The following is a 144,179-nucleotide window of genomic DNA, read 5'->3' as shown; positions in this document are numbered from 1 at the left end:
TAGGTTTGGACTTGATGTAAATCAAACAAATTATAGCAATCTACACCAAATGTAAGCCATCAAGGTTGAATTCCTCAGTAATAACTGAGCACTGTGTGATTAAAATACTTCTAGAACCCTATTATTTTAGACATAAACATCTGAAGAAGCACTTTAATAACTGGAACACTGTAAGCAATATTTACCCCCACAAATATTTCAAAACATCTTCAACTAAACAGCCCAAATACTAATGAACCACTAGTTCTAGTTAGGTTGTTGGAAAGCTGCTTTGAGCTGGTAAAGGAGATTTCCTTTTTCCCTTCTCTGTTAAAAGGGGATTTTCATGTGAATTACCTTAACTAACAAAGTCATCAGGGTAGTGGGTGAGATCCTGCTCCAAGAAAGCACAGCTCATTCACCTCATGTCTTTTGCCCAGATCCCCTATTAGCCTTAAACAAATATCAGTGGCACTGAACAAAGTTTAGCATGGAACACAAAAACAAAGTCCTGTTAGGGAATGTTACTTAAGATTGTTTACCTTCAGGTCACATCAGTCTCACAGTGAAACCGTTGGCTTGTGTGGTGACTCCAGGCTTGCAGCCCACAAACTCCAGCTGAAAATTCAAGCCCTTTTCACAGACTCCTCTTATCAGAAAGCCTTGCCCACCCCCCCCCCCCCCCCAGAGTCAGAACAGTGTGGGGCCTCCCTCAAGAGGTTCCCAGCTCAGAAAGCTCAACAAACTGGAAAGGAGTGAAGATAAACAGCAAAACTGGAGATCAAAGCAGAGGCAGCTCTGTGTGCACTCAGAGTTCTGACAACACCTTCAGGGTTTCACAATTACACTGGGTGGTAATGGGAAGTGGGGGGGTTGGTGGGGGGGGGAAGAGTCATTGCTTTTCATCTGCTTAACTTGATGCAAATGTAGAGCTGGAGTTTATGGGTCAGGAGGAGTAGTCAGCATAACTGAGACAGCTGTGTTTTGTAAAGATTGTCATTTACTGTTGGGACTGTATCGGAGCTCCCTTGGACAAAATGTTTAACCCTTTTTTTGGCTTGCAATGCAAGAAAAAAGAGTTCATATTCTTTTGAACACTCTCATTTGAATGCTCTGATAGCAAGCAAAGTGTTGCATTGGAGAAGCCTGGTGTTCTGAGATGTGGTTCGCACAGTCGATTTCAGCTGTGACATACAGTAGCATATCTATTTCCTTGATCTACAACACCGCCTACCAGTCTGCATTATATGTAAGCTTAGCAAATCCAAACTTTGCTCTCTACATAATACAGTTTCATGTCTGTCGCAACCTTTTGGCTGTAATGGGATCCCACCTTATAAGAAAAGACAGATGATTATAGCGGTGGAGTTATTACCTATCTGTCCTCAGGAATGTAATAACTCTCCGTAGTGATGATAAAAACAGCGCCAACCTGCTGGTAGTTCACTAACAAAACTGGGAGCACATGCCAGGATGTTTTCAGACAGCCCTGCTGTGTGTTAAAAGGGGCTCCATACATCAGAATAAGCTGTGTTTTCCAAACATGGGCAAAAACTCATGTCCCCCGCTGGTTCAGGTGCCCAGTGTGAAGCGCTTTGAGACCAGACCTGACATGAAAGACACTATATAAATCTAAATTGTTTTATATTGAATCTGACTTGGTTAAATATTTATTTTATGGATAAGCCGGCAATTGCACTCCCAGCAACAGGGTTAACCCTCGATACAAAGTAGAGTACCAGCTAACTAGAGCTGTCCACAGCTGGACATTCTCAACTGCTCAGGGTCACTGAACATTCGTTTCGTTTATATATACACGTGCCTGCAGAGCATTCAGATCATTCATTATCGGACATCAAGTCCTGGATGAGGGCAAACTTCCTACAGTTGAATGTGAACAAGACTGAGGCCCTCCTGATTGACTCGCGCCAGCGCCTCAGCACCTCAGGCTCTGGCAGCATCAACCTCCATGGTTGGACACTTCAACTCACCAAGCCAGTCAGGAACCTAGGGGTCTTGTTCGATCCTCAACTGTCTTTTCTTCCCCACATCCAAGCCATGACCCGCTCTGCCTTCCCTCACCTCCGTAACATCGCCAAACTCCGCCACTACCTCACCCCTCAGGCCCCTGAAACTCTTGTTCATGCCTTCATCACCTCCAGGCTCAACTATGCAAACGTCCTGCTTGTCGGCCTTCCGAACTCCTCCCTCCACAGGCTGCAGATAATCCAGAACTCTGCAGCCCGTGTCCTCTCCCGCACCAAACTCCGTGACCCCACCTCCCCCATTCTCGCCCGACTCCATTGGCTCCCTATCCTTCAGAGGATCCAGTTCAAAATCCTGGTCCTTACCTACAAAGCCCTCAATGGTCTCCACCCCCATTCTATCTCTGTGACTTCTTAACCCCCTACAAACCCGCCCGTTCCCTCCTCTCAGCCGGCTCTCGCCTGCTCCATGTCCCCCGACCCACCCGCCCCAAACATTGGCGGGAGAGGCTTCAGCCACTCTGCCCCCAACTTCTGAAACTCCATCCTCCATTCACTCTGCCTCGCCCCTCCTTAGTCTCCTTCAAGTCCCTCCTCAAAACCGTCCTCTTCGACCACGCCAATGGTCACCACCCTTCCCCTCTCCACCCTTCTCCCCCCCTGACCCCAGCTCAGGTCTGAACTGCTGTACACTGTCCGGCACCTTGGGATGTCCTCCCGACGTGAAAGGCACTATACAAATGTAATCTTGTTGTTGTTGTTATCCAAATGACCTCAGCCTAAATAATGGTGGCCAATCCGATTCATGTGCATCTCAACACCGTTGTGGTGTTTCATTGCCTGGATTGTTCAACACACCAAACTGCTTCATCTGGGTCAGGGCCAGAACGGCACCTGTTAGCAGCATGAAAACAACGGGCATTTTACAAATTGTTGAGTGTAACCAAAGGACATCCGAGAGTCTTCCATCATAATCACATGGACAGTTTCTCTATCTTCAAGCCCCATGTCAGGACTTGAATGCTCATAGTCTAAGCTGACACTCCAATGTAGTGCTGGGGGGTTGCATTGTCGGAGGTGCTGTCCTTCAGATGAGACGTTAAAAACCAAGGTCCTGTCTGCTCAGCGAGGATTAGGGTGATAAGCTCACAGAAACTGAAAGATATGTTTCCTAGCCTGGAATTGGGAAAATAAAATTGAATGGTCCTCTGTTATTTAGCAACCCAGTTAAATTCTCTTAATTATCTCAGGAGTCTGCGAGTGTAAGGATCATGCAATGTGATAGGCAACCAAAAATCTAAGCATTAGTACTGGACTTGGCACCGCTAAAGCTTTTGAGCAGACGTTGCAGTGTTCTGCACCTCTGAGCAAGTGAAGGGGTGAAAAAAAATCAACCAAGGCTCCTATTCCTGGCAACTATGCAGTGATAGCTGGGAATTATGTGCGCATGAACTTTAAGAGAGAGTAGGGTCAGACTCGGCTGTGATGTCCTCCTCCCTGCAATTGCATTTCCTGCCGACACTCACTGGCTAGGCTCACAAACTGAGAAAAGCCTGCAGAGCTGTTAGCACTCGCTGTTGCATCCTTTCGTGGTTCACTGCTTTGAGAAACTTTGAGAGAGACAGAAAGAAGTGTGTGTATGTGAGTGTGTGCGGGGGGGGGGAAGGAAAAATAATTTCTGCATGGTCACATAGTACTGCAAGTAACTTATCAAATGTCATGGAAACTGAATCAAACTGAATAATCATCTTAGATTAATATGCAAGGCAAACATTCTTGGCATCTATATATCACCACAAGCTGCTTTGAAATTTTAAAGGAATAAAATAATGGTAAGACAATCTTTATGAATGAGTCTAACCAGTGAGAGTCGGTGGGCTGTTCCACTGTGGTGGGCAATTACAGATGACCCCAGTCCTGACCTTGTGCCACATCCATACAGGCACACTTTACAGCAGGGGTCACAGGTTAGCAATCATGAGCAGGAACCCTGTCTGATTCTTTTCCCTGGCTTAAGCAAAGTCAACTGTTGTTCCGTAACAGTCAGACTGAGATCAGTTAACAATAACAATCCTTCCATTTGATATAGCGTCTTATCACATTGTTGAGACATCTCAAAGCACATCACAGAATATACTGTGAAGTGGATTGAACTGCATTCTGTGAGTGAAACATGGCAGCCAATTGCGTGCAGCAGTATCCCACAAATAGTTGTGGATTGAGTGACTATAGAATTGCATAGAATAAACAGGCCATTTGGCCCAACTGGTCTATGCCAGCATTTATGCTCCACATGAACCTCCTCCTGCCCTTATCAGCATAACCTTCTATTCCTTTCTCCCTCACATAGTTATCTAGTTTCCCCTTAAATGTATCTATGCTATTCGCCTCAACTACTCCTTGTGGTATAGCAAGTTCCACATTCCCACCACTCTCTGTATAAAGAAGTTTCTTCTGACTTCCCTATATGATTTATTGGTGACTATTTTATATTTATGGCCCCTGGTTTTGGTTTCCCCCACAAGTGGAAACATCTTCTCTGTGTCTATCAAAACCTTTCATAACTTTAAAGACCTCTATCAGGACACCCCTCACCCTTCTCTTTCAAGAGAAAAGAGTCCAAGCTTGTTCAGCCTTTCCTGATAGGTATAACCTTGCAGTTCCAGGATCATCCTTGGGACCAACCTATCAGATAGGGACCAAGCTAGCAAATTTGGTCCCATTTCAGGACCAAATTTTTTTTAAGGGATTATTACCCCTGGAAAGTAATCCACCAATCGACTAACTACCAAGTTCTTACTTACTGCTAGGCAAACACAGATGTGAGGAGTAATGAACCTTGCCTAAGGTTTTGCCCTGTCTGGGAATCAAACCCAGGCCCTCTCACTTGCAAGGCGAGTACTATAACCAATACACTGCAAGACTCCACATACACTACAGGACTCCAGTTCATAGAATAATAAAAAATTCACAGCACAGTCAGCAGCCATTTGACCCATCGGGTCTGGATGGTACTGTACTAGCACTCTGAGTAGTATGGCCCCTATCTTCACTGCACAGAGTCTCTGTAAAGAGTTTTGAGTTAATACAATATCATCTCCATAGGTCAGGAGGATATCTCAAAATGCTTCACACTGCTCGTTGTGCATCCGAGCCAGGAAAGGTGGGGGGTGGGGGAGGGGAGGGTGGAATGCAAAGTAGGTGTGGAGGGAAAGATGACCAAAAGTGCAATTAAAGAGGTACATCTTGAGTTGCTTTGAATATCGGGAGGGATAGAGTTGGAGGCAATGCAGGCTGTAATTCCAGAAAGAGGTGGCAGAATGGTTGTAAGCTTGCCAGTCTATGGTGGAGCAGGTAGAGTGGGGGGATATAAAGTAGGCTGGAGTTCACAAAGCAATTAGAATGGCTGGGTCGGTAGAGGTGAAGGAGGTCCTAGCAGTGGGTGAGATTGTGGAGGGATTTAAAGGTGAGAATGAGGAGCTAGGCTGGAGAGCTATCAGCGATGAGCAAGGGTTGGGGTGATAAGCTTACAGAGACTGGTGGAGGAAACAGCATGGACTGTAGACTTATGGAGAGTCTGCAGCTTGAGTAGGGAATAGGCATTACCATACATCCACTACAAAAATACAAGTTCTTGTTATTATTGTCTATTCTAATCCCATTCCCCTATCTTTCCCCACATCTTTGATACAACTTTTCTTTGAGTATTTATCCAATTCTCTTTAAAATGCTGTTTATGAACTCAGCAATTTGTGGTAATTTCAAATTTAACAACCCTGTATGTGAAAAGGTAATTTATCCTCTTTATTTTTATTCCTTCAGTTGGAAAACCTGTGACCAACTTTAGCTGTCAAAGAAATTAACATTTGTGGTTCAATTCCCACGGTGGGACTTGGAACATCTAATAGTCTAGATTGACACTTCAATGCAGTGTTGGGAGGGTGTTGCATTCCATTCCAGACATAGGGAAATTCCCATGAGTAAGTTTGGATACTGTTAAGCATGTTGACGGGTTTCTGCACGTATCAGACACTGACTGTCCAAAATATAAACAATCGGCTTCAGTGTCACTGTTTCTGGGGTCCTACTGCTCATTCTCATTATCCAGCATCCAGTGCTAGAAAGGTCCTGGTGATGCCTGCGAGAACAGGTTGGTTTTGATAGTGAAGGTCTTCAAATTAGATACTCTGCCAACACTCATAATCTGGGGCATATGGTTCAGTTATGGTGGCCACTGTTTGATGGAATTGTATCCCTGTACAAGTCATCACTTTCAGTCGTGGAGTCTTATGTAGAGGAAAAACTGCTTTCTATAGTCCTCTGTGGCTTTCTGGTCTTCAAAATCTAATTTGAAATTTGGACAATTTTAGGCAAGTTTATATTCAGAGCCAACAACCAACTCTTTCTCCCCTAAAGCACAATTGATAAAGGCACTGCCCAGAATATAGACACAGTTGTCCAATCCAGGAGGTCTCAGATGTGAGAGTGGTCTCTACCGAGTTAGCTAGGTTCAAGCTGGGTATCAGTAAGGGCCTCTGCACTCACGGGGTAAGAAAAATAATTCAGACATTCAAGCAGGGTTTCTGCTTGTGAACAAAGGCAAGTGTTGAATGAGGATGGGATCAGATTTAATTATGATACCCCCCTCACTCCTACTGTACATTCTAATTTGAGTCAAAATAGCCCATTAACTTAATTCTTCAAACTCACTTCCACATTTCAATTTCAAGATGACAGCAGCTAAAGCCTAAACAAATCTCTTTGCTGTAGAGTTTTAAAAAGGAGATGAAAGAGTTATTGTTGCCACTGATTATTTTTTATTAAAGGCATACATCATGCAGACTGCTGGATGAAAATGCTATATTATGTACAACTCAACCATATGTAACTCATTCACAAGATGAGCTGCATATTCACTCAGCAACATTGTCTCATGGGAGGAATGCCAGGTTCCTTGAATTATAATTATAATGCAGACTGCTGAAGATAAGTGCGATGATACCATAGGTAACTTAACCATATGTAACTCATTCACAAGATGAGCAGCAGATTCATTCAGCACTGATGTAACTCAGCGTCAGAAGGATATCTCAAAGAACTTTTGGGGGCGTGGTGGGGGGGGACTTGTTGGCCAAGACCACAGAAAAAAACTCCCTTTGATTTTCAAATAGTGCTATGGGATCTTCAATATCCATATCTGAACAGGCAGAGGGACTCTTAGTTTTACATTTCATCCAAGGGATGGGACCTCCAACAATTCAGCACACCCCAGCCATGCATTGGAGTGTCAGTGATGACATTTATACAGCACCTTTCATGTTGGGAGGATGCCCTAAGGTATTTGACAACCCTGGCTTGATACTTCAGCTGGGGTGGAAGACGTGGAGGTGGAGAGGGTAATGATGACTGTAGGCGTAATCAAAGGTGAAGGTCTTGAGACAGACCTTAAGTGAGGTGAGAGAAGGGGCGAGTCAGATAGATTTCAGAATGGAACTTCAGTTGGGATAGATAAGCTGGAAGTCTAACTGCCAATGATGGAGTGGGTAGGGCGGGGGAAATGAAGCAAGGTGGTTCCTGCTGAGTGAAGGAAGCAGCCAGGTTGGTATAATTTTGACAAAGTACCAGATGCAGTGGAGTCCTGTAGCTCAGTGGTTAGAGCACTCACTTTGTAAGCGAGAGACATGAGTTTGATTCCCGGCAGGGCAAAACCTCGGGCAAGTTTCCTTACTCCACACCCCTGATAATAATCCATCAAGATAAAAAACAATAATAAATTGGTCATTTCAATCCACGACTGTTTGTGGGACACTGCTGTGCGCAATTGGCTGCTGCATTTCACCCACAAATATACAGTCAATTCACTTTACAGTCTATTCTGTGAAGCACTTTGAGACATCTAGAAGATGTGAAAAGAGCTATATCAAATGCAAGGATTATTATTATGTAGGATCGGGCAAGCCCATAGAGGGATTTAATTGTGAGGGTACATCAAGGGAAGCTTGGCCACACGCATCTCTATCTGCCATGAATCCTCATGGATGCTTACGGTACAATTTCTATGTTTTTTCAGCATTAAATGTCAGGACATCCTCCCCACGTGAAAGGCCCTTTACAAATGTTAAATAAGTTGCTGACCAATTAAAGAGTTCAATATATGACACCTTATTATCCCTTCCTCTCATATGGCACTCACTCAGGCAAACTTTAGACCCTTCCACCACCATTGCACCAGCTAAGATCAGTTACCTCAACACAGACTGAGATCCAGTGCCATCCAGTGTCCGTTCTGCATGCTTCAGCACAAAGTTAGATGGTGATATTCAACTTCGCATTCTCTCCACACCTCTTTGCCAATGGAAAAAATCCCTTTTCATACATAAACAAAATGCTTCAGTCTTACAGCTCAACATTAGATTGAACTAAGTACTTTGGAAACATGTCACAAGGATCCAATTAAACTGTTTCACCTGAAAAACATTAGGCCTGAAATTGCTCCTGGTCTTGGCCTATAAGTCATTTTGTTTTAAAATTCAAGATCGGCCAGAATTGGAAAAGATTCTTAAATTTAGTTTTAATTTGGAAGCTGTATTTAGGCAGCAATTTTGCTGCTGATATCCACAAGAACATTACAGCAGAGTTCTACTGAGATCTAAAATTGATTTGAAATGAGATTCTTGAATTAAGGAATGGCACACCAACTCGTGGACCTCAATCTACTTTCAAAGCAGAATTCACATTAGTTATCAAAATTTTAATAATCCTTAATAATGATACAGTGGCTTTCCTGCAAAGTGTAGTGAGTGTGTGTTTTGTAGACGAATGAGTTGGTTTGACTTAGTACAACATACTGAAAGGAACCCACACTCAGGTTTCTTAACTAAGGAAACTAGTGTAAAAATCGGCCTCTTAGACCCCATTATCTGACAATTTATTATTATTATTATATCATTCATTACAATTATTCACCAGAAAGGCAGGAAGAAACATCCCCCTCATTCTGGTCAATGATTAGGTTCTGAAATATTAAATCTGTCCTCTTTCATCGCCTGACCAACCTACTCTGTACATATAACATTTGCTGCACTTCTTTATAATCGGTTGCTTCCAATTAAATGGTGTGTAGCTGGGGTGTAGGAGCTTGAAACAGATGAGAATTTAAGGGCTGTAAAATTAATTAATCCTCAAAGTGTTGCCATGGACACCAGAGTGATGCTCCACAATACACTTGCAGAGCGGAGTGCACTAAGCACTTTGCAGGAAACAGGAAACAAAAGGGCAGTGATGGGGCACCCATTGCAATCGACTCGGTTCTCTCATCAGTCTGTCGTCGTGTAAATGGAGCACAGCTTAGATTGCTAGTAAAAAAACTGGTTATATTACAACTATATTAGCTCGGAATTTGCAGTAGACAAAGCAGGTTGTCACCCATTCCAGCAATTAGTTTTTCAATGAATTATTCTAGGCTGGGCCACCTTCCCCCAATTCTTTCCTCATAACTGATTTTTTGTGGGGATAAAATAAATTTTGGGGGCACAATTGTCGGCAGCAACTCTATGAAGTTATGTTATGTTTAGAAATGTTGTTTTTAAAATTAATTGTAGCAACTACATGGAGAAACACAGGGAAATGGGAAATGACTAGCAAGCAGTGATTTGCTGCACTTAAGCGCCGATAGTTGTTCTTCAGAAAAGGAGATTTAAGAGGCAAACATAGTGGAAATGGGACATTTTGTCTTTCACCACAACATTGAGATCCACAGAGTTTGGGCTACATCTTTCTAACCATCCATTCCTACCAACATGTGCAAAGAGTGGAAAATATTTATTGTGCCAGAACCAAGATCCTTAGAAATTTATAATAATGCTCGCAACTGATGCAGTCACTTATCATCATCGAGAGGAGAGGATTGAATCTGATGATGATTTCATTCTCCTCCATCTTCCCCATTGTCATCTGCCAGCAGGTATTGTGAAAACTTGCAGCAATATTATTAATAAATAATAACAATCATCATCATCATCCTTGTATTTAGTGCAGCGCCTTTCACGTCAGGAAAACATCTCAAAGCACTTCAAAGAATTTTACTGTTGAGTGCATTTGTCGGTAAACACGGCAGCAAATTTTGCACACAATGTTCCACAAACAGCTATGAAGTGAATGACAAATTTTATTTTGTGGAATTGTTGGCCAGAACACTGGGAAAAACTCCCTTCTTTTTTCGAATAGTGCCATGGGATCTTTAACGATATGTGAACAGGCAGACGGGATCTAGGTTTAACGTTTCATCTCCCTCAACACTAGATTGGAATATCAGCATGGAATGCAAGTTAAAAATTCCAATGAGGGGATTGAACGCATAACCTTCTAACTCAGAAGGAAAAGTATCACCAATAATAATAATAATAATAATAATCCTTGCATTTGATATAGCGCTTTTCACGTCGGGAGGACGTCCCAAAGCGCTTCACAGAACACACTGTAATGTGAATTGACTGTATATTTGTGGGCGAACGCGGCAGTCAATTGCGCACAGCAATGTCCCACAAACAGTCGTGGATTGAAAATGACCAATTTATTATTGTTTTGGGTTTTTTGGAGGGATTATTATTAGGCGTGTGGAGTAAGGAAACTTGCCCAAGGTTTCGCCCTGTATGGAATTGAACTCGGGTCTCTCACTTGCAAAGCAAGTGCTCTAACAACTGAGCTACAGAACTCCGTCTGACTACCAACTGAGGTAGGCTGATAACTTACATTATAATAATGAAGGAAGAAACATTCTTAAATAAAGCCCATATTAAAGTGTTAGAGACCAGACACAACCCATGTAATAAAGCTGCTGATACCTACGGATTTGATGTGTGCCACATGTTAACTGGAGATCCATTAGATACACACCATATGTGACAGTGTCTTTTAAAAATGAATAGAGGGGTGGGAGCTGATTTGGTCAGGGACAGGTGCTGAGAATGATGATTTTAACAAGGGACAATTATCCCAGATGGCTATAACAAGGACATGGTGTGTGAGAGAAGGGAAGAATGTTGCACCTGGTGGGCATTTGTTTTGATGAAAGATGTGAAATAAATATTGAGAGTTTCATTTTAGTCAACACTGCTGTCGGCATATTGTCCCTAGCTCATTTGTTCATTATACATCAACAGAATAGCATTGACAATTGAATAAACTGTACTACCTTACATGAAGGTAATTTAATGAAGCCAAGTGTAAACCTTTTTGGAAAGCAGCCAGATTTGAGAAAATAATAGCAATTGGCAAAAAATAAGACACTGGCTGGTGGCAAAATAAGGCGATAATCAACAATAGCAAAAATATAAGGAATTACTCTAGGGGTTAAGACTAAAATAGAAATGTACAGGATTCAATAAAAAAATTGTTTTAATTTAAATGTTAAACACACTTTTATTCCAGTGTAAGAGACTTTGGCACTTTATACTTCAAAGGGATAAAGCCAGACATTTTGTGCTGACCCCAAAAAACTTCTGAGCTGCAACATAAGCTCCTTTCCCCTTCCACAGCTCACTCTCAGCAAGGGGTCAGAGCTTCCAAATCCAGTGGCTTACATAAACATTCAGATGCTTAGTACGTTTGCAATAACCCACGGTTTTAAAATGTTATAAATTGTGTACAGCATTGCAGCTTCATTTAAAAACATTTGGCATCTCCATGGTATTCAGTCAAGACGGAACGTGCACTCTATCTGGAGGTGATGTGCCCTGCGTACCTATTAGAGAGTATTAGATGCAGGTTGGAAAGAGCCAAGGCTTGAGGAGACCAGAATGTGCATTGGGATACTGCTGGCATTCAAGCAGCACAGTGCGCAGGGCACAAGCCAAATGTATATTGGGATTTCTTTTCCTTCCCAAGCTTCCTCTGTATCTAATGCATTTAATGCTTCAGCTTCTCCTGACCTTTCTATACTGAGTCCCAAAGCTTTGCCTTCTAAGTTTAATTGATCAAATGAAACCAAGTTCAAAATAGTATGTTTGGGTTTGGTGCTGTAGAGATTTTGTTTGGGGATTAATGTAAATGGTTCTATAATGGGAAAATAGCAGGGTTGGTATTCTGGAATTTGGAGGGGAAGTGTCTTCATCCAAAACTCTCTTGGGATCTCTTCTAGAAAACAAATTTTAGTGGAGACTGAGCCAGTTGCTCCAATCATCACTGACCTGACAGAGCGAACTTATCATTCTTAATTCCGCAAAATATTGCATGATCATGCACTAGTTCAGCAAAATGCAGATATGATAATGGTTTACGATTATACTTCAGTCTAAGTAGATTTAAATGGCTTACATTTTAGTGCCAAAGTGGTTTGATATGTTTGGAATGAAGGGAGCTGGTGATGGGAACACCAGATTAAGACTCTCACTCACTCATCTTCCTCTCAGCTCCAGAACATTGTACATCTTCACCATTATCTCTTCCCTTGGGCTGCAAGACCCCAAACTATCCAGACTCTGCAGTTCATATCGTTTTCTACACCAGGCTCCATAAGCCTATCTCTCCTATCCTCACTAAGCTCCATTGGCTCCACATCCCTCAGTGGATTGAGTTCAAGATCCTTATTTTTCCACAGTATTGCCCCACCTTATATCCACGATCTCCTCAAAACAAGCTGGGCACTCACTTCACTCAGCGAGGACTGACCTGCTTCATGTCCCCCACCCTACCATTGGCAGGCAAGCTTTCAACCTCTCTGCCCTCACTCTATGGAACTCCATCCCAGGTGAATGCACCCACAAAATGCAAGTTGTTGTAATTTTTCTTTCCATCCCCTACCATTCCACCCCCTTCCACCTACCATTTTCCCCCTACAAGCGCAGTCCAGTCACACAAGTGGCTCTTATTCATTGAGTGAATTGGGAGGTTGAGTTTAAAACTACCAAAGTACATAAGGCATTTTCCCACAGGTTTCACTAGATATGGAGTAGAAGCTAATTTTTCAACTTTCAAACAAAAGTATGCTAAAGCCAATTGCAGAGCATTTACTAACAATTTACTGGAGCATTTGCTTGGCAAATGGTTTCTCCTCCCGTCCCCGCCCGGTCACCTGTGGGATGCCCCAGCACTCCATGCTTGGCCCCCTTCTTTTCCTCATTTACATGCTCCCTCTGGGTGATGTCATCCACAGACACGGGGTAAACTTCCACATGTATGCGGATGACACACAGATCTACTTTGCCTCCTCCAGTACCAACTCCAGGTCCACTGATGTTCTATCAGCTTGTCTGGCAGACATCAGGGCCTGGATGAGTGCAAACTTCCTGCAGCTGAATGTGGACAAGATGGAAGCCATACTCCTTGGCTCCTGTCAACGTCTTCACTCGGTGGATCTGAACTCCTCAACCTCCCTAGGCTCTCCCTCAGACTCACCGAACTAGTGGGCAATCTAGGTGTCCAGTTTGATCCTCAACTGTCCTTCCTCCCCCACATCCGATCCCTGACCAAGACCACCTTCCTCCACCACATTGCCCACCTCCAACCGTACCTTATTCAAAATGCAGCCAAAACCCTTGTGCATGTATTTGTCACCTCCCACCTGGATTACTCAAACCCTCTCCTCCCCGGCTCCCCAGCTGCACTATTCAAAAGATCCAGCTGATTCAGAACTCTGCTGCCCACACATTTATCCAGACCAAACTCTGTACCCCCATCTCACCAGTTCTGACCAGGCTTCACTGGCTCCCTATCACCGAACCGATCGACTACAAGATCCTCACACTCGTGTTCAAATCCATTCACTCCCTAGCACTCCGTACCTCTCCAACCTCCGCACTCCCCAATCTTCCAGCTGGTGTCTTCGCTCGACTGGCACCGGCCTCCTGCTCTTCCCTCGAACCCTCCGCTCCACCATTGGAGGTCGCGCCACGCCCCAAAACTCTGGAACACTCTCCCTCAACCCCTCCATCATTTCTCCTCTCTCCCCTTTTTCAAGTCCTGCCTGAAAATCTACCTTTTCGACTGTGTTTACGGTCACCTCCCCCCCACACCCACTAGCTCAGAGTAGGCTCCGCCACTATTAAGCACCCTAAGACACTACCCTGCGTGGAGGGTGCTGTATAATACAAGTTGGTACTGTTCAGTTGTAGTACGAGTAAGAATATGGAGTAGCCTTAACATAGACCAAGGTTAAACTGGGGGCATCCAGTGTCTGTATGGCTGAGCTTCACTAGTCACTGACTTTATTTACTATCTGAGGTATCAAGGAATAACTATCGTGGGTTTTTTTGTGTCTGACACACGAGAAAACCCAACACCATGCTTAAGAGTATCCAAACCAAATGCAATCCATGGAATCGAATTTACACTCTCCCTGGAGGGATTCATCTTGCTTCCAGAGAGTATTAATAATAATAATAATACTTGCATTTGATATAGCACCTTATCACATCATTGAGATGTCTCAAAGCGCTTACATTTGGCACAGACTGGGGTACGGCTGGTGTTTAACTCACTAAAACTGCACAGCTTGCTGTTGACGGCACAGTTTAGCAAGCTTTCTCAATGCTTACCTAGCTAGAAACATCCTATCCGTTTGGCCTTTGTATTGCAGAGATTAAAAGAGTTGAGTGTGGAGCACTGCCCCCAGTGCCCCACAAGTGCTGCCGATGAGCCAGGCTGGCTGTGCTGTCATCAGCAGTGCCTTGGAATACTGCAGACCCACCTAGTACAGGAACTGGATGACGAGACCGTAGATGGTAATTCATTCTGGCAATCCATTGTTAAGCACATCACTTTGGAGCCAGTCAGCTCCAAGGAGACCCCACTTAATCACGTTTACATGGTCACATTTCCTAGCTGATGAGAGACGTTCATAGTTTCAGTCTGATTTTAATTCTGTGCTGAGCTGCCATTTCATTTTCTATCTTTCCACAGGGAGACTTAGCTATCACTAGCCTGACAGGTCTCACCGAGTCACACTCACTCTTTGTATGCTCTTTTACCTCCTTTATGTATCTCGCATACAAGATTTAAACAAGGTCTCTTCATTTAGTGACTTCGCATTCCATGAAACTCAATTTACTCAAAACCAGATCTTCACATGTGAGCGAAGACAGCAAATGTCAGCAGACGTAATTGGCGGGAGTGTCACTGCTAAACTGATCCTTTCCCCATAGTCCAAGCAGGTGCTACTGAATAGCATCCAGTAGAAACGCTGGCTGATTTTTCCTGCCCTGAGCCCTAGGGTTCAGAGGTTATTTGTAGCAAACTCACCACACCCCCCACACCCCCGATTGCTGCTCCACCTGAGATCAGCTAACTCAGCACAGATTGGAGCCCAAACATAGGAGCTTCTAGGGCTGAATGGATCCGTTTTCTACTAGGTAGTGGTCATAGTGACTTTTTGATGATGGGGATCTTAAACAATACACACAATCTGTATGCAATTGGCTGCACGTTTCGCTCACAAAATGTACAGTCTATTCACTTTACAGTATATTCTGTGAAGTGCTTTGAGATGCCTCAAAGACGTGATAAGATGCTATATCGAATGCAGGATTATTATTATTTATAATATCCAATCCTGTGCACAGACACAGATGAGTCCCATGCAACCCATTGAAACTCTACTCATGTGTTGCTTTCATTGTTGATTTCTGAAAAGATGGATTGTAGCCTAGGGAAATATGTGGCCATTTCCAATGTAGGTAAGAGGGCTTGGGACCAAGCAGGAAGCATTGGAGGCTTTGGGAAGCCAGTCAGTCAGTTGAACTTGGTGATTTTTCTCCAGTGCTATTTTTCTCTTACCTTTAGAACCACCTTGACTTTTCAAGCTGAGATTTCAGTACCAGTGGTGAGGAAAAACAACAAATTAGCTACAGCTCTGCACCCAGCAGCTGACCTTGGGGTACAACGTTAAGCCAACGTCCCACCTGCCTGTTCAAGTGGACATTAACAATTCCATGGCACTACTGAATAAGAGAAGAAAGTTTCTCCCAGTGCCATTTCTCCCCTGGCACTGGGAGAAATCCCCCCAAAAATCAGTCATTCATTTCATGGATGTTTGTGGAACATTGCTGTACACAAATTGGTTACTACTTCTGCCTACAAAATCCACTCACTACGCTTCACAGTAAAATCCTGTGAAGTGCTTTGAGACATTTCAACAACAGGATACAGCACTAGATCAAACATGGGAATTATAATAATTATTATAAAATTGAAAGTGCTTACTTCCCCTCTCCCATAGAGGTTAAAGCATTATGAAATCAGCGAATATTTACAGCAAATGAAGCCTTAGGGCACATTGGCCTTGCTGGTGCTCAAGCTGGTGCAATCTGCCCACTGAAGCTCATTGCTCAATATAAAGAAACTGGAGAAAACAGCACAGGTAAGGTCCTAGCATGGATCAATGCTGATTTTATTATAATCTACATAGTAATTCAGGTAGTGTTCAGTTTCCTTTGTGACAAACTTTCAATAACTATGATTTGTTTTGTAATCTTACACTGAAAACTGCTCATTATCTTCCAGATGTGACCAGTTTGCCCTTTGATCATGTACAATGAGGCCCTTGAGGATACTCTTTTGAAGGTAAAAATCAGGAATACCCATTATGGCTCAAGTGGTAAAGCCATTGGCTAATGTAAAATTGCTACATACGTGCCCGTAACTTCCCAGGTTTGTACTGAGCTGAGCTAGCTATCTTAATGACAAGGGAGAATTGGGACAGTGCACCTGGCCACAGATCGTCTGGGCCAGATTGGAGTATAAAGCTTTCTGAATGCTATCCAGTGGCCCCTGCTGGAAAGCGGGTTAAGTGTCAGGCAAGGACTGGACTTGATTGTGATGCCTTGCAGAGGTTGAGTAGCCTGGTAGCACTCCTTGCTTCAGTTCAGGAATGGCTGCATGGATACAATATCAAAGGATGGCCAAAATTGACAGAGCCATATTACAGTGCTAGAGCCAATGACCTTGTGGAGAGTGAGGTTGGTGAAAGGGAAGACAAGAGAGAAAGTGAACAAAAATGTCAACATACTGAAATAGAAACAGGAAATAATCAACACAAAAACTGCTTCAAAGAGCAAACAGTCATGTTTGCTTAACTATGGTACGTATAGACAGGGTAGAAGCAATGACGCGCACTTGCCAGCGGGATACAAGAAAGGAACTCAATACCAGGCAGAAACTCAAAAATGAGCTGTTCCCACAATGTTAAACTGAAAATAAAGCTTAAACACTCATTGTATGTCAGCAGAACCAAAGATTAAATTACGCTCTTACTGCCAGATGTTCATTATCTTCAGCATATGTAATGAATAGGTTGTTTGTTTTAAAAATAATTTAATTAGCTTCCCAATAGCTCAGTTGCTGAAAGCACTGGCTGGGCTGGTAGAGATCCACCAGCATCCAGAGTTGATCTGTAGCCATGACTCAGTTAGTTGATTTCAGCTGAAGTGTTGGCAGGTAGAAACCAAACTGCATGCCTTCCCACCCACGAGTGCTATTCCGTGACACCCGATAATAATAATAATACTTATGTTTGATACAGCACCTAATCACGTCATCGAGACGTCTCAAAGAGCTTCATAAGATGATCACAAAAGAGATGCATATGAAGAAGAGGTCCATATTTCCTTGCCGAAGTCCTAGAACACGTTGTTGCCAATTAACTCCGTGCACATCTCTCCTCCCACTCCCTCTTCGAACCCCTCCAGTCCGGTTTCCGCCCTGCCCACAGTACAGAGACTGCGCTTGTGAAAGTCTCAAATGACATCCTCTCTGTCTGTGACCAGGGCTCCCTCTGCCTCTTTATCCTTCTGGACCTCTCCACCGCGTTTGACACAGTCGATCACACCATCCTCCTCCACCGCCTTTCCTCCATCATCCACCTCAGTGGGTTCACACTCGCCTGCCCCATTCCCCACCACAGTCGCCAGCCACCCCAGACACAGACCCGGGGAGCCAACCTCTCCTCCCTCATCCCCATTTCCCCCATCCATGCCTCACAACCTGGATCCCCTCCCACCCACACAACCGCTCCCTCCACATCGGACTACAAAACGTCCACTCCCTCTGTAACAAGGCCCTGGTCATCAACGATCTCATCCTTAATGAGAGCGTTGACATCATGGCCTTAACGGAAACCTGGCTCACCCCAGGCGACACCTTCCCCCTCACGGAGGCCACACCACCCGGCTACACCTCCCACCACATCCCTCGCCCCAACCGCCGTGGCAGTGGTGTAGCCCTTATCTCAAAGACACCACTTGCCCTATTCCCCTACTCCTCTGGCTCTTTCCCCTCTTTCGAGCACCTCACCCTCTCCCACCCCTCCTTCCTCTCACTCAAAATCCTCCTCCTCTACCGGCCCCCTAAAACCTCTCCCACCTTCATCTCCGATATTTCGACACTTCTTACATCTCTCTGCCTCTGCTCTGATCGCCTCATCATCCTGGGCGACTTCAACCTGCACTTCATCCCCTCCTGCTCCATCTCCTCGGACTTCTCTTCACTGCTCTCCTCGCTCAATCTCTCCCTCCACATCAACACCCCCACTCACAGTCACGGCCACCCACTCGACTTGGTGATCACCCGGGGCCTCAGTGTCTCAGATGTCACTATCACCGACAAAGCCGTCTCCGATCACCACTTCATCTCCTTCACCACCTCCACCCGACCCACCACCATCTTCTACCGCCTCTGGAAGAAGTTACCCCCACAATCCCTAACCGTTGCCTTGGAGTCCTCTGAACTCCTCTCCCTCTGGCCTTCAACCCTCACTGACCCCTCTTCTCCTCTCACCCTCCTCCACAACACCCTCTCCTCCACACTCGACACTCTTGCCCCCATCACCTCCCGTACTGTCTCCTACTCTCGCTCCTCCCCCTGGTTCACCACCCACCTCCGCTCACTGAAGAGCCAGGTGCGGGCCGCTGAACGCACCTGTCAAATCTGGCCTAACGGTCCACCGACAAATCTGGCTGGACCTCCTCAAAATCTACCGCTCCACTCTAGCCTCGGCCAAGTCGTCCTTCTACTCCAGGATAATCCTGGAGGCGAAGAACAACCCCAGGCTACTGTTTTCTACCACATCCCGACTCCTCCGTCCCCCCCGCCACCCCGCGCAGGTCATCTCCTCCAACCTTCACTGCGAGGAGATGCTGGATTTCCTTGAATCCAAATCAAGGGAATCCGCTCCGCGGTCACTTCCCCTCCAACTTCCACCCACCCCCACCCCCTCCCTCCCACACTCCGACTCTTACCCATCCTCCCCTACACAGTTTTGAACCCGTTTCCCCACCCTCTGTCACCAAACTCATCCTATCCCTGAAGCCCACCACCTGCTCCCTTGACCCCATCCCCACTCCACTCCTTATCTCTGGACCCATTCCCTTAAAAACTGCCACCATCACTCCCACCTTTAAAAAACCCTCCCTTGATGCGTCGCAGCTACCGCCCATCAAGCTAAACCCGGTCCCCATCTCCAACCCTCCCCCTTCCCTGCTCCCAAGGTCCTACTTGAACGGACCAGTTTGTCCCTCCTCCAGCCTGCGCATCGTTTATCCTCTCCACCCCATTCAATTATTCCGAAACCTCCCTTCAGTCCGACGTTCCCTCAGGGCTCTGTCCTCGGTCCCCTCCTCTTCACCCTCTATATGCTCCCCCTGTGGTGACATCATCCGCAAACATGGGGTTAACTTCCACATGTATGCGGATGACACCCAACTCTACCTTTCCTCCTCTACCCTCAACTCCACGACCACCGATGTCCTGACAGCTGCCTGTCTGACATCGAGTCCTGGACGAGAGACAACTTTCTTCAGCTCAACATACGTAAAACTGAGGCCCTCCTGATTGCCTCCGCACCTCAGGCGCTGACAGCATCAGCATCCAAGGCTGCACTCTCCACCTCTCAAAGCCAATCAGGAACCTTGGGGTTCTGTTCGACCCTGAGCTGTCCTTTCTCGCTCACATCCGCGCCACAACTGGCACCGCCTTCCATCACCGCCAGAACATCGCCAGACTACGGCACTACCTCACCCTTCACGCTGCTGAAACTCTGGTCCACGCCTTTATCACATCAAGGCTGGACTATGGGAACTCTCTCCTCGCCGGCCTTCCCGGCACCTCCCTCCACAAGCTGCAGGTCATTCAGAACTCTGCAGCTCGTGTACTGTCCCGCGCCGGGCTTCGCGACCACATCACTCCCACCCTCGCTCGCCTCCACTGGCTCCCCATCCCCCAGAGGATCGAATTCAAGATCCTCATCTACAAGGCCATTCACAGCCTCGCTCCCTCCTACCTCTCTGATCTACTAACCCCCTAATTATCTGCCCGTACCCTCCGTTCCTCTGGCTCCGGTCTGCTCCACATCCCCCGCCCCAACCGCCCTACCATCGGTGGCTGGACCTTCAGCCTCTCAGCCCCTAGGCTCTGGAACTCTATCCCCCAGTGCCTTCGCCTTGCTTCCTCCCTTTCCTCCTTCAAGGCCGGTCTCAAGACCCTTCTCTTTGACCGTGCCTTCAGCTCCCCTCTCGACTCTCTACCCCCTCCTCGCTCCCTCCCTTCCCTCCCCTCACCCTGACCATTTTATCCCCTGCTCGGGTCCTGACCCAACTGTACAGCGCCTTGGGACGTCCTCCCGACGTGAAAGGCGCTCTATAAATGGAATCTTGTTGTTGTTGTTCCTCCCTCATATCCGGTCCCTCACCAGCACCGTCTTCTTCCACCTCCGATGTCTCTGCCAATACCTCACTCCAAAAGCCGCCGAAATCCTGGTCCGTGGCTTTGTCACCTCTTGGCTGGACTATTCAAATGCCCTCCTCGCCGGTCTCCCCTCCACTACCATCCATAAAATCCAGAACTCTGCCGCCCGCATTCTTACCCACCCCAAACTCCGCTCCCCGATCAGCCCAGTCCTTGCCAGACTGCACTGGCTGCCTGTCCCAGAGAGGATCAACTTCAAAATCCTCACTCTTGTTTTCAAATCCCTCCACTCCTCTGCATCCCCCTTCCTCTCTGACCTCCTCTCTCTTCACAGCAGTGCCCATTGCCTTCGCTCCCCCGGTTCCGGCCTCCTTCTTGTCCCCCGAATCCTCCGGTCCATCATCGTCGGCCGCGCCTTCAGCCACGACGCCCCGAGACTCTGAAACTCCCTTCCTCACTCCCTTCGCCTTGCCCCCTCTCTTTCTAAATTCAGGTCTTGGCTGAAGACCTTTCTTTTCAACCGCGCCTTTGATCACCTTCCCCCTCCTCCCCCTGGCTCAGCCCTGGGATCCATTACTGTGAAGCGCTCTGAGACGCCGTTCGGCGTGAAGGGCGCTATATAGATACAAGTTATTGTTGTCGTTGTTTAAGCCCATTTGATCTCATCCCTCCCAAACACAGTACCAACCCCACCCTCATGTGCTACAGGATGAATTGTTAAGGAACAACAGGAATGGGGTTGAAAACACAGCTTTCGTGAAGACAATGTTACATTTTTAACCCCATCATCTCATCTTCAGTTGTAACTAATGGTTGTATCAGAGCAGTTTTTAACCATAGATAGTAATGACAAGCAGAAAGCTTTCAGTTTGAAGAAAAAGTTAAACCATAATCTGTTTCTGCCTTATTGGCTTCTCAACCCAGTGAGTACTTCTCTCTACTGATCTGTAATTTACACTTTGGATTGTCCTTGAAAGATAAAGCTGACTTAATACTGGGAAATAAGTAAACTGATGATACCTTAAAGTGAAGATATTTTTCATATCAACCCTGGGGTAAAATCTCACTCAGATACCAGATACTACAGAATCGTCCCCACACCCAGCCTGTGCCAGCTGGTATTTTGCAAAAATAATCAGGATTAGTTAGTCAATAAGACCCATTCAAATGGCTACAGATGACACAAAATGTTTACCAAGATATAGAAAGTAAATTCTGAACAATCCAGTTGGACAATTCAGGGTGTATGAGGAAACCATCACCAACCAGGTTGAGAATTTCAACTATACATGGAAATTCCTTGTTTCTGGAATGGAATGCGCACTCTCTCCCTGGTGGGATGCACCCTGCTTGTCTAATCCCAGAAAGCATTAGGCAGTGGTTGTGAAATGACAAGGTTTGAGAATCCCAGAGTGTGTCTTGAGTTACTACTGGAGTTTAACCAACTAAAAATGCACAGCTTGCCATTAAGAGTTGGTTGCCAAGCTTGCTGCTGGTTGTCCAGGGCTTTGTCTTGTTGGGTCAACTGAGTAAGAAGAATCCCTGCCCCCAGAAATGAAGAAATAACGATTTGCGATTTTACAAAAAGCTCCAAAAATCCCCACAAAAAAAATGACATCAGTATATATTAAATAGTTTTCAGAACCACCAACTGTAGTCACAAGATCATAGGATTGATTCTGTAAAGTGTTGTGACTGTGTGTTTGATAGACGAACATGGCAGCCAATTTGTGCACAACAATATCAACAATGTCCGACAAACAGCGTGAAGTGAATGAACAATTTTCTTTAGGGGATTCTTGGCCAAGACCCCGGGAAAAACTCCTTTCTCTTTTATGAATAGTATCATGAGATGTTTAACGTCCACCTTAATAAGACCTCAGGTTAAGGTCTAATTTAACTAATTTAATATCCTGAAGAAATTAATAAATCACACATAAAACTTGCAAGTGAACAATTTTCTTTTCTCTTGGCCACTTTTTCTCATCTTCTCCCCATCCCCTCCCGAATACATTTTGACTCTTTCTCTTCCACTACAGTGCCCCTGCAGTCGTTACCCTATGATATGTCTCTGCCCTAGTCCCACATGAAGCTTGAACCCATAACATTCTGACTAAGAGACAAGAGGTGACATCGGGACACTCAATTAACTCAAAACAAAGCATTCAGGATGAAGGAGAGTTAGAATTAGATCTGGAAAGGAATTTTTTTCCAAAGGTCATAAAGTGTTCTTGCTGATTCACCCGAGCTATGCTATATTATGAAATCCTACAAATATTTTTGTTCCCATTCATTCTTCAGCCCTCTGATGACTGTTGTGTTTTATATTCTGTGAAGATCGGGATGATTGTCGGAAATAACTCACACTGATAGTGAGGCATGAAAACAAAGATAGTTTCAACATTCTTTGATTTATTGTATTTCTTTAAAATGTTCTCCCCTTTTCACCCTCAACTCTTTGTCTCTTGAGTGCTTTGACTCACAGTCTGGTATGTTGGACATTCTTGATGTGCGAGCCTAGATAGTGATTATTAGCACCAGAAACAGCTCAAGACAATCTGCTGCCCAGACAAAACTTCAGTGTGCCCCACCACCCCCCCCAGCTCCTGGAAGTATGTTTATGCTTCCCCCCAACGTAAAGAACTTCCGCCACCTTAGCTGTGTCCGCAGAAACCTTGGTCGTGTGTCAGTGTTAATGCCTTGCCTGACCCATTCCTTCACTTTGATGCAACGTTCAAGCCTCTGACACCTTTTATTTGCCCGCCCTTAATCCAGGCACTACCTGAAGTCTGGTTGACAGCCACCTGGCCCAATCCTAAATCAAACAAGGTAATTTTGCTTCCCCTCACCACCTATATCTACCACTCTCTGAGAGTACAATCTGCCTCCCAAGCTTTAGTTTGCCTATAGCTAGAGCCACTCTAGTCAGAGAACTGTTGGAGCAAGGAGTTATTACAGCCAACCCCATAGGTATCCTCATCAGAAGTCTTAAAGTTCAATTAGTCTTAGCCGGTAAAACCATGTGTCTGTCAATTTAAGATTGTGCAGAAATGTACAAAATTTCTTTTATTCAGTCTAAATTTTTAAATCAATTTCTCTTCAGTTTTTATAAAGAACCAAAATCCGAATTAAGAATGAATTTAAGAATTTTCAACAATTCAAGACAACAGTCTTAGGGTAAAAATGGTCGTAAATGGTTAAGGGTACAACAACAACTTGTATTTATAAGGCACCATTCACTTAGAATAACATCTTAGATCACTTCTAGAAGTGGGATCGGAGGCCAGGAAAGGAAAGAGGGGGAGGAGGAAGTGATCATAGGCACAGTTGAAGAATTAGGACTTAAGGTGGGATTTAAAGATAGATAACACATCAAAACCAGAATTAAATTCCATTCATGGCCTAGTGCTACACGACTGCCTTTTCCCACTAGGCCAGAGAAGCTCATCAGTACCTCAAATTTGCAGCAAATAAAGCCTCATTAAATTGTATGTGCCAGAGGGAATTAATACATGGTCCATCAACAATAAAAGGTGATGGTGGCCTTCGCAATTAAAGGAGAAAAATAAAACGGCACAAGGGATTGCTTTGTGCCACATCGCTATACTGGTTGCTGAGAGACGCGCAGGTGGTGATGTTAATAATAGTCCAGTGTCACTGTGGAGCTGCGTTTCTACTGCTACAATGGAGTTTCGCCATACCACTCCACACCTGTTTGGACAAGACTCCATCTGCTGCAGTCATATTACCAGATCTACATTTACATCTTGAGATGGATATGAGCAATATTAATTTTTTAAAAGCGTTTGTCTTGAGAACAAAACATGCATTTTATAATCCGGCTGGAAAGCAGGGTTCCATCCTTGGTTGGTTTGTCCTGAGGTTGGTGATCGAGAGGTTAGGTTATAGGGAAATAGATGAAATTATTTGCATCAAGGAATCAAAAGTTGGGTTTAACTATTTTATTTACAGTTTCTGGTCTTGTCCGAGATGCAATATTTTGCTTCAGTACAAATATGTGTGAATGGCTACAATTGGACTTGTGTGTTGATTTTCATTGTTTTTCAGTCAGCCATGTGTCTGACAAGTGGAAACCAATCACATTGCAAACCAAATTCAATAAACAGTAATAATCCTTACATTTTATATAGTGTCTATAACACAGAAAACATCTCAAAGTGGTACGTAATGTTACTGTAAACTTACTGACTGAGTTTGCAGGCAAATGCAACAGCCAATTTGCATGCAATAATGTCCCATAAACAACCATGCAATTAATGATCAATTATCTGGAGGATTGTTGGCTCTTTTCAAATAGTGTCATTGGATCTTCAACATCCACCTGAACAGATAGATGGGAGCTTGTTTTAATGTCTCATCAGAAGAACAGCATCTCTGCCAATGCAATACTCGCCCAGTACTGCATTAGAGTGTCAGCCTCTACCGTATGAGTTCAAAGTCCCAAAGTAAGGCTTGCACCCACAGCTTTTTGATCCAGAGGTGAAAGTACTACTAATTTAGCCAAGGTAACACCTGACAACCAATGAGAGCTCCACATATGCATTAAAATTTCCATTTGTCTCCAAAGATGAACAGTACCAAATCCGAGGGAGTTTGGGCTCAAGTTGGCAAGAGCTAAGGCTTGGATTCTTCAATATGTGCAACAACAACAAATTGTATTTATATAGTGCCTATCTCGTAGGAACATTTCCCATGGCACTCGACAGTCGAGGGTTTGCCCCTGAGCTGGGGTTGGATTCGGGGATGAACAAATGTGCGGTCAAAGAGAAACATCTCGAGATGAACTTTGAATTGGATACTGCTGGATTTTAGTCAGCTAAATCCATATCACTGGGCATTGTAAACATTGGAAAGCTACCAGCTGCTTATCCAGTTAGGACTACTCCGCCCTTTCGGTAGATTAGATGGAATTTTCATGCTCATGTACTGTGTATGGTTACCTAGAAACCTTTCCTAAATTTACAGTTCTCATGGGTGGGGGGGGGGGGGGGGGGGGGGGGTGCGGTGGAGAGGAGGACCTGACTTTTGATCACATTTCTTTTCTTCTCATTCCTCAATATCTCAGGCTAAATATAAGCTGTTGTTGTAGGATCATTGTGGGTTTCCTTGTGTGTCGGATACCTGGCTGACAAAAAAAAGTTTTGTTTTAGAATTTTCTTTTTTTCTGTGTTCAAGTTTGCCTGCATGACCCAGCATCCCAAAGGCAGGAGGTCAGAGATGGACTTTATTTCAATCACATCCCGCATTTGAACAGAAGTAAAGAAAGCAGCCCCTTCCCCACCCCCCGCCTCTCCAACCACTACTTCTCAATAGTTTAGGCTGAGCTTTGAAGAATAATGAGAAAACACCTGGTGGTGTGCAACAATAACTGAGTCAGCTTGACTTCTGAGACTGAAGGAAATGTTTCTAGCACCTGGATTTAAAATAATTGAAAACACTAACAAAAGCTGTGAAATTCCATTCATTCACTCCGAGGGAGTGGTCCTTTAAAACTGTGTTCACTTGTAATTTAGTAATTCGGATTCATTGTGTAAAAGGAGATTGCCAACTAATCAACCAGCATTACCTGTGCAAGTAATTCTATTCCTCATGTATGCCTTGCACTGTTACCTTAAAGGGACATTGTCTCTTTAAAGTGTCCCAGTGAGAACACCGTTTTCTGTTCAATTGCAAACAGTTTAAGGGTCTCCAATACCATAAACAGTTGCAAGGTGGAACTTTATGAAATCCCAATGAATTGCTGATAATCAGGGCTGGATGAGGTGAAGAACCAGCTTTTATTTTAGGCTAACATAAAATGGGTCATTCTCTTCATAGGAACAGGAGTTGGCTATTCAACCTCTTGAGCCTGTTCCACTATTCTATTAGATCATGGCTGATCTGTACCTCAATTCCATTTACCTGCATTTGCTCCATATCCCTTGATTCCCTTACCTAACAAACATCTATCCACCTCAGTCTTCAAGGTTCTTCAGGGAACGTTGTGCGCAAACTGGCCATGGCATTTATACAGTCAATTCACACACAGTAAATCCTGGGAAGCATTCAGATGGAAAGATTCTGCCAACTTGATTTCTGCCAAGGAGTAACAATCTCCTTACATTGACTATCACCTATTTCAGCTCTTGGAGTGTAACAACGTGAACTCACCTGATGAAATAGAACCAGACTTTTTACACCTTCCTGTGCCTTTTACAAAAATACAGTCAATGCACTCCACAGTAAATCCTGTGAAGCGATTTAAGACGTTACGAGGATATGATAGGCATTCTATCCAATTTAAAGATTATTCTTATAAGCAATATTAAGGTAGTATTTTCCGTGAAGGGAAAGCAAGTACAGTAATTTCTTTCCACCCAATTTCTCATCTCTTGAAGGGTTCAGCAAAACAGTTCTTCTTGTATGTGTCTAGCCATCTTTGGGAGGCTGTTCAACTGGGGGACTCAACCTTGCCAACACCAATTACTATACCAGGCAACCACCTTCCAAATTAGGCAAGTTACCCCTTGTAACCGGCAGCCAACCTCTCCCCATGACGCAAACTACCCGCACAAGACCTCCCTGTGCTGAACTTGGCTGTAACTGTGCTTTTGTTTCTTCTCAAGCGATTCTGCATAACATAATCCATCTATTTAACTTATTAGCTTAATTTAATGAGCCAAGTGGATACATTACACCAGAGAATGACCTGAGAAATCACAGTGTGCCCCTGTTCGAAGTCACCAGACAGCAGCTGTTTCAAACACTTAACCACAAGGGCAGTCAAAACACAAAGATTAGAACAAAGGCAAAATTCAATAATTAGACATTTATTCAACAATTTGGCAGATGCTTGATTTAAAAGCTAAGTTTAAAACCAAATGAATTTTGCAGAAACCATGTTGAGTCTCTCCTTCAATTTTCTCCAGTTCTACCTGTATTCAAGGGCTGATAAGGTCCACAAGAATCAGATTTTTTTAAAGATACTAAAGTGTATTTTTTATCCAATGTTCACCAAGAAAAATGGATTGAAAGTCAATTGGTAAAAAATAATGTACCTGAATTTAGTTTTTAAAACCTGAATTCAACATGATTGTTGGCACACAACCCAAAACCCATCTCACTGGAAGGAATTTGGGTGCAATGTGATGTGTGCGATTCCCATAACTGGTATGGCAACTAGTCCGATTTTGGGATATGCACATTAAGGGAATGTAGGGGAGGTGGATCTGACTCCAAAAGAGAGGGCAAGGCAGAGGGATTGAGGGAGAGTGTTCCAGAGTTTCGGGGCGTAGTGGCTGAAAGCGTGACTTCCAAAGGTGGAATTGGAGTGTGCGAGGGACGAGCAGGAGGTCGGTTACAGTCGAGCAGAGGCGCCGGGTGGTGGATTGGGGAGTGAGGAGGTCGGAGAGATAGGGAGGTACCAGAGAGTGAAGAAATTTCAACACAAGTGTGAGGATCTTGAAGTTGATCCGTTCGGTGATGGGAAGCCAGTGGAGCCTGGCCAGAACTGATGAGATGAAGGTACAGAACTTGGTCTAGGTCAGTATGCAGGCAGCAGAGTTTTGAATGAGCTGGATTTTTGAATAGTGGAGCTGGGGAGACCGGCGAGGAGTGCATTTGAATAATCCAGGCAGGAGGTGACAAACGCATGTACGAGGATGTCGGCTGCATTTGGGGTAAGGTACAGTTGGAGGCAGGAGCAAGAGGAAGGCATTCCTGGTCAGGAACCAGATGTGGGGGAGGAAGGACAGCTTGGGGTCGAACCAGATGCACTGGTTCAGTGAGTCTGATGGAAAGCCCAGGGAGGTTGAGGAGTTCAGATCCGCAGGAGTTGACGGGAGCAAAGGAGTATGTCTTCCGTCTTGTCCACATTCAGCTGCAGGCACTCATCCAGGCCCTGATGTCTGCCAGACAAGCTGATAGAATATCAGTTGACCTGGAGTCGATGTTGGAGAAAGCAAAGTAGATTTGTGTGTCATCCGCAACATGTGGAAGTCATGAAGTGAACGTCATTAATTGACATACCCTTTCAAGCCAATTGTTCTTTTCTTTCCTTCACTTATGGGAACAGAGGTTTACAGCATAGTGACTGAAGGCACAGCCACCAAAGGTGGTGAAGAAGGGTTGGTGGATGCATGGCAGGCCTGTGCCAGCTGATCAAAGGGGGCGGAGTAGAGGAGTGGGATACCAGCAGGTCAGAGAGGTAAGGAAGTGCTAGGGCATTAAGGGATTAGTGTACAAGGCCTTATCATTGTCAAAACATGTCAAACTGCTTTGTAGTTATTTCTGAAGTGTAGACATGTTTTTGTAGACATTGGCAGCCAATTTGCACACAGCATTGTCCCATAAATAGCCATGAAGTGAATGACCATTTTTTTTCCCCACCAGGAAGTTGGTGACCAGGACACTGGGAAAAAAAAACTCCCTTCCCTTATTGAATAGCATGCTATGGGATCTTTAATGTTCATCTGAACAAGTAGACGGATCTTGTTTCTTCAACATTTCATCTGAAGGACAATGCCTCCAACAATGCACACTCAACCGTGCGCACGGGAATTTGCATGTGTTGGTGGATGGAACTATCAGTCAGGTTTGGATATTCTTAAGCATTCTGATAGGAGTCCACATGTTAACCAAATAAAATCAACCATGCACTGCATTGCATCAGAGTGCCAGCCTAGACTATGAGCTCAAAATCTCAACAAGGGCTTGAACCCACAATCTTCTGATTCAAAGGTGAGAGTGCTACTAACTGAGCCAGGCTGACAAATTGCATGTACCTATACATGTTTTATTCAACAATAAAGAAATGGACAAATTATGTTTTTTTTTAAATTAAAAAAAATCAAAAGTCTTCCTGAGACTTTAAGTCAAAAATGCAAGTTAGTTAAATCTGCATCATAATCAGGATTATTACCTCTAACCATCTCAGTCAGGATAATACATGCATTGCAACTTTTTTGACACTTTAATAGTGAGAGAGTATGGTCAAAAGCCATTGAGACTCAGTTTTAGATGGAGACAGATGGTTTTCCCCAATGATGTGCTCCTTTGAAGACCTTGGGAAGGCCCCCTGATTTTGTTCAAGATAAGTAGAATTCTTGTCTAACAGCTTCCAGATGACAGAAAAGGCAAAACAGCTGGACGTGTCCACAGCACATCAAAGGTAAATACAAAGAGACCAATGTGTAGACCAGTGCATGGCCAAATCCAAACAGGAAATGAAAAGGTTACCGAACAAGCCCTTTAATACTTCCTGTTGTTTCTATAAAGTTTCAGGAAAAGGGCCCCGAGAAGCGTTGGTGGTCACAACCAATTCAGTCTGTAATTAGGAAAGCTCTTCATTTCCCACTCCCAGTTAACTTTACAATAAACTCCAGCTTTGGACAGATACAGTGCAATATTGATCTTGAATAGCTAATACTCTGCTTTAATCACATTCAGTACCTTTCCCATTTAGCAGCGTGCTTCGCATTTAATTTAAAAGCAACAGCACAGGCAACGAGAGAGACATCCTCTCCTTTTGTATCCCTGAAGGTCATAGACAAAAAACATGTAAGAAGCAAGGCAGACAAGTAAGAAACTGAAAGAGTTTGAAATGATTGAGTCTCTTTCCTGTTTCTTTCCTCCTCCACAATTCTTTGTGGGACATGTTGTGTGCGATTGGCTATCGTGTTTTGCCCACAAAAAATATAAAGGCAATTCACTTTATAGTATATTCTGTAAAGAGCTTTGAAAAATCTCGAAGACGTGATAAGGAGCTACATCAAATGCAAGGATTACTATTATTGTTATCTACCGGTGAATGTCGCTGTGCTTTACCAATACAAATTAACAGTGAGTCCAGGCTCTCCTGCAGGGGTAATGCTGGGATCAGAGACTTTGAAAGCTTTAAAATTCTGCAGGCTATCACATAGCTATACCTCACCTCCCACCCAGTCTCCTTCCTTTGGTGATGACTGCCTCCCTTGTTGTTTAAATTTCTCCTAAAATTGCTAACAGAAAGTTCCTCCATTTTTTGTAAAGGGATTGATCCAAATGAAGTTTGATAACTAGACAACTTCCCAGCCTCACCCTTATTCAAACTTCAGTGCATCTTACCTGACTTGCCAGTGATTCTACTGTAAGATATACCACCCACATGATTTCCTAGAGTTCAAAAACAAATTACTCTCCAGACATGCAGGATTGCTATTGCAACCAATCAGATCAAACAGTGCACATGTCATCTCGCATCAACGACACAGCACCCACAGGCAGCAATAAAATAACCAACCTTGAACCAATCGTCCCTTAATCAACTGAGGTGGCATTAATCAACTGAGACTGAGGAAATCCCACATTCACTCCTCAGGCTGTGTCTGGGTGAGCTGATCTCAGCAGACGGAATAAAACATGTTGCCACGCAAGATTTGGAATGTCTAAACACCAAACAATTGGAAATCCTAAAAGTGTCCTCAATGAGAACCCTTGTTTGTACGTGGGCACTTTTATACTGAACCTCAGTCTCAATCCGCGAATCATTAGCTAGGGACCGAGACTGTAGCCTAAGAGCTTTCAGCTCCAAGACGCTGCCTCACATAAGGGGCACCTTCGATTACATTATGTATTGCAGACATGACGGTCCTATATAAAAATGTTCTTTAGCATTAATAGGCTTGTTACTTCCTGGCACATCAATAAGAGAGACTGCATTTAAAATGACTTTACAATGTCAGCATCATCAGTAACTTGCCAGAGCTATTTAACAATCCAATTCTCCACTAATTTAAAACCACACTGTAAGCTGATTTGTAGCACGTACATTGCAATGACAAGCTCTGTGTGGGTTAAACAAAGATAAAACATGATCATCATCAGCAAGATACAAGGCAAAACTAAAAATCTCAGCCTTTTCCCCTCCCACCACTGCTAAATACAACTCCTGGCAACTTGACAGCGGTTACCCCCAATGCAGCATATAGAGCAATTAAGTTTGGTGTTGGAAAAATGTATTAAAAAAATGATTCCCCCACCACATCACATCACCTTCTAGTGGTAATGCAGATGTGAGGCAACTGGGTGAATAGAGGTCAGGCTCGGCTGTGATCTGCCAACACTCGTTGCCACAGCTCACACATGAACAATGGGCATTTGGCCGGTGTGCCATCCAGAGCCTGTGGAACCTAACCTGTAGCTCAGTGGTTAGAGCACTCGCCTCACAAGTGAGGGACCTGGGCTCTATTCCCACCAGGGCGAAATGTTGGGCAAGTTTCCTTACTCCATACTCTTCTGTTTACCGAGGAGTAAGTAGGAACCCGATTGTTAGTCGATTAGTGAATCGCTTATCCGGGGGTAATAATTCCTTCCAAAAAAAAATGGTGGATGGTGAAGTTCCACCATCCACAAAATCCAACTGATTACAAAACTCTGCAGCCTGTATTGCAAAACCAATTAATTTCAAGGTCCTCATAATTACTTACAAATCAATTCACAACTAACAATCGCGCCTCCCCACCTCTCCAACCAGCTTAAACTCCACACCACCACCCACCACATTCAGTCAATTGACTCCAGCCTTCTAATACGTTGCTTGTCCCCTCCACTCCACCATTGACAGTTGTGCTTTCAGACACTATACCCCGAGATTCTGGAAGTCTGCCTCAATCCCTCTGCCTTGCCCCTCCTTGCCTGTCTTCAGATCACACCTGAAAATTTTCTTTGACCCTGCTTACAGTCACCTCCCCTCTCTCCCTGGCTTGGTGTCAAGCTCCGCCACAGTTAAGTGCTCCGAGATGCTATATATAACAACAAAATTACATTTGTATACCTCCTTTCACATTGGTAGGACATCCCAAGGCACTGCACAGTCAGTGTTTCGGACCCGAGCTGGGGTTCGGGACTGGGGAGAGCGGAGGGCAGGGAGGGAAAAGAAGGTGATCGAAAGCACAGTTGAAGAGGAGGGTCTTGAGATGGGTCTTGAAAGATTAAGAGGTCGCAGAGGTAGGAGGCAGCGAGGCCTTGGAGGGCTTTGAAAGTGAGGACCAGGATCTTGAACTGTATCCTCTGTGTGATGGGAAGCCAGTGGAGTCAGGCGAGGAGCCCGGTGTGCGAGAGGACATGGGCTGCAGAGTTCTGGATGATCTGCAGCCTATGGAGGGAGGAGTTGGAGAGGCCGACAAGTAGGGAGTTTGCATAGTCAAGCCTGGATGTTATGAATGCGTGTATGAAGGTTTCGGCGGCCTGTGGCTTGAGACAATGGCTGAGCCGGGTGATGTTGCGAAGCTGGGGAAGACAGAGCAGGTCATTTCACAGATGTGGGGTGAAAAGGATAGTTGAGGGTCAAACAAGACGCCAAAGTTCCAGACTGGCTTAGTGAGGTGGAGTGTGCAAGCACGGATGGTGATGCTGTCAGTGCTTGAGATTTGGAGGTGCCGGCAGGAGCCAATCAGGAGAGCCTCAGTCTTGTTGACGTTCAACTGACGAAAGTTAGCTCTCATCCAGGACTTGGATGGTCTTGGTCTTGTTTGACGCTCAACTATCCTTTCTACCTCACATCTGCACCATGACCCCCTCTGTCTTTCCCCACCTCCACAACATCTCCCGGCTCCGGCACTGTCTCACACCGCAGGCCGCCGAAACCCTCATGCACGCCTTCATTATCGAGGCTTGACTATGCAAACTGACCTCCCCAACTCCTCCCTCTATAGGCTGCAGATCATCCAGAACTCTGCAGTCCGTGTCCTCTCCCGCACTAGGCTCCGCGACCCTATCACCCCCATCCTTGCCCAACTCCACTGGCTTCCGATCACACAGAGGATACAGTTCAAGATCCTGGTCCTCACCTTCAAAGCGCTCAATAGTCTTGCTCCCCCCTACCTCTCAGACCTCCTAACCCCCTACCATCCTGTTCGCTCCCTCCACTCAGCAAGTTCCAGCCTGCTTCATGTCCCCCGCCTTGCTCACCCCACTATCGGCAGGCAGACCTTCCGCCACTCTGCACCCACCCTCTGGAACTCCATCCCGCGGTCCCTCCATCTGACCCCCTCCCTCACCAGCTTCATGACACACCTCAAGACCCTCCTCTTCAACCATGCTTTCGATCTCCTGCTTCTCCCCCTGCCCTCCCACCTCCTCAGCTCGTGTCCATAACTCTGTCTCTCCAGCACATTGGGACATCATCCCAATGTGAAAAGCGCTATATAAATGCAATTTTGTTGTTGCTGTTGTTGATGTCTGATAGACATTCTGTCAGGACAGCAGTGGTCCTGGAGTCAAGGGTGGAAGCAGAGAGATAGAGTTGGGTGTCATCCACATACATGTGGAAATTGACCCAAGTCTGCGGATGATGTCACCAAGAGGGAGCATATAGATGTTGAAGAGCAGGGGGCCAAGGACAGAGCCCTGAGGAACACTGCATGAGATGGTATGGGGGCTAGGGGAGAACCATTTGTGGAGATGAAGTGGAGATGGTGTGAGAAGTAGGACCTGAACTGTATATAGAGCTCTTTGTATACCACTACCTACCTGCCCGTACCCTCCGTTCCTCCGGCTCCGGTCTGCTCCACGTCCCCCGCCCCAATCGCCCTACCATTGGTGGTCGGGCCTTCAGCCTCTCAGCCCCGAGGCTCTGGAACTCTATCCCCCAGTGCCTTCGCCTTGCTTCCTCCCTCTCCTCCTTCAAGGCCGGTCTCAAAACCTTTCTCTTTGACCGAGCCTTCAGCTCCCCTCTCGACTCTCTTCCCCCTTCTCGCTCCCTCCATCCCTCCCCTCACCCTGACCATTTCCCCCCTCCTCGCTCCCTCCCCTCCCCTCACCCTGACCATTTCCCCCCTGCTCGGGTCATGACCCAACTGTGCAGCGCCTTGGGACGTCCTCCTGACGTGAAAGGCGCTTTATAAATGGAATCTTGTTGTTGTTGTTGTTATAAATTTAAGTTGTCGGTGTTGTTGAGGTGAGGGCTTGAACCAACATCCTTGTGACCCAGACACAGAAGTTCTACCAACTGAATTTTACTGATGCTGTAATCTTATTTGTAATAAATGTAAAGCTTCCCCCTCCCCTGACCCCCATTGATAAAGCTGCTGTGAAAGTTCTCCATTACATCCTTCAAAGTAATAGCCTCCTGGGACTCACTGTTGGGCCTCACACACAGAGAGATAACAGAGGGTGTCCACATGGTACCTCAGCACGTCAGCAGCTTTAGGAAAGAAAGGGAGGAAGTTAGAGAGAGAAATAAAAAGGACCAACCCTCTGGTGGTCTGGGTACCTGCAGAACCTGCCGTCATGCAATGCTTCAACTGAAGAGTACCATCTGCCTTTGGCACGCAAAGCATAGCACAGCTGTTGACATTCACAGTCTGTGATCCTGTTAAGCACCAAAACAAGGGCGGTGACACCCAGCAATTAAACCCACAGCACCTAGCATCTTCTGCTTTCAACTGCACTCAATGAGTCTCTTGCTGTTGTCTGCTTTTTTTCACAAGGCCAACATGAGTTAGACGTCTGCTGATCGACTGACAAGTCAGGAATGTTGATTCAGATCAGTTTTCTGCTGCACTTTCTTCTGTGATAGTGGCAATCCTTAGTGGGTGGTGGGAGGTAAGCAGGGTCTGCTTGGAAATGAGCTGATTCCAAGGTGACATGCTTGGCAACAGAATGCTAAACTCGAGTCAATCCTCTGAGGTGGTCTTGCATTCTTGGTAGTCCAATTCAGAGCCATACTGGTCTACAGTCCTCCAGGTCATTATTAATGACAGAGCAGTCAGCCTGGCTCATTCGCAAGACTGGGACATACCAGTCACTGGGAGCAGGGATTCTTCCTATTCAGCTCCTGTTAGTCCTGAAAGGCAAAGTCCAAATGAAAAGAATGGCCCAAGACAGACTAGCAATGGGAAGCTTGTCAGACAATGCTCTCAATGGCAAACATTTATATTAATAATAGTAATTGTTACATTGATATAGTGCCTTTCTCATCAGTAGGATCCTCAAAGCACTTCACAGGATTTATTGTAAAATGGAGTGATTTTATTTTGTGGGCAAAGTAAAGGAAAATTTCTGAATTAGATGGCGAGTCAAGGAGGTCCTTATGTTCTATATGTGTACACCATTCAGCCTATTGTTACACTCATCGCAAGATCATAGGATTAGTTTGGATGAAGAAGGGTCTTCAGCCAATCTGATCTCATCCCTCCAGAATACCCAGCCTACCATCTTCCCTATCACAGCATCAAGCTGTTTTCTAAATGAGCGCAGGGTCCTACCTCAGCCACTCTTCCAGGAAACCTGTTCCAGTCATTAATTACCCTCATATCATAAATGCAGGGAAAGACCAGCACCAGTGATACAGTAACACATGGATTTTCATATACTGTTGGTGTTGGATTTGGTAAAAGCCTCCATCAATCAACTGACTTACATCTTTTTATATACTCAGAACAGTACACCAGGCTTAGTTTTCTGATAGTTGCTTACAACCAAATAAATAGTTAATAATCGTAGCATTTGATATTGCACTTTTGATGTCTGGAGGATGACTCAAAGTACTTCACATTATTCATTGTAAACTATAGTGACTATGTGTTTTGTAGGTGAATGTGACATCCAATTTGTGCAAAGCAATGTCCCACAAACAGTAAAGTGAACAATTAAGTTGTATTTGGAGGATTGTTGGCCTGGGCACCAGTTGAAATTTTCTTCTATAATACAAGAAATATATTACGCTGCAAGAGTATTTTGGTAGAAACTTATTAAATGTTTCTGGAGAGCTGCTAAATGATAGTAACTGAATAAAATACTGAAAAGTGCAGACTTTTTTATTTTCAAATTTATTAGATTCCCACTTTTTGTTTCCATTAGCCCACAAAAAACAGTCACACTACTTTACCTTATATCCTGTGAAGTACTTTGGGACATCCTCCTGATGTGAAAGACTCTAGATCAAATGTAAGGATTATTGTTATCGTGTTTTCTTATTTGATCCAGTCCGCCATGAATTATTTAATTTAGGGCTGTGCACCCAGACCTTTTCCAGTGCGACTTACAAGCACGATAGTAAGCTAACTTGATCCGTTAGCTTGCTAAATGCGCCATCTAGTGAGTAAAAGGAAAACATCAGAAAGGATGTTTTTAACTTTAAGGCACAGAAAACAGTGTCTGCTGATGTGAACATAAAGTGCTCCGAAATGCCATCCAGTGTGAAGGGCGCTATATGAATGCAAGTTGTTGTTGCGATTCTTGTGCTTGCTCTTTGAAAGAACTAGCCATTTAGTCCATTTGGATGTTCATCAGATATTTGATACGACCCTAACCTTTGGAATTCTATCCTTCTATCCCTCTGTCTCATGGCCTCTCACAACTTTAAATACCACATTAAAACCTACCTCTTTTGACTGTGCTTATGGTCACCTCCCCCTTCGCTCTTCTCCCCTCTCCTTTACTTAGTGTCTGACCTCCATCTTTGAAAGCACTCCAAGATGTTATCTAATGTGAATTGCATTATATAAATATAAGTTGGTGTTGTAATCTGTGTTCTGGAAAGGAGAAATATAAAAGGGTGTGAGGAAAAAGCAAGAGAGAGGGACGAAACAAAGGGTTCTTTCAGATAGGCACAAGCACAATGGGCCGAATCACACAGCCCAGCTGAAGAGTCAGCAAATGTTAGAGGATCAGGACACTGTTCCTCTTGCACTGTTACTTGGATGGAAAAGACTAACAGTATTCACCCCTAATATTTTCCCTTCTCTTTCGTTATAGATCATTCCAGTTTTTACAGCTATATTGCCTTCTCCTTCTCCTCGGCAGCACAGCATATTTTCAACTTTGTAGCCCTTACTCCAAATTGGAGTAATTGGCCCTTACACCCACTATTATATTTTTTTTCCTGCCATTTCCTGAAAACACTGGCTCATCCAGGGAGTTCTGGAAATCGCCCAAGAAAATAATTCTTTATGCATTCGTCCGGAAAACACACATTCACTGAACCTTAAAGTAAATTTTGTGAAGTACTTTGAGAAGTCCTCTCAATGTAAAAAGGTGTTATATCAAATGTACGGATTATTATCATTTATTATATTTGAGTGTTGGCAACCTAGCCTTTCAGTCTCGTCCTCATCTGCCATTCACACATATTCACTATTCCACAATGAATAGTTTGCAGGGGGTGCTGGCTCATATCTCCTCCCTACACCGTAAGATCCCTTTGCCATCTCAGATGGGATCAGTGCAAACCAGGTCTCAAGCCTATTTGTGCTTGGTTCTGCTCTGAGCAGTGAATTTAACAACAGAGCCGCCAGAGCAATTTTTTTGCTCAGGTTTTTAATCTTTCGAAAAACAAAAGCAGAAGTCACTGAGAACACTCAGCAGATCAGGCAGAATCTAAGGAGAAAAGAAAGTGAGTCAACATTTCGGGTCCATGACCCCTCGTCAGAATGGTCGAAGGGTCTGATGAAGCGTCGTGGACCCGAAACGTTGACTCACTTTCCTTTCTCCATAGATGCTGCCTGACCTGCTGAGTGTTCCTAGCGACTTCTATTTTTATTTTCAGATTTCCAGCATCTGCAGTATTTTACGTTTTGTTTCATTTTTCCACTTTGCTCTTGCTGTGATCACTCCCTTCACTGCTCTATAAAATAATTGCTCCATATTTCAGCACAATAAATTCCAAATCAGAATTACTGATGTGTGTCTCACATCCTCTCTTCTTTCCCTTCCCAAGTGCTATGTCCTTCAAACATTTTATTATTGTGCTTTGTACATCATTAGCATGAATCACAAGCCTATTTCCATTCTATTCAAATGTCACATATAATTACTGAAAATGTTACAAATGGCCGGCAGAAAGTGGATTCGACTGGGGCAAAAGAACAGCAGAAATACTCTATGATAAGACTCAGCAAGCTGTGCCCTACATTGCTGCCATTTGAGTTCACAAAAACAACAACAAATTACATTTGTATAGCTCCTCTCACATCCGGAGGATGTTCCAAGGCACTGGACAGTCAAGGATTTGAACCCAAGCTGGGGGTTGGGATCAAGAGGGTTGGAGGGCAGGAAGGGCATGGGTAGGAATGTGACCGAAGACACAGTCAAAGAAGAGGTTCTTGAGACGGGCCTTGAAGGAGGCAAGGCAGCAAGTGAGCCGAAAGGACTGTGTGATAGAGTTCCAAAAGGTGGCGGCAGAGAGGCTATAGGCCCGACTGCCGATGGTGGGGTGGGCCGGGCAGGGGACATGGAGCAGATGGATTTGCTGAGTGGAGAGAGCGGACAGGTCCGTATGGAGTTTGCAGATCACAGAGACAGGGAGGAGCAATAATAATAATAATAATCCTTGCATTTGATATAGCGCTTTTCATGTCTTCTAGACGACTCAAAGCACTTCACAGAATACATTGTAAAGTGAATTTACTGTATATTTGTGAGCAAAACGCGGCAGCCAATTGCACACAGCAGTGTCCCACAAACAGTCGTGGATTAAAGTGACCAATTTTATTGTTTTGTTTTTTCTTGCGGGATTATTATTAGGAGTGTGAAGTCAGGAAACTTGCCCAATGTTTCGACCTGTCAGGAATTGAACCCAGGTCTCTTGCTTGCAAGGTGAGTGCTCTAACCACTGAGCTACAGGAGTCATGGAGAGCTTTGAAGGTAAGGAAGAGGATTTTGAACGCTATCCTCTGGGGGTTGGGAAGCCAGTGGATACGGATGCGAATAGGGGTGATAGGACTACAACTGTAGATCTCAACTCTCTGAGCCTCTCATCTCAGCACGAGTGATGATGAATGATGATACCAATCAAAAGCCACACATATCCCACATAGCAAGAGGAGAAGCAAAGGGAGTGCCACCCTGGTACCTCCAGAGACAGCTTGTTTTGTACTAGCCAAGAACCCCAATAGAAGTATCCTATTTTAGAACGAAAAACCTCAGGATTAAATATTCTGGGTTGGAAGGGTCTGTTAATATTCTAGAATTATGTTTGCCTACAAATACACAGTGACTCTGTGGAACACTTTCAGAACTTTCAACATGATAAGGTACTGTGTCAAATGCAAGGAATAATAACATCCCAATAATTGATCTGGGCCTTTCACGTTGGGAGGATCTCTCAATACACTTCACAGGATATACTATGAAGTGCAATGGCTATATTTTGTAAATGAATGGAATAGTCAATTTGTGTATAGCACAAATGTCCCACAAACAAGCAAGAAGTGAATGACGATTTCATTTATATTTAAGAGATTGTTGGCCAGGACCCTGGGATAAACTGTACCCAAACAGGCAGATGGGACTGAAGGACAGCACCTTCAACAGTGCAGTACTCACTCATTGGAATATCAGCCTAGAATAGATGAGATACCCACAATGATAGCAATAAATAATAATAGTCATCCTTATATTTGATATAATGCCTATCAAGTTGGGAGGACATCCCAAAGTACTTCACAGAATACACTGTGAAGTGCATTCACTGTGTTTTGTGGGTGAACACAGCAGATAATTTCCTCACAGCAATGTTCCACAAACAACTATGAAGCGAATGACCATTTTTTGTAACATCTTATTTGTTATTTTATTCGACTATATGAGTTCCAAGTCTAGACGTTGGTCTTGAACCCACAATCTTCTGACTCAGAGGTGAGAGTGCTACCAATTGAGCCAGGTCAACACAATCCTTCTAATTTAGAGATAACATGGTATCAATTGAGACAGGCTCACAACACAATTCTTATTCTGCTCAATTGAGGGTTGCAAGGTAATTTTGCAAAGCTTTAAAAGGAAAGCATCGGCCTTAATAAAATAATAATGTAAAACACAGAGAGAGCGATCTATAATCTACAGAATTTTGGTCTCATCTGGCTTAATTGTATCCAGAAATACTGGGAAATTCACCCCTATGTGTTATTAAGGGTATTTAACACATTATAATTTCCATTTGAAATGTGCTTGGATAGACTTTTAGATTGGTTATTGGTAACATCCATGCATTGATCAACACAGCAAGGACTAAATTAGCTGATAATAATCCTGGCATTTGACACAATGCTTTATCAAGTCAACGGAATGTTTCAAAGCACCTTGAAGGATCTTACTCCAAAATATAATGACTGTGTAGGTGTGGTTAACCCGTTGGTGATATGTAAAAAACTTGCCCAATTTACAGTTTTTGTGCATAAAATACCTCAGTCATTCCACTTTATAGTATATCCTGTGAAGAAACTTCTTGATATGAAGACACAATTCAACATGATAATTAATATATATCAAATACAAGGATTATTATTAATAACAGAATGTAGATATCTGCTATGGTTCAAAAAAAACACTATACCCTTATACTAGTTCTCAAATATTCAACCTTGGGATAGTATCAAGCCTACAACTCCAGCTGTAGTCACAATGCTGTACTTGAGCAAAGTATGAATTATGAATGATTTACACAGTTCTGCCAAGCAGACTATTTTCTAATGTCCTGCTTTGTACACCTGGTCACCAGATGAAAGGCAGAGCACAGAGACATGAGCACATAGTAATACCCAAATGAAACAAGTGCTGCTCTGGATAATTATTTCACACTTTCATCAGGTTTTTCCATATACACTTCATCTATGACAGGCTACAAAGTCTATATAGTCACGTGAGGTTGGTTTGTGGTGCCTGCTCTGAGAAATATCTAGCAGTGTCCTATCCTAACAGCAAGTTATATTAATATGCTGAAGGAATATTGTAATATGTTTGCATCTTTTTTTAATCAGTCTTTATTCTTTCACTGCCCGACTGTAGGAATAAAAATGACATTGAACTATATAGACTGTAGAGCACTGAGATAGGCGATTCAGTCCAGCTAGGCTGTGCTAGTGTTTATACTTTACATATGCATCCACCCCCTCCTAATTAATATTAATTCTAATCCTAAACAACATTAAGGTGTTGCAAAAATGATATAAAATGTTATTGTTCTGCTGTTATCTATAAACATTGCCTTTTTCAGTTAATTATTGATGATACTTTATGATTCAGATATTAAAAATTCTCAGTTGAATGCGTCAGTTTTTATTCTTTCAGCGCTCTAAGATGCTACCCTGCATGGAGGGTACTATATAAGTGCAAGTAGTTGTTGTATCAGTTTTAAGAATATTTTGTTTACAGGAGGACAGTGAGTTATGAAATGATAACAAAGGGTGAAAAATGCAATATCCAACGTCACAATTATCACTGGTGACAAGTGGACTTTAAAGATCCTGTGGAACTATTCAAAAGAGAAGGGAGTTTCTCCGAGAGCCCTGGTCAACATTACTCCAGATAAAAACAATGACCTTTCATTTCATGGCTGTCTGCGAGACTGCTGGGTACAAATTAGCTGCTGATTGCCTATAAATACATTGTTTTACTCTGTAAAATGCTTTGAGATATCGTGACATGACAAGGCACGATACCAAATGCAACGGTTATTATTGCCCTTCTTGCTGGTGGCCCCAGCTCCACCATTCATAAAATCCAATCAATTCAATAGTGCACCGCTCATATCCTCACCTACACAAAGCTCAATACCCCCATCATTCCAGGGCTTATTAGGCTCCACTGGCTCCCTATTAGAGAACAGATCGACTTCAGGTCGATCGACCTCACACTCGTGCACAAATCACTTCATGCCCTGGCACCTCTCTAAATCTCCGATCTGTTTACTCCCCATTCCACTACCTGCCTCCTTCGCTCTGCTGGCTCCGGCTTCCTGAACGTCCCTTTGTCCCCTTCACTCCATTATTAACAGCCGCGCTTTCAGGCACTATGCCCCGAAATTATGGAATTCCATTCCTCAATGCCCCTGTCTTGCCTCCTCCTTCCCTGTCTTCAGATCATACCTGAAGACCTTCCTCTTTGACCATGCCTACAGTCACCTCCCCTTCCTCAGCTCGGTATCAAGCTCATCCACTGTTAAGCGCTCCGCGACCCTACCATGTGTGAGGGGCACTGTATAAGTACAAGTTGTTATTGGTGTTGCAAAAAAAAAAAAAAGCTTTCCCTGAAGGTGCTGGGCCTGTTAATCAAGTCAGGAAGTTTTTTTTTCCAATCACCTTTATATGAAGACAGCTTATGAACCACAACCTTAAGAAAAATGAGACAGGGATAAAGGATTATTGCAATAGACTGAACCACATCACAGAACAGTTAAGTAAATTTTCCATATTAAGGAAGCTATCAGACACTGTTTTTATTACGTAATATTCACAAGCTGAATTGGAACCATAAACACATAACAAATGTAATTGTACGTTTAAAGTGTTGAATACCTAAAGTGTTTTCTGTTTAAGACTAGTTATACAGTGTACAATAACTTTCATTTATATTCACTTGAATGAAAGCCTCAAAGTTCTTGACAAATGTCGTGATGCCGTGACACAGAGCAGGGAAATCAGTGATTTAAAGATCCAGACCAACAGCATGGTTCCAGGGATTTGTTTTTGAAGTTAGTAGAAAGGCGGAAAGATTAAGTGATTTTGGGAAAGAGATTTAAAATGACAAGGTCAGGGAAGCTGAAAACTTGGTCACCGATGGAAAACAAGCTGTCAGTCTGGCTCAGTTGGTAGGACTTTCGCCTCTCAGTAGGAAGGTTGTGGGTTCAAGCACCACGTCACGAGTTTGAATTCACAGTCTATGCTGTTAATAATAATAATAATAATCCTTGCATTTGATATAGCACTTTTCACGTCGGGAGGAGGTCCCAAAGCGCTTCACAGAATACACTGTAAAGTGAATTGACTGTATATTTGTGGGCGAACAGGACTGTTGTTTAGATGAGATATTAAACCATATAGTTCAATTGGATGCAAAAGATCCCATATTCCAAAAGAGAAAGGAGTTTCTCCAGGTGATCTGGCCAACAATCCTCCAGATAAAATTGATCATTCATTTCATAGCTGTTTGTGGGACGTTGCTGTGCATAAATTGGCTCCTGGATTTGCCTATATTTACCCAGTCACTACACACTATGGCAAATCCTCTGAAGCGCTTTGAGATGTCTTGATGGTGACATAAGGCACTGTATCAAATGCAAGGATCATTATAATCAAAGGTCATGGGTAGCAAACAGTAGACTAGCGTGGGAAGAGTGAAAGGGATGGATCGGAATGTATGGCTGGAGAAGATTACAGAGAGAACGAGGCAAGACCTAGAAGGATTTGAAGACAAATATGCAGTTTGCAGAGTGTAGCTTGTTACTTTATAGATGAGGACTGTGTATCATGGAAGAAATCACCAGGGTCAAAATCATAAGCCTTGTTGCAGCTGCCTCTGACTGGAGAAAACAAAACCTACCCACTGTGGGCTGGGATAAAGGGAAAATAGTGATTAAAATATGAAATAATATTCACTGCAGCAGGGTCAGTATCCAATTGAATTCAAAATCAGTTATTTTTAGCTGTACAATTCATATGAATATTTCATACAAAGGAGATGAAAGCTAGCAGAGTTATTAATAACATTATTGATCCTGCATTTGATATACTGTGTACAAACATCAAAGTACCTCAATTTGCTTTACAATAGTTACTGTTACGTGTAGTCCTGTAGCCTTAATGATTGGAGCACTCACCTCGCAGGCAGAGTTCCCTGGGTTCGATTCCCAGGCAGGGCAAAACATTGGGCAAGTTTCCTTGCTCCACACACCTCTGTTTACCTAGCAGTAAATAGGAACCCAGTTATTAGTCGATTGACAGATTGCCTTTACGGGGGTAATAATCCCTTCAAAAAAATGATAATAATTTGGTCATTCAATCCACAACGGTTTATGGGAAACTGCTGTGCGCAATTGGCTGCCGTGATTTGCCCACAAAATATACAGGCAATTCACATCACAGTGTAACCTGTGAAATGTTTTGAGACGTCTCAAAGATGTGATAAGGTGTTATATCAAATGCAATTACTATTATTATAGTGACTGGGTATTTTAACCAAACATGGCAGCATATATGTCTCTCCAGGGAGGCAATGTGCATTTTATTCCAGAAATTTCCATGTGTAGGTGCATACATATCTGGAACACTCAGTCTGGTTTGGGTATGCTTTAGGTGATGGGTTTCAGTTTGTGTCAAACACCTGGCTGACCCCCCCTAAAAAAGGGAGAAACTCTGTACATGGGCTACTCTCTCACCACGAGTCACATAAACAAGTTCTCACAAAACCTTCAATTTCACAGCTGCTTTCTTTACTTGTGTGCTGCAAATATGCTTCTTGGCCTGGAGAGGGTTAAGTGCATTTTTCCAGCAGTCTTTTCCGAACTGCCACTAATGAGTTTCAAAACCTACCAAATGTTTCAAGAATTTGCAATTGATTAGCAAGTTTCCTGGCTCAAGTTCCTTATTATTTCTCTTGTTTTGATAGGCTCAAGGCGCACACAATGACTGGTCACAGGGCAACTGCGCACACAGACACACACACACACACACAGAAAAAGATATACACAACCAGAAGTTTCGAACATGAGGTTGGCAAGCGCCGGGTCACTGGGACTGTTCAGCTTTCTTTCTGGATACTTGTTTTTTACCTGCTTCCCGGAGCTAAAGCCATGTCATGCGGAGAGTGAAGGCAGCGAGCAACAGAGTAATAAAGCCATCTTAGAGATGTTACACATCAACACTCTGACATTCCCACGCCGGAACAAACTTCACCCTTACATGAAACTGGTCTACCAGCAAATCAGCTTCTCTGGGGCCAAGGAATCGGCTACAATCGAGGGGACACTGGTCCAAAGCTTCAGGACCATAAGAGGTACATTTCAAAGTTCAACTTGTTAAATATATTTTCAGCCACCAAGCAGCAGTGAAACATTTAAGCTTCCCTACCGAAAATAGCAACGAGATTTGTTTATATTTCAGAGCAGACAAAATAGTCATATTGATTCTAGCCAAAGGCAATTCTGGTGTAACTGGTAAAAGACTGGCTCGATAATGATCCTTGCATTTGCATTTATGATATAGCGCCTTATCACGCCTTTGTGACATTTCAAAGCACGTCACAGAATGTACTGTAATGTGAATTAACTCTGGAACACTCTTCCCTCAATCCCTCTGCCTTGCCTCCTCTCTCTCCTCTTTCAAGTCCCGCCTGAAGACTTTCCTGTTCGACCATGCTTACGGCCACCTCCCCTCTCCCCCCGGTCGGAGTCAGGTTCCACCACTGTTAAGCTCTCTGAGTGGAGGGCGCTGTTTAAGTGCAAGTTGTTGTTGTTGAATTGACTGTATATTTTGTGGGCGAAACGTGGCAGCCAATTACACACAGCAGTGTCCCACAAACAGTCATGGATTGAATGACCAATTTTTTTAAAGGAATTATTACCCCCAGAAAAGCGATCCGCCAATCGACTAACAACTGGGTTCCTACTTACTGCTAGGTAAACAAGAGTCATGTGGAGTAAGGAAACTTGGCCAATGTTTCACTTAAAACTTGCATAGTGTGTGGAAGTTACAAAATAGATAATACAGAAGAAAGCAAAAGTGAATCCAAAAAGGAAAGAGGTTACAAAGACAATTAAGTTTTCAAAGCGCTCTGGGTCAAGATTTGTGTGAGGATCACTATATAAATGCAAGTTGTTGTTGACAATGAGAAATTACTAGGAGAAAATATCAAGAAACATTAGAAACAAGTCAGGTAATCTACAGACATAAAATAATAGCTAAGGTAGGGATATGACTCTAAGGGGTGAAGGGGATAAGCTCACAGGGATAATAAATAAATGGCTGAAATATTAAATGAATATTCTGTCTCAATTTTCACTAAAGAGACTGACAATGAAATTTCAGGAATAACATGGTGTTGGGAATCAAATCACCTCAGTTAATTTATGTACTACTGTACATAAATTAGATTAGACCAACATAGAGAATAAAACACCAGATCCAGATGGACAGAACCCAAGGTCCTTAAAAAAACTAGGGAGTTGATAACTGAGGCACCAGCATATTTAAACAACACTTTGGAGATAGGAGGATGGCAAATGTAATATCTACTTGATGGTGGTTGGTTCAAAGGTGTTCGAGCCACATGTAGCAGTGAGCAGTGAGTAAGTAACCAAGTCAATTATGGTTGATGCCTGAAGTGAGAAGGCACTGACAGGAGTCAATCAGGAGAGCCTTGGTCTTGACAACAACAGCAACAACTTACATTTATATAGCCCCCCTTCACACGGGGTAGCATCTCAGATCACTTAGATTGACATTTGATGAAGAAAGTTAGAATATATATTTATTAAATATAAAATTAAATATATCTTTATTAAATATAAAGTTAAATATATCTTTATTAAATATAAAGATAAATATATATTTATTAAAGTAAAACTAAATATATTTATTAAATATAAAGTTAAATATATATTTAAGTTTATTAAATTTATATCTGAGGCCTTCGGTCCACATGATCTCATCCTTCCAGGCAGGGCGAAACCTTAGGCAACTTCCCTTACTCCACATGTTTACCTAGCAATAAGAAAGAATCCAGTTGTTAATTGATTGGCGGATCACTTTCAAAAGAATAACTAAATAAGTAATAATAATTTGTTCAATTAATCCACGGCTGGGACGCTATTGTGCACAATTGGCTGCCGCGTTTCGCCCACAAAATACACAGTCACTACACTTTTCAATATATTCTGTGAAGCACTTTGAGACGTCTCAGTGACGTGATAAGGAGCTACATCAAATGCAAGGATTATTATTATTATTATAAACTGCCTGAAATCTGTCTTGAAATTGCTAGGATCCCTCTTCCTGTTTGGGCTTTGGTTTGCAGGGTTAACGAGAGCTGAGTGGGATGACTCCCTGACCCCAGTAGTTGGTCTGCCCTTCCCAGTCCTGCCAATGAGCCAGGCCGGCCATACTGTCATCAACAGTGCCCTGGAATACTGCTGATCCTCCTGGCTCAGGAACTGGAACTATCCAAACCTCCACAGAGGGTGGACTTGATCGTGACATTCCATTGCCAAACATGTTACCTCGGAGCCGGTTCAGCTCCAATGAGCAAACACGGTCTCCTACGCTGTACCAATGAGCCACAGCACAAGCAACAACAACAACAACAACAACAAGATTCCATTTATAAAGCGCCTTTCACGTCAGGAGGACGTCCCAAGGCGCTGCACAGTTGGGTCATGACCCGAGCAGGGGGGAAATGGTCAGGGTGAGGGGAGGGAGCGAGGAGGGGGGAAATGGTCAGGGTGAGGGAGGGATGGGAGGGAGCGAGAAGGGGGAAGAGAGTCGAGAGGGGAGCTGAAGGCACGGTCAAAGAGAAAGGTTTTGAGACCGGCCTTGAAGGAGGAGAGGGAGGAAGCGGCGAAGGCACTGGGGGATGGAGTTCCAGAGCCTCGGGGCTGAGAGGCTGAAGGCCCGACCACCAATGGTAGGGCGATTGGGGCGGGGGACGTGGAGCAGACCGGAGCCTGAGGAACGGAGGGTACGGGCAGGTAGGTAGGGGACAAGCTCGAGGAACAGCACCTCATCTATCTGCTGGGGACCTTACAGCCCTCTGGCCTCAATATTGATTTCATCAATTTCAGACCATAACAGCTCACCTTCCCCCTCCCCCTCTTCTGTGACCATTATCACATTATCTGGGTCCCAGACACACATTTTCTCTCCCTGATCTACCTTTTTTGTTGCAAGTTCTTTCCCCCCCCAACCCCTTTTTTGTTCTGCAGTATTAACACCTCTATTCCCCTACTTTGTTGCAATAACCCTCTTTGTTTACATCATTAACACCTCTTTAACCCATCATCCCCTGCCTCTACCCCATTTTCTCCTTTGTCTTCCTTGCCTGACCTCCCCCCTCTCTTTTAGCCCTTAAAAGCCTCCCCCTCCCAATATGCTCCTGTTCTGACGAAGGGCCATGGACCCGAAACATTGACTCACTTTCCTTTCTCCAAAGATGCTGCCTGACCTGCTGAGTGTTCCCAGCGACTTCTGTTTTTGTTTTCAGCTCCAATGAGACCCCACTTACCTTGCTCCCAAGGTGGATAGTTACTAGTTGGTCATTTGACATCCGACATGCGTGAGTTTACTTCCTCAATTAATGGATGGCAGGTACCAGGAACTCCCTGCAAGCTTCCTGGTGGGCAACACAGCTCAGCATGAAATGCACAAGTGCATTGCCACTGCCTTCCTGTCCACAGCTCGGACATTCATCAGATACTCATTGCTTCCTATTATCCAATTGGAGGTGTGGAGCTTAAGCAGGATCTGCTTACCTCTCTGCAAGTCAATCTAGATGGAATCCAAGCACTGGATGTGCAAAGTCAGACTCAGAGTTTCCTCATCAGCTATCTGATGAACATCTGCCTTCAGCATGGTAGGAGGACCTTTACAGGACAGCTTCAAGTTCAATGCCACGTAGCAGGACCATGTGTTGAATCTATCCCAGACTGATAGATGATAGCAAACATGATAACATAAATGGTCGCCTCTCTGTCTCAACATAATAATAATCCTTGCATTTGATATAGCACTTTTCACGTCGGGAGGACGTCCCAAAACGTTTCACAGAACACACTGTAAAGTGAAGTGACTGTATATTTGTGGGCGAGCGCGGCAGCCAATTGCGCACAGCAGTGTCCCACAAATAGTTGTAGATTGAAAATGACCAATTTATTATTGTTTTTGGTTTTGGAGGGATTATTATTAGGGGTGGAGTAAGGAAACTTGCCCAAGGTTTTGCCCTGCCTGGAATTGAACTCAGGTCTCTCGCTTGCAAAGCGAGTGCTCTAACCACTGAGCTACAGGACTCCACGTAATAACATAATTCATAAAGGCACAAATTGCGTACTGAGATTTGAAAAAGGGGAAACATTTCACTTGTTAGAGATGTCTGAATGGGGAGGGAGGGATGCACATTGATGCATCAGAGAATAGGGAACTTTACAATTCATCTAACCATGAGACACTTTATTCAGGATGCTCCTAGAGCTCTCGAAGAAGAATCATGCACTGAGATCTTTTAAATTGATAAGTCATAAGCAGCAACCATTCACCATTCACTGTAAAATTGGCAAATTACTATTAGCATGAAGGTAGGGTGCATATGAGTGAATGGGCAATGTCCCCCTGAGCTCAAATACTGCCTTTTTGTGTTATTAAAGAACATTAAGTTCATAACTAAATAAGTAATAATAATTTGTTCAATTAATCCACGGCTGGGACACTATTGCGCACAATTGGCTGCCGCGTTTTGCCCACAAAATACAGCCACTATACTTTTCAATATATTCTGTGAAGCACTTGATCTAAATCTGAAAAATTAGCAAACTCACCTCATGAGACATTAAACAGTGTCTGCTTGTTCCCATAGCATGATTCGAAAAGAGAAGGGAGATTCTCTCAGTGTCCTGACCAACAATCTTCCAGATAAAGAATTGGTCAATCACTTTATGGCTGTTCATGGGACACAGCTACATCAAATTGCCTGCCAAGTATGCCTACAAAAAGGCAGACACTGCTCCTTACAGTAAATCTTGTGAAGTGCTTTGAGACGATTCAATGGCATGATGAGGTGGATTATTATAGTATTATAGTAAAAGAACTCCCCGTTTTGCAACAATTGAAATAGGTACCACTGCATCACTGGGTCATACAGACAAGAAGGTGTAGATTAAATCTCCCAGTCTGAGCCGTAGACATGGGATTGAATAGTTTGCCAAAGTTCACGGTCAGTAGCTACTTAGGTTAGGTCAGAAGGCAGTCAGTGACCATCAAAACATACCTAGAGAAAGTCAATGCATTTAAGAGTGATGGAGGGAAAATTGTAAGGGAATAGTCTTTAAAAAGTGCACCAGAAAATGAGTATGTCCAAATCATTTGTCTGTTTATTTAATAGTTCCTGAATTTGACAATCCAGGATGGCTCTGGTTCAATATTTCCCACCTCAAAGCATCCATGACAGCCTCTGAGCTGGTCGTGCGGAGACGAACTCTCCACCGGGAGTCCTTGACAGTCAACGTGACGATACACAGCATTGGTACCGAACTAAACAAGCTCACCATCAGCGAGCCCCTGGATGAGAAAGTTTTGAATCTGGATGAACCTCCTCCCTTCGGCTACGACATATTTAACGTATCGCTGATCCTGAAGCAGTGGGAGGCGGACATTGTAGGATTCCAATTCCAGTTCACTGATGATAGTGGCAGCTTGGTTATACATGATGCTCTGACTCAGAGCCTGTACTGTCTGAACACCAGCTCCCCGAATGAACCGTTACTCATTGCCTATCGAATCCCATTATCCGGAACCAGCAAGACCGAGAATCAGCCCAGCAGAAGGGATAGCCAGCAGTGTTCCAGGGTGCGCAAGAGGAAGAGCTTAGTACATGGGACCACTCCTGGAGAATGCAGCCTGCACCAGTGGTATGTGAATCTACAGGGCCCTGAGTTACAGCATCGGATCCTGGAGCCACACGGTTACTATGCTAATATCTGCAGGTGAGAATTAAACCATGTAGGAAGAAATGCTGTTATTTATAGCATGGTATAAAAAATACTTTAATATTTATGTTTTTCCACAATTTTTTAAAACATTTAACTATTGGAGGAAGAAAGTCAAATCGGGTGGATAGATTTCTAGCCCACTGTTTTACAGGAGTTGGCATTACACAAAGTACAGTAGTTACAACTTTAACAACTCAATATTACTATAGCACTGTACCCCCCTCACTGGCACTCCTCATATCAGTTAATTCAGTACAGAAAAAAGGCTCACATACGGGGCTAGTGTTGCCCTCAGCTCCACAATGAGCAATGTGATTTTGTTTCAACCAGATATGGAATCTGAACTCTTTCATTTGTTCCAGAGGTCACTGCCCCACCGAAACATCTGGACAGGAGAAGACAGAAGCACAGAACCCTTTGTGGAAAACAGAAAGCCAAAACACAACCATATCACAAATGTAAGCATAGCTTTCGCGTGTCTTTTTTGTATTGTTTAGAGAAACAACTTTTCTTTAAAAAATGACCTCCTCCCCACCCAGCTGTTGGCCATCCAATTACCGCTCCTCTCCCCCAATTGACCGATATAGTTAATCTGTTCCTCTTCTCCAGCTCTGTGCCATTGTCATCACCCATCTTCTCAAAAAACCTACCCTTGATGTGTCAAACTTCCCATCCCAAACCTACTCTTCCCTTCTAAAACGCTATTCCTATTGCTCAGACCTTAACTCCCACTCCCTTGTCGAGCCCCTCCCATCTGGTTTCTGCCCTGCTCACAGCACTCAGGAATCACTCATCAAGGTTATAAATGACGTCCTCTGTCTCTCTGACAAGGGCTCTCTCTGCCCTCCTTGTCCTCCCGGACCTCTCTGCTGCTGTTGACACAGTGGAACATGCCATCTTCCTTGATAGCCTCTCCTCCCTCATCCACCTTACGGGACCACACTCTCCTGGTTCGAGTCCTATTTAACCAACTGCCATCACTTTGTCTCCGCAAACATTTTCTCTTCCCGCACCCACCGGGTCACCTGCAGCATACCCAAGATTCCCTGTGTGTTTGTCTGACATCAACACTTAAATGAATGCCACCTTTCCGCAGCTGAACATAAAAAAGACAGAAGCTATATTCCTCGGCTCCTGTCAACTTCTTCTTACTTGGAGTTCTGACCCCCTAACCTTCCCTGAGCATCCCTCAGACTAACCAAACTTGTTTGCAATCTTGGCATCAGTTTGCCTTCTTATCCTACATCCAGTCCCAGACCAGGACTCTTGCCACCTCCATCAAATCGCCTGCCTTTGTTCAGCTGTCTCCCATCTTCTGCACGGTCCTTGTCCCCTCCACTATTAGCAGCCGTGCTTTCAGCTCCGAATCTATGGAACCCCCTGACTCAATCCTTCTATCTTGCCCCCTCTTTGATAGTCTTCAAATCACACCTGAAAACTTCTTTGACTGTGGCTTCGGTCACCTCTCTTTCTAGCTTAACGCAAACCATACCACCGTTGAGTTCTATGAGGTGCTGCTTGCATGAAAGGTGCAATATGAATGCAAGCTGTTGCTGTTTAATGTGTTAATTTCTGCCATTTGTTTCCTCTCAGACCCCGTTGTGTCCCACAAACATATTCTTCAGTCAATATGATCTACATCGCAGAGTCTGGAGATGTTTCCATTGAAAGTCTGAAAAAGATGAGCATTGAGAGCTGTGTCTGCAAATAAGACACTTCCAGTAATAAGTGCATTATGTACCTAGAATAACTAATTATATTGCAGTACCTGAACCAGCTTTTGGAAATGCTGGAAATGAAGACAATAGAACAATTGAATCTTCCAGTAGATTATGTATGCATTACAAAGTACTTGTCAGCACACCACTATTTACATAACAGCTTTTGGGACCATAGGTAAAATAGTTAAATGTGATGGACTCATTTTAAAAAACAACTTGATGATGTGATTGGACAATGGTAGGATGGTTATTCTGGAAGGATGAGATCAGATGGGCTGAAGGGCCTTCTTCACCTGAAGAAGTGAATTGTGAATTGATCTTGTGAATTGATATCAGCATGTATGCAGAATGGGAACCAGAAATCATAACCATGTCATGTTTGTATTAGAATAGTTGCCTCCGTGAATCTGCCCCTGCGAATCTGGTGCTGGCTGTGTATTGTTTCACAGCCAGCATTGATCTCAAATTACAATTTGATTATTTATTTAGACTGGTTTTAAACACTGCCATATCCATCACTGGAACAGTTGCATTCTACATAGCTAAATGCAAACCCACGCTGCCTCACTGAAGATAAATGTAAAACTAAAACTAAATATTCATCAGAAGAATTAGAAATAATTGTTATTTTATCTTCAGTCAGTGGAGCCATCAAATGTATACTTCAGGTCTACTACATCCTTATAGTTATATAGTTACACAATTGACATTCTATATTACTGTATTAGGTTACAGAAAATAAATAAAGAGTGTGCTAATTCACAATAACTTAAATGTCCCTTGGGATGTTTGTTTGGGCTTATGTATTCAACTTTCTAATAAAACAATGTAAAATGAATTATAAAATAAAAATAATCCTTGCATTTGACATAGCGCCTGATCACGTCTTCAAGACGTCTCAAAGAGCTTCACAGAATATACTGTAAAGTGAATTCACTGTATATTTTATGGGTAAAACGCAACAGCCAATTGCGCACAGCAGTGTCCCACAAACAATCAGGGATTAAGTGATCATATTTTTTTTAATAATTTCTAGCCCACAAAATGCTAGAAAGATTACAGCACAGAAGCAGAGCATTGGGCCAACCATGTCTGTGTTTATGCTGTCTTCTTCTAATCCCTTACAAAATTATATTCCTATTCCTTCCTTCTCCTGATGAAAAAAAATTTAATTTGATTTATAATCCTGCATGTTTCCATTGAACCAGAGCATGTTTATGCAACAATTCAAATCTGCTGGAATTTACGAGTAATAATAAAGAATAATCCTTACGCTTGGTTTAGCGCCTTTCACGTCAGAAGGACGTCTCAAAGCATTTCACAGGATTTACTGTAAACAAAGATGATCGATAAAAAGAACTTATTTAAACTTTTTTGAAAGACAAAACATTTTTCATCAAAATTGTTTCATTCACCACAATGGATATTTTCACCATATGCTTTCAGCTGTAAATCAGAATAAAGTGGAAGCACTGAAATACATTTCATTGAGATCAAGACAAAAACTCTATTCTACCCTCCATAAACCAACAACTCCACAGTGTAAACATCAATCCAACATGACAGAGGACGGTGAGGGCAGTGAGTGCTGCGAATGTGGAACTCACCAGAGGAAGCTATGGTTAAAGCAATAAGCATCAACATATTTAACAGGAAACTTGATAATGCATGAGGGAGAAGGGAATAGAAGTGTTTTGGAGCAGGGAATAGGAGTATAAACACAGACATGAACTAATTGGGCAGATTGGCCCGTTTGTGTGCTGTACCACTCCATACAATTCTATGAATAGAATTACTAAAGACATTAACCCTGTTGCTTTCAGCATGTACTGAGATGGTACCCACTTGAAGGTGCTATACAAATGCAAGTTGTTGCTGTTCTTGTTGGTCAGCGACTCTGTCTCTGAATTCTACAATTGTGCGACTTCTGGAATGTCTGATATGTTCCCAAAGATTTACAGCAGGGAAATAGGCCACTCGGCCCAACTAGTCCTTGTCATGTGTTTATGCTCCATGAATCTCCACCCATTCCAAACTCCTTCCCATACCCTTCTCATTGTACATCAGACAGCAACTGCATTGCAATAAAAAGTGGAGTCTCAGTGATAGTACACAACCAATTTATTATGTGCCCTTCACAAAAAAAATACTAGATTCAACAAAATCATTATTTAGGATATACATTCATAGCAAAAACAATGGTACAGTGCATTCTGTTGAAACGTAAGAACACCAATACAACATCAATTGCATTTTAGACCAGTTACTTGAATTTGGACATTGCGTGCCAAGAGCAAATGAAGTGTAAACCCTGGTGTACATAGCTCATGGATATCATGAAATCTTGCTGCCACAAAAGGCTGCTGTATTGGCCTGCAACAAAATAATTACTTCACAGGTAAGTGCAATGTTTCAACAGGAAAATAAAGTCTAAAAATGCAAGTTATTTAATAATAATAATAATCCTTGCATTTCCATATAAGGGGGAATTACAAGAGTCCTCCTCAATTAAGAACCAATTCCTCATAGGACCGTCTATTGACGAAAACTAAATAGTTCTATTATCAACAAGTTGCATACACCAAGTGACTTTCCTATTAGCCTCCCAAATCTGGAAAGGACCCCAGCTGTGTTTGATCTTCCAATGCAAATAATTATATTCACAGAAAACATTAACGACACAAAACAAAAGTTGTGTTGGTAAAAACATTATTTTGTTATTGAAGCTTTTTTTTGTGTTCAAAATGATTACAAAGGAACTTCTTGAATTACAAGCAGTAACTGTTTGGATTCAATAGTGCCTGAATCCTAAAGTAGTTTGGGGAGGAAGAGCAGCTGTCTGTTTTGAATCGGATACCTGAGTCAACCTACGACCTACAGGCAGGGCAACAGCTCAGCATTTTGTCGCATGATCTGTCTCGAAGACGTGATAAGGCACTATATCAAATTATATCAAAGCAAGGATTATTATTAGAATTGTGCAGCTGTTCTAAAACTTCTCATGGTTTTACGATCTTCAGAATTTAATACTTGGGTAAGTGTTGCCATGGGAATGAGAATCTATTCTATCTTAAGAGTACCCTCAAAGCAGGTCTGAAAATAATAAGAATCCTTGCATTTGATATAGCTTCACATCTTCGAGACGTCTGTTCCTGTCTGTTCAGGATGCCTTGATAACTTACAGTGAATTCCAAGGGAGGATTTTAGCAATATAAAATTGTGACTTAAGTCTGTTCCAAGAACACAGTCAATTAAATTATAATCAAATACTTGCAGTTGATATAATGCCTTTCATGTCAGGAGGACATCTCCTAATGCTGCACAGGATTTACTGTAAAGTGCATTGACTGTATTTTGTAGGTGAACATGACAGCAAATTTGTACAATGTCCCACAAACAGCCATGAAGTTAACCATTTTTATTTGGGACAATTCAACACCACATAGGTTTTGGTGAAAAAAGGGATTGAACACAAAAACAGTTACTACACTTTTCTGTAATTACCTGTGAAGTACCTTGGATTGCTTTGATGTTTTAGGTTCAATATCACAAACAAGGATTATTATTTATAATAACTAAAACCTCAGACCATAGCAACGCAATGATGACTCAGTGACATGTTATTGCACGCTCAGGTCTGGACCTGTGCGATATTCTCCATTTAACTGCAATAAACTGGCGAGATTACTTTGGAATTGCAATACAATCCGTAGACTTGTGTTTCTAATCTTCACTGTTATAGGTTAAGTGATTTGATAAATCTTGATTGAATCAGTGGTAAATCTTAGTGCTCATGGAACAAACTGAAGTTTAAATTTGCTTTGGTCCTAAAATCTATCCATAGTACTCAATGTAGATAACCGTTGTTTGAAGGGATGCAGTCCCTTGAGAGTTAAGTTTACTTTTCCTCCTCTGCTAATGAACACACAACGCAACGTTTAATTCATACTTCAAAACTGTAATAGATTTATGGATTGATAGATTTCTTGCGGATAAAGGGATTAAGGGATATGGTGGATAAGGCAGGTAGGTGGAGTTAGAATAGATCAGCCATGATCTTATTGAATGGCGGGGCAGGCCAGTGGGGCCGAATGGTCTACTCCTGCTCCTAATTCTTATGTTCTAATCTCTCTTGGTGTCATGAGAAACTTGGGCGGAGTTTTTCAAGTTAGTATTAACTTTTTTCCCTCTCCATTACATGCCCTTCATGGAAGCACACAGTAAGTTCCACACATCCAAATATGTACCTTCTATGCCCAAATCAATGACAAGGAGACAAAAGGATTGAGTAGCATAATGGTTTTATACACAGAACTTTCACCTCCGAGACCTGAATCCAGCTCAAGCTGTCCTGGCTTCAGGAAGTCTCACTCAATTCCCAGAAAGTGCAAGACCATAGCAGAATGTTTGGCACAATTTACCAAACTCAACCAAAAAGCTATAAGGCTGGTGTGGAGGCTGGAAATGTCACACTGGTGCATTAGGAGGTGTTTTTTCGTACTTGAAGTTAAAACATGTAAGGATGAATTCAGTGGTAGATTCGATATTCATTAGAATGTATCAGAGATATTTGCATTTCATATAGCACCTTAGCGTGACATTGGGAAGTCTCAGTGCACATCACAGAATATACTGTAAAGTGAATTGACTGTTTATTTTTGGGGTAAAATCCAAACTTTTATTACATTATTATTAAATTATGAAGTCAGGTCCACAGGAATGAATTTCTAGCCCATGGATAGTGACTAATTTGTTTAGCAAAACCCTATTTGGTGTTACTATTGAATGCATCTCTAAATTATACCTATTGTTGGAGAAGAGTAAAAAGAGTTTGCGATGCTGTTGACCATTCTATATCTGATCTGAGAATGCCCGATACTGTTACCGGGTGCAACCACAGTTCCTGAGTTGAAATAAACAACAGTACCGAGTGGACACAACCATATAGTTTTAAGATTAAATATAGATTAAACGTCAAGTTTAATCGTGGCCCCCTGTTACAGAAATTGGTGTGTCTACTCCTCAAGAGTTCAAGGATGCAGGGTTTAAACCCTGACAGTCTATTCCTTTGTGAAGTAAGAAGTAGAAAGGAAGTGTGGGGGGAAGGGGATTCTGGAGAACAAAGGTTGACTGGACATCGTAAAGTATAATGAGAAGCAGTGGATCACATAACAGCAAATCAGAGCAAATGAGATCCATCAATCATTAAATAAATGCAAGATGATTCTAAGGCATTGAACAGGACCAAAAATTAAACCACAAGTATCATACAGAAATTGGTAAAGTTTTCATTCGGTTACAGGATGACCACCACACCTGTACTAAATGGCAGTAAAAATATACCATCTAATAGTCTATTGAACTTGAATTATAACTGACTGCTGCCTCCAGTGCATTCAGCTACAGTACATGATAAACTAATGGATTAAAATTGTTTTTGGGTCACCAAGAGTATATCACAGCTTTCAAATACAAACACAATTTGCTTTTGGTTCCTATCACCACAATTGATTCTCTGAATTTTTTAAGCAGGGTATTATAAAAAATAGAACCGAACTTTGTATGGAACCGTTTATGTTTTTTAAATAAAGTGTAATTCTTGTTCTGGTATTACAATCTGTAGTGACCAAAGATTACACAGCACATATTTGAATATATCAGATAACTAATAAAATATAATTTAATACTAGTAGTTACATCAGTGTTGATACTAAATGCATGCTAAGGTTGAAACTGGAAATTCAATAATTAAAAATATGTAACTCCATCCAATTTGATTTGCCTTATATCTATATATACTAGGTATATCACACAGTAGTACACATATACTACTAGCCACAATAGCACATTTAGAGTACTTTGAAAAAATACATGCCAAAGTATAAGCTATGAATATGTTGTATAGGAGGATAAAGATCAAGAAAAATATAGGTCTTCATGTCACTCGAAAAATAGTATAGTTACGATAATCATATTGTATATTCTCATGAGTATATTAGAGATAAAAGGGCAACTTATTTTAGAAGAAAAATGCATCTCTACATAATGATATTGTACAGGAAGAATCAATGGATGATGTGCCCTTCTTTAACCAAGGATACTAAGATCTCTTGCAGTGCCCCCAACGTCTGACACTGTTGAGATTAGCTAAATCAACAACAACAAGATTACATTTGTATAGTGCCTTTCACATCGGGAGGACGTCCCAAGGTGCAGGTGTATCAGCATAAACTGGAGATTGCACCTTGGACCTTCCCGAGTCTGAACGATTGAGCTAATGTATTTCACAACTTTGCATTGTATGGACCATGGAGATGGATCCAGCTGACAGGTATATAACCAGCAAATCAAAATATGGTGGATATGACAGCCAGCTACCATTGATACAGAAATGAAACATCTGACTAAAAATCTCACAACTGACCTACCCAGGTTATAGTCCCATTAACCTTCCATAAAACTTATGGAACCTAAACACTTGCTAAGTTTTCAGACTATTTCTAAATCTACATGATGTTATTTTTAGGGCTCAAAAATGTTTTGTGTATTATATCAGTGACCTGAAAAATCCATAGCCAGATGGACTTGGTCACGGAGGCTGCAAGGGCCTCTGTGAAATAGATAGAGTGGAATAGTTAGAACTTGTTTTGAAGGCAAGACTATATCAGTACTTAAGAGGGATTGAACCTGAAACCTGCTTGGTCTCTACATATCAATAGCACATAAACTCAACAACAACTTCCATCATTACAGTCAGACACACTATTTCACGTCAGATTCACAGCTCAAACCCACACTGTGATCTCTGTTGTAAGTGAACTTAATTTCCTCTCTCCTCCAGACCAATTACTATTTTCACCATCTTCTCATCCAACTGGACTCACAATGCATGAAAGCAGGCACTAAACACCATCCTTCAAGGGATGGTAAAACATCTGCCCTAGTTACCTTTCAGATCGCCCCAGTAGGCTGCCTGCAAGAAGCAGCTCAGACATACCTCACCTCAGAATGCTATATGAACAACAACTTCTAGGTTGAAATGTATTGGTATTGGTGAATGTTTCTCAAGAGTGACTGACATTCTCAACAGACATTGATCACATCAATCCTTGATGGCCTACCTGCAGAGATCGCAAAGGCTGATTGATAAACTGATCACGTCTTAAGTACAATTGGAAACCTACCACTTGAAAGCCCTTCCCACAAGGACAGAATGGTAATACATAGGGAATAGTTCACCTAGAAAACATCCTGTACTCCCATCAAATAAATTAGGAGAAATTCTTACAGACACAGTAACTCTTTGAAATACTACATCACTAGCAAGCACTGTGGGTTTGCCATACATACAATACAATTTACATTTATATAGCATCTTTCACTTCAGAAGGATGACTTAAAATGTTTGAAACCGATGGCTGGGCACTCGAGCTATTAATTTATTGCATAAGGGACCACATTGCAAAGCACACCACTCGTTCCTTCTCTAGTTGTATAGTGCGTGTTGACCAACAGTTCCAAATCCATCTATATACTTTCTGGCACCCCCTGTTTATCTGAGTTGTAACATGATTGATAGATCACTTCATTTATCAGTTTAGTTGATTGTCATTCATGCACAAAAATAACTCGACTGATGATACCAAGCTGAGGAATACAACCAGCATGCAAGAAAACAAATAAAGCAGATGGGCCAAAAGTGTGGTGGGTGGATTTCAATGTAGATAAGTGCAAAGTAATGTGTATTGGAACAAGAAATTGTATGTACGTACAACATGAAGGGGTTTCAATTGGCAGAAGAAAATATAGTTTGGGCTTCTTCATCCAAACCTCTCTGATCATCTTTGCATTTCAAAATAAATACGACATTGCCTTACGATTGTAATATACTTTAGCTACACTGTTAATACACTGGCTAAAAAAAAATACCTTTCTACAGGTGTACTGCTATTCTAGAGATATACTGCACACAAATGGGTGTTTACCTTGGGCAGGAAAGTATAATTTTCTTATCATATTTAGGAACACCTTTATTGGTTTCTCTTTTTCCTTATAAAAACACTATTTAGTGTTTAAGTGCTATACTTGCAGATAATTAACTGCAGTTAACCTTCCAATAAGAGCATCAACTCCGAGTTATCCTAAAACAGTGTGTTTATAGAACGGTTAGAACAGTTCCAGGGATCCGTTACTGTGAAGCGCTCTGAGACACTGTCCGGCATGGAGGGCGCTATATAAATCTAAGTTGTTGTTGTTGGGTAATTCAGACAGTAAAAGAGGTGATGAAGAAAGTGAGGAAGGATGGGACAGACTCATCCTTTGCAATGTTCGAGTATCCCAAGGAATCTCCAACATAGATACATTTCTAAAGTGGTTATGAAGTATTTTACCAATGGCTAGCAGTCTGACTGATCTGTGCATGGGGAAATGAGAAAAAATAAGTAGGCTAACTGATGTTACAGAATATATAATAATAATCCTTGCATTTAATATAGCACCTTATCATGTTGTTGAGACATCTCAAAGCGCTTCACAGAATATTCTGTAAAGTGAATTGACTGTGTATTTTGTGGGTGCAATCGCAAAGAATCTAGACCCATTAGAGAGTGGGGAAGTACACTTTAGAAGAACAAAGGCAAAAGATACAATGAAGGACAAATAGATGATACCAAGGTCATATGTGATTGTCAATGAGCAAGCAAGGCAACCCATATTTGCAACGTAAGGGATATCAAGGTTTCAAGAGAGGAAGTAACAGTCCCAAAAGCCATAGAGAAAAGATCAAGTACATCGGGAGAATAAACACAAGAGTTTCAAATGGGGCCGAGGGTCATGAAAATGCCTGACTAATTGAAGAAAAGTAAAAGTACATTGCTGGTTTTGTTTTTGTGCTTTTCTTTCTTGGGGTGGTGGGGGGTGGGGGGGAGGGATAGGTAAGATATTGGATACAAAGACAACAGTTATTTTGAAAAGAAAGGGGGATATTGCTCAGGGAAACCATCTCGGAAAGGGAGGATATAAAGAAACATGGATTACACAGCATGAGGGGGGGGTGGGGGGCTGATGATTTTAGAAGTAAGTGTTACAATCCAGGTGGTTGTCTGGCTCATCTTTAGAACACAACACATACAGCATAGATCACTGATAGAAGGCACACTGTTAGACATGTAAATATTGTGGATATTTTATTTATTTTTTTAATATAATTATTTTTCACACCTGGTTGTGTCCTCAGTTTTTCTTTGGTCTACACTTTCATATTTCTTGCACGGATATATTTTTTCCAACTTTTGTGGAGTTACCAGTAACTCAATATATATTCTACACTGTTCATAAGTAGCATATATAATATATATATAGACATATATTCATGCACAGGAATTATGAATGTAAAATTAATACATTGTTTTTGCTTTATTCCCCAAATTATGGCAGACATCTTAATTTACATCATTAGCATTTATTACGCAATTTCGACCTCGAGGGTGGGTTTTAAATAATAGAGTACTGAGTATAGATCAACATCTCAATGAAATAAGTCTTTACCTGAGCTACAGTAACAGGGAATAGAAGAGGGTTGTTGACAGAGACAGCCTGAACCCTAGCCACACCATTTGAGGAGGTCACATACTAATGTCCACGTACATTGTTTTCTTCTGGATTTCAGTATGAAATATCTCAAGTATGATTTCAATTTCCTTTGCAGTACTTACATGTTCAGGTTAAGAGAGTTATACAGAACAAATAAGCATAATTGTTTGCCACATCCTAGCTTCTTTCATTCTAGCTTTAACCAATAGTGCAGTTTCTTTATAACATGTATTTCTTTGGCAATACAGTGATCCTATGTGGGTCATCATGGAACCTCTTTATAATGCAGTGCTTGGGTCCATAAAATCCCAACCTGTTCTATAGGAAAGCACGTTAGGTGGTTCCACTAAAATGTGCACAGTTAGCTGATGCACTTCTTTCTCATGCCCCTTGTTTTGGATTCCCCCACCAGAGTAAATAGCTTCTCTGTATCTACCCTATCATATCCCTTCATCATCTTAAACATCTCAATCAAATCACGCTTCAATCTTCTAAACTCAGGGGAATACAATCCAGGTTTACGCAGCCTTTCCTCGTAACTTAACCCTTTTAGGCCTGGTAACATTCTTTGCCTAGTGTAACATTTAGTCCCATAATGGACACTACGAAAAGATCATATTTAAAGCTATCCGTAAACATAGTACAGTCTGATTTAGTTTCAACAATACGTCTAGAATTTTTTTGAAGTAAGAAACCACTGGCCACTATAGACGAGAATCATACAGAAAAAGTTAACAGCAGTTTGTATGTAAGAGAATGGCCCCATCTGTACACATTTAAAAAGGCAAGACACGATCACGTACACACAAAGTATAATGCATTGTTTCAGATCCAGAAAATTGGGCCAGCTTTAAAGAAAGCAAGGCAGTCAATCCCATTTCTAGGTCATCAGGTAACCCTGATGTCACTTCTGACACAGACCAGCCGGCTTCAGGAAACTCACATTTCAGTAAACTTAACGAGGCACAAGTTGTCCTGCACAATGAAACTCACAATTACAAGCTCATAGCTACCAGCAACGTAACAATTCCAATAAAGGTTTTGAGTTCTTCTGGTGATTAATCCTCCAGGTCCAGTGATGAAAACACTTACATAATTTTGTGTTCGCCAAATTAACGATATGTTTCCACAGGATTTGTAATAACTAATGATGAGGTTTTTTTCCTCCTGCTTCATTCAGAATCTTTAAACACAAAAACTACATTAAAATAAATTACCCCTATTGGTAAATAAATTTATTGAACCAGCAACTGTCCATGAATGTCTGCCTTTCAAGTAAAAACAAATATCCTATAAATATTTCTATCTCATAAAGAACAATTCTCAGTTTTTTATTTGTATTGAGGAACAAACTAAATTAAACACTTACAGTACAATAGAAAACACCTGCTTAACATGTAAGACAGCAAATTGGAGGAGACACATGATTACATTCAGAAACTAATAACACAGCATTTTAGATCAGCCTTATTTTGCACTCTTCCATCCATGATCTGTGTATCACTCTTACCCGTACGCAGGTATTTGTTTATTGCTGATACTCTCAGGAATTGCTCGAGAGGGATGATCAAGGTGTCATGATTGGGCTGTTGCTTAGGCTATTCATTGCAGCATGGATCCTAAAATGTAATCTAGATTCCATTGAATAGTCCTTGTAGTTATTCCTACAGTGGGGGGAAATAAAACACAAGAGCAAAGATGCCTTCAGTAATAGACAACATACAACAGGTTTCTGTACATCTCTTAGCATATTAACACAGTTTGGGTTTTCAACTCATATGCAAATTCCTAGTGGAATAGAATGCAGAGGATTATTTTGTTTAGTCTGTTGTTTACACAGTTACAGCTGATACAAGTGTTCATCATTTTCCAATCACAGGCAGCCAAATGGCACACAGCAACGTCCCACAAGCACCGATGAAGCGAGTGACCAACATTTTTCTGGGGCATTGTTGGCCAGAACACTGGGAGAAACTCCCTTCAGTTTTTAAATAGTACCATGGGATCTTAACATTCACTTGGACAGACAGACGGGGCCTCGGTTTAACATCTCATCCAAACGACGATATCTCCAACAATGCAGCAAATCCCCAGCACTGTACTGGAGAGTCAACCTAGACTGAGTTCAGAGTCCCAACACGGGGCTTGAACCCACAACCACCATCAATATTGGTACAAGTTTGCCGTTTTGCCAAAGAACTTACCTTGCCGTCTCAATGAACCTTCTGGCTTTGTTCCAGTCTCCTTCCTGCTTGTACAACAATCCCATCTCATAAAGAGTAAATGGTACCAAATAGTGATCATATCTTATCCTCCTCTCACTACAAATAAAGAAAAGTTATAAAATCATATAATCAGAGCCGTAAATATATAATAAAACAAGATCTGGACTTTACCAGTGCCTATATTTTTAAACATAAAACATACATTACAACATAGGAATGTGGAAAAATATAGGAATGTTTCAAAATACTGATTCTCATGTATCCCTAATCTCATTCACCATAATAAACCTATCCGATTCCTCAAAGAACTGCCTACGCTATCTGTCTCTCTTTCCTCCCTGTTTCACAGCAAATGGTTCCACAAGTTCAATATCCACTGTGTAAAACAATTAAATCTAAATGGTCTTTTCATCTACATGCAGGCACTCTTTTATATGCACAGCAAGAGTCCGGAAAGATTATGAAAAAGTAACAAAAGTTACTGTGAAAGGAATGCTTTGAGCCATTTAATATAAAATGGTGAATGAAAAGTTGTATTATGTCTTTCTCAGGCTTTTCTCCAGCAAAAACAAATTCCACGGAACTTAATTCCAAATGCCTAGCCTATGAGCACTGTTGATAGCATAATTCATCCACATTTTCTATGAAACGGGCATAAATGCCATGTGAGTATGACATGGGAATGATATTAGTTAGCTTTACAGTGTATTACGTGTCAGCTGGATTCAACAATCAAGAGCTACAGTTTGGCTCAGTGCAAGGTGTCAGTGCTTCACTACAACCCAGCATACCTTTGTACAACCCGATTGAAGCAGAGTTCGGCTTGTAAAGGACGATGTAAGTACTTCAGACATAACCCTTTCAGAAGTTGCACAAGACACTCATCATCGACTTGGTATTCGGTAGGGTCTTCAGAAAAACAAAGGGACATTTGACACATAGTGTTACCAATACATCAGTCAGCATGAATGCTCCACAACTTTGGTTATTTGCTTCGAAAAAAAGGTTTGGGAAATTTTTTTTGCAGGCAAATCAATTCCAGTTCATGAGATTTTTTTCAAAGCGAATCTTATAATAATAATAATCCTTGCATTTGATATAGCGCTTTTCACGTCTTCTAGATGTCTCATTGCACTTCACAGAATATACTGTAAAGTGAATTGACTGTATATTTGTGGGCGAAACCGGCAGCCAATTTCGCACAGCAGTGTCCCACAACCATTCATAGATTGAAGTGACCAATTTTTTTTTTGAGGGATTATTATCAGGCGTGTGGAGTAAGGAAACTTGCCCAAGGTTTTGCCCTGCCGGGAGTCAAACCCAGGTCTTTCTCTTGCAAGGCAAGAGTTCTAACCACTGAGCTACAGAACTCTTTCCCTGAAATGGGTTCCTCAAATAATTCTCTGTTTTTCGAAGTACCAACGGAACTATTTTCTACTAACAATAGACTGCCATTAATTCTATCAGGGTTCCCAATTTTAACTTGATTTAGATTTTAGGTTTTTTGTTAATTTAAAATAAGCCAATTGATTGTTCATTAATTAACGTGCGGAGACATTTTGAAGCCTAAAACAGAATATTTGTAACAAAAGTCACTCAGATCAACTCAGAGCTGCAAATAGGAACCAGGAACTTCGCTCCAATATAATCTACTCGAGGAGAGAGTTCACACGAGTCCGGTTATTAACACCAACTCCTGTTATGACTATCACAGTTTAGCCCCTTATGGATCGGTAAATGTTTTTTGGGGCCATTCTTAATTTTCTATTTTGTTCTCCACTTGTTTCTTGTAGGTGTGAGGTCTAGCTAAGGTATAGTTCCACAGTCACTCTGTCCCTTCTCTTTTACCCCAATTTCTTAATTTGAGTCCATTTAATATGTTTGTATCCAATTTTTCTTGCAAGTATTCACCCTATTATTTGTAAATTTCTCCTTTACATTGATAAGAATTTTCTCCTGTCCTAACAGGGGAGGTTGGCAAACAGACAGTGCCACTTGGTGATGCAGGAAAGATGCAAAGGAGACAGGAGATCACAGCTCAGCACTATTCTGTCCTCCAATGTTCTCCTTCAACGTTTAATAATAATAATAATCTTGCATTTGATATAGCGCTTTTCACGTATTCTCGACGTCTCAAAGCACTTCACAGAATATGCTGTAAAGTGACTTGACTGCATATTTGTGGGCGAAATGCGGCAGGCAAGTGCGCACAGCAGTGTCCCACAAACAGTCGTGGATTGAAAATGACCAATTTATTATTGTTTCGTTTTTTGGAGGGATTATTATTAGGCGTGGAGTAAGGAAACTTGTCCAAGGTTTCACCCTGCCTGGAATTGAACGCAGGTGTCTCACTTGCAAGGCGAGTGCTCTAACCACTGAGCTACAAGACTCCACAAAATATAGTCAATTCACTTTACAGTATATTTTGTCATGCACTTTGAGACTTCTCAAAGACGTGAAAATCACTACATCAAATGCAAGGATTATTATTATTCAGTAGGTATCTCTAGACAGGGTCAGGAGTGTGAACTTCTGGCTGATTGTCTTCCTTCCTTCTCCACAATTTCTGGCCTGACTGAGATCAGCAACCTCAACACAGACCAGATTGTGATGATGTACCAGACCATCACTAACATTAAGACACTCAGGGGGGAGAGAAAAGAAACAGACAAGCCTCCTCTTGCTGGGGTACAGTTCCATTCCACATGTGCTGGTTGCCCTCTGATCCGTGCTTTCGATCTCCCTGCTTCCCCCCCTGCCCTCCACCCTCTCCCAACCCAACCCCTAGCTTGGGTCCGTAACTTTGTCCGTCCAGCGCTTTGGGATGTGGAAAATGCAATTTTGTGGTGGTTGTTGTTGATACCCTGCCAAAGTGACCATTGTTCATGTGTGAGTCTTGACGGTAAATGTCAGCTTACCATTCAACTGTGGAGGGTATTGCAACCAAGTCTGACCTCTCCCCACCCTCATACCCCCCACATGAACAATCAGTGAAAAATGGGTGCTGAAGAGGTGCCAGGAGCAGGAATCCTGGTTGGTTTTCTCCTCCCTGACCCAAAGAAGGCCGGTGCCAATTTAGCCTCCCCAAACAACCAGGCGAAGTCTAACAAACTCAGCATGGACTGGGATTCAAACCAGCAAGCTGCTGGTCCATAAGCTGTAGCTCTAACCACTATACTACCAGGACTGCTTCCTTCATAAAACATTATAAAGTTTTACTTCATCTTCCAGATTTTTGTTACGTCCTACTTTGGCCTGATGTTTGACTGTTTGACTGTACTCACTTTGCACTTTGTTCAATTTGGCTTCTGCTTGCTCTATTGTAATCAGCATCCTCTCTGTCAATTCTGCATGTTTACCCAGGATTGCAAAGCCATTCCAGACGTACATCATTTCCTGATAAAAGGAATAAGTCAAAGCGAAAATTAGTTTAATAACCAACATAACATCTTGAAGGATCATTCTCAAAAAGAAAGTTACTGTTTTTAACAACAATATCCTGCATAAACAGTAGCAGTTTTGGACTAGTCTATTTGTAGTATGACATTAAATCAAAGGTTATTGCCATGAAACGCTCCTAAAGACATAAAATATTCAACCAGTTCCCATTATCTCTGGCTCATCCCAGACCAGATAATTCCTTGTGCCTTTGCTAGATGCTCCTGCTATAATTCCATTCCCTTGCTCTTTCCTCCCACCCCATTACAAAGAGACATTAGATCTGAATTAAAGTCTCAATATTGTGTGCTGTATAGAGGTTTGCCTTGAGAATAGTTTTGTTCCAGGTGCTTTTTGCCAATCACAGTGTAGCAGTGGCAAAACTGGAGCAAGTTTTTGATACCAATATTTTGAAGGTATCTATTTCCAGCTAAGTTATTTGAAGCATGTGTTTGAAATGAAGATATGTGCAAACAAATAATCCCAACAAAACCACAGTCTTGCTAAGACCCACGTTCCCCCCCTCCCCCACTTCCAGTAAGCAGTGATTCATGCAGCAGATGTCTGGTTATATCCAAATCTGATGATATGCAATCATTCCATCTATTCAAGCCATGCCAGCATTAGAAGTGTTATGTTAAATTCAAGTGATAGAAAACTGAAGCCAAACAGTGCACATTTCAGAGTCTTTACAAGGTATTGATAGCTTGCCACAATTTGCCATTTACACAACCCTTTAATCCAGAGAGCTGGTTTGCAGGTAAAAATACTATTTGCAAAAGGATTTGGGAATTACTAACTCAACAGACTTTGCTTGGAATTTTCTTGTCACATAGAAATAAATAGCTAAAAGCCGTCTAGAATGGCCTTCTATCCAGCAATTAAACACACGGTCCCAATTTATATATTCTAGGATTGTTTTTAATTTAGTAGTCTGCATATTCTGGTTTAAAATATCCCCCAAATATCAAAGGAAACTTTTATGGAACTACTTTGCTGAAATAAGATTAACAGCCAATGGATATTAAAAACATTTATCCCATAAACATCCATGAATTGAATCATCGATTTCATCTGGGATTTGTTGACCAGGCACACTCATGTCTATTTTCAAATAGTGCCATGGGATCTTTAATGCCCATCTGAACAGATAGATACAACTCAGTTTAAAGTCTCATCCAAACAGCACCTCCAACAATAATAATAATCCTTGCATTTGATGTAGCGCAATGCAGTGTTCCCTCACCAATGGAATAGATTGTCAGCCAAATTATTCAAAATCTCAATATGGGGCTTGGATCCACAACCTACTGACTCAGAGACAGACAAGAGTGCACCTAACTGAACCAGGCCAACAGGCTGAACTCCAGATTATCATTGCTGGCCCACCAACTCTCTGTGAAGTCCTCTCTAAGCATTTTACGCTGAGAAAACTAACTCTGTTCTGCTCTGGAAAGAGGCACATTAAAAGAAAGCCAATTTCTCACCAGTGATGGCAGGACAAGTTTCACAGGGTTTGGAGAATTGTACCGCCTGGCTTTTCTCACTGCAAACTTCTCTGTGGGTATCGACTTGCCAGCAAATCGTTGCTTCAAACCTTCAACTCGTCTGCAAACGAAAAATTTGAAATCCAGTTATCCCCAAATTTAAAAAAGAACCAAAACTTAAAGAGCTGTCTTGCTGCATAAATATCTGGCCAACATTTTTCCACCATGTTTATGTTTGGAGAGTAATGTGCCATTTTTGCCACCATGATTGATTGAAAGACAATGTTCAGAGAAAAATTGGGTCAGATTCAGAAAGTCTCAAAGTGCAAATTCTATCTCCTGCAAAGGAACCCCATGCAAGATCACCTCATAACCAAGGTCTTGTGGATTGTTGTGATATTTCCTGCAGGAGACAAGGCACCTTTTCTGGTGTCTAACAATAACAAAAATAAATTTTGATTTGATATAGCACCAGTCATCTATGTTGGAAAGTCTAAAAGTGCTTCACATGTAATTCATGACTTATTTATCTGGGAATTGTTGGCCAGGACACCAGGAGAAACTCCCTTTTTTCAAATAGTGCCATGAGATCTTTAACATTCACCTGAAGGACAAGCATATGGTTTAATCTCCCCTGGAAGATTGTAACTCTGACAACGCAGAGCTTCCCCAGTACTAAACTGAAGTGTCAGCCTGGAGCTCAAAGTGCAGGTATGGGGCCTGAACCCATAAACATATGATCCAGAGACGAGAATGCTACCCAAGCACTTGCGCAACTGACCTGAAGATTGCTTCCACATCCTCTCCCATCCTCTTCACATCCTCCTCAGGGAGCATGCTGAGAATGGCAGCTTTCTGGAACACGTAGATCGCCTGCAACGAATGCCAATAAATCGTTTCATCAACAGCATTCTACTTCACATCAATAGATAATTGCGTTTTTCCAGCTGGTGATTTAAGAATGTTTCCAAGCTTGGCAATCACAAACGTAGGAGTATGGCACATTACCCAACTACACTCATCTGTCACACTCTTAATTGTGAGACGGTTTTAGATTACCAGAGACAGTGGGAGAATAAGCTTCATTGTCTCCTTCAAATAACCAACTTCCTGTACTCAGAACTGTGACAGTCACATTGATTCATTTTATTTAAATCCCATAACTAAAAATGGACTTGCATCAAATGTTTCAAAACAGAAAAGGATGCCTCTGTTCGAATGAACTGTGTTGGGCTATTGTTCTCCTCGGTCAAAATTTCTTCTCATTGGACATGGTCATATTACATCATTCAAATCAACAAATTTATTTCAGGGCCATTTCATAGAGCTATTTTTATGATAATCAACAACTTACAAAGTAAAGGACAAAATATTCAGTCATATGTTTACTGCCTACACTTTCCATAGAACCACAGAAATTTACAGCACAGAAAGTGGCCATTTGGTCTATCATGTCAGTGCTAACCTTTTGAAAGAGTAATCCTTTCATACCCCTGAAAATTACTCTCTTGATATCTCTCGAAAAATTAATATATTCTGGCACCCACTGAGGACTGATGTATACTAATCTTTGCATTTGCTATAGTGTCTTATTAGGTCATTGAACATCTCAAAGTGCTTCACAGAATTTGACAAATATGTAGCAACTTTTATAGACGAACGCAGCATCCAGTTTGCACAGTGATGTCCCACGAACAGCCTTGAAATGAATGATCTATTTTATTAGTGGGATTGTTAGCCAGGACCCTGGGAGAAACTCCCTTCTTTTTTCAAATAGTACCATGGGATCTTCAACATCCAACTGAACAGGCAGATGGGACCTCAGTTCAATATCTCATCCACAGGACATTGCAGTACTTCACGAGTAATAATGATACTAATAATCCTTGTATTTGATATAGCGCTTTTCACGTCTTCTAGAATCAGGGAAGGTGGATGGCACGGGGGGAAGGAGGGTCTTGAGATGGGGTCTTGAAGGAGGCAAGGGAGGGGGTGGGACAGAGGGACTGCAGGAAATCTGTACATCTACCAGCTTTGTTTAAAAACACGAGTTCTGGTGCCAAGACTTGATTTTTAGAAAGAGATACAACGTGTGCTTTTCTAACATCCAATTATTAAACAAAAACTATCCACGTAGGAGTTATTATTTTATTCAGCAATGTGTGATCCTGGGCCAACTGAGAGTTGTCGTGCTTTGTAACAGAACAGATGTGACTTGTTTCTGCACTTCAGCAAGAATAAGGAAGGATAAGGAATTGGAACAAGAAAAGGAATCTTTGCTCTAAGTGACACTTAAAAAAAACAACTCATTGCAAGCTGGAATTAATTTATGAAACTGTAACATAGTGAACATATTCTGAGTAAAAGTACCTGAAAAAAAGTGGATAGATTACTGATCCAAGTCGGAACAGAAGGATCTACAACAACAACAACAACAAGATTGATTTATAGAGCGCCTTTCACGTCGGGAGGATGTCCCAAGGCGCTGGACAGTTGGGTTGGGGAAATGGTCAGGGTGAGGGGAGGGAAGGGAGGGAGTGAGGAGGAGGTAGAGAGTCGAGAGGGGAACTGAAGGCACGGTTGAAGAGAAAGGTCTTGAGACCGGCCTTGAAGGAGGAAAGGGAGGAAGCAAAGCGAAGGCACTGGGGGATGGATTTCCAGAGCCTAGGGGCTGAGAGGCTGAAGGTCCGGCCACCGATGGTAGGGCGGTTGAGGCGGGGGATGTGGAGCAGACCGGAGCCAGAGGAACAGAGGGTACGGGCAGGTAAGTAGGGGGATAGTAGATCGGAGAGGTAGGAGGGAGCAAGGCCGTGAATGGCCTTGTATGTGAGGATGAGGATCTTGAATTCGATCCTCTGGGGGATGGGGAGTCAGTGGAGGCGAGCGAGGGTGGGAGTGATGTGGTCCCAAAGCCTGGTGCGGGACAGTACATGAGCTGCAGAGTTCTGAATGACCTGCAGCTTGTGGAGGGAGGTGCCGGGAAGGCCGATGAGGAGAGAGTTCCCGTAGTCCAGCCTTGAGGTGATAAAGGACCAGTGTTTCAGCAGCGTGAGGGGTGAGGTAGTGCCGTAGTCTGGCGATGTTCCGGAGGTGGTTGAAGGCGGTGCCAGTTGTGGTGCGGATGTGGGGAAGAAAGGACAGCTCAGGGTCGAACAGAACCCCGAGGTTCCTGATGGCTTTGAGAGATGGAGAGTGCAGCCTTGGATGCTGATGCTGTCAGCGCCTGAGGTGCGGAGGCGCTGACGTGAGCCAATCAGGAGGGCCTCAGTTTTGCACCCGTTGAGCTGAAGAAAGTTGTCTCTCATCCAGGACTCGATGTCAGACAGGCAGCTGTCAGGACATTGGTGGTCGTGGAGTTGAGGGTAGAAGAGGAAAAGTAGAGTTGGGTGTCATCCGCATACATGTGGAAGTTAACCCCATGTTTGCGGATGATGTCACCAAGAGGCAGCGTATAGAGGGTGAAGAGGAGGGGACCGAGGACAGAGCCCTGAGGGACACCGCACAAGACATGTGGAGTAAATAGCTATGTGGGGGTTGGAGGAAAAGCTGTTTGCAGAGACAAAATGAAGACGGTGGGAGAGGTAGGACCTAAACCACTCAAGGACAAGGCTTTGAAGGTTGAGGTGGGAGGACATGCGGTGGAGGAGGATAGAGTGGTCGACCGTATCGAATGCGGCTGATAGGTCAAGGAGGACGAGGAGGCAGAGGGAGCCCTGGTCGCAGATGGTCAAGATGTCATTAGTGACGTTGACCAGGGCGGTTTCCGTGCTATGGGCAGCACGGAATCCCGACTGGAGGGGTTCGAAAAGTGAGTGGGTGGAGAGGAAAGAGCGCAGCTGGGAGGCGATGACTCTTCCGAGAACCTTGGACAGAAAGGGGAGGTCGGAGATGGAGGTTGATAGCTGCGACGCATCAAGGGAGGGTTTTTTCAATAGGTTTAACGAGAGTTAACAATGAATCCTCAAACTTGCATGTGTACTTAAATAGCTCTAATCCAAACATGGATTACATGTTTAGGTACAAATAATTACCATGGATACATTTCCATTGTAAATAGCTATGCCTAGGGATGATTTGACAATCAAATAAAAAATAGTGGGATTCTCAAACAAATATTAATGACATTAATGTTCTGTACAATTAAAAAATCATCAATTGAGTAAATAGGATCTGTTGTGGTTGCTTTCATTTCTGTACTGTTCATGATACGTAATTCAATTTACTCACTTGTGACCACCGGCTTTCCTTGCAAAGCAGGTCTGCATACTGATATGCCTTCAGCCAATTCTGCTGAAAGATGTAACTCCACATCAGCTCCCAGTAACAGAGATGATGAATCTGCCTCCACTCCTGCTGTGCTGCAATGCATTCCTCAAATTTCTGTTGAGCCTATATTCCAGGGAAAGATTAATATATATAACATATATATGAATGAATGAAATTTATCCATGGTAATTATTGTATCTAAACTGTATAGTAGTTGAGCATGAATTGAGCACAGATGCACAGAAGAACAAAGAAGTATCAAAGCTTTTAATTTAGCTTTCCTGATGGCAGATATTAGCAACCCTAACACAACACTGGGCCCAAACTGGAAGGTACAGATTTGTGTTCAGCAAGCTAATTTCAGCTGGAGCTGCAAACAAGCAATATAATTGGCCTCAGAGCCCCTGAGTTATGGAGAGGATAATTACCCAGAGTAATGATCGCTATCAATAGACTTTGTTGGAACATATGTTGAATGCGGACATCAGGCGAGGACAGGATGTGGCTCAGCCCTAACGGTTTGTGCAGTCAAACAGCCTGCAGCACTCATGACCAAGAGTCACATGTGAATACTGAGTGAGAAACCGGATAGTGAACAGTGCACGCTGAACTTTAAAGGACAAAAGTCCAAAACACCTTCAGGGGAGAGAAAAAATTGAGAGAAAAAGTACTTCTTTAAGGAATATTACAAGGACCCCAAGTCCAGCAATTATGATAATGTGCACCTATAATGTGATTCTTCCCATCATAAATGCAGATCATCAGGGTTCACTCCTTTGGTCGAGAGCCAAAGCAAGGGGATATGATTTTTAAAAACCCTGTTTCAAGTCAAGAGTAGAAATATTTCTTCATACATACGGTTGGTGAGAATGGAGAATACAGAATCAATTGGAATTCTGAAGATGCAGACTCAATTAAAATGTTTAAAAGGGAGATATTTAGACATTTGGAAAGGAGGGTATCAAAGGATATGGAGAAAAGGCAACGTTACGCTATTAAAATTGGGTCATTATCTAATAAAGTGGTGGAAGACTCTCGTTTAGCTGAATAACTCGTATTAAAGTTGGTAAAGTAATTCACTCTTGCCACAGATATTACTTGCAAATAAAGCACTTTATTGCAGATGGAATACATAAAACTTACGCTCTCAAACTGTCCCTTGAGTATTCTTATCCGAGCTGTATAAAACAATATAAGTGAACCCTAAAAAGGAGCAGAAAGTTCACAATTAATATTTAATACAAAGTCACACATTCCATTGAACATTATTAACATTAGGGTGCAAAAATGTGTCCAATACATTTGGCAATGATTACTACCCAAAAATCTCTCCCCCCCCCCCCTTCTGAGGGCTCAGCCAATCAGTAACCGACTGCCACATGACTTCATCCCACCCGCCCTATTTGAATCTCGAGGCCAGGACTCACTGGGAAGACATCACAGCCCCCATCTCCTCACTGAGCTTCACCAACCCAGCCCAGCGGGCTAACCATGGCTCGCTGAACACTCCTGTCTGCTCCGAGTCTCAGCGTGCACACATTGGCTGCCGTAATTGACCCGAGCTGTTTCCCCAAGGTGTTCCCGACTCCGTCCCCTTCCCTCCACTGCTCCTGATCAACCCTCCTCTCCCTCCGCCTACCCCGACTCCTATCCCTCCTCAACTCCCCCACGGCCTCCCTCTGCTCCTCCCTTCACATTCTCCGTCGTGCCCACCATGATAGATGCCGCCATCTGTCCTAGAGCGCCCACCCTGACTGCCCCTTCCTCCATTCTCGCTGCAAGGCTCACCGGCCCACACCCAGGGCAACCAACCTTTCCTCCCTCACTCACATCCCTATCCAACCCGTCTGCCCACCCCCCCCCACCATCTCCCCCACAGTCCCACCACTAACTGTCCCCTGCGCATCAGTCTGCAGATCGTCCACTCACTAACCAACAAGTCCCTCACAATCCATGACCTCACCGTCAAGGAACATATCGACATCCTCGCCCTTACCGAAACCTGGGTCATTCCAGGCGACACCTTCCCACTAGTTGAGGCCACAACTCCAGGTTACACCTTTCACCAAACCCCACGGCCTAATCGCCGTGGCGGTGGTGTGGCTCTCATCTCCCGTTCCCCCCTTGGCCTTTCCCCTTACTCCTCCGGAACCTTCCCCTTCTTTGAACACCTTACCTTCTACCACCTCTCCAGGCTTTCCCTCAAAATCCTCCATGTTTACCGTCCCCCAAAGCCTTCCCCCACCTTCCGTTCGACATCTCCACCCTCCTATCTTCCCTCTCCCTCTGCTCTGAATGTCTCCTAATCTTAGGCGACTTCAACCTCCACTTCACCCCCTCCTGCTCTACCTCTGCCGACTTCTCCTCCCTCCTCTCTTCCCTTAACCTCTCCCTCCTCATCCACTTCCCCACCCACGACCGTGGCCATCCCCTTGAACTGGTGATCACCCAGGGCCTCACCTTCTCGGACATCACCATCATAGATAAATCCATCTCGGACCACTACTTCATCTCCCTCAACATCTCCGTACCCTTTCTCCTTTCTCAACCCTCCACCATCACATACCGTCCATGAAAAAAATGTTCCTCCCTCTCCCTCTCCACTGCCCTGGAGTCATCTGAACTCCTGCAACTCTGGCCCTCACTGACCGATCTCCCCTCCTCACTCTCCTTTCTCAACGACTCTCTCTCCTCCATTCTGGACTCCCTTGCCCCACCCACCTCCCAAACTGCCTCATACTCCTGTAAATCCCCCTGGTATACCAGCCATCTCCATTCCCTCAAGGCACAAGTGCGAGCTGCCGAACACACCTGGACCAAATTCCAAACTAACAGTCCATCGGCAGATTTGGCTTCAACACACCAAGATCTACTGCTGTGCTCTTGCCTCTGCCAAATACTCCTTCTGCTCCAAGGTTATCTTGGAGGCAAAGGACAACCCCAGGCTTCTCTTTCCACCACAAACCGTCTCCTCCGTCCACCTTCCCATACCTTGCCCATCCTCTCCTCAAACTCCAACTGTGAGGTGATGTTGGACTTCCTCGAAACCAAAATCGAGGGGATACGTTCAGCCACCTCAGCCCCATCCACAGCCACCCCCACATCACCTCTCCCTCAAAACCCACCCCCTATCCATCCCCCCCTATACTCCTTCGATCCTATCTCTCCCTCCAACCTCACCACAACTGTCGGCAAACTCAAACCCACCACCTGCTCCCTCGATCCCATCTCCACCTCTCTCCTCATCTCCCAGCTCCACCTTCTGGCCCCTCTCCTGTCCGACGTCATCAACTTCTCCTTCTCCACCGGTTCAGTTCCACCGCCCTAAAAACAGCCGTCATCACCCCCATCCTGAAAAAACCTTCCCTGGATCCATCCCTACTCTCCAGCTACCACCCCATCTCTAACCTCCCATTCCTCTCCAAGGTCCTGGAACGAGTTATCGGGTCCCAGCTCCGCTGCTTTCTCTCTCGCCATTCCCGCTTTGAACCCCTTCAATCCGGCTTTCGTACTGCCCACAGCACGGAAACATCCCTGGTCAAAGTCACTAATGACATACTGAACATCTGTGATCAGGGCTCCCTCTGCCTCCTTGTCCTCCTCGATCTCTCTGCCGCCTTCGACACTGTCTACCATTCCTTCCTCATAAACCGCCTCTCCGCTTTACTCAATCTTCACGGATCTGCCCTTGCCTGGTTCGATTCCCATCTCTCTCACCGTGTCCACTTTGTTGCCTCCAACAGCTTCTCCTCCAGCCCCCGCACTGTCACGTCTGGTATCCCCCAGTGCTCTGTCCTTGGCCCTTTCCTCTTTAATATCTATATGCTCCCCCTTCGTAACATCATCCGCAGACATGGGGTCAACTTCCACATGTATGCAGATGACACCCAACTCTATCTTTCTGCCTCCATCCTCAACTCCAGGACCAATGCTGTCCTGACAGACTCCCTGTCGGACATCAAGTCCTGGATGAGGGCAAATTTCCTACAGTTGAATGTGAACAAGACTGAGGCCCTCCTGATTGGCTCACACCAGCGCCTCAGCCTGTATCCTCTCCCACACCAAACTCTGTCACCCCATCTCCCCCATTCTCCCCTGACTCCATTGGCTCTCTATTCTTCATAGGATCTAGTTCAAGATCCTGGTCCTCACCTACAAAGCCCTCCATGGCCTCGCCCCACCCTACCTCTGCGACATCCTAACCCCCTACCAACCCGACCGCTCCCTCCGCTCAGCCGGCTCTGGCTTGCTCCATGTCCCTGACCCACCCGACCCACCCGCCCCACCATTGTTGGGAGAGCCTTCAGCTACTCTGCCCCCAACCTCTGTAATTCCATCCCCCAATCACTCCGCCTCGCCCCCTCCTTGGCCTCCATCAAGTCCCGCCTCAAAACCCTCCTCTTCGACCATGCCATCAGCCACCCCCTTTCCCTCCCCTACCCCAGTTCAGGTCTGAAATGCTGTACACTGTCCAGCGCCTTGGGACGTCCTCCCGACGTGAAAGGTGCTATACAAATGTAATCTAGTGTTGTTATTTTTCAAGATTCAATGTCGTGGGAGAAGTTCCACCTGGGCTTAGATTTATTCTATTTATCTAGTATTTCAGAGAATGCATTATTTAGCAAATTGGTGAATTCCATTTTAACTCTGAAATCTTTTTTCGATAATTCTTAACATAAGTGAAAGCTGCATTTAAGAATTTCCCATTTGCCACCAGGGGTACAGGAGAGTGGAAAAGGAAGGGTGGGGGCTTGTGTGGAATACATACACAAGGACAGTTGAGTTGGGCTGAATGTTTCTGTGCCGTGTAATTCTATGTCGAACTCTCTTTGCCTCCTTATTCACCTGAACTTCTCTGCAACTTTGGACACCATCAACCATTCCATCCTTCTCCACAACTTCTCCTGCCTGCTTAGCCCCCACAGTCATGGCCTGTCCTGATTTTACTCTTGGCTACCTCAGCATCATTACTCATCTTTTCCAATGGCTTCTCCTGCCCCACATGTCATTTGTGGAGTTTCCCAGGACTCCATCTTCAGTCCTCTCCTTATTTTCATCTTGGTGACATCATTCACAGGTGTTGGGTTCATTTCCACATGAATGCAACTGACAGATAGACCTCCACTTCTACCCTCAATTCCAATTCCAATACCAATTCAATTAATTCCAGGGTCAATGCTTTTCTAACTGATTACCTATCAGACACCAAGTCCTGGATGAACTCTAACTTTCTCCAGTTGAATGTTTTGGGCCTTAATTGGGACACCTCACTATGTTATCAGGTTGACTTCATTCACACTAATAAATGATATACCTGGGCTTCCATCCTCAAAAGATTCCACAATTTACTGTTTTGTCATTGCGACTGAAGGGTCAGTTTAAGGTAGTCAAGAATAAAAAGAAACATACGTTGGGGTATTTCTCGATGTAAGGCTCAATGAGTGCTTCGGCTTCTACGAGATTGCCTTCGCCTGAACCTGTCAAGAAATTGAAGAGATCAGAAAAATCGAACCATTCGATGGTTTTCCTTCATAAGGTACAAAAGTGATCAAAATGATGATTTATAAAAAAGCCAGAGGAGTTACAAAATGACCTGATCTTTATCTTAGAACCTACAACACCACCAATTTGCATTTATATAGTGCCTTACACGTGGGGTAGCGTCCCAGAGCACTTGACAGTGGTGGAGTCTGACGCCGAGCAGGGGGAGAGGGAGGAGGGAGATGACTGTAAACACGATCAAAAAGGAAGCTCTTTAGGTGGGATTTTAAGGTGAGGAGGGATGGAGGGGGCAAAGTGGAGGGACTGAGGGAGTCTGAGGCACAGGTTCAGTGATTCTGAGGGAGAACCCGGGGAATTTGAGGAGTTTTTGAGAAGAGGGGAATTATCTTACCTGATCCTGCCCTCACCCAACTCACATGAACCTTCCAATTGGGTCTCTGGTCAGAGATCAGGAGCAGAAACCCTGACTCATTTTCCTTTCCCTAACACAAGGAATGGTCAATATAATAGTATAACCCCAACTACTGCCCTGTCTGTCATCAGTTAACTCATCATAGATTGAGATTATAATCTGGGAGCTTCATGACTGTATGATCCAGGATGCTGCCCTGCATGGGGGGTGCTGATAAATGCAAATACTGAGGAATCTTAAAAACAATTATTTGTTTTGTTATTTTGCAGCGAAGAGCACAGCCTCAGCGTTTCTCAACCAAATTTATTGCAATTCAATGATGTGAACAAAAGAGACCCGTATGTTTGGAGATAAACTTTGACTTTGCACAATATCAAATATGCAATAACATTTCAGTGTAAAATAAAAAATTAAGAGAGATAAAAAGTTGTATCTTACCAAGGACTACAGTGATGTAAGTTTGGTACATCAGAAGTGTCAAGACACACAATACGGCTCTTAAACTATGGACGGAGGCACCTTCCCGCAGCATGGACAAACCCATCTCCTGCAGCACACAACAGTGGTACATGAAATAGACAACTGAATAAACAGATAATAATTACAATAGACATAGCATAGGGAGGTCTCAAACTGCATCAGACATAAGTAAATGAGACTGAAAACAATGCAAACAATTAAGTTGTGAGCATGTTACTGGTTTGGGAGGGGTAAATGTGGAACATTACGTGATTCCCATCCCTTTATCCTCAGCTCAGTGTCAAACTAAAGCACTGTTCAGTACTCCCGAGACACTACCCCAGATATCTTCCTTTTCTGCTAATACCATAGGTTTGGAGAGTAGTAAATGTGGAACATAAATATTCTCCATGGGCAGCGATAGGAGTCATTACCTGATCATTATTTTAAGCATTTTCTTAAAAAAAATGTAAAACAGAAAAAATGTAAATGGTTTTGTAGGGCATGAAGAGTTACTTGCACAGTTCTGGATATTTTGGTGATGACTTGTTGGCATGGAAACTGCTGGAATGAATGACATTTCAAGGTTTATCCCCAGAGAGCGATGCTGAGCAATCAGCCAGATTGAGCTGTCAGCATTTGTGATATTGGCCTAGAAGGTGGAATTGTTTCCCTATTTTGCTTCATTCCCATTATTTTGCATTTCTTCTAGGTTTTTTTTTCGTGTTCTTACATTTTTTTTCCATTTACAGGAATAATGTTGTGGCGATGATGGTGATTGCATAACTATGTCAGAAAGGCAAAGAAGGAAAGAAGGCATCCCAAAAAAGTAGCCCCTGTAATACAACAGAACATGTGCACATAAATCCACATCATTAATGCCATTAGCAGTGGCAGCTCATGATAAGCGGCTACAAAGGGCAAGCCTCTGGGAATCACAACAGAATTCCAACCTTAGCCTCAAAAAGGTTTGAGACATTCCACAGGATTTTGTTTTTCAAGCCTGTCCCTTATTGAAGGCAGGAGCCCCTACTAACTATAAATGTCTCACAGGCCCATATTAGAGTCTAAATTGCAATATTTCTTATCGAGATTCCTTAATGATGAATTATCCAAGTTGCCAAATGGAACTCTTAGGAACAGGTGGAATACCATGCTGATTTGCAGGAATTCAGCTCCAATGCAAATTATTTCTGGAGCAGAGTTCCCACCCAATGAAAACAACAACAACAATGTACATGTATGTACCGCCCTTTAAGCTTAAACCCTAACAGGTAGAGAGTGATCCTAACTGGACAAGCAGTGGGAATCTTGCCATGGTATGCTATCCAGTTTTAGCTGGTTAGACTCCAGTGGTGCCCCTGGGGTCCCCCAGTGTGTATTGAAGTCCTGCTGGAGTTTCACCAGCTTAAACTGTATCGATTGCCATTGAGCTATCCCACTGCTTGTCCAGCTAGGACCACCCTACAGTAAGGGGTTTGGTTTGCAGGGTAAACATGAGTTGAGTTGGAAGAATCTCTGTCCTCAGTGACTGGTTTGCCCCTCCAAGTCCAGCTGATGAGTTAGGCTGTGCTGTCATCAACAGTGCTCTGGAATACTGCCGACCTGCCTGGCTGAGGAAACAAACTGAGATCACCACAGAAGGTTGACTCAATTCTGATATTCCATTGACAAGCCAGTTCAGCTTCAAGAAGACCTCGCTAATCCCCCTCCACCCACCCCCCACCACCCCCGGAGGATAGTCTCTGCTTGGTCTTTTGACATCCAACAAGTTCCAATTTTCACTGCCTAAATGTTAAAGATTTGAGCTGCAGTGCCCAATCTGACCAGTAGGTGATGTTGTACAGTAAGTAACCTCCACAATGCTATTATTATTTTACCTGAAAAGCAGACACAAGAGTTATAAGACACAGGAATTACTTCAAGGACAGCTCATGATGAATCTAAAACATCTAAGTTGAATAACTCATACCCGATTGCCAGAGAAGCCAATAAATTCAAGAAGTCGAAGGATTCTTGAAGGTAGCAGAGACAACATCTGAGAGGGAAAAACATATTTTAAATTAGTTGGGCAAAACAGCCTGAAGTAACGAACTACAAAAATGGAAAACTCCAATGTAATGTGGTGCATGCCTTACAAGGTTAAATGCTCCAATCCCCAACTTTACACCTCCTTCAAACTGGGAGTAGACATCAGTTTTGACATGGTTGTGTGTCATCTCCACAATCTGCTGGCATTCTCTTAATAATACAACAACAAAATTACAAATGTATAGTACCTTTCACGTTGGGAGGACATTCCCGTCCTCCCGATAATAATAAATTGAATATTAGTATCAATAAGGCTTTTTTGTTTTAAAAAAAACTTACAGAAAAACTTACCTTCAACTCCCAAGTACAAGGGTGTCAACATTTAAGGACTTTTGAGCTCACACTCTATCTTGACACTCTAGTGCAGTACTCAGCGTTATTGACAGTGCATTGACAGAGGTGTCATCACAGACTATACTGTAAAGTGAATTAACTGTATATTTTGTGGGCGAAATGTGGCAACCTTTCGCTTGCAAGGCAAGCGCTCTAACCAATACACTACACGACTTCTCAATGGTTGCAACTTGTCCGCGGTGGGGGGGGCGCGTAATCATTTGCAAATAGATAGCCATCTTACTCTCCTGTGAGTTGATATATTCTACTGTGTATAAAGTAATCATATCTGTCCGTTTGGACAAAACAACTTGCATTTATATCGTGCTCTTCACTCTGGGTAGCAACTCGGAGCGCTTACACATTAAAAACATTAAAAGCTTTTAAAGCTTCAGAAGAACTTTTAAAAACACATTTCCTTCCCACAAGCATCTTAAAGTCTGGAATAGAAGTGGCACATAGATTTATATGAACAATGAGAACTCGTATGCAATTGTTGCCCGGCCAGACTAATAGTTGGAGATGTCTAGTTCACACATGTGTCCAGTTCATTGCACCTTCGCCTACCTCTCCCTTTTTAAAAATAATCATTCACCCACAACTGCTGTATGGTGCCAGATTGATTCAAGGAACTGCAAGAAAATGTGACAGTCATTTTCACAAAAGGTACATTTCATACAGAGCTCGAGCATCAGAAAAATACCTACTTGTATATGTTGTAACTTGTACGAATTTTGATTCCTCCTTTAAGAAAATTAATCATATTTTCATCCTACCCAGGGAGAAAGAAAGAAAGAAAGAAAGGGAGTCAGAGGGAGGAATTCTTACGAGAGGTCAGAGTAAACATTGGTAATTAGTAGGCAAAAAAAATTAAAAACAGGATTTTTTTTCTAGTGACTACAGTAATTGGGACGAGGCTTCATGTAGATATGGAAGCAATGTAGATAACAGGTAATCAAGCAAATTACAAATTGGTTTCACCAAAATTTACAGTTTTAATATAGGATACTGTGACAGCCTTTCACATTATCTCTCTCACACAGACACACATACACACACAAACATTCTTTTGCTATTTGTCTCTCTATGTTTTTGTATTTCACTTTGTTTCCTTCCCCCAGCTTTCTCTCTCTGGCTCATTGACTCTGTCCCTTTCTCTCTCACTTTGATATTCTCTTTTTCTACCTCTGACTAACTCACACTTTGTCTCTAGCCAATTTCTGAAATAAACACCTCATGGTGCTGATTCACAGCATTTCTCTATGGGTAAACTGTGTTCCTGACAACCTCATGTGCATGAACACAGACACTTTTTTCCCTGGCATTTCTTCAATTTCACATCAGAGCCCACTGTGGAGAAGTGGACAAGAGGACAGTTGGAGTGTGAATACACAGGGCTTGCTATATATCCATTAGCTGGCTTTGCATTGCATTATCCCTAAAATACATCTGAAGGACCACAGTGTCTCGAAACGTGTAAAATAATGTATTTAAGGAAAGAATAAATCAAGGCATTGGACAAGAAGGTCAGAAGACCAAAGAGGAGCGGGCTGGAGAGACTGGGGCATTAATAATCTGGAGACACCAAGATTGAGCTGAGCTGTCAGGATGAGAGAGGATGGGCCCACATGTGATTAAATTGGTGAATATTTGAACTCGTGAAATGGAGTAATCACTTATGTGAATATAATAATAATAATCCTTGCATTTGATACAGCGCTTTTCACGTCTTCTGGACGTCTCAAAGCACTTCACCGAATATACTGCAAAGGGAATTGACTGAATATATTATATATATATATACACACACACACATATACATACACATATATATATATGAATGAGTGTGTGTGTCCACATGCATATGTGAGAGTGCTTTTAGAAAAAAAAGTGTCCAATTTTCAAAGCAGGATCTTCTAAATTGTCTGCCAACAGGAGGAATTTTTTGCTGATTCAAAACTTTTTGAAAACAATGACTTTATAAAAATCAGTTACATGGCAGAATATTAAAGCACACATGGCTCCTCCTTCCAAAAAGCACACAGACATGTTATGAAAACTGCAGCCTCACACATCAAATTTGTATTAGAAGCAGTGCTACACTTAAAATCGGAGGGAGATATCCCACTTCCTGGAGGGTACCAAAATTACAAACACCTGCCCCAGCCTAGCTGGTTCCACTTCCGTACAGATAAGTGGCAAATGGAACAATGAGCTCACTTTTCCCCTCATAACCTGACATGTGTCACAATCTTTGGCATCACATTCGAATTTATGGCAATATAAAAGTAAGCTTAATTAAAAGTTCACACTGGTCTCTATCACTTAAGTGCCTTGGGGCGTCCTCCTGACGTGAAAGGCACTCTTTAAATGTAATTTTGTTGTTGATGTTGTTGCAAATAGAGGTTTATATATAGATTGTACAGCATGGAAACAGGCCATTTGGCCCAATTAGTCTGTACCGGTGTTAACCGGTGTTTATACTCCACATGGATCTAAGTACTTTGCTTCAGATGGGAATTGAACCCAGACTTCCGGTGAAGTAGATGAGAATGCTACCACTGAACCACCGATGCGCAGAATAAAATCATTGCTCTCCAATTATCAATTAAATGAGGAGCGAAATGATCGGAAGTCTGCTTGGCAACTCAATGTTAGGCATTCCCTTTCTCACAAAAATTATAATAATCCTTCCATTTGATGTAGATAGTATTATCCTGTGAAAAACTTTGGGACATCCTCCCGACATGAAAGCCATTATATCAAATCGAAGGATTAATATTATTGTACACCGATAATTTTTTTTAAAAAATTAAGTACAGGCGGAACCTGCTTTAACACAGTTGTTGCAATCCAGAAAATTCCATCCCACGTTGGACCCTCAGCATTCCCAGGTTGCCAACAGCACCGGTGACATCACTGGGCATACATACCGGCAGCTCTCATGTGATGAGCTACACTGCTCATCCTCGTCTCACAATACACTACCTTACCCACAGGCTTTATTCTCTGGATTTTCATGCTTTGACGTCACAAAATGTTGGGGTCCATTAACAACCTGATTTATAAGACAATGTAATACTAGGTGTTACAGAGAACTCCCCTATGATTTTGTTTGCACAGGTAACTGTAGGATTTGGTCACAGTGCAGAACCACTGAATAAATTATTGACCACTTAATGGAAAATATACTGTGAAACCAAATGAGGCACAAAAACCCACAGCACAACAGTTGCAGTGTTTAATTGAATCATTAAATGTTACAGCACAGGCGCCCTCTGGTATTTCACCATTACTTATTGTGAGCCTTGGCAATGAGTAGCAGCAGGATATCAAACCTGAGGTGGTGGGGAGAGGATAGGAGGAAAGAAGGATGTGAAGTTCAATCCTTTCCTTTCTCAGCAGGGGTTGCTGGATAACAACGGAGGAGGCAGGCTTAACTTTCCTAACTGAAGGGCATTAGAGCACAGTAGCATTGCTATCGTGACCATCATTCCAGCTGAGATCAGATAACAATGAGGAATAGAGAGAGCAAACCTTTCCTAACCAAGGGGCATGAAGGCACTATAGCATCGCTACTGTGACCGTTATTTCAGCTGAAATCAGATAACTCAGCACAGATGAGGGATCCAACCTCAGATTCCTTTCCAGCCATCAGAGGACCCTGTGAAATTCATCTTAAATAATTTACAAATGGCGGTTAGCCCCCCAAACAAAAAATTGTGACTCATTTGGAAACTGTCCATCTGTATAGGGCTGTGAAGTTAAGTCTAAATAAGGGTTAATACAAACGTGTCTACAATATTATGAAATACTGGTGCACATGCACTTATAAAACATTGGCAGCTAAGTGGTCTAGAATTACTACACACATGCAAGCCTCACTATTTTTATGAACAAGATAACTCTTGCTATGTTCCATTCCTCAAGTTCAGTCTGGTGGACTCAATCAAGGTTATTAACTCCAATAATCTTTTTATTACCCAATTATTAAGAGAAATATCATTTATAAACACTCGCATCAAAACAGATTACTGCAACAACAACAACTTGGATTTATATAGCACACTCCACGCCGGACGGCGTCTCAGAGCGCTTCACAGTAACGGATTCCGGGACTGAGTCAGGGGAAGGGGGAGGGTGAGGAAGGTGACCAAAGGTGCAGTCGAAAAGAAAGGTCTTCAGAAGGGACCTGAAAGTAGGAAGAGAGGGGACGAGGCGAAGGGAGTGAGGAAGGGAGTTCCAGAGCTTCAGGGCATAGTGGCTGAAGGCACGGCCGCTGAGGATGAAGCGGAGGACTCAGGGGATGAGGAGGAGGCCAAACCTGGAAGATTGAAGGCAACAGGTACTGTTTTGAGGAGAGAGGAGGTCAGACAGGTAGGGGGTTGCAGAGAAGTGGAGGGATTTGAATATGAGAGTGAGGATCTTGAAATCGATCCTCTCTGGGATAGGCAGCCAGTGCAGTCTGGCAAGGACTGGGGTGATCGGGGAACGTAGTTTGGTGTGGGTTAGAATGTGGGCGGCATAATTTTGGATGATTTGGATTTTATGGATGGTGGTGGATGGGAGACTGGCGAGGAAGGCGTTAGAGTAGTCCAGCCGAGAGGTGACAAAGGCATGGACTAGGATTTCAGTGGCTTTCGGAGAGAGGTACTAATCTTAGCTATCACCACATAATATACCCCAGTATTTATGGGGCTCCTAAACGTATTACTTATTTCCCCAACCCAGAAGGTTATTCATTTGTAGTGTGGACCTTTAAACAAATGGATAAGATCACCAAGTTCATGAAGTGCATTTTCTGAAATTTGTAATTCCAGATTCTAACTTGTCATGTTTTCAACTGTAATTTTATGCAGGAATTATGAATACAGTGTGTCAGCCTGGTTCAGTTGGTACCACTCTTGCCTCTGAGTTAGAAGGTTGTCGGTTCAATCCCCACGTCAGGACTCGAATTTATACAATCTAAGTTAACACTCCAAGGAGGTGTGCTGCATTGTTAGATGTGTTGTCCTTCAGATGTAATGTTAAACCAAGGTCTTGTCTGCATGTTTGGGTGGAAGTTGAAGGCGCCACTGCACTATTTAGAAAGAGAAGGGAGTTCCTCCTGGTGTCCTGGTTAATATTTCTCCAATTTAAACCGTTCATTTGTTTCATGGCTCTTTGTGAGACATTATTGTGCACAAATTGGCTGCTGTGTTCGCCCGCCTTCGCCCCCACTCCCACAAGCACACACACACACAGTACGTTCAAGCACAAGAAGAATACATGTGCTGAACAGAACAAGGTACAAGTCTACTGACAATCATCAAATAATGTGTTTAACAATTAACCCTGGTTTGTTGATAGCGCTCTCATTTCTAGGTCAGAAGATCCAAGTTCCACCTTGGTGCTTGTGCTCACAATCTGGGCAGACACTCCAATCCAGTTACAGGGGAGCTTTGCATGGTCAAAAGTGTGGTCCTTCAGATGAGACATTTAACTGAGGTCTCATCTGCCTCTTTAGATGGACGTTAGCTACTCAATAAAGAGAAAAGAGTTTCTCTGGCCAACAATCCTCCATATAAGTAAGTCATTCACTTCATGGTTTTCATGAGGTGCTGCTATGCACAAGTGTGGCTGTTGCATCTGCCTATAAATAATGTCACTACCCTTAACAGTAATTATGTGAATTGTTTTGAGATGTTTTAACTGCATAGGCTATATTGGCTGCAAGGATTATTATGATCAACTCATTAAGTATTATAATGAGTTGCATCCAACTAATTTCTAAAGAGATATTCTACCAATCATTGCCTCTCCCAAACCTAGTACTGCAATCTCAATAACCTCATGGCCAACATCCATGTAAATTTAGTGAGTAAATCAGTCCTCAATGCCATGCTGCCAATCGTTTCACTTCATTCATTTTACCAAGACATCCATGCTGAGTTAAAGGTACCAAGTGTTTCTTACCTGCACTAACATCAGTGCTGCCTTCTGAAGCAGGCATTCTGCGTAGCACATCTCTGCATGCATCTCCTCTAATAAAGGAAAAAGGTATACAGGAGGGTTGACAATTAAAATAATGGCACAGGGGGACGCGTGCAAATTCCAAAAGATACATCTCCATCCACAGTGATACGGGGTGATGGGGTATGGAGGCGCCTTGAACAAGGATGTACATGCTACTGGTGATATCACAGGCACTGTCACACTGAAGTGCCCTATGTCAAACAGCCAATAGCTACATCTTGCATTTATATCGCCACACTTACCAACAACAGGAGACTATCTCCCAGTGTTGAAATAATACTGCAAACAATCAAGCAAACTGGTCTAAGATTACCACTGCTTGAGATCGAAACAAATGAGTTGATAAGGATTGCAATATTACACAGAATATGCTTGATGTCCACTTACTGCAGTGGGCAAGAATCAGATCGCAGAACAAGACACAAGAATACAATTGAAGGCTTCATTGTGCCCTGTGCCAAGTAGTTTTATTTCATAATAGCACATTTATTGTACCTTCTGTCAACTGGTCGGTTCCCTGCTTTGATACTAAAGATGATAAAGATTCCACAACAGAATTCTTCTTTCGATACCTGGTTAAAAACAGAATAAATTAAGACATTTAGTGCATCAATGAATCTGTTTTACAACAAAGGAGCTCAATGAATAGAGGGGGAGGGAGAATTGGGTAAAATGTGCTACATAGAATTATACAGTGAAACTTCATGCAAACAAGCCATTCAGCCCAACTAGTCCATGACTTTGTTTAATATCCCATATGAGCCCCAACCTACCTTTTCCCTCTATTTCCTTCTCCCTGATGTATGCATCAAATATTCTCTTAAATACACTGATGCCTTTTGATTAATACCCAGACCCACCCATTACTCTCCATGCTGTCTCATAACTCCCGGGAAGTTCCTGCTCTCTTCCTGTCGCACATCAGCTCGCTGGCCTTTGTGAACATTGTTGGAAGTCCCCCACAGCTTTCCTGCACGACGATTGTGGTGTTGCTAGCCACGTACTTTTACTGTACATCGAACATCAGTCTTCGTGCTTGGGTGTGGCTCCGGCTCTCTTCCCGCCAGAGCAGAAGGTTTGAGGCAGCGCAGAGAATGACAAGTAGAGAGCTGGAGCAGGAGGTATCAAACTTTTTGAAGAGATGTATCAGATAGGGCAAAACGTAACTTTAGCTGCAGGTTATTATCACTGAACTTGGAGCTCAGTTGATTTTACAATGTGATTAGAGAAAAAGCTTGGATAAGGAATACAACATGAACCTTGGAAATGAAACTTAATTCAGGGCTCTTCAACCCAAGATACCCAAGTGAGAAATCCCTTGTTCCTATTCTTTTCTATTATTTCAAATCACTTGACTTATGTCTGACTTAATTGTACTCAGAAGTCTCTGGGAACACTCAGCAGGTCAGGCAGCATCTATGGAATGGAAAGTGAGTCTACGTTTCAGAGTTTGTTGACCTGTTCTGACGAAGGGTCGTGGACCCGAAACATTGACTCACTTTCCTTTCTCCGTAGATGCTGCCTGACCTGCTCAGAGTTCCCAGCGACTTCTGTTTTTGTTTCAGATTTCCAGCATCTGCAGTATTTTGCATTTAATTATACTCAGACATGCCATAAAGGAGGTGTTTTGTGGTCTGCGGTGAAAAACTGACTACCAACTTGGGAAGAACCAGTGGCATAGCCAGGAATGGAAACCCTGGGACATTGAATATCCACCATATGTTGGTGCCTGCCCAAACTTCCATCCCTAACTACGCCACTGATCTAACGTGTTTTATATAGTAACTAGGGAAACAACCACACTGTGAAAGGCACTACATCAAATGCAAGGATGATAATCATTTACTGTTACAAATGGGAAGAAATGTGAGATTTGGGATATTGATACACCACCAACACTGGTGTAACCAACTCAGTCCAACATTGTCCAAGAATTATTTATGTCCATTGTTCTGATGAAAACAATGCAATAAGAACATTGTCATAAAATTACTAGCAAATGCTTTTCAAACTGAGTTACAGAAAAATATTGTTGGATTGAGATAGTTTAAGATAAGCTTCTTAAAAAAAAATCCAACTGCAGTAAGCAAGAGTGGATAAGCAAAGTTGGTTTTATTTTTAAAAACACTCTGAATGCTCTGTAAGGTACCCACCCTCTGGTTAGCATACATTATAGAGCAGGGCTTGGTTACAACAAAGCTGAAATAACAGACGGAGCCCAAAGCAGCAGCCACACACAGAGGTTATTTATTTGCTTTGCACACAATGAATTTCTCTCCCTGTGATCATCCAGTCACACTTATGGCACACAATAATTGTGTATACAACTTCCAGTGTACACAATGTCCAATGTACACAACACCCTCATGCTAACAAAGCACAGTTGCACTGAGATCAGACACTAAGCAAATCAGTTTCCGAGTGAAAAGGTGCTGTGCTAAAATACATGTTGGCTGACTTGTTTTCTTTCTCCCAACAGAAAATTTTGTTGGAGTTTCTCTTGCCTCTCAATCTGCTCTGGGAGCAACATCACTTCATACTTACCCCCGATTTGTTTTATGGTGATCTGCCTGTAGTTACCACTGATTTGGGGGAGAAGCCACTTTTTGCACTTCTACTTCTCACAAGAGTGGATATTTTCCATCAAATTTCAATTTTGTTTCTCCCAAGAGGCTCATGGAATTACATCTTCCTGGCTACATTCTCCCCTGATAAAGTGTACATTAACTATGTCTCTTTGTCTCTCCAATTGAACAATTTAATACTTATCTGAGAGAGACTTTGTCAATGTAAACACATCTTATTTTGGACTCGATATCAAGCAAGGCAAGGTTCGAGAAAGAGCCTCTTTAGTTATTACTGGAGACCTAAAGTAATAACTTTACTTTAGGTCTCCAGTAAAGACCTAAAGTAATTGCTTCCAGGCAGCTATTATTGCTGCTCAATAACCTACTGGTTCAAAGCCTAATTTCACCACAGTGCTAATGAGATCCCTCAAATTGAGGTTTGTGTAAATATCTTGCACTTTGTAAATTAATGAAACAATACACAAGGTCCCTCAACTAATGAGGGCTGTCACATGTCCATTTAATGCCAATTTCACCAGCTTCAAGCTTGCAAAACAGGTCAACTAAAACAGTGCACAGCACTTTCTTCAATTAAATAAATTATGCAGTCAGTGTGAGATGAAGAGTGTAAAATGCATGCCCAGTGGCTTCAGATTTGGTTTCAGGTCAGCGCCTGGCTTAACAGTGGAGTCATGGAGTGTTCATTTAAACACCCAGTACTCCCACATCTAAAAACAGAAGAACCTCATTATAATGCTAGTTTCAAGCCATAAACGTAAGCATCGCATTGCAAGATAGCATGAAGCCAAAATGGCCACCATGACACCACTTACTATGTGCTGAATGAGGTCCCAAGCAACGTGCAATTTCTTGAAAAATTGGCTGCCAACATCACTCGCTGCCTGCTCCCTGTACATGTGAGCCAGGTTCCCACACTGAAAAATGGTTGCCCTCCAGGTCATTAAGTTGCCACCAATATCACTTCCTGTGAGTACTTCCTGTACATAACGTACATGTTCAGCATGCACGAAGTGGCATCGGTGGCAACCTGACAATCCTGAATCCGATTGGTTCATGCACTGAAACCAACTTGGATTTGCAGGGCAGCCACCTTATCAGGGGCTTCTACTATACTTCAGCTGAGCTCCTTGGGCTGTCCCTTCTTTTGCTCTATTTTCTCTTTCTCATGTTTTTATTTGTAATTTTCACTGGAATCACCATTGGTGTTCTACTTTCCAACCCCTCCCTGCTGTTCAATGTCCTTTCAAAGTTAAATGCCCAAACTGTTCAACTCAGTGCAACCTTCCTTCAACTCTGTTTTATATCCTGCACAAATGAAAAAAAATGGCTGCCTCCCAGGTAGGTGGGTCACATCAACGTCACTTCCTGTTTTGTGTGTATGCACAAAGCAGGGAATGATATCCACCGAATGAACAGAAAGTCAGCTATTTCAGCACAAAAAGCCAGCGGTGCATGAGAAACAAGCAGATCAGCTGTGCACGTGCACTGAGCAGGGTCAAGAGTTCAACCCCATTACAACTGAAATCATGCTTTATTGAAATGAATTATAGTGGGTCGGCACTATTCATAATATACTCAATCACCAATGATTTAAGTTAAGAATAATTGTTTATACTGGAGGCCCTCAAACTGCAGTGTAGTGTCTATTTGACTTTGTCCAGCACCTTGGGACGTCCTCCTGACGTGAAAGGCGCTATAGAAATGTAATTTGTTGTTGTTGTTGATTGCAGATTCCCATTGACTGGAAACTAAATGATCAATAGGTGCATTCGTTTTGAAAGGGGGAAGCAAGCTTTTTGAAGAAGTCTTTTGATTTATAATAATACTTACATTTCGTAAAACTATGGGTCACTAGGGGTCTAAAATTAGGGGTCGTAATCTCAGGATTAAAGGTCAGCCCTTTAGAACTGCGTTGAGAAAAGATTTCTTCACTCAGAGGGTAGTGAATTTATGGAATTCTCTACCCCAAAAAGCTGTGAATGCTCAGTCATTGAACATATTCAAGAATGAGATCGATAGATTTTTAAAAACTAAAGGGAGTAAGTGATATGGGGATAGGGCAGGTAAATGGAATTAGGTTAGAAGATCAGCCATGATCTTATTAAATGGCAGGGCAGACTCGATGGGTCAAATGGCCTACTCCTGCTCCTATTTCTTACGTTCTTATAAGGCATCTTTCATGTTAGGAGGAAGTCCTAACATATAATTGAGTGACTATGTGTTTTGTAGTTTACAACACAAGCACAATCAGCCGAATGGCTTCCCTCCGTGCTATACATTTCCATGGTTCTATTGTACCCTTCAGGGAACTAGCTCTATACCTCAAAATCAATAAACTACAAGGGTATGGAGAAAGGGCAAGTAAATGGGACTGAAAGGATTGCTATTAAAAGACATAATGGGCAAGTGGTCTGTGCTGTAAATTTCTATAGTTGTATGATTCATGATTCCTGCTTCTTGCACCATTTTTCTTGTTGCTTTTGGCCAAATATGAAAGTTCCAGCAATAAGCACATTGGAAAAGAATTTCAGATCACAATAAATATTAGTTCAGTACCACAGCACAGCAGATAGGGAAACCATACGTATTGTTTTTCCAAAAGCAAATACTGATTGAACAAACGTATATTTATATACAACCTGAAGACTCACCGTTGACAGGTATGCAAAGCTTCTTTCATAGTGGCGATGGCTGATAGAATATCTTGCTGCTCAAAGGTCATGGCAGCCTGCATAGCATGCATAGTGCTGTAACCCAGGGCATGGTACATGCTGGTTTTGGACCTGTAAAGTAAATGGCCAGTCATTTAAGTGAAGTAAACACAATAATCTTCCCCCCTAGTTGAGCCCTCATGCATGGCCCTTACTTCTGGCCAGGTGGAGATCAACTAAATCAGCACAAACAGTACAACAACAACAACAACAACAAGATTCCATTTATTGAGCACCTTTCACATCGGGAGGACGTCCCAAGGCGCTGTACAGTTGGGTCAGGACCCGAGCAGGGGCGAAATGGTCAGGGTGAGGGGAGGGAAGGGAGGGAGCGAGGAGGGGGTAGAGAGTCGAGAGGGGAGCTGAAGGCACGATCAAAGAGAAAGGTCTTGAGACCGGCCTTGAAGGAGGAAAGGGAGGAAGCGGCGAAGGCACTGGGGGATGGAGTTCCAGAGCCTCGGGGCTGAGAGGCTGAAGGCCCGGACACCGATGGTAGGGCGGTTGGGGCGGGGGATGTGGAGCAGACCGGAGCCAGAGGAACGGAGGGTACGGGCAGGTAAGTAGGGGGATAGTAGGTCGGAGAGGTAGGAGGGAGCGAGGCCGTGAATGGCCTTGTAGGTGAGGGTGAGGATCTTGAATTGATCCTCTGGGGGATGGGGAGCCAGTGGAGGCGAGCGAGGGTGGGAGTGATGTGGTCGCGAAGCCTGGTGCGGGACAGTACACAAGCTGCAGAGTTCTGAATGACCTGCAGTGTGGAGGGAGGTGCTGGGAAGGCCGACGAGGAGAGAGTTCCCATAGTCCAGCCTTGAGGTGATAAAGGCGTGGACCAGAGTTTCAGCAGCGTGAGGGGTGAGGTAGTGCCGTAGTCTGGCACATTCCGGAGGTGATGGAAGGCGGTGCCAGTTGTGGCGCGGATATGAGGGAGAAAGGACAGCTCAGGGTCGAACAGAACCCCGAGATTCCTGACTGGCTTTGAGAGGTGGAGAGTGCAGCCTTGGATTGAATTTAGGATCTTCCTAATCTGCAAGGCATTTGACTCTGAGCCAAAAACGGTTGTTACATACATTAGGATGATTTGGGTCATTAGCTATTCTTGGGTTTATTGAGAGCACAAGAGAGCTCCAAAATAATATAGTGTGATAGGAGAGTGGTGTGGATGCCAAAGTCAACACCTTTATCACATAGTTGAAACATAGTCAGAATTAGCTCAGACCAGTTCAGCTCACTTCATTGTAACTTCAGATCTGCATGAGGTGATTTTACACAGTAAAGTAATCACCAGACTTATTTCAAAAGATTGGTTGATCTTTAAACAGGAATAAGCAAGTTCTCAGGCACAGTTGGACTTGCACATAAGCTAGTGAACATCTGCATTTTTCTTTTGTCAGGTATATACACAAATGTCTTCTATGTGGCAATTATTAACCCTTTAGTCTTTTGTGTAATATTCAAAGCATTCTTGCAGGCAGCAATGTGCAGCAATGGGAGATGGGAAGGCACTCCAAATGCTGCATGAACCATGTTGTGGGCAGTCTTATGGAAATTCTGGGCTGCAAAACTGAAATGTTTTTTCTGCAGATTCAAATGCTTACCAAGGTCGTAGCAACTCCAGTGCTTCAGAGAATTTGTTATTCATGAATAAGTTCAGTGCAATTGTGGATTCCTCCAGGGCAGTCTTCAAGTCCATCTGGGATGCCCTTATGTAAGATAATAGAAAGAAAAACAATAAACCCCATTGTATTGACAACGTGTGCTGTTCTACTCTTCACAGGGAAGAAACCATACAATGAATCAAGCAACAAACACTGTGAAAATGATGCTGAATTAGCTGTGCAGCCAAACCACCTAATGTAATTGTCTGTGGACACCCCTGAAGCCAGTCAACAACTGGACCATTGTCTATATGAATAATGAGCAATAAAATCCCTAGGGTGCAAAACATCGCAAGCTCCAATTTTGGCCATTTCAGTTTAAAATAGACCTCCAATGAGCTTCCATAGACTGAAAAGCGCTTGAATGTCATCATGTACACACACATAGGTTCCATGGGGAAATGTTTTGAGGACATGCAGGATCAGAAGAGGGAATTCAAAGATCAAACCTTGTAACAGTACAGTAAATCACTACACAACCCCATAGACAATCTGTAAGTTCACTTATCCGTATCGAGGCTCTGATGTAGAATTGAAATCAGCACAGAGTTCGGACAGAAATTCTGCGCATGTCGATACTTGGTTTGCAAGTTTTCCCAAGCAGTGCAACTGTGAAACACCAGCACAAGTTAAATGTAATTCAATTAAATTCAGTCACAGTAAAAATCCTATGGCACTATATGGATAGAATGGAGGGGTTTCCTGGCCAACAAAGTTATTATTTTATTATTTTCCCTGGTAACATACCGAGTCCTTTAAGGAATTGTGAAACAATTGTGTTACAAAATACACATAAAAATTCACCTAACATTTGTCTTGATTTTTTGCCCAGGAGAAAGAAACCAGCCATCTGATGTAGGATTGGACCGTGAAGCTAATAGAAAACTCAAAGACATGAGAAACATTATAAGAGCAAAGCATAATGATTTTATAGCCTGCAAAGCCAGGGTTCTGGTCCATCAGAAAGGGTGAAGAGTTGAGTTGGACTTCGTATGATTTGAATTTTCTGGTTTAAACTTCCTGGTGCTCTGCCAACTGAGCTATCGCATCTGTTTCTGAAGCAGTATGTAATGCTCAATTTAATCCACTGGCGAGGTTGATTTCATAACACACAGCTGGCCAAAGGACAAATATGCAAAGGTCAAATCAAACACTGATAGCCGGGTTGAGTGAGCACCAGGATGTTTAAACCAAAAAAATTCAAATTATACACCGCCCACTCCGCTATTTAACAACAACAATAATTTACATTCATATAGTGACTTTCATATCAGTCAGTATTGTGAAGCATTTTGAGGTGTTTCCTGACAGCCCAAGGTGGTGAGTCAGGGGAGGGGGGCTGAGGAGAGCTTGTGAGAGTCTCATAAATTTGAAAAACTCTATTAGATAGTCTTTTAACCATCTCTGCTCCAGAAAACAAAGCACTAACTTTTCGAGTCTATCCATTTAACTATAATCTCATTCCTATAACCTAAATGAACCTTCACTGTATTCTCTCTATGGATGTGATATATTTTCTAGACAAGTGTTAGAGTTACCTTTTAGGTTGTTTGGATAGCAGCTGGTATGAGTAATGCATTAATATTTCACACAATATCCACCCAGCTGCCTCAATCCTGGCACATATGGGTGTCTACCTTGAAAATTGGGAAAGAACTCCTTCCTGAATGAAATGTACCTTTAATGCTACATACTGCTCGTATTTTCACAAGTAAGTTATAGGCATAGTACGAAAAGTTGACTCCCAAATTCATAAACAAACACAAAATTAGCTGATCAACAAATACCTTGATAGGACCATAAAGCAGCATTTCCTTCACTATTGTTATATAATCATAATGCTTACATTTGATTATAGTACCTAATTACAGTGCCAAAATATCTCAAAAAGGACTTCACAGGATTTACTGCAGAAAATGGTGACTGTGGATTTGCAGGCAAAGGCAGCAGCCAGTTTGCGCACAACAATTTCCCACAAACAGCCACAAAGTCAGTGACCCATTTTATCTTAGGGATGATTGGCCAGGATAATGGCACAATTATAGCTGTTTAGACTCCATAAATACCTCAACGCACACTCTGGGTCCCCAAGCCTCGTCTCTTGCCAACCTGTGTTTAACACTCCCTGGAATTCAGTAAGCAGGCTGTGTCCCTCCAGGGACTGAGTGCGCATTCCTTTCCAGATTCAGGGAAATTTCCATGTGTATTTGAACGTATGCAAATGCATGTGAAACTCTCAGTCTAGTTTGGATGATCTTAAGCATGGTGATGGGTTTCCGCAAGTGTCAGATACTCAACTGACGAAAAATATATGGAGAAATAGCTAGAGAATTGTCATTTAATGCCATGTTGGACTGCTGGAAATGAATTGAAAACTGCTTCCAAAAGTATATCACTATGAGCTGAAATTAAGATTTGTATTCCCACTTCAAAATCTCATTCGCCTGGACTGTGCAGCACTCTGCACATGCAACAATAAGCGAAAAGACGGTTCCTTTGCTAAAGTTTTTGAAGTGTTGGAAGTGTGCCAGTCTTTTATTAGATCCGTTAAAACATTACTAGTCGGTAAAGTACTGTCCCAAGAGATTTTAGTGGCCTATGTGCATTCGCCCACAAAATATACAGCCAATTCACTTTACAGTATATTCTATGAAGCACTTTGAGACGTTTCAATGATGTGATAAGGCACTATATCAAACGCAAGGATTAATTATTATTGTTTATAAGTTGATGTTGAATAGATTCACTGTCTGCACTTGTGCTGCACCTGTACATAAAGAATCCCTGACAAAATATCTGTTTTTTCATGTAGATTCTGTGCTATTGTGACACGATTGGTTTGGACGAAAAAGGCCTTTCAGCCCATCTGATCTCATCTGTCTGGAATACCCAACCTACCACCTAACGCTCCCCCAGCCCCCTCCTCCCAATACAACATCAAGCTGTGTTTTAAGTGAGTTACTTTCGGGTAACCTGTTCATTAATTACCCTATGCAGAAAGAAATACTTCCTGGTCTTTGTCCTGAGGTTGTCCTATACAACTCTAAACCTATGTCTTCTTGTTCCGCTTTTTTGATGCATCGAAAATATTGATCTGGGTTTACTTTTTCAATCCCATTTAAAATGTTATACACTTCTATGAAGTCCCGTCTGAGTTATCTTCTCTCAAGACTGAAGAGCCCTATCTTGTCTAATCATCATGCTGAATTGATACAACACATGCAGTGTTAACATGGCATAAAATACCTGCGCTGAAATTACAAGCTCCTTCAATCAGTTTATACTATTTCAAGCCCATATTCTGCACCACACTTGATATTGAATACTTTTCAGTTTTACAGCATATAAGGAACATTCAGAATTGAGTTGTCTCTTACCACACACAACTGTCTGCATCCATAACTGGATCCATCAATGAACCAAACTGCTTGGCAATACAATTGAAGCAAAAGGTATAAACTTTCAATGATGGGAGCTCAATCAACAGCGAAAAAGGATAGGAGTTTTGAGGAATAATCAAGACTTTTAAGAGTTTAGCTGCACACGTCAATCCTAAATGATATACCAGGAAATACGAGATTATATGCTCACACATAAGAACCATTTATTTAGTGGAAAGTAAGACAGAAAACTTGATTAGCATTTTGTTATTCACGCATTTTACAGAAACCAGCTGGAAAAAATTTAGCCCATGGAGATAATGCCACAGAGTACAACCAAAATATATGGCTTATTTTCATCAAAAAGCATGCGTAAAATTTGAATTCTACACGAAAAAGGGGAACAAAAGTGTAAAGGAAAAGAACTACGTCAAACACACACAAAAATCATTCTGTTACTGGTTTGAGAACACAAGGTCAGTTTTCATGCAACAGTTAATAAGCGACACTGAATGAACAGTCAATTCTTAAAGACAAAATCTTACAGTCAGGCAGATCAGAGATACAATGAAGAGCTGTGTTTTTTTTGACAAGGTTTGAAGGCTTGAAAAGCAATTTAAAAGGTACAGGGGCTCTGAGGAATATAGTACGAAATTCAATGCTGCATTTATACAACTGCGAGAAAAGCTGCAATGTGCAGTTGGAAGCTAAGTATCTATGGTCTGCCTGGTTAGCAAGAGGAAAATAAATGAGGGTACTATGAAAAATAGTTTTTATAGCAAGCGCTCCAGGACGCTACCCAGTGTGAAGAGCACTATATAAATGTTAAGTTATTGTGGTAGTTTAATTGAAAGAACAAGGGATGCAGCATTAAAGGAAATAATGTCAGATAATTTATCATAACAGCAAGTTTCTTAATTCTTTACAGGTTGTTCATTCTTTGAATACAATTTTTTTTTGGTCAGCCAGTATCTGCTACATGCGGAAACCCATCACCATGCTTAAGCATATCCAAAACACACAGAATCCCACATATGCATAGCACCTCCACGTGGAAATTTCCCGGTGTCTGGAATAAAATATGCATTCTTGAGAGATTCATTCTTTTTACCTAATTCATATTTGGCACAGGTTGGTGAGAGTCAAGGCTTGGGGACCCTGAGTATGTGTTGGGGTACTCCTGGAGTTTAACCAGCTAACCATAGCATGCCATGAGAGTTCTGTCTGGCAAACTTTCCCATTGTGTGTCCAGTTAGGATCACTCTCTCCCTATCGGCTAGGACTTTGGCTTCTAAGGTTAACAGGAGTAACAGGGGTAAGAATCCCTGCCTCAGGCACAGTCTACCCCTTCATATCCTACCAATAAGTCAAGCTGTCTGAAAACAAAAAACAGAAGTCACTGGGAACACTCAGCAGGTCAGGCAGCATCTATGGAGAAACGAAGTGAGTCAATGTTTCGGGTCCACAACACTTCATCAGAACGGGAGCATGTTGAGAGGGAGAGGATTTTAAGGGCTAACAGAGAGGGAGAGGCAGGGCAAGGAAGACATGGGAGAAAATGGGGTAGAGGACAGGGGATGATAGTTTAAAGAAGTATTAATGATGTAAAATAAATGGGGGAGATTGCAACAAAGCGTGTGTCTGGGACCCAGCTGATGTGGTAATGATCCCAGTGGAGGGGGAGGGGGAATGTAAGCTAAGTATCTTACAGCCCTCTGGCCTCAATATTGATTTCAATAATTTCAGACCATAACAGCTCACATTTCCCCTACCCCTCTTCTGTGACCATTACCAGATGACTGCTGCCGGACCTGCTGAGTGTTCCCAGCGACTTCTGTTTTTATTTTCAGATTTGCAGCATCTGCAGTATTTTGCGTTTTGTTTATAGCCAGGCTGCTGGACTAACATCAACGGTACCCTGGACTATAGTGGACCTGCCTGGCTAAAGAACCAGATTCAGACCACCATAGAGAATTAAACTATTTTACCATTCCATTGCCAAGCATCTTGGAGCCAGCTCAACCCCAAGGAGATCTCGCTTACCTCCACCTACCCCAACCCCTACTCAGGAGGATAGTCACTCATTGGTTATTTGACATCTGGCAAGTGCAGGTCTGAACACTCATGAGGTAAATAGCATGTACCAGGAGCTACTTATGAGCAGCCTGGTGAACAGTACAGCATTTGTGAGAGCATTGCCAATATCATCTACCTTCAGCTTGGATACATGTCCCTAACCATTGAGTAACACCAAAGAATATCCCATCCAAACAGGAATCTGACAGGATACAAAAGCTATATTGGTTTCAATAATATAATAATACTTGAACTTGTCACAGTGCATTATTGTGTCAAAAATATCTCAAAGCACTTCACGGAATAAGTTACTTTGACACATGGAAAACATTGTAGCCTATTTTGTGCCACCAACATTGCAAGCAACAATGAGAGAAATGACAATATTTGACTTGGTTTTTTTGGTACATTTGGACGAGGGATAAATATTGGCCTGAAGAATTGACTTGCTCTAGTTCAAAATAATACACAGAATGTTTAAAAGCCACATGCGAGAGACTTGGGTCCGATTCTCAGTAGGGCGAAATGTTATGCAAGTTTTCTTTGATCAAGGCCTCTGTTTACCTCGCAGTAAGTAGGTACCCGGTTGTTAGCCGATTGGCGGATCACTTTTACAGGAGTAATAATTCCTTCAAAAATAATAATAATAAATTGGTCACTTCAATCAACGACTATTTGTGGGACACTGCTGTGCGCAATTGGTTGCCACGTTTAACGCACAAATATATGGTCAATTCACTTTGTAGTATATTCCATGAAGCCCTTTGAGACATTTCAATGACGTGATAAGGTGCTGTATCAAATTATTGTATTACTGTATTCTGTTCCCTCTGCCTCCCTGTTTGATTCGAAATTAAGGATCCTATGGCACTCTTAGAAAAGGATTATTCTTTTCATTTTAGGATTCACTAATCACAAAACAATTTGTGACTCTCGTGAATGCACTTGTGACAATGCAACATTGTCTCAGTGCTGCACTGGTGTGTTCTCCCAGATTATGGGCTCAAGCCTTGGTTTGGTTTGAAGCCCAAACCTAGATTATTTTGGGAAGCCAAGAGTTGAAATTTCTTATGTCCACAAGCAGTGTCCCTGATGTACAGCCAATGTTTTAGGATCCAAAGTTATCCTGGAGGCTAAAAACAACCTAAATACACTGTTTTCCACCATAATAATAATAATAATAATCTTTGCATTTGATATAGCGCTTTTCACGTCTTCTAGACGTCCCAAAGCGCTTCACAGAATATACTGTAAAGTGAATTGACTGTATATTTGTGGGCAAACCATCCATCACCTCCTCCATGCACCTCCTCAAGCTCCCTCTATCCTCACATCAAATGCCAAATGCAAAGAGGAGCTAGACTTCTTCACCTCAAAGATTGAAAACATTTGCTTGGCTGCATCGTCCTCTCCCCATGTCCCCTTCCACCCCACCCATCCACACCGCCTTCTCCCTCCGCCACAGCTCCTGCCACTTCCGCCTCCTTACACTCCTTTGACCCCATTTCTCCCTCCTCCCTCTCAATCACCCCCTGAAGTTCACCACCTGCTGCCATGATCCCCTCCCCACCCAGCTGCCGGTCACTCAACTCCCCCTCCTCTCCCCCCTGCTGGCTGACACGGTCAACCAGTCTCTCTCCTCAGTCTCTGTTCCACTCCCCCTGAAAACTACTGTCATCACACCCCTCCTCAAAAAACCCAACCTCGATCCCTCTAATCTCACACTACCATCCCATTTCCAACCTACCCTTCCTTGCCAAACTCCTGGGACACATTGTTTTAGGTCAACTTTGGTCATACCTTTCTCTCCCCTCCTCCTCAAGCCCCTGCAGTCTGTTTTTTGCCCTACCCACAGCACAGAGATGGCGCTTATCAAAGTCAAAAACAATGTCCTCTCTGTCTGTTATCAGGGCTCCCTCTGCTCCTCATCCTCCTGGATCTCTTTGCCGCGTTCGATGCAGTCGACCATGCCACTACGCCCCGAAACTCTGGAACACTCTCCCTCAATCCCTCTGCCTTTACCCCTCTCTCCCCTTTTTCAAGTTCTGCCTGAAAACCTTCCTTTTCGACCGTGCTAACGATCAATGAATCAATGTGCAGCTCACCTCTGGTGGGGCTGGTATCTTGATAATAATGTATTGAAGGCCCAAGGGGCCCTAGGTTCTAGGCGATACAACAGAAATTAGACTGTACGAAAGGCAGAGAATATAAAACCTTCTATTTAGCAGTTAAGGTTTATGACAATGCTCTTACGAGAACTTGCACCACAAGAGCAATATAAGTGGCATCCACTTTTAATGCCAAAGGGTAACGTTCCACAAAGGTGCTCAATTGATTCTGCCATTAGCCTGAGGCAGCATCCAAAGCATCAGTGCATGTCCCCATGTTACCAATTGTAAATTGGGTCACAGCCCTGTTTTTTTTTGGTCAGCCAGGTGACTAATGTATGAAGAAACCCATCACTGTGCTTATGGCTGCCCAAACCAGGCAAGAGTTCTGCATATGTATGCCACCAATACATGGATATTTCTCCCGAGTCTGGAGTCACAATACTTGAATGTACACTACTTGAGGTGTCAGGTGTCGCAAGAGTGCAATCCATCACACCAGATTGTCAAAACAATCATCTACTTCAGTACAATGTCAGGAATGAAGAGTATTCTGCTGCTGTTTCACAAACAAGTGATGTGTAACAATATTCTGCAGGTGAACTACTTGAGCAAGTCAGTAGCTTTGGATAGGATGACATATTTTTGAATCGGAGACAGCCATCAAGGAGCCATCATTGTATAAAATTAATGGGTCAAACCAATTTAATGAGTCATCTACATGATGATCGGGGAAGGGAGAGTTGCAAGGCTGATGATTCTGGTTTGATAGGTTTGAATGAAACATAAAAAGGGAGCCCTGTAGCTCAGTGGTTAAAGCCCTGGGTTTGATTCCCGACAAGGCTTGGGCAGGTTTTCTTACTCCAAACGCCTGATAATAATCCCTCAAGAAAAAAAAACAATAATAAAATTGGTCATTTCAATCCATGACTGTTTGTGGGACACTGCTGTGCATAAATGGCTGCCACGTTTCACCCACAAATATACAGTCAATTCACTTTACAGTATATTCTGTAAAGCGCTTTGAGACGTCAAGAAGACGTGAAAAGCGCTACATCAAATGCAAGGATTATTTTTATATTATTCCTGAATCATCAGAGATATTCAGTTTTTAAAACTAGAACCTGATAATGAGATGCTCTCCTTGAAAAAAAATTCTAGACAGATAAAGGTCCTCAAAGTGTTCAGGGTATTGTTGCCATGAGAATACTGGATACTCAGAATGATATTTGGCAAGTCTCATTTTAAACAGCACTCAAATAGCCATGAATCTTCACAACAAGAACGAGCAATGTAATGATCAGACTAAAACTCAGAATGACTGCGACAGAACAAACAGCCTTGTGGCCTACACATCAGCTTCCTCCAGAATAAGCCAAGAAAGAGTGTAATAAAGGGGAGGGAAAGAGGTCACAAAACACCAAACTTGCATTTGAAAGTTTTAGAGGCTGAATTGGATAGATCAAGGGTCAGAAAAGCCCTGATTTCTCCCACTTTTGGCAATTATACAGTGAAGTCCTGTAGCTCAGTGGTTAGAGCACTTGCTTTGCAAGTGAGAGACCTGAGTTCAATTCCCGGCAGAGGGCGAAACCTTGGGCAAGTTTCCTTACTCCACACAGAGCCTAATAATAATCCCTCCAAAAAAAACAATAATAAAATTGATCATTTCAATCCATGACTGTTTGTGGGACACTGCTGTGCACAATTGTCTGCCGCGTTCACCCACAAATATACAGTCAATTCACTTTACAGTATATTCTGTGAAGCGCTTTGGGACATCTAGAAGACGTGAAAAGCGCTATATCAGATACAAGGATTATTATTATTAATTACATTTTCTTATGTCTGTGCAGTCTGGGTGGGGGAAAGAGGAGAGTGGCTTCCCATCCTGTGGAGACTGAGAACCATCCCGTTTAATTCAGGATTACACAATTCATCTGCAAAATAAAACCATCACATCAACAGACCTGAGGTTGAAAATACACAGACATTCACCTACAAAATACACAATCACTGCATTTTACAGGATATCCTGTGATGTGCTTTGAGATGTCCTCCTGATGTGAAAGACACTATATCACATGCAAGGATTATTATTATTAATTATTATGATGATGATGATTCTGCAGCTCTACAAAGCCATACAATGCAGCAGCACAACAATACCTTTGAAGGTATAAGATGTTGCTACAGGGAGAGAAGTCTCCAACATTCCAGGTTATCTCATCTGGTACTAGTTGGGCAACATGGACTAGTTCGATCATGCAGACAAGTTGGTTGAAATGATACATTTCTGTGCTGCAATGTTCTATGCAATTCTCTGTAATTGTACTATAATAATAATAATAATAATAATCCTTGCATTTGATATAGCGCTTTTCACGTCGGGAGGACGTCCCAAAGCGCTTCACAGAACACACTGTAAAGTGAATTGACTGTATATTTGTGGGCGAACGCGGCAGCCAATTGCGCACAGCAATGTCCCACAAACAGTCGTAGATTGAAAATGACCAATTTATTATTGTTGTTTTTTTGGAGGGATTATTATTAGGTGTGTGGAGTAAGGAAACTTGCCCAAGGTTTCGCCCTGCCTGGAATTGAACTCAGGTCTCTCACTTGCAAAGCGAGTGCTCTAACCACTGAGCTACAGGACTCCACTTACTTCATTAATACTGAGTTCTATGCAGTGAGCAGGAGGCTGAGCAGTCCAACTGCAGCAATCCACTATTTTAATACCTACCTTAATGGACTAAGGATGTTGAGGTCCGAAGCCCCTCATTGTCTTAGCCAAAACACAATGGTCTTACAAATTACGAATATGCAACATTTGTGAAAATTATTACATGCATTTTAATTTGGCACTGTTTTCCCTCTGTTCTTTTTAAGAATTTTCCAAAGTTCTGCACAACCTTAAATTTTAAGACAGTGGCCCTAAGGCTAAGACTCAAAGAAATTCCAGGCCTCCAACTTGCTCCAGTTAACATCACTCTTGCTTCTACTGGAGAAAGACTTTCAGGCTTCCTGCAAAGAAGCCTCAATAACCTTATTGCTTTGGGTTTGCCAGCTCCAATCCAAAATTACTTTTCAGAGACTAGTAGTCACGGCATTCTGTATCAAAATTGGTTTGTAAGAAGATCCTTCGGTTCATTTGATCTCATTCCTCCAGAAACCCAATTTCCTGTGTATCCTAAAATATTGATCTGGGTTTATATTATCAATCCAATTTAAAATTTTATATAGCTCTATGAGGTCCCCTCTGAGATGACTTCTCTCCAGACTGAAGACCCTAGCTCGTCTAATTCTTGTTTATAGCTCATTCCTCTAGCACCGGGAATCATCCTCTTTCCTCTGCGCAGTTTCTGGGCTTGCTAGCCCTTTATATTGTGGTGACCACAACTGTACACAATACTCAATGTGCAGTCTGACCAAAGCATTGTACAGCCTGAGAATGACATATGGGAATCCAAATATAACTGATTAGGCTCTATAGCCCAGCATCCTGTTTGCCTTCTTTATTGCTGCCACACACGATTTTGACATGTGACATGAGTCAACTAATACCCCTAGATCTCTTTCAGCTTCCCCTTGATAAGTTTTATTTTATCCATGGAGTACTTGTGTTTCCTGTTCTCACATTCTGTATGTACTGCCTTGAATTTATCTGTATTATACTTCATTTGTCAATTATCAGCCCTGATTAATAATAATAATAATAATCCTTGCATTTGATATAGCGCTTTTCACGTCAGGAGGACGTCCCAAAGCACTTCACAGAATACACTGTAAAGTAAATTGACTGCATATTTGTGGGCAAACGCGGCAGCCAATTGCACACAGCAATGTCCCACAAACAGTCGTAGATTGAAAATTACCAATTTATTATTGTTTTTGGTTTTGGAGGGATTATTATTAACCCTATTAAGATCACTTTGTGAGATCTTTGCTACCTCCTCTGATTCCAGAGTACCCCCCAACTCGGTGTTATCTGCAAGTTTAACTCTTAACCAAATTACAGAAGGGGAAAAGCAGATAAAAGCTATAAAAGCAACTGCGTTGACCAAGATTTTCACATTTAAGAATGTTTTCAAGCATGAGAAACACAAAAAATGTTTAAAAATAAAATTAATTTGTAAAAATCTGCATTCCAGTAACTGAGCTGCATTTTGCGTAGACTATGTAAAATATACGTGCAATGAATCTCGACCAAGAATCATGCACATCATCCCACAATCACCATGAAATATTGTAAAAGGACATAAAAATGAACCAGCTTTCTGTTATCTCATTCAAACAAGAATACTTGTTATGTGGGTTCTATTTTTGTACCGTAACATTAAGTGCTATGGTATTTCATTATAGCTCATGATTAACAAGCACCGTCTTCTGGCCAGAACAAATCAACGCATCTGCCTCCTTCAAATTCCTTTGTAGCATAAACCTAGCTGCCTAAATAAATTTTACTCTGTATTGTGGCATTATTTTATTTTCCTTAATGTGTTCTGCGGCTGTGTCCTGCATCTGCTTCCTTCATTATTAAATGTGTATAGTGCAGCAATGTCATCACCAGGGATTAGAGGGTATTGCATGAAAAATTAAATCACACACAACATCCGCTAATATAAAGGACCCTGGAGAAATGTCATTTGAGTTGTGCTTTACAACAGAGAAGCTGTTCATTACTCACATGCCTTATCTTCATGGGGGAACTACATCAACCCTCCTGTCCTTCACACAGCCAGTCGAGGCATATGTAAGCAGCACGCAGGCAGTTCCTCCACACTGCAGCTCTAGTGAGATTGAGCAGTTCTACCTTACTGTAGCTCTGCACGCTTACCAGGCTGAACGTCATGCAATTCACACTAAGACACAAGAATTAAACCTGCCTTTTGCCAAATAAGTTCCCTGTATCATTTCAATGTTAAATATAGTAATTGCTTTTAATATAATGCCTCAACATGTTTCCAAAACATCTCAATTACTTCACAGGATTTACTGTGAAGTGTAGTGACTGTATTTGTCGGCAAATACAACAATCAATTTACACATAGCAATGTCCCACAAATGTGTATGGCCAATTATGTATGGCAGATTGTTGGCTCGGACACTTGGAGAAACTCTCTTCTCTTTTCAAATAGTGCTATGGGATCTTCAACGTCTACCTATAGGCAGATAGCACCTTGCTTTAAGAGCATCTCTGACAATGCAGCATCCCGCAGCACTGTATTGAAGTGTGGGACATGGGACTTGAACTCACAACCTCTGACTCTGAGGCGAGAGTGCTATCAACCGAGCCAGGCTGACAACTATCAGCACAGGAGGAGCACAACATGTATTCACCAGACCCCATGAATTGTAAACAAATTGGGTTTGCACAAACCTGCCAAAAGCAAATCCAGGGAAACCTCATTACAGCACCATTCGATATAATGCAGTCTCACTTATAGTGTGGGTCTCTACGCAGCTAACCACATTAATTGTACATCTGAGCATAGGCTTCCAGCACTGACTAGCCAGCTCCCTGCCCTAAACATTGACGACATTCAGTCTTCAACTTCATTCTGATATCCCTTCCTGATGTTGAATGCATACACACTATGTGCAGGAAGTGTGCACTGGTCAGACCTCTACTAACATCATTCGCTGTGCACTGTGCAACGGAGAACTGACCTCCAGAAAGTTGGTCATTTTCGGTTCGCATACTAAAAAAGGCCAACATTCAGGTCATCAGGCTGCTGCAATACCATTTCTGGCATTGCTCATGAGCAGCAAACACATAATGATGTCAGCAGCAACTTGATAACTTGCAAATGGGCTTTTTTTTCAGAACTGGAACCAAAGAGTGAATGAGCAGTAAACCTACCCACCAAGGCTCAATTTTATTCCCAAACGCCACAATATAACAAGGCTCCAACGGAGGCATATGTCACCCAGAGACAAATGGTGCGTAAAACTAACCTTTCCTCAGTCTCATTGGAAGTAATCTATGTAAATAATCTATGTCAAAATAAAAACACTAGCATTAAAAATAAGCATCACACCAAATCACAATCCCAGCGCGACTTCAATGGAGTTAGTTCGGGTTAATTCAGTGACTTTAGATTTGAGCTGGCTGACATGGTTCTCTGTAAATACACACAGCCATCCCATGCACCATGGTGTAAGGTTCCCTCTTGTAATATCCAGAGACCTTTAAAAGTCTGATTTAAAAGATAAAATAAAAGTAGATTTGCTAGTGTCCCTCTAGTGTCTTGGGGAGGGATGGCGGGGATTTAAGGCTGCGAGATTCCTATTGCCAGTAACAGATTAGAGATCAGATTCTCTGAGAAGTTAAATGTCTCCACAATACTGATGGATCAATTCCATACATGTATTTAATTCAGAGGCTGAGAGTTACAAACCCTGCCTCACAGTGAATCAAATCAGCATCAATATATTGTATAATTAAAATGCTCACCATGCTGAGTTGTGTATGGATAGGAACTCTGACCATCCTGAGTTTACATAAGTTTATATAGTATACAGCACTGAAACACACAGTTTAGCCCAACTTGACAGTGCCATTGTTTATCCTCCACATGAATTGTGTACTTTATTTTAACATTCAGACTTCAGACATGGACTAGAACATAGAGCCCTGTAGCTCAGTGGTTAGAGCACTCGCCTCATAAGCAAGAGACCTGGGTTTGATTACTGGCAAGTTTCCTTACTCCACACGCCTGATAATAATCCCTCAAGAAAATAAATTTAAAAAATAAAATAATAATTTGATCACTCAATCCACGACTGTCTATGGGACACTGCTGTGCGCAATTGGCTGCCTCATATCGCCCACAAAATATACAGTCAATTTACTTTACAGTATATTCTGTAAAGCACTTTGAGACATCTCGAAGACTTGAAAAGCGCTACATCAAGTGCAAGGATGATTATTATTAGTAGTAGTATTATATTGTAGAACCCATCCTAAACCTGAATGAATCAGAATTATCCTTCCTAATAATAACAATAATAATCCTTAATATTTGACCACCAGTGACTGGTCTGCCCTTCCAGGTTCTGCCGATGAGCCAGGCTGGCTGTACTACCATCAGCAGTGCCCTGTTGTACAACAGGGCATAGTGTTATATCAAATGATACACTTCTTGTATCATCACAGCCTGATGGGATGAAAAGCTGTTTCATTGCAAAAGCCAGAAGTCAAATGAGTTTGGTCACTCTCAACCTTGTAATTGCTGGCCCACGGCATAAAGCTCACCACTAAAGTCCAACAGGATTGTCAGCCTGACTCAGACAAGGATGGTTGGTGTGTGAATAGCGGTGCTCGTCTCTGTTTAAAGCACATACATACATCAGTGTGACAGAACATAGGACGCTTTACTCTGCCTCTGGCCTATGTTATTTCCCAGTGTAAACATCCATTACCCAAATATTAAAAAAGTCAGGTACTACAAAATAACTAAAAACACAGATTTGTATTCAGATACCGACCTCCATCTTTACATACATGAATGATGAAAATAAGTGAACATAAAAGTGAATATACTTCATAAAGCTCGACAGCAAAAGACTGTTTAAATTCAAAATGAAACTCACACACATATACGCAACATGCTACACACACACACCCCATGCGCCCCACACATGCAAATACCCCATGTTCTATACTCCCCCTGTGCTCGCCACACACACACACACACACACACAAACACAAATAATAATAATAATAATAATAATGCTTTACACACACATACACACACAAAATGCTTCACACGATCATACAATTAAAATGAATTGTGTTTAACTGCCGCACAATTGTTCTTTTAAGCAGTCATTCCTGTCATTCTAAAAATAGCACACAAAAAAAAATCAATCTCAGAGCAGGCCATTCCATTGAAATTCTGGCTTTCCATAAAAATGCTCAACTTACATTTCACTAGATGGTTTTTAAACAACCGCTGGCCACCATTTTCACCAATATCCCCGGGTACAAAAGGGTGCAGATCCTGGATTGAACCAGAATGTGTGAGGCAGTGGTGACATCTGACAAAGAGAACTGTACATTCTGGCAGCTTGCAGTAAAGCAGTAAAGCGCAGCATGTATCCCTACTCTCGAACCCCCGCCCCACCCCCAACTCCTCCTGTTCACCATCCTAAAATCCTCCACAACCCAAATCTTTTGCTTAGCACATCAACCAAATAGAGATTAGGTTTGCCTCAAATGACTGCAAGGTTGAAACAAAATTTAAATGCATAAAAATATATATACATGCCCAGAAGATATTTTTCTGTGAAATGATCAAATATATTAATCAAAACCAAGCAGCAGTCGTAACTGTAGCCTGCTATTTCAGGTTGCCCTCAATTATACATCAATTGCGCATTAAAACAGGAACAAATCACCAGGACCATCAGCAACAAGCCTGATTCATTATATTCTGCTGTTCACTGCTTGAGGAGAGCAAGTTACAGTGAACCTCAGTTATAGCATAGTAATTGGTGGGGGAGGGGTCCAGCAAATCCCAACTTGTCTTGTAATGGGGCACAATCCCCAGTCAACATTGGGATGTCTCCAAATTGTAGGACTGGTGACGTGATTGCTTACGTGTGTAGAAAGCCAACTGGTGGAATCGATGTAGAGTCAAAACTTGGTATTGCCCGATCATGGGTTTGATGCATGACAATGTTATTAGAAGCGCAGTGGCTCATAAGCAGAGCTTGCTGGCTTTCTTCGTGCAGATTTTGGGGTATGGAATTGCCAGGGTCCACATCCCAATTAATGTGCTATTAACAAACCTGCATTGTAAGTGTATTTCTTCTTGGTAAGTGAATGGAAGCTTCCTTACGTAAATAGAAAATAATCTCGTAGCTATATTACATTGCACTGGCCCTTATAATATTGGAGTGATTTGTTATCACTTCTAGCAATAGATTTATTCGAAGCAAGAAACAGTATTTTAATTTTCTAAGTTGGGGCTGAGGGAAACTCTGGCCACACGTAACTAAACACAATGCACAAAGCTCCATGAACAGCACTTGTTTTAGTGCTGGATTTACACCACAAGGAGTTCTGTACCACTCCTAGCTGTAGAGTGATTAGGCCAGGACATCCTACTTGACATTTCTCGCAGCACAATAGATTTCACATAAGATAAGGAAAGAGCCATTCACTGAATACCAGTTCCCTTTTCAGTGTTATCAAAGAGCTAGTCACGCAACCAGTTTACTTACTTTCAATTAAGAAAAGGTTTAAAGGACGGTCAATGAGTTACCCAGCAACGTTTGTGTTTCCTCACCAATTTTTCTGTTCCAATTTTCTCTCTCTATCTCTCGCCCTTCAAGGTATTTGACTTAGTAACAGCTTCTTCTTTCAAGCACAACAATTTAGACTTATATAGTATATTTCACAATGGGAGAATGTCTCAAAGCACTTTACAAAGACTAACTGGGAGCCTGAGCTAGAGGTGGAAAGTGGTCGGAAATGGAGGGAGGGCAGCTTCCAGCAGCACAAAGATATGATAAGGCGCAATATCAAATGCAAGGTTTATTATAAAAGAGGGGCTTTTCACAGTCTAACCCAGTGTTCACCTAATGCTTACATTCAAAAATTCAGTAGGAATATTGGGAGAGCAAACAAGTGCCTTGGCTAATTTGTTTTTATGTCAGTTGTATGACTCCTAGTGCTCCCTCAATAATCAGCTAATGTAACATTTGAACCTGCAAATGGCCACATTGTGTGGTCTAGTATCACATAGGAGCTTTACTCCCTAAGTTCTCAGAGAAACTCTGACCCAAGAAAGTTCAAATGCAAGACATTTTTTTGATTAAGTTTATAGGTTTTTTTTAAATAAGTAACATTTAAAAACCCAGCTTACCCTACAGCTGATGGGTCAATTATGTTCCTGAATCCAATTTACCCAATTTCGATGTTAAGATAAAATCTGTGAAATCTATTCAGTCTTTAGACAAAAAAGGAATATCAATTGAAATGTCTGTTTGGTGCCATCTCTTTGAAATCGGAAACATTGCTTTGAATTTAGTATCAATGATGGTATTCATATTTCAAAGCATTCCTTGCAACGCACATGAAACACCAAATCTAAAAAGTGTGTCTTTGCTGCGCTTTTTTCTGGAGAAAGAGTATCTGATAGTTATACTCGATTTTATGCTCCAAATGTAATTCATTTTTGGACAGACAATTCTGTTCCTTTGACCTACTCTACCTCCTGAATATAGGCTGAAGGTCAAAACATCAAGAACAACTTAAGAATAATAATAATCCTTGCATTTGATATAGCGCTTTTTTATAATAATAATAATAATAATAAAATGCTTTTTTGCATTTATACAGTGCACTTCATGCAGGGTAGGGACTCGGAACGTTGCACAGAGGTAGGATTGGATACCGGATCATATACACGGTAGGGAAGGTTGGTCTTCAACCAGGATTTAAAGGTAGATGAAGAGCAGGCTAGGAGGAGGGATTGATACAGGAGGATCCAGACGTTAGGGGCAGAATGGCTGAATGTACGGGCCACTGATGAGGGCAAAGAGGAGCAGCAAACAGCAGCACAATTGTATCTCTCGTGCCTGATGAGACAGATTAGTGACTCACTTTAATCTACAGAGGAGGCAATCTCAGAGGGACCAGCTATAAGCAACATGTTAAGGTATATTAATCAGCACAGCTTTGTCTAAAAATAATCACAATTAAGTACATTTGAGTTACAAATCAGCCAATGTCTAAACTTCAACAACGACATTCATTGAAGCTTTCCAATCAGATCAAAACCCCTTTTGAAACGGAAGCTATTTTCAAATCAACCTTAGTTTTGCTAAAGTGAAAAAAAAGTACATCAGTAAGCCCAGGGCTTCAAAATACCCAGTGTTCACCTACAAAATACAGTCGTTACACTATTAAGTACATCTTGTGAAGCTCTTTGAAATACCCTCCTGATGTGAAAGGTTATATCAAATGCACAGATTACTATAAATCTAAGCGTGTCAATTATAAAATAAATTATATTCTCAATAGGCTTTAAGGAAAGATGATTGATTTTCCAATTGTCTTGTGTTTATTGTACTAACACAGCATTTTAGAAAACCCAGAATCTGACAAATTGTTGAATTCAACTTCAAAGTCAGTTTCTCTGCAGTTTGTAAATGAAACGTACAGAAAAATCAAGGCTGTGTTTACAAATTTGCAAAATTCTGGTCACTCTGAAATGCTACGTTAATTGAACAAATCTAGACCCAGGTGGAATATCTCCTCCATGTGCTTGTATAACATCAGGGACTCTTAGTTGCTGTGAATACTAGCCAATTTGTCATTTTTTTCTACAAAGATAGGAAGGACTTTCTTAGAGAATATTCAATTTCTTCCCAGTACCTTTATTAATTAGTTATTACTCATAAAAGGCAATGTTCAGAAGACCACAATAACCCCCAGAGGAGAGCTCCAGATTTCAGCTTAAAAGAAAGGTCAATTAATCCTTTGAAGAATTCTGTTATACTTCTGCTCGTTTCCCATCCCTCTCCATTCCAAAATATTGTGAATCAAAAAAACACTCTGCAGGTCTGCAAATACTGTAGGATAGTCACCATGGAAAGTGTCCATACAGAAAAAAGGTATATATCTGTGTATTTCAATGAGCAGAGTAGAGGAAGGAACTCAGCCTTGCAATCTAGTTAGGACATGCAGAAATAGATACTGGGAGCTTCTTCTCACCTTTGTATTCTAACATGTCACTGTTCAAGAAACTTCATGACCAGAGGCAGCAAAACGTAGACAAAGATGAACTGCCCGATCTTGCTGAAATGGTTCGGAAAAATGACAGGACGAGACAGGCTCAATATCAGGAGTGTGGAATCTGACTCACATTCCTTTTTACCTACAATTGGCAGGTTGGGTATTGCTCCATTCACAGCAGATCATTACCAGTGATCTGGGAGTTGAACAGAGTGACGAAAACACAAGGGATTGCAGCAGACTGAGTACTAACCAGATGGTGCAAACTGGATTGAAAAATGTGCTGAGCTCCTACACTGTGACTATACAGTATTCTAATAGCATTTCACAACATGTGTAGAGTGCACCACCTACTCTATTGTCTGTCCTTCTGTTCAGTTCTCCTTATTCAACTAGTTATGCTATTTTACAGTCACAAACTTAGGTTTAATTTATCTTACAGGGGAGGGGGAGAGAAAGGCAGTTTTGTGCTCATCAAAATAATATTCCTTGCATTTGTTACAGCACCTTTCACGTCACGAGGATGTCTCAAAGCACATTTGCAGAATTTACTGTGAAGTTGAGTGACTCCATATATGTAGGCAAACCCTGCAGCCACAATTGTGCACAACAATGTCCCATAAGCAGCCATGAAGTGAATGACCAATTTTATCTGAGAGATTGTTGGCCAGGACACCAGGAGAAACTCCCTTCTCTTTTGAGCACATATCATGCCAATTGCTGCATGGCAACAAGAGGCTTTCAACCTTTAAATATTCCCCTTTTAGTAAAGGCATCGTGTTGAAGAATCACAGTTTCTATAACACTTCCATGTTATTTTTCCAGAGAATTCTTAATATACTCAGCCTTTGGGAACATAATGGCATTGAACTAAAAGCATGTTCCTCATTGATTAACGCTTTCCCTGTGTATTATACTCCTTGGCTAATGTTAGGCTGTAAAATAAACTGGCAAAGGAACCCGTTGATCAGACTCAATAAGCATTGGCAGGAATTCACCTCCTCATCTCCACAAAAGAACAGAACAAAAACTGAATAGCGACAAGTAGCCTCACTACACAATGGTGATTGGTGTCAAGCGCTCTGGGACACTACCCTGTATGAAGGTCGCTATATAAGCGCAAGCTCTTGTTGTTGATTATTCATTCTTCAAGATGCAATGAAATTGCAAGAACAGAACAGTCCACTGCTATAAAATAGTTACAAGCTCTGGTTAGGAGCTCAGTACTCAAGCCCTAGCGGTATTGAATGCACACTTGTACATTAGCTGTCTAAATACTTTTCCTAGCAAGGCCATCATTTCAAACATTTTTCAACAAAATTAGCCTGGATTCTTTGTAAGGATCTGCATGGATGATTTGGTGGGAGTCTGGTGTGAAGTGTGAGGTGCTTGGAGACATTCTCCTGATGTGAAAGGTGCTAAATAAATGTAAATTGTATTGTATTGCAGCTGACATCTTCAATTTGAATGAAGATGATCCTACAAGATAGAAAGATTTACTTCTTCATTCTGAACACCCTGGCATACTGCAGAATATTAATTATAATAATATAATAATATTCCTTGCATTTGATATAGCACTTTTCACGTCTTCTCGACATCTCAAAGTGCTTCACAAATAGACTGTAAAGTGAATTGACTGTATATTTGTGGGCGAAACGTGGCAGCCAATTGCGCACAGCAGTGTTCCACAAACAGTCGTGGATTGAAAATGACCAATTTTTTTTTGTTTTGGAGGGATTATTATTAGGCATGTGGAGTAAGTAAACTTGCCCAAGGTTTCACCCTCCCTGGTATTGAACCCAGGTGTCTCACTTGCAAGGCGAGTGCTCTAACCACTGAACGACAGGACTCCAGTGATAGAAACAGAAAGTGAAAGAATTAGTGATTAGTGATAGAAACAGGGTAAAGAGGGATGTTTTTGTGGGCAGGAGAGATCTGAGATGCCAGAAATGCTCTATTAAAAGGCTGTAGGAGTAATGATAGTTTTAAATAGAGACGACAGACACATGAGAGAAATAGGATTCAATGTTTATAATTTGGAATCACTGGATCCATTTGTGGAGCTTCACAACAAAGATTGACAATAGTGTCAAGATGTCCTTCCAGCATGAAAAAGGTTGTGGAAGGGAAACACAAAATATTGCTTATAATGCCTGCGGTCCTTTCTCAAATAGGGCATCCAGCCCAGGGTGGCCAAAAGGGTGGACCACCCTGAATTTAAGTATAGGTACATATTACTTACTTTGGGATGTTTTCAAAGGCATCTTCAAATTGTTCCTGTAAGAAAAACAAAGTACACTTATGTCTCTCTCTTGGCTGTTGATTTAAACAATAATAAAATAATCCTTGAATTTGATAACACACCTGTCACATCAGGAGGTCATTTGAAAGTAGTTCACATAATAATAATAATAATAATAATAATAATAATAATAATAATAATAATAATAATAATAATAATAATAATCCTTGCAATTGATACAGCGCTTTCCACATCTTCTAGACATCTCAAAGCGTTTTTTTCTTGAGGGATTATTATCAGGCGTGTGGAGTAAGGAAACTTGCCCAAGGTTTCAACCCGCCGGGAATCAAACCCATTTCTCTCGCTTGCGTGGTGAGTGCTCTAACACCGAGCTACAGGACTCCACAATATATTATAACATACTGTAAAGTGTATCTATTTTGTAGGCGATTGAAGTAGCTAATTTGCACACAGAAATGTCCTGCAAATAGCCATGAAATGCATGACCAATTTTACCTGGGAGATTGTTGGCCAAGATACCGGGAGAAACTCCCTTCTCTTTTTGAATAGTGCCATGGAATCTTTAACGTCCATCTAAACAGGTAGGCGGGTTTCAGTTAGATATCTCATCTGAAGGACGGCACCTCCAAAAATATCTCGCTCTCCCACCACTGGAATGCCAGCCTAAGCAGTGAACTAAAATAAAATCATAAATTGGAGTTCAAGGAAAAGTTACACCAGACAGATATTGCTGTTTTACATAGCAGGTGACAATGCAGCCAAATCTCAAATTTGAACTAAAATGAAAGATTAAATCAACTGCATATTTTTCAATGAATACAATGAAAAGTAAACAAACAAAAATTGAGGTGGTACAGTAATAAAAATAACAATCCTTATATTCGATATAGCGCATTATCACGTTGTTGAAACATGTCAAAGCACTTCAAAGACTATACTGTAAAGTGAATTGACTGTATATTTTTGAGGGCTAAACATGGCAGCCAATTGCGCACAGCAGTGTCCCACAAACAGTCGTTGACTGATTGAACAAATTAATATTTTATTTTGGAGTAATAAAAATTTATGAATAACAGTAATAGCAGTAGCAGTAGGAGTAGTGAACAGTAAGTGAACATTTTGAATTAATAACAACAACAACAAAATTACATTTATAGAGCGCCTTTCACATCGGGAGGACGCACCAAAGTGTTGAACAGTCAGGTGTCGGGGCCCGAGCATGGAGGAGCGGTGGGGTAGTGGTGAGGGAAGGCAGAGAGGTGGGAGGGAGACTGAAGGCATGATCGAAGAGAAGGGTCTTGAGACCGGCCTTGAAGGAGGCAAGGGAGGAAGCGAGGGGAAGGGACCGTGGGATAGAGTTCCATAGTGTGGCGGCAAAGAGGCTGAAAGCCCGGCCACCGATGGGAAGATGGGTCAGACGGGAGACATGGAGCAGACCAGAGCTCGCTGAACAGAGGAAACGGGCAGGTTGGTAGGGAGCAGCAGGTCAGAGAGGTAGGAAGGGGCAAGGCCATGGATGGCCTTAAAGGTGAGGACGAGGATCTTGAACTCAATCCTCTGGGGGATGGGGAGCCTTTGAAGTCGTCGAGGGTGGGAGTGATAGGGTCACGGAGCCTGGTGGTGAGAGTACACGAGCTGCAGAGTTTTGGAGGAAGGGAAGAGTTGGGAAGGCCGATGAGCAGCGAGTTTGCATAATCAAGGTATGATGTGACGAATGCGTGAGTGAGGGTTTCGGCAGCCTGAGGGGTGAGGCAGTGGCGGAGTCTGGCAATGTTGTGGAGGTGGTGGTAGGCAGTGCTGGTCATGGCGTGCACGTGGGGGAGAAATCAAGTTGGCTCAAATCTAGCCCAGATTGGCAGCTGTGATTGTAGCCTCTCTCCAGTCCACCATCAATGGCCGAGTTTTTAAAACTCTGCTCTCATCCTTCGTAATTATGATGATTCTTACATTTGATATAGCGCCTTATCACGTTTTCGAGATGTCTCAAAGCGCTTCGCAGAATATATTGTAAAGTCAATTGACTATACTTTGTGGGCAAAATGCAGCAGCGAATTACGCACAGCAGTGTCCCACAAACTGTCATGCATTGAGAGATCAAATTATTATTTTTCTAAATTTTATTTCTGAAAGGGTTATTACCCCTGGAAAAGCAATCTGCCAATCGACTAACAACCAGGTTCCCACTGACTGCTAGATTAACAGCGGCCTGTGGAGTAAGGAAACTTGTCGGATGTTTCACCCCACCCAGGAATCGAATCCAGGTCTTCTCATTTGCAAAACGAGATATCTAAACAATATGCTACAGGACTCCTTCCCTTTTCCATTCCATCTCACTTCCTCTCTATCTGGCTTTAAATCCCACCAAAAAACTACCTTTTTGTCTGGTGCTCTAAATATGAAGCGCACTAAGAGACTATTCTATGTGAAGCGTGTTGTAAAAATACAAGGTGTTCTTGTTGATTATCATTTTTGATCAATAACACCTTTGACTACAAAAGTGGACAACATCTGTGTCATAAGCTTACCGCCTGCCCATGTCCTATGGACAGGTACATCACTAACAATAACATGGTGACTATATGACCTGGAAAATCAGTCAGTTTGGAATCAAACAAAAAAAACGTTTAACCATGGAAATTAATTAGGAGAAAACTGGAAAGCCCAATGAATATTGATTTTCTTCACTTTGAAGCAGATGTTGAGATAAGAATGACAGGTTGCACTAATAAAAACAGTGACACAAAATAAAGAGGCCAGCTGTCTCCTGTTTACAACCCACAGCTATTACCTTTTTTTTCAAAATATGGTTTGTTATTCCACCTTTTATAATAAATAAATCCTTGCATTTGATGTAGAGCCTTTTCACGTCAATGAGACGTCTCAAAGCGCTTCATAGGATACACTGTAAAGTGGATTGACTATGTATTTTGTGAGCAAAACGGTTTGGAATCTGGATCGTATGATCTCCTCATTGATGTGTCTGCCTTAGGACGTCAAACAGAGAGGGGATGACAATCATCTTGCTTGAAGTCATCACAGAGAAAAGAGACACCACATTAAATATTCTAAGAAAAATATCCTGTTAAATATTCTAAGAAAAATATGCTGTAGAATTGGCACCCAGCTATGAGCGCACTGATAAGAGAATGGGAAACTGCAAGGCACGGATAACGGCTTGACATCTAAGCAAAGTTAAGAGTACATAAGGATGAAATCTTCTACGGCAAGCGACATCTATTGCAGGCTTCTGAAGCTTATGTTGACAACAGTGTGCCAACCCAAGCTTTAATGATTGTTTAATAAGTCCTGATTGTTTGTATAACTTGCTTATTTGCCAAAAGTGTCTTAGATGTCTGAGTGACTAAATAAACTTTGCATCAATTGTATATGTATTTGTGAAACTTCAAAGCTAAGGGAGCCATCTCATGGTTGGTTAGAAAACCCGACCTTGGAAAAATTGGAAGCCAACAAACCAAGTTATATTGCATTATAAATGGACATCGTTCACATAGAACCATAGAAATTTATGGCACAGAAATAGTTAATTCAGCCCATTGTGTCTGTGCCAGCTCCTTTAAGAGCCATCGTTTCAGTCTCAATTACCTGCCCTTTCCAACAGAAAAAGTCCCAGCACCTTCAGTTTCCACTCATAGGCCAAACCATTGCAACCCCTCTATGGCCTCAATGTCTTTCCTAAAGTGAGGTGACCAATGTTGGACACAATTTTCCAAATGAGGTCTAACTAATAATTTATATACATTTAGCATTACTTCTTTGGTTTTGTTTTCTATACCCCAACTTATAAACCCTAGGATTCCATTAGCATTTTTGACAGCTTGTCCACCTGCTTTCCCACCTTTAAGGATATATGCATGTTAATTTCCAAGTCTCTTTGCTCTCCCACTTTTTTTATTACTTGATTACTTAATACATACTTGCTCTTCTTATTCTTCCTCCAAAAATGTATAACCTTGATTTGTCTGCATTAAAAATTAATTTGCCACACAAGCTCCTGACATGCAAATAAAATGAGTTACCGTTCAACAACACACTTTAACTCCTGTTTCTCACACCAGAATGCAGGAGTTCTTGTGTACTATGTTTTCTTGAGATGCATTCAATTAGCAACACTTTTGAAAGCCTGTTGCCAACACACTTCCCAGGAGTTACAAATTATGCTCCAACATCACTAACTTCACACTCACAGGCAGCTGGAATCTGACAATTCTGTCCCAATAGTATCAATCCCAAACAAACTTACAGCACATCAGAGAAATAGGTATCATTCGTAGGTTCGGCGATTTAAATAAGCTAATTGTTGCTTGACCAAATAATCTTCACATAAACCAACTCAAGCAAACAACAATAGACACAATTTACAGCCTAATTGTCAGCAGGAGTAAAGTGTGCCCAGAAAAACGTTTAATTCTTAGCTCTGACATCTCAGAGGAGGCGTACTGAGGGCTGAAAGGACACAGTTCAATGTACTGTCATATACTATATTCAGCTGTATCTATGCAACAAAAGATTTATGACAGAACCATAGAAATTTACAGCACAGGAGAAGGCCATTGAACCCATCACTTCTGGATCCGTGAAAGATCATTTAGTCTTGTCTGTCTTATCGACAACCTGTAAATTACTCCATTTTAGCTATTACTCCATTTTAGGCATCTATCTTGAAAACTAACATAGATTCTGCCTTGATCACAGTACTGGGTAGAACATTTCACATCCTAAAAGCTATCTGGGGGCAAAAAAAAATCCTGCTTTTCTGGCCCTTTGCTCTTTATCTTCATTAAATACCCTATAATAATGATAATAATCATCATCACTCTGTATTTGATACAGCATCTTATCATGTTATACTGGCTGGCAATTTGTGTACAACAATATCCTATAGCCATGATCAATTTTCATGATCTATAGAGGGGGGCGGGATTGGCTAGGTCACTGGAAGAAAGTACGTTCTGTTTTCAAGTGGTGCCACGGGATGTTAATGTCCACCTGAAGAGGCAGACAGGACATGGATTTTGACCTCTGACAATGCAACGCTCCCCCATCACTGAACTGAAATGTGTATCTAGCCTGAGCTCAAAGTCCTGGTGTCGGGATTGAACCCACGAGTTGAGATTGCTACCACTCATTCCGGGACACCACCCTGCGTGAAGGGCGCTATATATAAATGCAAGTTGTTGTGGTTGAAATTGCTTCCAACTGGGTCAGGCTGACACCAGCAATAAGGTAAATTTAAGATTATACAGTACATAACCTCCAAGGCTATCATAAAATTATATTGCATGTATGGATGTACAATCTGATATAAACGGATTGTCTCTCAGATGTAGGTGATTAATGAACTAATGTATTAAAATAGGCTGGTCTCTCTTGCTCAGTTTGTTACTTCAAAAATTACCTTTGCTCAGTATGTTTCACCTGCTCTGTAATGCATGGCTAAGCTTTATAGATGACAGCCAAAGTTAAAATCGGATGATGGCTCAACTGTCATCAACATTTGGGTGCATCCTTAGCTTGGCTTGGTTTGCCATCTGACAACACAATACAATACAAAAACAAAGCTGTTGAATTACTGCAAGCTATGCAATGATTCAGGCAATCTCACACGATGAAGACAGTTCATTTCCCCTATTTCTTCTTAAGAAGTACAACAGAACTCCAAAAAAGTGTCCTTTGATTACAGTGGTCTAACATTAATGAAAAGATTCACTTAACACATGAAAATTTGATCAGGGAAAACAAGTTTACACTGTCTAGTGCTGTATGTGATAGCACATTGTTCAATCTGGCATCTGGCACCAATACCTTGGACAATGTAACCCTCTGATACCACTACATAGTAACTACAGCTTCTCCTACAAGACCTAAAGCAATCTGTTAGTGAATGCTGTAACTCTAATACAGTGAAGACTCATCAAACAGCAGTTGTTGGGGGATCATAAAATCCCTACCCATCATATAACAAGTCCCCAAAGCTATTGAAGGGCCACACTGTGGCCTCCTGCCCCATCCTATTATTATAATAATCCCTCCAAAAAACAAAACAATAATAAATTGGTCATTTTCAATCCACGACTGTTTGTGGGACACTGCTGTGCGCAATTGGCTGCCGCTTTCGCCCACAAATATACAGTCAATTCACTTTACAGTATATTCTGTGAAGCGCTTTGGGACGTCTAGAAGACATGAAAAGTACTATATCAAGTGCAAGGATTATTATTATTATTATTTATCCTATACAAATAGAGTGGGAGGCAGCGCAGGAGGCCATGGTGAAGCCCTACAATAGACCAGAGGCCTCTGTGATGCATCTGAGCACCTGTATATTTGTGGGTGAAACGCAGAGGCTAATTGCGCACAGTAGTGTACTACAAGCAGTCATGGCTTGAAGTGACCAATTTATTACTGTGTTCTTTTTTTTGAGGGATTATTACCAGGCGTGTGGAGTAAGGAAAGTCGCCCAAGGTTTCGCCCTGCCGGGAATTGAACCCAGGTCTCTTGCTTGCGAGGCGAGTGCTCTAACCACTGAGCTACAGGACTCCATGATAGGAAAGGAGGCCTCTGCAATGGAAGATGCCATTTTATAGGACAAGTTATTTGAAGTAAGTACTTACAAGAATTTCTAGAATGCAACAAGTTATGTGTTAAGCAATAATGCAGAGGCCCTTATTAACATTTTGCATGGGAAGTTTCCGGGATAATGACAGCTTAGTTTTTAAGACAAAGTAAGATAGGGTCTTGTTATCGAGAGTTTAATGTATAAACATAACGCAAAAATACTGCAGATACTGGAAATCTGAACCAAAAATAGAAGTCGCTGGGGGAACAGACGTGTTCCCAGCGACTTCTGTTTTTGTTCAAGAGTTTAATGTAGTTTGCCACTGAAAGCACTGTCTGGCAAGGTTTCCACTGTTTGTCCAGTTGGGATCATTATCTATTACGGCTTTGGTTTGCAGGGTTAACAGGAATGAAAATCCCTGCTCCTAGTAACTGGTCTTGCTTCTTCAAGTCCTGCCATGAGTCAGGCTGGCTGGGCTGTCCTCAGCAGTGCCATGTAGTATTGCAGACCCATCTGGCTCAGGGACCAGACTACCAAAAACAACCACAAGCAGTTCATTCGATTCTGACATTCCGTTGCCAGGCATGTCACATTGAAGCCAGTTTAGCTCCAAGGAGACTCCGCTTACAGTCCTCTGTCACTTGATTTTAAAAATGGTACAGTTCTTAAGATTTGGGAGGGGGGAAAGCAGTCCACTTACTTTGCTGTTATAAAAGCACATTTCTTTGTGCAATTGTGCTTAGGCAAGATTGTTACTCTTTCATAAAATTTCAGTGAAGAGCCCTCTCCCCTTTAATACCTACATGCTCCCCCTTGGTGACATCATCCACAGACATGGGGTCAACTTCCACATGTATGCGGATGACACCCAACTCTATCTTTCTGCCTCCACCCTCAACTCCAGGACCACTGCTGTCCTGACAGACTGTCTGTCGGACATCAAGTCCTGGATGAGGGCAAATTTCCTACAGTTGAATGTGAACAAGACTGAGGCCCTCCTGATTGGCTCACACCAGCGCCTCAGCACCTCAGGCTCTGGCAACATCAACCTCCATGGTTGCACACTTCCACTCACCAAACCAGTCAGGAACCTAGGGGTCTTGTTCGACCCTCAACTGTCTTCTTCCCCACATCCAAGCCATGACCGGCTCTGCCTTCCCTCACCTCCGTAACATCGCCCAACTCCATAACTACCTCACCCCTCAGGCCGCTGAAACGCTTGTTCATGCCTTCATCACATCCAGGAGCCAGAAAAAACGAACATAATTTTTCATCACGCCAAGATCACACACAAGCATTTGCAAAGATGCAACTTGCGAAAAAGCACTTTGTCCTCTTCCTAGATGAGATGAACATACTGAACACAGAATTAAACCTGCAGAGTCCACTTTCCGCTCAATAGGCCATCAGGGAAGAGGCTAACTGCAGCTTTGTGGCTTCATCGCCACAAGCTCCATAATGATATACTTAATACTGAATACCACTTGCAAACTGAAAAAACATAGGTTAAAGGAAGAGTGATGATCTCTGCGCCCGTACATTTAGCATAATGCTTGATGTGCACAATTGATGGGTTGTACAATACATCAGAAAACTGTGGTGTCCTTATAACACCACCTGAAATGACCCCCTCAATAAGCTTTGGTGAGGGACAGTAAAGTAAAATAATAATGCTCTCCTATCTCACCTGGACCAAGAGAAGCAAACTCCTGTAGGGCAGTGAATATTGTGGGGGACCAGACTTGATGGACTTCTTACTCTTAGGTGTCTATCTATAACAGTGGAGAGCTACAGTTGGACTTATTGCCCTGAATTCAGGAGGTGGCAAATAAGAATGAATGAGACAAAACCCACCACCTGCTGCCTCGACCCCCTCCCACCAACTTGCTGGTCACCCAGCTCCCCTTCCTCTGCCCACTACTGGCTGATGTCATCAATCAATCCCTCTCCTCTGGATCAGTCGCTGCCCCCCTCAAAAATGCTGTCATCACCCCACTCCTCAAAAAACCTTCCCTAGATCCCTCAAACCCCAGCCACTACCGCCCTATTTCTAACCTGCCCTTCCTCGCAAAAGTCCTAGAATGCGTTGTTGCCAATCAACTTTGCGCGCACCTCTCCTCCCACTCCCTCTTCCGCTCTGCCCACAGTACAGAGACTGCACTTCTGAAAGTCACAAATGACATCCTCTCTATCTGTGACCAGGGCTCCCTCTGCCTCTTTGTCCTCCTGGACCTCTCCGCCGCCTTCGACACAGTCAATCACGCCATCCTCCTCCACCGCCTTTCCTCCGTCATCCACTTCAGTGGGACCGCACTCGCCTGATTCGAGTCCTACCTCACGAACTGCCAGCAGTACATCTGCACAAATGGCTTCTCCTCCCACTCTCACCCATCCTTGGCCCCCTCTTCTTTCTGATCCATATGCTCCCTCTTGGGGATGTCATCCACAGACATGGGGTACACTTCCACATGTATGCGGATGACACCCAACACTATTTTTCCACCTCACTTTGCGATCCCCAGTCCCCTGATGTTCTGTCAGCCTGCCTGTCAGATCTTAGGAGCTTGATGAGCGTGAATTTCCTTCAGCTGAATGTTGACAAGATGGAAGCCATACTCTTTTCGCCTTTGGTCACCTTCCTCCCCCTCCGCCTGGCTCAGCCTCGTGATCTGTTACTGTAAAGCGCTCTGAGACACCGTCCAGGATGGAGGGCACTATATAAATCAAAGTTGTTGTTGATGAGATGTGCAAGCACAGCATCACCAATGAGTCATCCAATGTGTTGGGATACAACCTGGCATCAAACATTTCTCAGAACTGACATTTCCTACTTAACCAATTGCCAGCATTTCATGTCGGCCAATGTTTTTTCCTCTCGCCCCCGCCTGGTCACTGGCAGGGAACCCCAAGGCTCCATCCTTGGCCCCTTTCTTTACCTCCTTTACGTGCTCTGTCTCGGCGATGTCATCTGCAGACATGGGCTCAACTTCCATATATATGTGGATGACACCCATATATACTTCTCCCCCTCCAGATGCGACTCCCAGTCCGTTGATATCCTGTCAGCTTGTTTGACCAACATTAAGGCCTGGATGAGCGCAAATTACCTGCAGCTGAATGTCAGCAGGATGGAAGCCATACTCTTTGGCTCCCGTCAATATCTTCTCTCCTGCGAGTCTGAACACCTCAACCTCCCTGGGCTCTTCCTCAGATTCTCCGATCCTGTGCACAACTTAGGCGTCAGGTTCAATTTCCAGCTTTCCATTCTACCACACATATGTTCCTTTTTTCCATCTCTGTCACATTGTCCACCTCCATCACTTTGCCCACCTTCATCTGTACCTCACAACCATCACAGCTAAAACACTCATCCATTCCTTCATCACTTCCCGGCTGGACTATTCCAAAGCCCTCCTCGCTGGCCTCCCCAGCTCCATCATACACAAAATCCAATTAATACAAAAATCCGCCGCCTGGATACTTAACCGCACAAAACTTGGTACCTCCATCACACCAGTCCTTGACAGGCTCCACTGGCTTCCAATCACCGAATGGATCTATTTCAAGTTCCTCTCACTCATTTTCAAATCACTTCATGCCCTGGCACCTCCCTAACTTTCCGACCTGCTTAGCCTCCAGTCCACCGCCTGCTGTCTCCATTCGGTTGGCTCCAGCTTCTTATTTGTCTTTTGTGCACTCAGTTCCACCATCAGTGGCCGTGCCTTCAGCCACCATGTCCCAAAACTCTGGGACTCTCTCAATCAGTTCGCCTTACCCTCTCGCCCCCCACCTTCAAATTCCACCTAAAGACCTTTCTTTTTGTTGGGCTTACGGTCACCTCCCCCCTCCCTCTGGCTCGTTGTCAGAATCTGCCACTGTCAAGTGCTCCAGGACGCTACCCCACATGAAAGGCTCTATATAAATGCAAGTTGTTATTGTTGTTCTTTTCTTGACAGCTACAGAAAGGACATTTTTATCAGCAAACTCAATGAACAAGCAGCTTTGATCATTCTCATTCTCCAGTTCAGCAAGGAAAAGAACATGGGTTTTTAAGGTTACTCTCATTGTCAAAATATACAGTATGAACTGAAGGATATGCAATTTGTTTGCTTAGTCAGTGGGGAAAGGTTTCTCCTGATGGAAACAACATGGTTAGATTTTTTAATTAAAGACAAGCGTGAAGTTCAATTTATACTCATATTTTATAATGTGGATAATACAATGGGACTTTTCAACAGTAAACAGCGCTGTAAGACTCAAGGAAACAAAATCTAAACTTTTTTTAAATTTTGGCTGTAAAGCAGCAGGCAGGAAAGTCAAAATGGAAACATTAAGCAAACACTGATGATTTTCCAATGCTGCAAGTTCAGGAATGTAGCTAAAATGGCATTGTCAGCAGAAACCACATCAATAAAGGCATTTTATTGCAGTTCAAGTCTTCCACCACCAGTGCAAATACCTGCATTATTCTTTCTGAGGTCAAGAAGTTTAATTTATTTTATTGCAGTAGATTCACTTATCCATTAAAGCAGCAGTTCTGCCTGCTGATATAAACTTTAATAAAAACAGAAGTTGCTGGGTCAGGCAGCATCTATGGAGAAAGGAAATTGAGTCAACGTTTCGGGTCCATGATTCTGCCTGACTTGCTGAGTGTCCCCAGCGACTTCTGTTTTTGTTTCATATTTCCAGCACCTGCAGTACTTTGCATTTTGTTTGAACTTTACCCAATCTGCTCTTGGGATCTTTTGCTAGCATTAAATAGGTAATGGGTCAAAGATTGGAGGGTGTAAGTTGTCTGGTTCTATTGAAAGGCACAGTCCTCTCGCAATTATCCTACTGAAAACACATCATCTCAATCAGATGGGTCCTCCCTTGGTTTGCAAGACAGCAAAAATATTAGGAAATACTGACTCAGAAAATTTGAAACTCAAATCCAAAAACACTTTCGCAAAATGAATTCAAAACACACAGGTTCTTTCAGTTTTATAACACTCTGCTCTTCTTCCCTCCCCTGCCACTTCCCCCCCAAAAATCACTTCACAATTCCCTATATTAAATTTCATCTGCTTTGATTCTGCAAGTCTGTTTATGACATCCTGCATATTTTTGCAAACTCTTCATCATTTAATTACAAGCCCCAGTTTGGTGCTATCTGCAAATTGATACCATACCTCCTATACCTGAGCCCAAATGATTTATATTCATGGCGAATGGCTGGGGTCCAAGTACTGATCCCCGTGGAACATCACTTTCTACTTCCAGCCTGTCTAAACTGCCCATTATTTCTATTCTGTATTTCCTATTTTTCAGCTATCTTTTAATCCATTCTGTACCCTCTCTCTCAACTCCACGTATCCCGATTTTACCACAAGTCTCTTATGTGGCACCTTATCAAAGGTCTTCAGGAAGTCCATACACACACTTGTCTACTTTAATGGCTACTTCTTCAAGAATTTGATACGATTGGTCAAACATGATCTTCCTTTCATAAATTCAAGCTGGCTGCTCTTAATTACATGCAATATTATAGATTCCCATACCTTTTCTATAATAATAATAACATAAGAATTAGGAGCAGGAGTAGGCCATTCGGCCCCTCGCGTGTGCCCCGCCATTCGATAAGATCATGGCTGATCTTCTGACCTAACTCTAATTACCTGCCCTATCCCCATATCCCCTAATGCCTCTGTTTTTTAAAAATCTATCAGTCTCAGTCTTGAAGATGTTCAAGGACTGAGCATCTACAGCCTTCTGGGGTAGTGAATTCCATAAATTCACTACCCTCTGAGTGAAGAAATGTTTCCTCAACTCTGTTCTGAAAGACTGACCCTTAACTTTAAGACTGTGACCCCTGGTTATAGACTCTCCTACCAGGGGAAACAGACCCTCAGTGTCTACTTTATCCAGCCCTTTAAGAATCTTATATGTTTCAATAAGATATCCCCTAATTCTTCTGTACTCTAGAGAATACAGCCCTAGCTTATTCAGCCTATCCTCATAGATCAGTCCCCTCATCCCAGGAACTAACCGAGTGAATCTACGCTGCACCCCCTCCAGGGCAAGTATGTCCTTTTTTAAATAAGGAGACCAAAACTGCACACAATACTCTAGGTGCGGTCTCACAAAGGCCCTATACAGTTGCAGCAAGACTTCCCTACTCTTGTACTCTAAACCTTTTGCAATGAACGCTAACATGCCGTTCGCCTTCTTAGTTGCTTGCTGCACCTGCAAACTAACTTTTTGAGACTGGTGTACAAGGACACCCAAATCCCTCTGAACACTAACACTATCTAATCTCTCCCCCTCTAGAAAATAATCTGTTTTTCTATTTTTTCTACCGAGGTGAATAACTTCACACTTCCCCACATTAAATTCCATCTGCCACCTACTTGCCCACTCCCCTAGCCTATCCCGTTGCAATCTTTTTGCATTATCCTCAGAGCTTACTCTCCCACCTAGTTTAGTGTCATCCGCGAATTTAGATACGTTACATTCAATGTCCTCGTCTAGATCATTGATGTAAATTGTAAATAGCTGAGGCCCAAGCACTGATCCTTGTGGCACTCCACTAGTCACATCCTGCCAATTCGAGAATGACCCGTTTATCCCTACTCTCTGTTTTCTACCCGTTAGCCACTCTTCAATCCATGCTAATATGTTCCCATTAATCCCGTGGGCCTTAACCTTGTGCAATAGCCTTTTGTGTGGCACTTTGTCAAATGCCTTTTTAAAATCTAAATATACTACATCTACTGGTTCCCCCTATCTAACCTGCTAGATACATCTTCAAAAAACTCTAAAAGATTAGTTAAGCATGACTTCCCTTTTGTAAAGCCATGTTGACTCTGCCTAATCTTGTTATGGTCTTCCAGGAATCCCATAACGACATCTTAATTAAGGACTCAAGAATTTTCCCTACCACTGATGTCAGACTAACTGGTCTATAGTTCCCCATCTTTTCTCTCCCACCCTTCTTAAATAGTGGTGTCACGTTTGCAATCTTCCAATCAATGGGAACCGTTCCAGAATCCAGAGAATTTTGGAAGATCAAAGACAAGCCATCCACTATCTCAGTAGCCACCTCTTTTAAAACCCTAGGATGTAGGCCATCAGGTCCAGGGATTTATCAGTTTTAAGACCTGATAATTTACCTAAAACCATTTCTTTACTAATATTAATTCCTCCAAGTTGCTCGCTAACATTTTCTTCTTGGTTCCCCTCTATTCTTGGTAGGTTTTCAGTGTCTTCTAAGGTGAAGACAGTAGCAAAGTACTTGTTTAATGACTCTGCCATGTCTTTGTCCCCTACTATAATTCCCCCCGTCTCTGCCTGTAGCGGACCCACATTTACCCTCGACAGCCTCTTCCTCTTTATATATTTATAAAATCTCTTGTAGTCTGTCTTTATGTTCTTTGCTAGTTTGCCCTCATATTCCATTTTCTCCTTCCTAATCACTTTTTTGGTTCTCCTTTGTTGATCCCTAATGTTTTCCCAATCCTCGGGTTTACTACTCATCTTAGCTGCTTTATAGGCTTCTTCCTTTAACTTTATACTTTCCCTAACTGCTCTAGTTAGCCACGGTTGGGCCACCTTTCCTGTGGCATTCTTATTCCTCAAAGGAATACGTGCTCGCTGGGAATTTTGCACTATCTCCTTAAACGTCTGCCATTGCTGGTCTACTGTCAAATCCTTAAGTCTAATTTCCCAGTTTATTTTCGCTAAATTCTATCTCATACCAGCAAAATTAGCTCTACTTAAATTTGAAACCTTTGCTTCGGACTTAACTATTTCTCTCTCTAACTTAATGCTAAATTCCATCGTATTTTGATCACTTTGCCCCAGAGGAGCCTTAATTTCTAGTTTGCTGATCAGCCCTGCTTCATTGCACAAAACAAGGTCTAATATGGCCTGTTCCCTGGTTGGCTCCGTGGCATACTGATCTAGATAATTATCCCTAATACATTCTATAAACTCTTCCTCTATCTTACTTTTCCCAATTTGGTTGTCCCAATCTATGTGCAGATTAAAATCACCCACAATTAATGTTTTTCCTTTACTACATGCTCTGCTAATTTCCTGATTTATACCTTGAGAGATACTGTGACTGCTGTTCGGGGTCTATAAACTACTCCCACTGGAGTTTTCTGCCCCTTGTTGTTACGTACCTCTACCCATACTGACTCTACTTCCTGCTTTTCTGATCTAAAATCTTTCCTCTCTACTGTTTTTATCCCATCCTTTATTAGCAGGGTCAACCCCTTCCTTGTTTACCACATTGCCTATCTTTCCTATACACCAAGTACCCTGGAATATTTAGCTCCCACCCTTGATCTCCCTGTAACCATGTCTCGGTGATGGCTACCAGATCATACCCATTTGTTTCTATTTGTGCATTTAACTCATCTATCTCGTTTTGAATGCTTCGCGCATTCAGATATAGCACCTTTAATTCTGACTTTGGGCTATTAGTCCTATTCACCAGTACCCTATCCCTGGGCTTCCTTTCCCCGTTTGACACCCTTTTCTCATCTCCCTAATTAATCTGCTCTCCCACTTTCACCGGTCCTAATTTTAGTTGTAACGGATTACATGTGATTGAATTTACCGCCCCTTAGTAGTTTAAAGCCCTGTGTACTTCCCTATTTTTGAAATGTTTGAAGTGTTTCAACAACGTAATAAGGCGCTTTACCAAATTCAGGGATAATAATAATCCCTGAATTTGGTAAAGCGCCTTATTACGTTGTTGAAACATTTCAAAGTGCTTCACATGATATACTATATGGTGGAGTGACTGTGTCTTTGGTGAGTGAAACATGGTAGCCTGTTGTGCACAGCAATGTCTCACGAACAGCCATGGAGTGAGTGACCAATTTTATTTGAAGGATTTGTTGGACTGGAAAGAAACTTCTTTCTCTTTTTGAATAGTGCCATGGGATCTTTAACATCCACCTGAACAGGCAGAATGGATCTCAGTCTGTATCTCATCCAAAGGACGGACATTAACAAACATTTCATATATCAAGATAACTGGCCTGTCGTTACCCGGATTAGCTGTCTCCTTTTTCAAGAATGGTACCACAATTGGCACTCTCCACTTCTCTGCCATGGCTTTCCATCGCTATCACACTTGGCTGAATTGACCTCTAATTTCAATATTTAAAACACGAGTTGCAAGATAAGATCTTTAAAAACATTGGAAAAATAATCTGCTAGGAGTTCCCAGACCATCCATCAAACAAGGTTGTGTAGATTTGCAAAGGCTTTATTCAAAGAGGCATCAATTGAGAAGAAGCAAAATCTTAAAAGTTTTTAACCTGTAAATTTATCCATGGGCCCATACCAATTCTACAAAAATTTATATACAACACCATAACCTCTGGGAGGCAAAAGTTAACTAAGATGGAGAAACACTAATGTCTCACTAAACGAATGTTATTCATTATACAAATGTGCCATTAAAGTAGGAGATTTTAAAAAATCAATTAGAAAGCAGGATCACGAACGTGTCTATAAAAGATACATCTTACATTATAATTGGCTTAATGAAATATCCGTAGCACTCACCATGCCAAGAGTCTAAATACAATTTGGCCACAGTTGTATCAGCACTCACAGCTGACAGCATCCTGATTCCTACTGATATCTGGCCAGCCAGTACACAGGACATCCTGCTCACTCTACCAGAAAATTTTAAGCACAATATGTGCTTAAAGATCAATTTCTGGTGACGTCTCCCATTCAAACCATGCTGCTCAACATCCAAAATCCCAAACTTTCCTTAGCGCTACAATTAGCTCTGGTGAGAGATATTAAATTGTCTTTTCAAAATAGTCAACTCTTCATTGTGTGATGAGCACACATCTGACAATTTAATCCAAAGTGATTGATTTACACCACAATAATATATATAGCTCCTTTAATGTCAGGAGGATGCCTCAAAGCACTTCACAACCGACAGAACTTGAGCATCGCTGGAGGGTACTGTTTATAAAGAAAACTTTAAACAAATGTTCCAGAAAAAGAAATGCTAATGATTTAATTTTGAATGGGATCTACGTACCCCAATGTAAGTTCACATAAATAGGAAAGCCACTACTGAAAAGATCACCTTGCTAGTATTAGAGAGATCAAGCGTCCTGGGACGCTACCTTGGTGCCATACAAATGCAAGATGTTGACGTTGAATTAGGAACAGACGCGCACTAATTATGGCACAGGTGAAGCTTTATTTCTGAGAAACCTTGTGATCCATTCATGATGCAACAAAAGTGTTCAAATACATCTTCACAAAGATTATGTTGAGGATACACATCAGTTGCTACACAGTTGCCACAGTTCAGAGATGGATATTTCTCCCTCCTCCCTATAGATACACACAAAATCCCTTCTCATCAGAGCTCACATATATGGTTAAAACTTGGAGGACACAAGATTTCCTCTCCACTAAATTGGGTAATATGCCCATTTCAAACATAAAGGGAGGTTTAGATGAATTAGGCCATTAGGACCATTTGATTTAACCCTTCTGGAGTACCCGTTATCTTTCCATTACTGCTTCAATTTGAGTTTTAAATGAGTCCTGTACCAAACCTTACTATATTATAGGAATACAAAACATCCAATAGAATTGAGATTAGAAGAATCATTTCTCCCCTGATAAAAATGTGGATTTGTGGAACAGACAAAAGGCAATTAAACAACTTTTTATTGAATACTAAGATTCAGAGATATAATCCTTACATTTGTTACAGCACCTTTTACATCAGTGCATCTCAAAACACCTCACAGAATATATCATGAAAGTGCAGCGACTTGTTTTATTTTGTATCCAAATGCAGCTGCCAATTTTCAGACATCAATATCCGACAAACAGCCATGAAGTAAATGATCAGTATTTTTAATTGGGGGATAGATGGCCAAGCATAGCCGCAGATCTGCGTATAATTAAGTTAGAAGCGCCTTGGGACGTCCTCCCGACGTGAAAGGCGCTCTATAAATGTAATTTTGTTGCTGTTGTTGTAGAAAGGGGGCATAAGTAATATTCCACAACCTGAACAATTGCCTTTTCATTGTTTCAAGTTTTCATCTCTCTTTCCCTAGTGTATTTCATCTCCTCAGACAGCAGCCAAGCCTCAGCTGTCAACAGTAGCAAATCAGGGTCCAACACAAATGTGAACAAATTCAGGGGATGAGCTCGCTAGAGGTATTTTAAGATTATGGAGCGTTTCATGAAGTACCTAGAAAAATTCCAGTCAACAAAAACAATCCAGTTGTTAGATTGAGAGATGGATACATCAAAGAAATTTTGTGGGAAATTGGGTGAGTGGACTAAAATTATTGTCCACCCTCATCAGAAATACAGTAAACTCCTCATCACTCCAAGGGAAAAGGGGGTCAGTGAAGAGTTATCATGAGTGGCGACTGAGGCATATGCATGTATGCATGTATGTATGCATGCATGTATCAATAAACAGGCAGGCAGGCAAATAAATAAATAAATGCGGCTGGGCTATTGACAGCATGATGACTTAAGTGTTAATGACAAGGTAAGCCAGGGTTACGTTATCAGGATTTTACTGTTGTTACTTTATTGTTACATTGTATTACCTGAGTTTCACTCTCATAGCATTGAAGCACCCTCCAACCTACTAACCATATGCAACAACAACTTGCAAAAAATAAAAAAAATAAAAAAAATCTTTCACATGGAGTAACTTATCAAACAACTTCATAAAGATGGTACCTGACACCAATATCAACTCACATCATACCAAGCTAAGAACTAACACAATGCTTGAATGTATTCCAAGCAACTGAAATGCTTTAAATTGGTTCTTGCATCAGTTTGGCTCATTCGCTGGTACTCTTGTCTCTGAGTCAAAAGTTGGGCATTTGAGACCCATACCAGGATTTGAGCTCATAATCTGAACTCGGCTAAGGAGGTTTCACTGTGGGAGGTGCTGTAGCTCAGATGAGATTACATTTGATCTTCTAAGATCTTGCCAACCTGCCCACTCCCTCTGCTCATTAGCAGTCAGGCCTTCAGCCTTTCTGGAACTCAATCCCCGAGTGTCTTCTCTTGCCTCCTTCAAGGCCCATCTCAAGACCTTCCTCTTTGACTGCACCTTCAGTCTTTTTCCCATTCCCACCTCCCGTGGCCCCTATCTCTCCTGAATCCAATCCCCAGCTCAGGTGCAACTCTTGACTGCCCAGTGTCTTGTATCATCCTCCTGATGTGAAAGATGCTATATAAATGCCACTGGTGCTGTTGGTCAGAAGTTCCTTTTCTTTATTCTGATGGATTTTACAGATCCCATGCATTACAAGTAAGGTGATCTTTTGGTATCATAGTTAAAATGTCGTGTCCTAAACGATAGGGACTGGAGTCCTATAGGTCAGTGGTTAGAGCACTTGCCTCACAAGCAAGAGGACCTGGGTTTGATTCCTGGGCACGATGTAATGTTGGGCAAGTTTCCTTACTCCACACACATACATCTGTTTACCTAGCAGTAAATAAGTACCCGGTTGTTAAGTCGATTGGCGGATCTCTTTTCTGGGGGTAATAATTCCTTCAAAAAAAAATTGGTCACTTCAATCCACGACTGTTTGTGGGGCACTGCTGTGCGCAATTGGTGTTGCGTTTCACCCACTAAGATATACAGTCTTTACAGTATATTCTGTGAAGCGCTTTGAGACTCTTGAAGATGTGATAAGGTGCCATATCAAATGCAAGGATAATTATTGTTATATAATATTCCTCCCCTAACACTGATTTACCAAAAAGATAACATTTATAATTCACCTCATTCCTATATGTGGGGCACATTTGTTGCTATGAAGGTTTACATAACAACAATCACTATACTCCAAAGCATGCAATGTTTGAAGTTCATTAAGACATCTTCCTATGAAGATGATGACATTTACATAGTGCTTTTTAGATAAAAGAAACTCCTCAAAGTATTATTCATTACTATTTATTTCAACATGATTTAATCTTACTATTAAATTAATAAGTCATGAACCTGATGAACACTGGTCAGCTAAGTGCTCAGCATTCATTGCACTCTGAGGTAAGATTTCACACAATCCAATATCAATAAGAATAATGTGAAGACAATTTTCCTTCTATGTGCCGTTTCTCTTACTAGAATATTGACTCAGCGCATAGCTTCAAGACATACAGGGACAGATTTACTCATCCTTGATCCTCCTGAGGATCAACAAAATTTCAAAGAATTTTGTGTTTGCACATATCAGTCAATTTCTCTCTTCCCATTTCTGCTGCTATGCAAGCAAACACTTGCTACAAACATTAAATCCAACCAGCATGAACTCAGGTCCTTGAACTGGATTTTACTAAGTCCATTTGCAGAACACAGTGTTTTAAAAATAGAATCGAATTGAAGTAATACAGATATGGGCATTTCAGGGTGATTTATAAATATACAACAGCCTTGTTTTTCCGGCAATGAATATTAATACCGAATTTGATCTAATGTTTGAATATTGACAAAAATGGATCTGTGTACTTCATTGCAATTGGTTGCCGAGCTTCACCCACAAATATACAGTCAATTCACTTTACTGTATATTCTGCGAAGCGCTTTGAGACGTCTCCAAGATATGATAAGGCACTACATCAAATGCAAGGATTATAATTATTAATGGTAAGTCTGATGCGTCATCGGATTCTGATCACTCGGTTATTTTCCGCCCACCCCAGTTTATTTTTAAAGAGGCCACTTTATTCAGATTGATTGCAATTCTTTTATTCAATTCATTGCAATTAGTGGGGAAGGAGTGAGGAGTGAGGTGGGGGGAGGGGGGACTGGGAAGAGAAGACTATTCATATACATAAATAACATGTGAGGGTTCATAATGTATTCCAATCTTAAAATAGATTTGGTGCCTGCTCACTGCCTTTGAGCAAGGTGATGAACTTGGGCCTTGTTCAGACAGACACATTCATTTCAACTAAAAGTCGAGCATTTCTGTGGGGGGGCGAGGGGAAGCTGAGACTCATTTGCTTGTCTCGATTGTGTGGACCACTTCTTCCTGGAGTGTTGCTTCGTAAAGATGGTTTGGAAAAAGATGGACTCGATTCTCTCTTGGTTTGTCCCTGGGGACCCGCTGTCACGGTACTCAGTGGTGTACGACTCTTCCCGGGCACTCACAGTGAAACATATCGAGTGTGCCCGGATGATCATAAACTCGGTAAAGGAGGCCCTTTGGCAATCCTGAAACTAGGTGTTCTTCTGGCAGAACGAGGGGACGGTAAGGCCTGCCTCAGGCTCCCACACACTAGGATCAGGGACTATATACTGAGGGACAAGCTGAAGTTCGACTCAACTACAGCAAAGGCCAGATGGGGCCTGACCCCAGCAGGAGCCACTCTGACACAACCCACCAGGTGGCCCACGAGCTCACCCAAAACTGACTGAAGTAAGGGTACAGAAGGATGCTCAAGATGTAACCAAAGAGCATCCCAAAAATGTGTCGGTAAATATGTGGGTGTACGGTGCACATCAGGTGCCTTCCAAAAGCGGCAAGTCTGCCTTATCAGGGTGTGTGCGGGCTCGCACATGGGTGTGGTGTACACAGGAGTGACTCCCGACTGTGTTAAAGGGAGCGTACCGAAAAACATGTGCACAACTTATGTGCGGTGAAGGAATGTACCGTAACGGAATGTGTTTTGTATCATGAGAAAAGGGAAAAAATTGTAACAGAAGATGTTATGTTTGTTTTGGATTTCTGTTGTACCAAATATTATATATATAAATAAATACATATTTTCAAAAAAAAGCCTGTGGAGGTTCCTTGTGTGGAGATCGCTACTACAGGGAGCTGAAGCCTGTCGTGTGAGTGTCTCAGGAGCAGACATTGATTTCACACAGCTTTCTGCAAAAGCCCAGGTCTCAGCTCCCACACCAGCCCGGGTCTGGGCTACCACACCAGCCCCGGTCTCAGCTCCCACACCAGCCCCGGTCTCAGCTCCCACACCAGCCCCGGTCTCAGCTCACACACCAGCCCCGGTCTCAGCTCCCACACCAGTCCCGGTCTCAGCTCACACACCAGCCCCGGTCTCAGCTCACACACCAGCCCGGATCTCAGCTCCCACACCAGCCCCGGTCTCAGCTCCCACACCAGCCCCGGTCTCAGCTCACACACCAGCCCCGGTCTCAGCTCCCACACCAGCCCCGGTCTCAGCTCACACACCAGCCCCGGTCTCAGCTCCCACACCAGTCCCGGTCTCAGCTCACACACCAGCCCCGGTCTCAGCTCACACACCAGCCCGGATCTCAGCTCACACACCAGCCCCGGTCTCAGCTCACACACCAGCCCCGGTCTCAGCTCACACACCAGCCCCGGTCTCAGCTCACACACCAGCCCCGGTCTCAGCTCACACACCAGCCCCGGTCTCAGCTCACACACCAGCCCCGGTCTCAGCTCACACACCAGCCCGGGTCTCAGCTCCCACACCAGCCCGGGTCTCAGCTCCCACACCAGCCCCGGTCTCAGCTCCCACACCAGCCCCGGTCTCAGCTCCCACACCAGCCCGGGTCTGGGCTCCCACACCAGCCCCGGTCTCAGCTCACACACCAGCCCGGGTCTCAGCTCCCACACCAGCCCCGGTCTCAGCTCCCACACCAGCCCCGGTCTCAGCTCCCACACCAGCCCCGGTCTCAGCTCCCACACCAGCCCCGGTCTCAGCTCCCACACCAGCCCCGGTCTCAGCTCCCACACCAGCCCGGGTCTCAGCTCCCACACCAGCCCCGGTCTCAGCTCCCACACCAGCCCCGGTCTCAGCTCCCACACCAGCCCCGGTCTCAGCTCCCACACCAGCCCCGGTCTCAGCTCACACACCAGCCCGGATCTCAGCTCCCACACCAGCCCGGGTCTGGGCTCCCACACCAGCCCCGGTCTCAGCTCACACACCAGCCCGGGTCTCAGCTCCCACACCAGCCCCGGTCTCAGCTCCCACACCAGCCCCGGTCTCAGCTCCCACACCAGCCCGGGTCTGGGCTCCCACACCAGCCCCGGTCTCAGCTCCCACACCAGCCCCGGTCTCAGCTCCCACACCAGCCCCGGTCTCAGCTCCCACACCAGCCCCGGTCTCAGCTCACACACCAGCCCGGGTCTGGGCTCCCACACCAGCCCCGGTCTCAGCTCACACACCAGCCCCGGTCTCAGCTCCCACACCAGCCCCGGTCTCAGCTCCCACACCAGCCCGGGTCTGGGCTCCCACACCAGCCCGGGTCTCAGCTCCCACACCAGCCCCGGTCTCACACACACCCCGCAGCGAAACTGTCTCATAGACAGGTTTCAGAAAAGGCTTCTGGTATATAAAGGTCTCAGTGGCTTCAGTGCAATCAATGATTTGTGGAGTCCTGTAGCTCAGTGGTTAGAGCATTCGCTTTGCAAGTGAGAGACCTGAGTTCAATTCCAGTCAGTGCGAAAACTTGGGCAAGTTTCCTTACTCCACACAGAGCCTAATAATAATCCCTCAAGAAAAAAAAACAATAATAATTGGGTCACTTCAATCTACGACTGTTCGTGGGACATTGCTGTGCGCAATTGGCTGCCGCGTTCGCCCACAAATATACAGTCAATTCACTTTACAGTGTGTTCTGTGAAGCGCTCTGGGACGTCCTCCCGACGTGAAAAGCGCTATATCAAACGCAAGGATTGTTATTATTATTATTATTACAATGATGAAGTGGGTCAGGCACTGGGGTATTTCTTGGCAGCTGTGCTTGGGGTAATGGAGAGAGAGAGAGAGAGAGAGGGAGGGAGAGACTGGTTGGTTTAGACACTGATCAAATCTGTGTATAAACACACCCACCATTTCCGATCCAATTTATGAAATGCTTCCCCTCAATACACACACAACACACACAACATCCCCAGTTCATTTATAGGCATAAAAAGGCGTTACTATCTTTCGCCAAAGCAAAGCCCAAGCACCAACGCAGCCGAGGGAGAAGGAGAATAACCCTCTCGTCAGGAACATGGTGACAATCAGTGCTTTTCCACAGAGGGCAAATAAAATGTCTGAACTGAACGACGATGAGAAAGAATATCCTCTTCACAGTTTTCAAACCCCCCCCCCCCCCCAAAAAAAAAAAAAAAATTCTGCCCCAAGTTTTCAAACCTTCGGTGGGAAATGGAGAAAGAATGTGTCAAGTCAGTGAGTGAGTGAGTGAGTCAGTCAGTCAGTCAGTCACACGTACACTCACTGAGTAATACATACAGTCGTTACATCAAAGCAATTTAAACCTTCTGAGTTGCAAAATGCTTCAGCCACACACCGGGGAATAAAAAGGTTGTCATTCCGTATCGACGTGTCCTCTCCGCTCGGTCACCGGTGCGGCGCAAACTTGCAGTGTAAAGCACATTATATGAGGAGGGAATGGGAGCGCTGCACTGCAGCCACTCAGTTACCTCGTCTGCCTCAGGTCCCGCGCTGCTCCCCGCGCTGGCCATGGTGTGTGAGTGTGTGTGAGTGTGTGCGGCCCGGGGGCCGGGCGGGCCGGGGGGGGGGCACAGCTCACACTCAGGGTGATTTGTGACACTCTGACTGGGTGTCGAGCAGTTTCCTGAACAACTCTTTCCGCCGGATGGATAGATCCGACTGATGGCATTAAGTGAAGGGGAGGCAACGGCTCCCTCCTGCCACCCCCTGCCACCCCTCCCCATGTCACTGCCACCCCTCCCCATGTCACTGCCACCCCTCCCCATGTCACTGCCACCCCTCCCCATGTCACTGCCACCCCTCCCCATGTCACTGCCACCCCTCCTGCCACCCCTCCCCATGTCACTGCCACCCCTCCTGCCACCCCTCCCCATGTCACTGCCACCCCTCCCCATGTCACTGCCACCCCTCCTGCCACCCCTCCCCATGTCACTGCCACCCCTCCCCATGTCACTGCCACCCCCTGCCACCCCTCCCCATGTCACTGCCACCTCCTGCCACCCCTCCCCATGTCACTGCCACCCCTCCCCATGTCACTGCCACCCCTCCTGCCACCCCCCCCATGTCACTGCCACCCCTCCCCATGTCACTGCCACCCTCCTGCCACCCCTCCCCATGTCACTGCCACCCCTCCCCATGTCACTGCCACCCCTCCCATGTCACTGCCCTGCCACCCCTCCCATGTCACTGCCACCCCTCCCCATGTCACTGCCACCCCTCCCCATGTCACTGCCACCCCTCCTGCCACCCCTCCCCATGTCACTGCCACCCCTCCCCATGTCACTGCCACCCCTCCCCATGTCACTGCCACCCCCTCCTGCCACCCCTCCCCATGTCACTGCCACCCCTCCCATGTCACTGCCACCCCTCCCATGTCACTGCCACCCCTCCCCATGTCACTGCCACCCTCCTGCCACCCCTCCCCATGTCACTGCCACCCCTGCACCCTCCCCATGTCACTGCCACCCCCCTGCCACCCCCCCCTCCTGCCACCCCTCCCCATGTCACTGCCACCCCCCCATGTCACTGCCACCCTCCCCATGTCACTGCCACCCCTCCTGCCACCCCTCCCCATGTCACTGCCACCCCTCCCCATGTCACTGCCACCCCTCCCCATGTCACTGCCACCCCTCCCCATGTCACTGCCACCCCCTGCCCATGTCACTGCCACCCCTCCCCATGTCACTGCCACCCCTCCCCATGTCACTGCCACCTCCTGCCACCCCTCCCCATGTCACTGCCACCCCTGCCACCCCTCCCCATGTCACTGCCACCTCCTGCCACCCCCCCCCCATGTCACTGCCACCCCCCCCCATGTCACTGCCACCCCTCCTGCCACCCCCCCATGTCACTGCCACCCCTCCCCATGTCACTGCCACCCCTCCCCATGTCACTGCCACCCCCTGCCACCCCTCCCCATGTCACTGCCACCCCTGCCACCCCTCCCCATGTCACTGCCACCCCTCCCCATGTCACTGCCACCCCTCCCCATGTCACTGCCACCTCCTGCCACCCTCCCCATGTCACTGCCACCTCCTGCCACCCCTCCCCATGTCACTGCCACCTCCTGCCACCCCTCCCCATGTCACTGCCACCTCCTGCCACCCCTCCTCATGTCACTGTGCTCACCTCCTGCCACCCCTCCCCATGTCACTGCCACCTCCTGCCACCCCTCCCATGTCACTGCCACCTCCTGCCACCCCCTCCCCATGTCACTGCCACCCCTCCCCATGTCACTGCCACCCCTCCCCATGTCACTGCCACCCCTCCCCATGTCACTGCCACCTCCTGCCACCCCTCCCCATGTCACTGCCACCTCCTGCCACCCCTCCCCATGTCACTGCCACCTCCTGCCACCCCTCCCCATGTCACTGCCACCTCCTGCCACCCCTCCCCATGTCACTGCCACCTCCTGCCACCCCTCCCCATGTCACTGCCACCTCCTGCCACCCCTCCCCATGTCACTGCCACATCCTGCCACCCCTCCCCATGTCACTGCCACCTCCTGCCACCCCTCCCCATGTCACTGCCACCTCCTGCCACCCCCTCCCCATGTCACTGCCACCCCTCCCCATGTCACTGCCACCCCTCCCCATGTCACTGCCACCCCTCCTGCCACCCCTCCCCATGTCACTGCCACCCCTCCTGCCACCCCTCCCCATGTCACTGCCACCCCTCCCCATGTCACTGCCACCCCCTGCCACCCCTCCCCATGTCACTGCCACCCCTCCCCATGTCACTGCCACCCCTCCTGCCACCCCTCCCCATGTCACTGCCACCCCTCCCCATGTCACTGCCACCCCTCCCCATGTCACTGCCACCCCTCCTGCCACCCCTCCCCATGTCACTGCCACCCCTCCTGCCACCCCTCCCCATGTCACTGCCACCTCCTGCCACCCCTCCCCATGTCACTGCCACCCCTCCCCATGTCACTGCCACCCCCTCCCCATGTCACTGCCACCCCTCCCCATGTCACTGCCACCCCTCCTGCCACCCCTCCCCATGTCACTGCCACCCCTCCCCATGTCACTGCCACCCCTCCTGCCACCCCTCCCCATGTCACTGCCACCCCTCCTGCCACCCCTCCCCATGTCACTGCCACCTCCTGCCACCCCTCCCCATGTCACTGCCACCACTCCCCATGTCACTGCCACCCCTCCCCATGTCACTGCCACCTCCTGCCACCCCCTCCCCATGTCACTGCCACCCCCTCCCCCCCCCATGTCACTGCCACCCCTCCTGCCACCCCTCCCCATGTCACTGCCACCCCTCCTGCCACCCCTCCCCATGTCACTGCCACCCCTCCTGCCACCCCTCCCCATGTCACTGCCACCTCCTGCCACCCCTCCCCATGTCACTGCCACCTCCTGCCACCCCTCCCCATGTCACTGCCACCCCTCCCCATGTCACTGCCACCTCCTGCCACCCCTCCCCATGTCACTGCCACCCCTCCTGCCACCCCTCCCCATGTCACTGCCA

The 144,179-nt window shown here is 43.1% G+C and overlaps 2 protein-coding genes across 5 annotated transcripts; one reads left to right on the top strand and one right to left on the bottom strand.

Moving 5' to 3' along the window:
- The first annotated feature begins 45,055 nt into the window (after positions 1-45,055).
- On the top strand, positions 45,056-53,664 carry LOC103177695 (uncharacterized). The gene is given in 4 exon segments (NM_001292929.1): positions 45,056-45,383; positions 50,475-51,075; positions 51,444-51,539; positions 52,675-53,664. Coding segments are annotated over 4 exon segments (963 nt in total). The 5' UTR covers positions 45,056-45,235; the 3' UTR covers positions 52,793-53,664.
- A 9,251-nt stretch (positions 53,665-62,915) lies between these two features.
- Positions 62,916-141,200, bottom strand: LOC103177694 (tetratricopeptide repeat protein 39B). 4 transcript variants are annotated; one of them, XM_007891987.2, is made up of 19 exons: positions 141,170-141,200; positions 117,128-117,162; positions 95,513-95,617; positions 93,861-93,992; positions 89,117-89,193; positions 88,562-88,629; positions 83,314-83,378; positions 82,321-82,423; positions 82,155-82,220; positions 80,162-80,270; positions 79,219-79,286; positions 74,953-75,012; positions 73,771-73,932; positions 70,325-70,416; positions 69,544-69,664; positions 67,903-68,014; positions 65,410-65,527; positions 64,598-64,714; positions 62,916-64,057 (listed from the first exon to the last, which is right to left on the bottom strand). In XM_007891987.2, exons 3-19 carry the CDS (start codon positions 95,605-95,607, stop codon positions 63,961-63,963), a joined length of 1,662 nt encoding a protein of 553 aa, XP_007890178.2. In that variant the 5' UTR covers positions 95,608-95,617; positions 117,128-117,162; positions 141,170-141,200; the 3' UTR covers positions 62,916-63,960. The 4 variants fall into 4 exon arrangements, with proteins under 4 accessions (XP_007890178.2, XP_007890181.1, XP_007890179.1 ...); XM_007891990.1 differs by lacking the exon at positions 141,170-141,200 and adding an exon at positions 117,644-117,656; XM_007891988.2 differs by lacking the exons at positions 117,128-117,162; positions 141,170-141,200 and adding an exon at positions 111,064-111,127.
- Positions 141,201-144,179: the final 2,979 nt, after the last annotated feature.

Source organism: Callorhinchus milii, unplaced genomic scaffold (assembly GCF_018977255.1).
Source record: "Callorhinchus milii isolate IMCB2004 unplaced genomic scaffold, IMCB_Cmil_1.0 Scaffold1, whole genome shotgun sequence".
Taxonomy (NCBI): domain Eukaryota; kingdom Metazoa; phylum Chordata; class Chondrichthyes; order Chimaeriformes; family Callorhinchidae; genus Callorhinchus; species Callorhinchus milii.
This window is presented reverse-complemented; position numbering and strand designations above follow the sequence as displayed.

Excerpts from the sequence above, each read along its gene's own strand:
- LOC103177694 (XM_007891988.2), bottom strand. Across the intron at positions 82,424-83,313 it reads ACAAGTTACAACATATACAA|AGAATGCCAGCAGATTGTGG; the intron begins GTAGGTATTTTT and ends TGTATTATTAAG. Across the intron at positions 69,665-70,324 it reads GATGTGGAAGCAATCTTCAG|ACGAGTTGAAGGTTTGAAGC; the intron begins GTCAGTTGCGCA and ends TTTCGTTTGCAG.